The 121,187-nt window shown below is 41.0% G+C and overlaps 3 protein-coding genes and 1 long non-coding RNA gene across 7 annotated transcripts; 2 read left to right on the top strand and 2 right to left on the bottom strand.

Moving 5' to 3' along the window:
- Positions 1 to 12,771: 12,771 nt before the first annotated feature.
- LOC133563407 (ras association domain-containing protein 8) lies at positions 12,772 to 58,032 on the top strand. 3 transcript variants are annotated; one of them, XM_061917523.1, is made up of 6 exons: positions 12,772 to 12,904; positions 43,707 to 43,904; positions 49,029 to 49,840; positions 49,912 to 50,109; positions 51,984 to 52,128; positions 55,726 to 58,032. In XM_061917523.1, the coding sequence occupies exons 2-6, from the start codon at positions 43,802 to 43,804 to the stop codon at positions 55,839 to 55,841; spliced, it is 1,374 nt and encodes a 457-aa protein (XP_061773507.1). In that variant the 5' UTR covers positions 12,772 to 12,904; positions 43,707 to 43,801; the 3' UTR covers positions 55,842 to 58,032. The 3 variants fall into 3 exon arrangements, with proteins under 3 accessions (XP_061773507.1, XP_061773508.1, XP_061773506.1); XM_061917524.1 differs by lacking the exon at positions 12,772 to 12,904 and adding an exon at positions 19,924 to 20,272 and having other exon boundaries at positions 49,029 to 49,822; XM_061917522.1 differs by lacking the exon at positions 12,772 to 12,904 and adding an exon at positions 19,924 to 20,272.
- Positions 58,033 to 63,279: 5,247 nt separating this feature from the next.
- bhlhe41 (basic helix-loop-helix family, member e41) lies at positions 63,280 to 66,789 on the bottom strand. Of its 2 annotated transcripts, XM_061918088.1 has the most exons (5): positions 66,470 to 66,789; positions 66,326 to 66,392; positions 66,137 to 66,244; positions 65,934 to 66,045; positions 63,282 to 64,399 (listed from the first exon to the last, which is right to left on the bottom strand). In XM_061918088.1, the coding sequence occupies exons 1-5, from the start codon at positions 66,529 to 66,531 to the stop codon at positions 63,606 to 63,608; spliced, it is 1,143 nt and encodes a 380-aa protein (XP_061774072.1). In that variant the 5' UTR covers positions 66,532 to 66,789; the 3' UTR covers positions 63,282 to 63,605. The 2 variants fall into 2 exon arrangements, with proteins under 2 accessions (XP_061774071.1, XP_061774072.1); XM_061918087.1 differs by having other exon boundaries at positions 63,280 to 64,399; positions 66,137 to 66,392.
- An 18,381-nt stretch (positions 66,790 to 85,170) lies between these two features.
- On the top strand, positions 85,171 to 118,622 carry sspn (sarcospan (Kras oncogene-associated gene)). Its single transcript, XM_061917521.1, has 3 exons — positions 85,171 to 85,507; positions 96,104 to 96,190; positions 117,853 to 118,622. Exons 1-3 carry the CDS (start codon positions 85,292 to 85,294, stop codon positions 118,204 to 118,206), a joined length of 657 nt encoding a protein of 218 aa, XP_061773505.1. The 5' UTR covers positions 85,171 to 85,291; the 3' UTR covers positions 118,207 to 118,622.
- On the bottom strand, positions 105,695 to 107,798 carry LOC133563406 (uncharacterized). Its single transcript, XR_009809039.1, has 2 exons — positions 106,242 to 107,798; positions 105,695 to 106,084 (listed from the first exon to the last, which is right to left on the bottom strand). It is a non-coding gene; the product is annotated as an uncharacterized LOC133563406 (long non-coding RNA).
- Positions 118,623 to 121,187: the final 2,565 nt, after the last annotated feature.

The following is a 121,187-nucleotide window of genomic DNA, read 5'->3' as shown; positions in this document are numbered from 1 at the left end:
AAAGACAGCAACCTAAAATAGATAATTTGCTAAGATTTGTTTTTATACACGAAAGTTAAAAAAAAAAGAAACGAAAAAGTGAAACCCTATTTTTCTCATTGGAGCAATGATTTATTTATTTTGGACCCAACAAACCATAAATACCCTTCATCTAAACAATTCAAGGAATATACAATTTGTCATTTGTGTATATATTAAAAAAAAAACAGTAGTATAATAAATGTATATATATATTTATTTTGTGCGTACAAAAAGGAGCAGGAAGAAGCAAATCCACCCATCCATCCATTTTCTACCGCTTGTCCCTTATGGGGTCGCTGGCATTCAGGCGGCAGGCGGCGTACACCTTGGACAAGTCGCCACCTCATTGCAGAGAAGCAAATCCTATACTTTTAAATGATACAAAAGCCCCAAAGTTATTATCTTGATTAAATTGGATTAGCCAAAATTGCTTTTATTACTTATATTTTTGTTTGTGTTGTTTCTAGGTGGATTGATTGTTCTTTTTGTATTATTTGTTCAGCCTTTCTTTTTTCAATTAAAAAAAAAAATGTCATATTCTCCACAGATGACTGTTGCAACATCCATTAAAAATTGTCAGCTGATATTTTTTACTGACATCAAAACTTAAATATTGCTGCGTCATTGCTGTCTCTCACCGAAAGGAGGAAGCTCAACATTTCCCCATTGACAGATGAGAATATATTTTGCTGAATAGCTCCCAGAGATTTGTCTCGAATAAAAAAAACACTTCTCGCATGATAGTCAGGCCATTTAAATTCATACAAACATGATAAGTGCTGTATATTTATTACAGTTTTTTAATTCCCGGTAGAGCATTGTCAACTAACAAAGGTGTCTGTTGTGCTTCAAATTTGTCACCGGGGGGCAGTAAAAATCCACTTTTATAGGGTTATTAAAAGTTTCCCTATCCAGTGTATTATGTTAATAAAAGTAAGGCTGTAGGCCAGGTGTCAGCAACCCTTTGCATCAAAAGAACCACTTGGGCCCGTTTTAACCAGATCCAAATCCAATTAGAGCCACAAAACCTATTTGATCAAGATATTAAAGTTAATGCTACATATACAGCTTTCCTTTAAGGTATTGTCACGTCCCCATCCTGCCAGCGACGCAGCAAAGGCTGTAATTTGTTGGCTTTTAGTACTTGTCCTGTGTTCATGTGATTCAGTCATGAGGCATGCTACCCATCCATCCATCCATTTTTCTACCGCTTATTCTCTTTGGGGTTGCAGGGGGTGCTGGTGCCTATGTCAGCTACAATCGGGCGGAAGGTGGCGTACACCCTGGACAAGTCGCCACCTCATCGCAAGGCTAACACAGATAGACAGACAACATTCACACTCACATTCACACACGAGGGCCAATTTAGTGTTGCCAATCAACCTATCCCCAGGTGCATGACCTTTGCAAAAATGCCTTCTTTGTTTGCAATGTAAGTATTGTAATGTGCTCACCTGTTTCAATATCCCTCCTTAGTTACCATTGTTTGTTAGCAACAAAGGAAGCTAACAAGCTGAATCATCAAGTTAAGACATTAAAACAATGTTGAGAACTTGTTGAATTACCGTATTTCCCTGAATTGCCGCAGGGCATATAGCATGCGCCTGCTTTGAATTATTGCCGGGTCAAATTCGCTTCCCAAAATAATTAGCGCATGCTTAGTATTACCGCCTGGTCAAACTCGTGACGTCACGAGTGACACTTCCTCTGTCATCATTTTCAAAATGGAGGAGGCTGATTTCAATACCGGTAATTTGAAATCGCATAAAGGGAAGAAGATTAAGAGTTATTCAGTAGGATTTAAGGTCCAAGCTTACATCACACTCAAATTTTTTACTGCATACCTTTGGTAAGTGCCGAAGTGAGAAGAGGTTTTAAAATAATTAGCGCATGCTTACTTTTACCGCATGCCTTTGGTTAGCGCAGGAGTGAGAAGAGGTTTTAAATTAATTAGCGCCCCCACGGCAACTCAACCCTAACTTTAGAACAACATGCTTTTTGACGACATTCAATCAATGTTGGGTTGTGAAGTTGATACGACCATTGAAATTTGGTTCTTTCACAACCAATATCCTACAACACAAATACAACGTTGAAACCACATGATTTTTGACGACGTTTATTCAATGTCAGGTTGTGATGTTGATTTGATCATCGAAATTTGGTCATTTCTCAAACAACAAAGTGGATCCAACGTTAGACATCAACATTGTCTCCAGTTAGAAATACAATTATTTTGTAATGATGTTTCAAAGTCAGATTTAAAGGATATGTATGTCCATCCATCCATCTTCTTCCGCTTATCCGAGGTCGGGTCGCGGGGGCAACAGCATAAGCAGGGAAACCCAGACTTCCCTTTCCCCAGCCACTTCGTCTAGCTCTTCCCGGGGGATCCCGAGGCGTTCCCAGGCCAGCCGGGAGACATAGTATGTATGTATCAAAATTTAATCAGTAGAAGCATTTAAGTCCCACCTTAAAACTCATTTGTATACTCTAGCCTTTAAATAGACTCCCTTTTTAGACCAGTTGATCTGCCGTTTCTTTTCTTTTTCTTCTATGTCCCACTCTCCCTTGTGGAGGGGGTCCGGTCCGATCCGGTGGCCATGTACTGCTTGCCTGTGTATCGGCTGGGGACATCTCTGCGCTGCTGATCCGCCTCCGCTTGGGATGGTTTCCTGCTGGCTCCGCTATGAACGGGACTCTCGCTGCTGTGTTGGATCCGCTTTGGACTGGATTCTCGCGACTGTGTTGGATCCATTATGGATTGAACTTTCACAGTATCATGTTAGACCCGCTCGACATCCATTGCTTTCCTCCTCTCCAAGGTTCTCATAGTCATCATTGTCACCGACGTCCCACTGGGTGTGAGTTTTCCTTGCCCTTATGTGGCCTACGGAGGATGTCGTAGTGGTTTGTGCAGCCCTTTGAGACACTAGTGATTTAGGGCTATATAAGTAAACATTGATTGATTGATTGATTGATAGTTATGCACTTTTTAATGATACACCCTAACTAAATTTGGCTATTGCTATATAGTTTATACACCCCCCAAACCTACAGCCAACAGACCCCTGAGGGTCTTTTGATCCTTTTCCTTACGGAATGACACCAATACTAGAGTTAGATATTGAAACGTAAACACATTTCTATTCAAATATATTACCAATTATGTTAAAAACCCAGTTACACCTAAACTAAAAACAAACTAAACTGATTGATTGATTGAAACTTTTATTAGTACATTGCACACTACTGTACATATTCCGTACAATAGACCACTAAATGGTTACACCCGAATAAGTTTTTCAACTTGTTTAAGTCCACGTTAATCAATTCATGGTATGTATGTTTGTTCGAATCGCGTTCTCCATCCCAGTCACTGCTGTTGTGTTCTTAGGGAAGATCCATCCCATCCATTTTCTACCGCTTATTCCCTTTTGGGGTCGCGGGGGGCGCTGGCGCCTATCTCAGCTACAATCGGGCAGAAGACAGGGTACACCCTGGACAAGTGGCCACCCCATCGCAGGGCCAACACAGATAGACAGACAACATTCACACTCACATTCACACACTAGGGCCAATTTAGTGTTGCCAATCAACCTATCCCCAGGTGCATGTCTTTGGAAGTGGGAGGAAGCCGGAGTACCCGGAGGGAACCCACGCATTCACGGGGAGAACATGCAAACTCCACACAGAAAGATCCCGAGCCTGGATTTGAACCCAGGACTGCAGGACCTTCGTATTGTGAGGCAGACAAACTAACCGCTCTTCCACCGTGAAGCCCCTTAGGAAAGATACTTTACCCAATTTGCCCTCATCAATGAATGTTTCTGCCGCCTAACTACAAAGGTAACTTAAATATTTTACCACCACCTAGGTGAGAACATGGAGTGAATGATCAATGGGGTTATTTGTAAAACCCTTTGGTACGTGGCCCCCAAAACAATTTAGTTGACGAAACAGCTGGCAACAAAATGTCAATATTTTGTTTGGCTAAACCAATATTTTGCGGCACTGCCTCAACTCTCTTGGCATTAAGTCAACGACAACTTCACAGGTTTCTCTGTAAATCTATTTCACCTCTAAATGACAACTTCACAGAGTTGGTGGACAGTAGAGACCCTGCGCTTCTCCACCTTCCGTTTCACTGTTTCCCCACAATATATGTTTGGATCTGAAGATATGCTTGACTATAATATAACATAAATGATAAATGGGTTGTACTTGTATAGTGCTTTTCTACCTTCAAGGTACTCAAAGCGCTTTGACACTACTTCCACATTTACCCATTCACACACACATTCACACACTGATGGAGGGAGCTGCCATGCAAGGCGCCAACCAGCACCCATCAGGAGCAAGGGTGAAGTGTCTTGCTCAGGACACAACGGACGTGACGAGGTTGATACTAGGTGGGATTTGAACCAGGGACCCTTGGGTTGCACACAGCCACTCTACCACTGCGCCACGCCGACTATCTCTCACCATTAGCCTCAACTTTTTTATGAAGGCAATAGTCCTCTTGAATGTGTGTTAGAATGTTTGCTGCTTAGTTTCCCGAATGAGAGAATCACGGTCTGCTTCAGTTCATATTGCCATTCATGTTTCCCCTCAATGAACTGTAGCTCACCAGTGCGGGTGTACTGAGAAAATGTGCTACCCGTAAGAAATTGCTACCCATTGCTACTTAGCATGTGCATAAACGCTATAGCTTGCCTCCAACAAAACAACCATAGCAAGAATTTTACCATGGATTGGATAACGTGGACCCCGGCTTACAGAAGTTGAAAAGCTTATTCGGGTGTTACCATTTAGTGGTCAATTGTATGGAATATGTCCTGAACTGTGCAGTCTACTAATAAAAGATTCAATCAATCAATCAGAGCAATTAATGTTTTAATTTTTAGCATTTTTTTACATACCAAGTAACAAACCAAAACAAAAACATTATAAACCTCGATTAACGTAAAATGCACGGCTGGTAGTTTTTCTATACTGTATGGTGACAGAATGAATGTCAACAATAAGTATTTTGACAAGCTCATATGTAAAATAAAAAGACAACAACTCCAAAAGCACTTGTACCAGGACCTATTTCGGACATTTTCTGAAAATGTCATCCAATTCGTTCATTACTTGTGTATAACTATCTGATTATGCAACTGGTTGCATTTTTTTTTATGGAGCTGCGTATTTTTTCAGAACACCGGCAGCACTCATGTACCCTCAGACCATGGCACTCCCACCACTAACTGTAGGCTTGTCTTCGTATTCTTCACCAGGTTTTTGCCACACACTTGTGACACGTCTGATCTTGGTCTCTTTAGGCCGCTGGACATGATCCCAGTAATCAATGCATTTAGTCTGCTTGACCTCAATAATGATGCATTGTGGGGAGTAATGTCTGTCAAGCAGGAATATGTGTTGGAAACATCAAAGAATTGAGCAATTACACGCCTCAGTAGGTTCATTTCTTGGTTTTGCTTCTGAAGGGATAGAAGCTTAGTATGCAGTCAATGAGGTCCACCACCCATGTAGTCGGACTGTGGGTTTTCTCACCTCCACATGGACTTTGTCTTTCTTTGACCAGTTGGTGCGTACACCTTCAGGATCTTTCCTGTGTGCAGTAGAAGCCATCATCATTGGCTTGTTGTCATACCTTTTCCTGATGACTAACATAGGACTTGTCCTGACGACCATTGCTTATGCCTTTTCAATTGTGCATCATCAGACAACAAACATGCGTTTGAGACTTTTTGAGTTTTTTTGTTTTAGTACCAGTTGCTGGAAGGTTCTTGGCTGGTAATTCATCCAACAGGTTTAGTTCATGTGAAGTAACCAGAGGTGGGTAGAGTAGCCAGAAATTGTACTCAAGTAAGAGTACTGTTACTTTAGAGATTTATTACTCTAGTAAAAGTAAGGAGTAGTCACCCAAATATTTACTTGAGTAAAAGTAAAAAGTATGTTGTGAAAAAACTACTCAAGTACTGAGTAACTGATGAGTAACCTGTTCGTTAAATGATTACGGCAACAAATAATGCACAAAAACAAAAAAATAGCAATGAGCAAATTCAGAGCCAGGAATATCTCTTAAGCAACTAAAACAATATTATATATTAAATAATAATACATTAAAATAAAAAAAAATTAAGGCAAATTGAGCCACAATAACTTAACAGCACCATAGGCTCAGTAGGCATTGATTGATTGATTGATTGATTGATTGAAACTTGTATTAGTAGATTGCAGTACGGTACATATTCCGTACAATTGACCACTAAATGGTAACACCCCAATAAGTTTTTCAACATGTCGGGTTCTACGTGTGACGGTCACGTGACCACCTGGCTCTGCTTGATTGGTCCAACGTCACCAATGACTGCATGTGATTGGTGTAACGCAGGCATGCGTAGTTCCTACTTTGAATGCGTGTCTGACAAAATCAAAACAAACAAAGCGTGCATCAACAGATCGATAAAAAAAAAAAGTAGCGAGTAGCGACCTGATTGCAGATAAATGGAGCGGAGTAAAAGTAGCATTTCTTCTCTATAAATATACTCAAGTAAAAGTAAAAGTATTTTGCATAAAAACTACTCTTAGAAGTACAATTTATCCCAAAAGTTACTCAAGTAGATGTAACGGAGTAAATGTAGCGCGTTACTACCCACCTCTGGAAGTAACAGACAAAGTTTTTTGTACATGTGAATTTTTGTGTGAACAGTTTCAACGATGCTCAGGACAGCCCCCGATTCCCAACCTGTTATTAGCAAATGTATCTCTACCTGCTTTTTTTCCCCAAGATGGTCCCGCTGTAGTGACTGCTGTTGGCAGGAGCTCTGTGCTCTTGTGTCATCCTTTTGTGTTTCCCTCTTGTTTTAATGTGTTTTTTTTTTTTTTAATTTTGGTTTGGGACGCTTTGGGACAGTGTGACAAGGAGTGGCACGTTTGTGACTTCTGCTGTGCTTTTTTTGTGAACTTCTGGATCTGCCTCCCGGGAGCCTTTTGACCATGGAGACCAGCTGCTGGGTCTGTGCCACACCAGTGTCCGTTTGGAGAGACTGGAGGAAACGTGGAGGAAGAGACAGGGCTACGGAACTGGCGGTGAGCGCCGGGACGGACGGGCTTCACGGTGTCTTGGCTTAATGAGCAGGTATCGGACACTTCGGTCTCCTTAGACGCATCTTCGCTCATCCATGCGGACTAGCTGAGAGTTTGTGGGCGGCCGAGGGTGGAGTCGGCTCTCTTGTTTGCTTTGTTGGGTCTGCTCCTGTCTCTGGCCATGCTCCCTCCACCCCAGCAAACGATGGCGCGGAACACCGCAGAGGCCACCACAGTGTTTATGTTTTTTTGTTGTAGAAGTGGCTTGTTGCATAAGCTCTGTTCTTTTATTGTCTTTGATGTCCTTTGTGTGCTTTGATGTTTCCCCCTTACACACATGTTTTTGTGTGCTATGGCTAAGAGTTTTTTTTCTTCTTCCTTGGCCTCAGTCTGGACCCCCATTCAAGGGGCCCAGGCAAAGACTGAATTTGCCCCACCATTTTTTTGTAAGGGGCACCGGAAGTTGACAGACCTGTCAGCGATCCTGTTCTGTCTCCCTGTAATGTTTATCCGCTCTTGAATGGGATTGTGCTGAAAATGTTAATTTCCTCTCGGGGATTATTAAAATATTTCTGATTCTGATTCTGATGCTCCTCAAAGTTCACCATCTGCCGAAGCAAGGACAACTACTTTTAGACCTGTAAGGTATGGCTTGCGTGGAACAAATTGCCTACAGGGGACGGCGTGGCGAAGTTGGGAGAGTGGCCGTGTCAGCAATCTGAGGGTTACTGGTTCAATCCCCACCTTCTACCATCCTAGTCACGTTCGTTGTGTCCTTGAGCAAGACATTCACCCTTGCTCCTGATGGGTCGTGGTTAGTGCCTTGCATGGCAAGTCCCGCCATCAGTGTGTGAATAGGTGAATGTGGAAATACTGTCAAAGCGTTTTGGGTTCCTTAAAAAGGGGTAGAAAAGCACTATACAAGTACAACCATTACCATTTATTTACCATTTAATAGTACAGCGGCAATAAAAGAGATAATTTGCTCAACGATGAAGACTTTTCCTAGTTTCGACAGACTAAATCAGCCTTGGCTTGTTTGCGAGAAGAGCCTTGACTCTCCAAAGTTGTTTTTCTCTGTATTCCCTGTTACTGTACATCCAGGTTATTAAGCAGAACCAGTGCGTTCCATAACTTGAAGAACATGTTACTTGTCATGTTCTGGGATACTATACGCACGTTGGTTTTGCTGGCCCAAAATATGTTGATTCTGGGAAGGCGACCATGAGGCTTGACATGCCAAAGTAGTGCCTCATTTGTTTTGCATTAAGGGTGACACCCCTCATCTGTCACTCTTTCTGATTTGTGAATACTGCCAAGTCTTCAAAGACTTTGTCATCACTGCACTGTGAAAAGCAATTTAATGGTCCAGTATGTACACTACAAGAGGTTATCTTGACAGTCGTGAAGCCTAGCTAGCACAGTTTGGAATTTATGATGGAGAAAACCCCCCACAAACACTCACAGATGTGACGGGCACAATATCTTTCCTCAGCTCATCTGATAAGCATCTTGCCTTTACTTCTGGGTTTTATAGTTTTCTCCACCTGCAGCAATACACAACTACTGCTCAGGAAAAATATCAAGCACTAGAACCAAGCAAAAAGGGTGGCTGAAACTTAATCAATCAATCAATCAATCAGTGTTTACTTTTATAGCCCTAAATCACTAGTGTCTCAAAGGGCTGCACAAACCACCACGACATCCTCGGTAGGCCCACATAAGGGCAAGGAAAACTCACACCCAGTGGGACATCGGTGACAATAATGACTATGAGAACCTTAGAGAGGAGGAAAGCAATGGATGTCGAGCGGGTCTAACATGATACTGTGAAAGTTCAATCCACAATGGATCCAACACAGTCGCGAGAGTCCAGTCCAAAGCGGATCCAACACAGCAGCGAGAGTCCCGTTCACAGCGGAGCCAGCAGGAAACCATCCCAAGCGGAGGCGGATCAGCAGCGCAGAGATGTCCCCAGCCGATACACAGGCAAGCAGTACATGGCCACCGGATCGGACTGGACCCCCTCCACAGGGGAGAGTGGGACATAGAAGAAAAAGAAAAGAAACAGCAGATCAACTGGTCTAAAAAGGGAGTCTATTTAAAGGCTACAGTATACAAATGAGTTTTAAGGTGAGACTTAAATGCTTCTACTGAGGTGGCATCTCGAACTGTTACCGGGAGGGCATTCCAGAGTACTGGAGCCCGAACGGAAAACGCTCTATAGCCCGCAGACTTTTTTTGGGCTTTGGGAATCACTAACAAGCCGGAGTCCTTTAAGCCTGTTTTCCTTCAGACCGCCCACAAGCTCATTGATTGGCTCTGCCTTTTTTTGCTAAACTGTGATTAACTAGATTCAAGAGTCATTTCTACTGTAAGATTTTAACATGATGGGTGTTTTTTCTGCCTGTTTTTTTTTTGTTAATCCCACACCTCTGATGTCACAATATCGTCCTTGCCAAATAGTGTGGCTGTGTGGCTGTAGTATGATGATTAAAGGTGGGAATGTAAATTATAAAAACACTTTTTCAAAACGGGTTACAGGTTACAAGCTCTTCTCTTGGCCTTTGACGCACAATTTTTATGCGCGTCATTTGTTTTTTAGAATTGTAATTTTTCATTTCAATTTACAAAAATCCCAGAATTAGGATATAAATTTACCAAGCAATTGAGACAAAGAAATCAATACTTCCATCCATCCACAGGTGGATGGCGGGGGTGGCTGGAACCTGTCCCAGCTGCATTTGGGCGGAAGGGGGTGTACACACAGGGCCAATACAGACAGTTGTTTAATGTTTTTATTCCAAAAATTGATTCTTAAAAACGAAAAAGCAAAAAAGTCTAAAAAATTATGAATCAATTTGGAATCTTAACAAATAAAAATCGGGGTTTAGATGTAAATAGTGTTTTTGAGCACCCGTAATGTTGATAGGATTTCAGCTCATTGCCCAACACTGGTGCACTTAACTCTTAAATAGTCTATATTTGCTGGTTTGAGTGTGCTGAATTCACGATGTAAAAAAACGTACATTTGGTTTTAATTAGAAAATATCAGTGTGAATGTTGTCTGTCTACCTGTGTTGGACCTGCAGCAGTCCGAGTGCAGCTGGGATAGGCTCCAGCACCCCCCGCAACCCCGAGAGGGACAAGCGATGGAAAATGGATGGATGGATAGGATATATGCACATTTTACAGTCACCTATGACATTGTAACAGTGCTAATGGCATATGCGCCTTTGGAGTCCATCCATCCATCAATTTTCTACCGCGTATTCCCTTTTGGGGTTGCAGGGGGCGCTGGTGCCTATCTCAGCTACAATCGGGCGGAAGGCGATGTACACCCTGGACAAGTCGCCACCTCATCACAGGGCCAACACAGATAGACGGACAACATTCACACACACATTCACACACTAGGGCCAATTTAGTGTTGCCAATCAACCTATCCCCAGGTGCATGTCTTTGGAAGTGGGAGGAAGCCGAAGTACCCGGAGGGAACCCACGCATTCATGGGGAGAACATGCAAACTCCACAGAGAAAGATCCCGAGCCTGGGATTGAACCCAGGACTGCAGGACCTTCGTATTGTGAGGCAGACGCACTAACCCCTCTTCCACCGTGAAGCCGACTTTGAAGTCTTTGAACTAAAACATAAAAAACATCTTAAGCCAACCGCAACATGTTTTGACTCGAGTTGGAAATGGAATTCTTGTTGGCTGAAAATGTAAACACTTCTACTGACACAGATGACAGAGCATGATATTGCTTTTCTTTTTATTAGTTTGTAAGGTAAACATTGAAGAGGTGTGCTGCCTCTTCTGACTACGATCGACGCGTTCTTCATTGCTGTGGACCTGCAATGTAAATTCAGTATTTCTTTGAATTGCCGCAATTCCCAAAATAATTAGCACATGCTCAGTATTACTGCCTGGTCAAACTCGTGACGTCACGAGTGTCACTTCTCCTGTCATCATTTTCAAAATGGAGGAGGCTGCTTTCAATACCGGTCATTTGAAATCGCATAAAGGGAAGAAGATTAAGAGCTATTCAGTACGATTTAAGGTCCAAGCTTACATCACACTCAAATTTTTACTGCATACCTTTGGTAAGTGCCAGAGTGAGAAGAGTTTTTAAAATAATTAGCGCATGCTTACTTTTACCGCATACCTTTGGTAAGCGCAGGAGTGAGAAGAGGTTTTAAATTGATTAAAGCCCTGGCGGCAATTCAAGGAAATACGGTATATGTCACATTTTACAGTGGGTCCGCCAATACGTCATTGACAAAATGCTGGAATCTGTGAAACAACAATGTCGATTCGTTTTGCAAATCATCTCATTTGTAGAATTATTGTTTTTGACACACAATCATTTATGTTGTAACATTCATATTTTTCTTTCAATAGGTAACCTAAATATGTCAAGCAAAGTTTATTTTGTTAAAAAAAAGTCTTATTTTTATTATCTATGAAATAATCTGCTGCTCCCAACACTCTAAAGTGTATAACCTTTGAGGACAAAGCTACAAACTATGGGACACTGGGCTTTCTGCTCCGCCGCTCCCAGTTTGTGGAACGCTCTCCCTTACCACCTGAGGGCACCACAGACTGTGGATGCTTTTTAAAAAGGCTTAAAAACCTTTCTTTTTTTTTTTTAAAAAAAAGCCTTTTTATAGATATGTGCATACTAGTTCTGGCTATTAGGCTGTTCTAGTTTTTATTTTTATTTATTTGTATTCTCATTTTATTATTATTATTATTGTTGTTGTTTTTTATTTTATTTTATTTTAATACACTGTAGCACTTTGAGGTTCTTTGCTCAATGTAAAGTGCTTTTTACAAATAAAATATATTAATCGTGCCCAACCCGAGGGTCCCTGGTTCAATCCCCACCTAGTACCAACCTCGTCACGTCCGTTGTGTCCTGAGCAAGACACTTCACCCTTGCTCCTGATGGGTGCTGGTTAGCGCCTTGCATGGCAGCTCCCTCCATCAGTGTGTGAATGTGTGTGTGAATGGGTAAATGTGGAAGTAGTGTCAAAGCGCTTTGAGTACCTTGAAGGTAGAAAAGCGCTATACAAGTACAACCCATTTATCATTTATTTATCATTTATTTTTGAATACGTTCATGCCCACTGGAATAAATCTCTCTGACAAGTCAAAACACTATACCTGTTTGCAAGCAACAATCAATAGATAATAATAGATGCAATGCGCAGAGTAAAACTCAATGTAATGTAGTAGAAGTGGTGTTTTTTCTTCACAAAAATACTTAAGTAAAAGTAAATTGTTCTATATGTGGAATTAAAACTTCTCTAGTATAATTTTTTTTCCAAAAACTCACTTATAAGAGGACCTAAGATTAATGTAATCTTTTCTGGTGTTTAAATGTTATTGTAATGATGGATACTTGTGTTAAACAATGCCAAAGTGTCAAATCACAAGGTTCATGCTTTAGGACGTGATCCTGCAAGCAGTGTTGAATACCTCTGAATGCTGTGTTCTAAAGTATTATTTAACAGTGGGGAGTCTGTGACATCACACATTGACCGAGGTACATTTGTGGTCATTCCTTGACATGTTGTCTCAGCAATCGTCTTCCCTTTTTACTCATCCAACCAACTGGGACTGATGCCACTTCTGTATATTATTTCTCGTTTCATGCGCTCCTGGTCTGTCTATGTCAAGAAATAAATATTCACTATGAAATTGGATTAGCTGCTAAACTACGGAGCAAAAAGGCAGCAAAATCGTGACATTACGACTTGTTTTGAGGAAACACAAGAGAAGGTAAGATAAGGTATTATTTTCTTCTAGTCTTGCCATGTGAATAAAACTGATGTGTAACATGCAGTGACATAAATGCTGCTAAAAGCATTTTTTTTTTTATGCATCACTCTATTAATCAAGGTGTGCAAGTGTACCTAATGTTGTGCACCTAGTTTGTTTTCCTTCTTTGGGGTGCTTTTAGTTATCCAGACTTGCACCATTGTTGGTTATTATTACTTTGTTCCTTCTGTGTGTATTTTCAACCCCGCTCGAGTCACATTACATGACTTTTAAATATATTTTCAAAATATAATAATTGATATGCATTTGTGTGCATAGTCTATTTTTGTTGAAGCCCCTTTTGTTATTGCATTACTGCATTCAGTCTTCCAATCAAAGGCTGGTGCTCAAATAATAGTGTTTAAGTCTGCACTCTTCACTTTCTATACACAGTTGTACCTTAACTTATAAGCTTAGTTGGTTCTGTGATGTACAGTAGCTCCTAACTCAAAACACTTGTACTGTGCATTCCGGAAAATACTCACTTTTCCCACATTTTGTTTTGTTAAAGCCTTATTCCAAAATGGAATAATTTCATTTTTGTCCTCAAAATTCTATAGACAATACCCCATACTTTTTTGAGGTATTAAAAAAAATATATATATATACATATATATATATATATATATATATATATATATATATATATATATATATGTATATATATATGCGATGAGGTGGCGACTTGTCCAGGGTGTACACCGCCTCCCGCCCGATTGTAGCTGAGATAGGCACCAGTGCCCCCCGCGACCCCAAAGGGAATAAGTGGTAGGAAATGGATGGATATATATACATACATACATACATATATATATATATATATATATATATATATATATATATATATATATATATATATCCATCCATTTCTTACCACTTATTCCCTTTGGGGTCACCAGGGGTGCTGGTGTGTGTGTGTGTGTGTATATATGTATATATATATATATATATATATATATATATGTATCAAGGCTAAGGCAAAATAATGAGATATATATCGTGTATTGCGATATGGCTTAAAAATATTGGGATATTAAAAAAGGACATATCGCCCAGCCCTACACTACACACAGGAAAACACCAAAAAATGCATGGCTGGTTATGGTTTAAATTCATATCCAACAATTGTGACAATGATTTTTTTACTGTCAGCTGAGTTTTGTTTTTTCATGATTTTTGCTGGTGGTGAGCTGCCAGCCAAGGCACATTTCAAAATGTGCCTTGGCTTAAAAAAGGTTGAAAATTACTGTTCTAGGCAGATACTACGTTACTTACTATGACATTTTTGATACTCCAATTAATAAAGGTGACGCTTGTTATCCAAATTTTTGCCTGTCACTTAAAACCTAAAAATTAGATGACAGATAACTCTTATCTCAAAGCACTCTTGAGTTGAGTTACCAGTACTTGTTTTTTTTGTACATAATTTTGATGGGTTTGATAGTGGGACACATTAAATCAGTGGTTCTCAAATGGGGGTAAGCGTACCCCTGGGAGTACTTGAAGGTATGCCAAGGGATACGTGAGATTTTTTTTTAAATATTCTAAGTATAGCAGCAATTCAAAATCCTTTATAAATATATTTACTAAATAATACTTCAACAAAATATGAATGTAAGTTCTTAAGCTGTGAAAAGAAATGCAACAATGCAATATTCAGTGTTGACAGCAAGATTTTTTGTGGAAATGTTCCACAATTATTGATGTTAAATATTTGTTTTTTTGTGAAGAAATGTTTAGAATTAAGTTCATGAATTCAGATGGATCTCTATTACAATCCCCAAAGACGGCACTTTAATTTGATGATTACTTCTATGTGTAGAAATCTTTATAATTGAATCACTTTATTTTTCAACAAGTTTTCAGTTATTTTTATATCTTTTTTTATCCAAATAGTTCAAGAAAGACCACTACAAATGAGCAATATTTTGCACTGTTATACAATTTAATAAATCAGAAACTGATGACATAGTGCAGTATTTGACTTCTTTATCTCTTTTTTTCAACCAAAAATGCTTTGGGGGTACTTGATTTAAAAAAATGTTCACAGGGGGTACATCACCGAAAAAAGTTTGAGAACCACTAAATTAGATGACAGACAACTCTGGCTCCCACGCATACTGGGAGTCAAATATATTGTACAAACACACATATACTTACACACACACCGTTATTCATACATACAAACATACATACATAGGTACCAACACTTCCACATACATACACAAATACAGTACATACCTACATGTACTGGCCCCTCTTCTCTTCCCCCTGTACACCGCTGACTTCTGCTACAACTCAGAGCTGTGTCACATCCAGAAGTACGCGGATGACACAGCCATCGTCGGGTGCATCAGGGACGGCAGAGAGGAGGAGTTTCGGAACCTGGTGAGGGACTTTGTTGTCTGGTGCCACACGAACATCTTGCAGCTCAATCCGTCAAAGACCAAGGAGCTGGTCATTGACTTTGGGAGGTCGAGTCCACGGTCACAACCTATTGTGATCGAGGGAGTTGAGGTACAGACCGTGGACTCATTCAAGTACCTCGGGGTTTGGGTGGACAATAAACTGGACTGGACTGTTAACACGGACCACCAGTACAAGAAAGGACAGAGCAGGCTGCACTTCCTCAGGAGACTGCACTCCTTCAACTTTTGTAGAAAACTCCTGTGGATGTACTACCAGTCTGTGGTTGCCAGTGTTCTGTTCTACATGGTAGTGTGCTGGGGGGGCAGTACATCTAAGAAGGACAGCTCCAGACTTGAGAAACTGATCAGGCGGGCCGGTTCTACAATGGGAATGAAACTGGACTCACTGGTGACGGTGGCAGAGAAGAGGACTGTGGACAAACTAGTGAGCATCCTGGATGATGCCAGTCACCCTCTGCATAGCGTTATCAGTAGCCAGAGGAGCATGTTCAGTGCTAGACTGCTTCATCCCAAGTGCAGGACTAATAGACTCAAGAACTCCTTTGTCCCACACGCCATTAGACTGTACAACTCCTCTCTGGGACGGGGGACGGGGGGTACTAGGATGACAGGGGATGCAAAACAATAACAGTGCAATACGTTTTCATAACATGGTCACTACTGCCTACTTTGTCTTGTTATATTCTTATTTTACTGTTATATTGTTATTCCCATTGTTTTTATTCTTTTTGTAATATTTCTCTATTTTGTTTCCTTTTAAACCCCCATTATTTACTTTTTACTTTTTTCTTTAAATTGATCTCAACTCTGTACACTGCTGCTGGAATTTTAATTTTCTTGAAGGAACTCTCCTGAAGGAATCAATAAAGTACTATCTATCTATCTATCTATCTATCTATCTATCTATCTATCTATCTATCTATCTATCTATCTATCTATCTATCTATCTATCTATCTACATACTCCAAGTTCATCCATCTACACGCACATTCACGGTACAAACACACATTTACTGTACAAACATTCATTAACACATTCTGTACATATACAAGTACATATACATACATACACATAATCACGTTTCATCAAACATATATTAACGTTGTTGCCTTAGGGGAAACTGGGTAACACATGGCAGACTGACAAAGCTTAACCCATTGTTACTATAACAATCTACAAGATTAATATAGGTTGCCTCTCTCTCTTCCCCTTCATTTTTCGGTATTCCTTTTTTTTTCATCTGTAGTTATCATTATGTATATGCATGTATTGTTGCATTTGAACAACTGTATTGTTGATAATAGAGGTAAACTATTGGTATTGCTCATGATCAATAGCGCTTTTTCTATTGGTCGTTGTATTGCTCCAGTTGTAGTGTAAAAATGCTTATTGTCATTTCTATATTATTATTTATTTCGCTAACTGCTTCTTTGCTATCACTTTTCCGATCATATTTGTACATATCGTATGTGCTGGTGATGTTCTATTTTTGTTGTTTTTGTTGTTATTGTTGTGTTTGCTGTTGTTATTTTTGTCTCTCTGTCCAATCCCCCTCTTATCCCCACAATTCCCCCCTCTGTCTTCCTTTTTTTCTCTTTTTATCCCCTCCTGCTACGGCTCGGCTGCACCAAATGATAATATAAATACATTTAATAAAGTCAAATTCAAATAAGGCAACAAGAGAAGTATCCTACACTTCTCTTTTGTAAAGTAAATCTGAACAGCCGATATGGGCATCTACAACAACTATATCAGTGGTTCTCAAATGGGGGTACCCTTAGGGGTACTCAAAGGTATGCCAAGGGGTACATGAGATATTTTTTTTTAATATTCTAAAAATAGCAACAATTCAAAAATCCTTTATAAATATATTTATTGAATAATACTTCAACAAAATATGAATGTAAGTTCATGAACTGTGAAAAAAAGTCAACAATGCAATATTCAGTGTTGACAGCTAGATTTTTTGTGGACATGTTCCATAAATATTGATGTTAAAGATGTCTTTTTTGTAAATAAATGTTTAGAATTAAGTTCATGAATCCAGATGGATCTCTATTACAATCCCCAAAGAGGGCACTTTAAGTTGATAATTACTTCTATGTGTAGAAATCTTTATTGGCATAGCTCGGTTGGTAGAGTGGCCGTGCCTGCAACTTGAGGGTTGCAGGTTCGATTCCCGCTTGTGCCATCCTAGTTACTGCCGTTGTGTCCTTGGGCAAGACACTTTACCCACCTGCTCCCAGTGCCACCCACACTGGTTTAAATGTAACTTAGATATTGGGTGTCACTATGTAAAGCGCTTTGAGTCACTTGAGAAAAGCGCTATATAAATATAATTCACTTCACTATTTATAATTGAATCACTTGTTTATTTTTTAACACGTTTTTTGTTATTTTTATATATTTTTTTCCAAATAGTTCAAGAAAGACCACTACAAATGAGCAATATTTTTCACTTTTATATAATTTAATAAATAAGAAACTGATGACATAGTGCTGTATTTTACTTCTTTATCTCTTTTTTTTTCCAACCAAAAATGCTTTGCTCTGATTAGGGAGTACTTGAATTCTCAATCAATCAATCAATCAATGATTATTTATATAGCCCTAAATCACTAATGTCTCAAAGGGCTGCACAAACCACAACGACATCCTCGGTAGAGCCCACATAAGGGCAAGGAAAACTCACACCCAGTGGGACGTCGGTGACAATGATGACTATGAAAAACCTTGGAGAGGACCGCATATGTGGGCAACCCCCCCCTCTAGGGGAACCGAAAGCAATGGATGTCGAGCGGGTCTAACATGATACTGTGAAAGTTCAATCCATAATGGATCCAACACAACCGTGAGAGTCCAGTCGAAAGTGGATCCAACACAGCAAAGAGAGTCTCGTCCACGGTGGAGCCAGCAGGAAACCACCCCAAGCGGAGGCGGATCAGCAGCGCAGAGATGTCCCAGCCGATACACAGGCGAACGGTCCATCCTGGGTCCCGACTCAGGACAGCCAGCACCTCATCCATGGCCACCGGACCGGACCCCCTCCAGTGGGACAGAGGAGAAAAAGAAAAGAAACGGCAGATCAACTGGTCTAAAAAGGGAGTCTATTTAAAGGCTGGAGTATACAAATGAGTTTTAAGGTGAGACTTAAATGCTTCTACTGAGGTAGCATCTCGAAGTGTTTCCGGGAGGGCATTCCAGAGTACTGGAGCCCGAACGGAAAACGCTCTATAGCCCGCAGACTTTTTTTGGGCTCTGGGAATCACTAATAAGCCGGAGTCCTTTGAATTCAGATTTCTTGCCGGGACATATGGTACAATACAATCAGCAAGATAGGCTGGAGCTAGACCGTGTAGTATTTTATACGTAAGTAGTAAAACCGTAAAGTCACATCTTAAGTGCACAGGAAGCCCGTGCATGCAGGTGAGCCAGTACAGGCGTAATATGATCAAACTTTCTTGTTCTTGTCAAAAATTTAAAAAATGTTCACTGAAAAAAAGGTTGAGAACCACTGAACTATATGATTTGTCTGATAAGCTGGACAGGAAAAGAAGGAGAAAAATAAAAAAGGTGACAGACAATACTGGCTCACCTGCACTGGCTTCCTGTGCACTTAAGATGTGACTTTAAGGTTTTACTACTTACGTATAAAATACTACACGGTCTAGCTCCATCCTATCTTGCCGATTGTATTGTACCATATGTCCCGGCAAGAAATCTGCGTTCAAAGGACTCCGGCTTATTAGTGATCCCAAAAGCCCAAAAAAAGTCTGCGGGCTGTAGAGCTCTTTCATTTCGGGCTCCAGTACTCTGGAATGCCCTCCCGGTAACAGTTCGAGATGCTACCTCAGTAGAAGCATTTAAGTCTCACCTTAAAACTCATTTGTATACTCTAGCCTTTAAATAGACTCCCTTTTTAGACCAGTTGATCTGCCGTTTCTTTTCTTTTTCTTCTATGTCCCACTCTCCTTTGTGGAGGGAGTCCGGTCCGATCCGGTGGCCATGTACTGCTCGCCTGTGTATCGGCTGGGGACATCTCTGCGCTGCTGATCAGCCTCCGCTTGGGATGGTTTCCTGCTGGCTCCGCTGTGAACGGGACTCTCGCTGCTGTGTTGGATCCGCTTTGGACTGGACTCTCGCGACTGTGTTGGATCCATTATGGATTGATCTTTCACAGTATCATGTTCTCATATGTTCTCATAGTCATCAGTATCATCAGTATCACAATATCACGTTCTCATAGTCATTATTGTCACCGATGTCCCACTGGGTGTGAGTTTTCCTCGCCCGAGGATGTCGTAGTGGTTTTTGCAGCCCTTTGAGACAGATTTAGGGCTATATAAGTAAACATTGATTGATTGATTGATTGAGACAACTCTTATCTCAAAACACTCTTAAGTTGAGGTACCACTGTACTTATTTTTTGTACATTATTTTGATGGGTTTGATTAATGTCCAGTAGACTACTTCCCTCGTAAAAGAGATGTCCTGGATGCGGAGGTTGTGGTAGTGGCCTCTCTCTTTAAAGGGTCCACAATGCCTTGCGGTGCCCCACTTCCAAAGCTGAGTGAGCTGCTGGAGGAAAGGCTGTGAGAGGAGGAGTGAGGGGCTTTTTTCCCCCGCAGCTTACTGGCGAGAGAGCAAAATAAAAGCACGGCGAGTGGACGGACGGAGGCAAACTTTGGTGTAACGCGCTCAAACGCCATTGTCTTTTCCTGCCTTTATGTCGTATTTTCACCCTCTAAGAAGACAAACATCACTTTGTCGCAGTTCGCTGGGGGGCAGGAGCGAAGAAGAAGATAGGACCTATATTTTTCTTTGGCTTATTCTCCCGAGGACGAATGTTGTGTCTCCAAACTTCGTAGGTTTAACCGAACTGCGTTCTCTTCCCTTAAAGGTAAGAACGTTATATGACGTTTCAATTGTGTATACTGCTGTTAAAAAGGCGGAATTGTCTCAGCATTTGTGATTGGGAAGGTTTTAAAGCGACTCCAGTGTTTCCAGACATATCAAGGGAATACCGTTACATGTCTTCCTACCACTGAATAAACCACACCTTTCCCAACAAACTCTACTCTTATTCAGCGTGTTGGGTTCGTACCAACTTTAATTTACTCAAAAGGTACTAGTAAGTCCCTCTTACTTCTAATACTATAAGAAGGGGGGTTAAAAAAAAAGATTTAAAGAAGCCAACCTGTGGAGTATTTTGCTCCTCCCATTTTTACTTTAACTGCGTTCATCTGTCGTTAAATTGTGCACGTTTAGTAAATATATATTTTCAATGAAACTTTGACTACTGCTATGAAATAACTACGTATTATCAGTGTGCGTTTTAACCCCAGATTATGTTTGACGAAAAGGGACAAGCGGTAACAAAATGGATGGATGGATGGAAGTACTGTAGCATTGAAACCATATTTCCTTGAATTGCCGCCGGAGCGCTAATTAATTTAAAACGTCTTCTCACTCCTGCGTTTACCAAAGGCATGTGGTAAAAGTAAGCATGCACTAATTATTTAAACACCTCTTCTCACTTCGGCACTTAGCAAAGATATGCAGTAAAAATTTGAGTGTGATGTAAGCTTGGACCTTAAATCCTACTGAATAGCTCTTAATCTTCTTCCCTTTATGCGATTTCAAATTACCGGTATTGAAATCAGCCTCCTCCATTTTGAAAATGATGACAGGGTAAGTGTCCCTCGTGACGTCACGAATTTGACCAGGCGGTAATACTAAGCATGCGCTAATCATTTTGGGAAGCGAGATTGACCCAGGAGTAATTCAAGGCAGGCGTTTACTATATGCCCTGCGGCAATTCAAGGAAATACGGTACTGGTGTCTAATGTTTACACTAAGCCGGATAAGGTTATCCAGGGTAAATCCCACCTAACCTTTTCTGTGTCCACACACAACAATGCCACCGTTTAAGACCACCTCCTTCTTCCGTCCACGGGCGCAACGTGACCTAATAAGCATACGCGGAAAATGCGCACGTCATAGAGTCTTAAATTTAACTTCATCTGAACAATATCCAGTGTTGTGGTATTTCAATTAACTGGAATCCAGTGTGCTGTGGGGCCCTATTGTACAGGGATGGGAATGTTCCGCGGATCCGCGGAATTCCGCCGATTTTGGCGCCGCCAGGGTCATTTCTGTGAAACATCGTTTAAATCCGGGGAGAAAATTATAGGGGGGGTTAGGTACTCATGGTTTTTGTCTCTGCGTTGACCTAGTTATCAGTACAAGGCAGAGAATTCCCGCGAAAAATATAATGCCAATGTGTGAAGGCACCAGATTGGCTAGCTCTATTATCAGCTGACAATATCAACCAATGATATTGCCCGTTATAGACGTCTGCACGCGTTGTTTGCCGACAAAATCTAGTCCCTGATCCTCAATTATTGTGAGCGTTTCTTAACTCGTATTCTTTTTATATTGGTTGTGTTTATCGGCGACTAATCTGGAAAGAAAACACAGTAGCTCTCAATTAACACGTTTCTTTATTGACAAAACAGTTTGAGATATGGTTAAGCTTATTCAAGATAGGAATGCTTCATTAGCGAAAGATATCGATAAGGGCGTGAGAAACAAGTGGAACTGGGCATGGCTCGATATATCTATCAAACTGAAGGTGAAGATTAACAACAATATCGTAGAAGTAGACGAACTTATCAACGATTTCATTGCAAAATGTGATGAACCGGGACGTGCTCAGTGCTTATATTGCAAGGACATTGAGAACTACGGATCTCGGGGAAAGGTGGCACTCTTTTACCACGCGAAATCGGCAAGGCGTCTAAGTAAAGTGAGTTTACGGAGAAGAATTCTGGTTAATCCATTTGTAGGCCTATTTTTGTCTATAATCCAAAAGTATGCAAGAATTAGATATATGTGTGAACTTGTATACATACATATCATCACATAATACATTTTTATAAAAAAAATACTTGCTAATAAATGGGAAATTTTGGTCAGGAGAATATTGTTAGATTTTGACTCAAAATAGCAGGAAATGCATCCTAAGCTAACATATATTTCAAAAATGTTCTGCGGGGGCATGTCCCCCGACCCCCCTAGCAGACGTCGTAGTGCACACGCCGATTTTGTAAATCTTCATTCCCATCCCTGATTGTAGTGAATCACACCTGAGCCATCATAAATTAATCAAATCTTTAATAAACACATGGCAGTACACAAAGTGTCAAAGAACATTTTACAACAATCAATCTTGGGATGTAGATATCTGGTCAGGACATTCTTCACTTTATTGTCCCTCCGTTTTTGGTGACTTTATATACTCTGGACCTAGACGTTGAGTCTGTGACATACATGGCGGACAATAACTGATACAGTCTGCTTTGCCAGTCCAAAAGCATTCGCCGTTTTCTGTGGTCCTCCCTCGACGACCAGGTTATACAAAGCACATGCTACCTTTTTTTATCACAGTCACAGGAGCCTGCATTCTCGTTGTCTCTCTTTCGACTAATGGACAAAGTTTTTCGGTAAGTAGAATCACAGTTGACCCGGACAATCGAGAGTTCTCTTGTGTAGTATCTGAAATAGCTGCAGTCACTTTCTCTAAAGGTATTCATGTGTGATTTCCACAAGCGTCTTTACAGACGGAAGGAGAAACACGGGCATGTCTGGATGACTCACCTCCATATTTCCAGTGGTTAGCTCTGAGTTACAAAACCGCTCTACTATGAAGCAGGCTGTGGCGCGTTCTTTCTGACGTCACTTCCTGTGTGGTGCGCGGTCTTTTTGGTGTCACTGACTCTCCGAACTCAGTTTGTAATCGATCAATGAGTCCATACAAAGATAAGAGCCTGAGATTCAAGAAATACTTGGTGCACATACCCGTGTAAAAACAATTTCAAGGAGAGGGACCTTAAACGATAGTTTAGTGTGGCTGAAACGGGGCTTAGCTAAATAATTATTTCTTTAGGGGGTTATACAGCTTAGTGTAGACATTGTCTGAAGCTGGTATGCCTTTGGTCTGTGACACATTCTACAGACAAAATAAACATGTCCCGGATTTGAAAACTACCCAAATAATCTCCCCCGACCTACTCCCTTAAAAGATAGAATTGGCGCAAATTGCGAAAAAAAAACAGTGACTTTAAAACTCTAAAAATGTCCCTCGACCTGTGTGCCTTGTGTAGGGTCTTCGATGCTTTCCATGTGACTTGTCCTAATAAACGGGTACAAAGTTCTTGCCAAAAAAATGGAGTTGGTGCAAATTTCCCCTAAATTGCGACCTTAAACCCAAAATGGCCGACGACCTGTGTCTAGAGCACTATAAATGCTCCTCGATGGTTTCCATGCGTAAACTTGGACAATTGTTTTGTAAAATATGGTAAGTTTTAGAGCGTGCCAATATTCATAAAAAGGTTTCAGTTGGCTGAATAATATTATTAGTAAAGAATAGTAAGAAAAAACAAGAAATTCAATATCTAAATGGCTAAATTAGATTTTACACTAATTTACTTTGTGACCTATAACACAAAGCTAAGATGTGGATTTGTTTGTTCAGATGGTTTAGTATAAGTTGATCTACATTATGCGATTTTGTTATTCTTATAACCGGACCTGTGGTTATTTCCGTACCTGGCTAATAGGTCTGGCTATAAGAATAATAAAATTGCATAATTTTTTAAGACCTAATGAAACTCTTTGGATTACTGATCTACATTCTGTTGGTTAGAGTATCTTTATTGTACAAAATGGATTGGTGTGGTCCAATATTTTTGCATGTGTTTGGACAAAGTTTGGACGCCCCTGATTTTAAGCCTTTGCAGAGACCTCTTGCTGCTCTCCACTCCCCTGCAGCCCCTTCAATACTGACCATAGAGCAGTGCTTATGGCACAGAAACAAAGGCAGCATTATTGCCTGGCTGAATATGCCATCCAGATGTTTCACCCTCTGCCAGTGCTGTTATCTTAAGTAGGGGGAGGCTGCTTCAGAGCCTAATAGTTGTTAATAGTAACAAGCTATGGAGGCAAAGGGACATAAAGGGTTTAAAACCTCTAACACCCCAATTATCAGAAAAGAGCCCCACAAAAAAACTGTTGTAAAACAGAGGAAAAAACGTTTCAAACTTTTTCAATGCTGTTGTGTTAGCCTTAGTTCTCACTTTTAAGCGTGGTTTATGCTTCTTTGCAGTCACCCCGCCATCCCTTTAAACGATGTTGTGAACCTTTTAGGGTTGTTACTATTCTCCACTTTTTAAAGGGTTTAGCGCTGTGTTGAAAACGTGTGAAAACTGTCATGAACTGCCATCGACACCCGCAAAGTGTGAGCGCCCCTCTAGTCACTAGTTAAAGGGACTGTTTGCAACCTTTACACGGCTGCCTAGAGAGCGCAAACTTTCCAAAGTGTTGTAAGCATTATATGCTGCCCTCTTCTGGCACGTAACAAGCACCATGTATCACTAAATTAGCTTTGTTTGTTGTCAGCTAATGATAGCAATTTGGCAAAATTTTACTACTAATGTTAGCCACCTTTGAATGTATATTCCAGGTTTCAGGAACCTTTTTGGCTGAGAGAGCCATGAAATCAAAATAAAAATGTCTTTCCTTCAGAGCCATATAATATTTTTTAACACTTAATACTAGGGGTGTAACGGTACTTGTATTTGTATTGAACCGTTTGGGTACGGGGGTTTCGGTTCGGTTCGGAGGTTCGAAACGACACGGACACATTAAGTAGCGCACCGCACATTGTGTAAACAATGCACACCGAGGTACCATGAATTGATTTACGTGGACCCCAACTTAAACAAGTTGAAAAACTTATTCGGGTGTTACCATTTAGTGGTCAATTGTACGGAAAATGTACTGTACTGTGCAATCTACTAATAAAAGTTTCAATCTATCAAAAAAACAACAACACACGGCCTGCCAGCAACGACTGGGCTATGATAGACTGACCACACCTCCTCTTTTCACGGGATATGTCCTCTTTGCGGAGCTGTCCAGGTGGAGTTTCTTAAATGCCTCGAATGTCCGGCATTTTAAGTTAGGGTTGCGTGTATTTTCAATGTACATTCAGGGTTAAGAAAGGGTTAAAAAAAATTTTTTAAAAGTGGTACGCGCAGCAACATCCGTGAGCGGTAGAGACAGAGAGAGCGAGAGAGTTATGATAAATGCGCATGCGTCGCCAGGCTCTGCTTTTTACCCATAGATTTATCAGATTTTATTTTATTTTTTCTATAGCAGAGGTGTCAAAAGTGTGCCCCGGAGGCCATTTGCGGCCCACAGCTAATGTTTTAAAGGCCCACTGCACATTCTAAAAATACTATTAAAATAAACAAAAACATAAACAAAAGTTAAATAAAAAAGCTTAAAGGCTAAATGTAATTTAGAAAAAGTTGCAACGTTGACTAATAAAACAAAGCTGTTTTTTTTTTCTTTCAAACTGTTATTGCTCAAAACATAATATTGAATTAAAAATCAATGTTACTATGAATTATTGACCTATCCAAGTTTCCAATTACTTCACATCAAATATTACACTAAGCAAATTTGTTAAATGAATAATCAAAAAATTTATATTTTGTTGTTTTCTTACTGTACCGAAAATGAACCGAACCTTGACCTCTGAACCGAGGTACGTACCGAACCTGTTTTTTTGTGTACCGTTACACTCCTACTTAATACAATTAATGGTGTGCATTTTCAAGACAAACAATGTCAAAGTATATTAACTCTAACTTCATTTTTCAGAAGATATTTGTTATACTGACGCGAACCAAGAATAAATCAATTACTTCTTACTTTTTACATGAGACGTGTGTCGAAGTGTCGCCTCCAGTTTTACGTTTCATTGAGAAAATGCTATTATTGCAAATGAGAAAACCTGCTCTCTCCCCAAAGACCAATTCCTCGGGCCATTCGTTCCGAAATGTATAGTACTCTTTATCTTTTTTTCAAAGGGGTTTTAGCCACATAAACTATCAGGCTGGATATTTGATTGAAAGGCGGGTGTTTACTTCTTGACCTCATAACACGTGTAGCTGTAAATTGGCGCAAGCCTTGCTGGTAGCTGGATCCAAACCCTGGCCGGAACTCAAGTGGTAGAGGATGAATGGATGGATTCAGATGCATGTGATTATTTTAGGTGTCAAGATTTAGCAGTCATCAAAAGAGACATCTGGTTGGTGAGCCATAGGTCTCTTACCCCTGATATAGCCTATCACAACAAGATGACTGAAAATTATTAGTTGCTTCCCTGGGACTGTTTTTGTGTATGTAGGTATGTACACTATGTTCGTACGATATGTTTGAAAAATTAGCCAACGAGCAATTTTTAATTGATAGAGTAAATATACCAAATAAAAAATATACACATTTCAATGGAAAATGGATCGATGAAAAAGTCCAAACCACTGATGATGGTAAGATGAGCTTGCCGGTTTAAAAATGTAACTTTGAGCAAGTTGTAAACATCCTCCTCACTATAATATGATTGTTCCTTTAAAAATAAAACACCCTTTTTGAAAATTGTATCAACACAATTGAAAGATTACAATATCATTTATGAAATCAAAATCCACATTATTTTCACTGCCATGAGTACATTGCGACCACTCTTGTAAACGTGTGACCATGTAGAGACGGTTATTACATGCTTGCACTGTTACTTTGGTTGTGGCTGGGCGGCGTATACAAAATAAAATGAGATCAAATTAACTTGACCTTCTTGGGTGTCGTTGAGGGTGCAAGGCAGCCCCTAGGCCTAGTATAAATGGTTGGGGAAACACTAAGAGATTCAAGTTTACAGTGAAAATATTTAGTAAGAATCTGCAGTTTAAATGATTTGTTATTTAATAAGTTACTACATAACCACCAAAATCACAGAAAACCGTTTCCCATAGCGTCCTTATCTTCTCGTCATGGGTCATTGCATTCTCACATCCTAGGAATGTATGGATGTTATCAGTGTTGGTTGTTTTAGGATCAAGGACTGTTTTTGGCTACAGTCTTTTCCCTGCGTTCCATTGTTTGCTTTTTACAGATGGCACTCTAAACAGGCACTCCTGGCATATTTGTTGATGAGAACTTCTCTAATCATTTCATGAAGATAAGAGATAAAAGACAAAAGACAAAACATTTATTACAACAAGTTTTCCCACTTTTTTAAACAGTGGCTTTTCCGCCATGGTTTATGACAGGAAAAGAAAGAACGAATTCCTTTGGTCAATCAATGTGAAAAATGAATTAATTCAGTGCTTATATGTTGTATCTGAGAATATCAAAGAAAAGGCATTTAAAAACCTGTTTGAACAAAATGGGGGGAAAAAATGATAATGGAACATTAAAATGACATTGAAATGCACTAGCCAACTGTAACCAAATTAATTAGCTACATTTGTGTCTTTGCTGCTGAGATATGAACATTTCAACATATTCAGAGGTGAACTGGGAGCTGCAGCCAATGTATGAGCAACTGACAACATAGTATTGGTTATGTAGACATGTTGAGTTTACCAGCCTGAGTAGTTTATTGAGGTTCAAACATTGTGGGTTAAAGGAACTGTGTGCGATATTCCAATATTTACAGCAAACATTGCTTCTTTGTTCAAAATAGCCCCTACTATTTTTTTGTGTGTCCTAATTATTTCCTGTTCTTATTTCTATGGCAGTCCGTTAAAGTTCAGCAATTTAATTGGCTGCTACTTTCTTCCTTTTACATGAGCTAAATGGTGTATATCCCTTTCTATTTGTTAGCCATTTCATTACAATTTGCATTTTTGGAAGCAAAAGTGGAATGAAAGCTCTCAGCAAGCACTACAACATCAGAGTATGAATTAAACTGTCAGCAGTGTAAAACAGTTATCTATGGTCAGAAAAGAAGCTCATAAAATTAAATCTCTTTGAGGGAAACATAACTCTTAAAATTGTCCAGGACCAAGACTGTATTCAGCTTTTTTCACAGAACTTCAGATGTCTTTGTTGAGATCATTGCTTGTATTTTCCCATGTTAATGACATTCTTGGTTTTGTGTTAATATCCTGAATTCTCATCTTGTTCAGCTCAGATAATACAACCCTCAGAGAGCACAAATCTATTAAACTGCACTCCAGTCAGGCGGATTCGTGATGTTTGATTTGCTGTAAATCCCTAGAAGACGCAGTTCCAGTGTTAAGCTCCTACACTAAATTACAGCAGCATGGTAGCCATGAAGAAACACCCACGCAAGCATATGGTAGGTTATTTATGCAAGTAGCCAGCTGAAGTGTTTTCCTGGCCAACTTAGCTTGAAGGTTAGTCATGGCCGTCCACACACTTACCTTACTGTTCTTTAGCGTAATTCATCTTGGGTCAACAACAAATTTGACTTTATTAAATGTCTGGATATATTTAGTGTTTGGCCTAGCCAGAACAGAGCAGAAGGGATAGAAAGAAGAAGAAAAAAAATAATCGCCTCTCTACCTTAAATAGAAAGATAATGGTGATTCAATATGAATATCGGTACATGGGTTATGATACGATTTTTTAACAATACTTTTTAAAACATTACGATTCGATGCGATACGATTTGATACAATTCAATGCGGATGGAAACTTTGAAAATTAAACATATTATGTATCATGTCAGAACAATGTCATGTGTTTATTTTTTAAATAGACACAAACAAAACAGCCAATAGTAGAACTATCAACTTCAAGGCATTGCAATCCAAAGACGTAAAGAACAGAAGATGTAAGCAAAACATTTTTGGAAAAGCTACCAGGTATTACTGTTGTTTGCTCAGGTAGCAACAATAAATACAGAGAAAGAAAGATAGCAAGCTACTCAAATAGAGGTGTTATAACACCACAGTAACACGTGCAAGATACAATTAAGTGCCATCATGTAAACTAAACAGTAGCTTCAGTGTAGAAGCTTAAATAGTTTGTTTAATTATTTACTGTTTCAAATGCATTAAAAAACATACAACCATCGACATGTCTTTCATAATGATTGTGAATCTTTGGCAACATTCCAAAATAGTGCAGTTCCCCTCTAAGTATCTTTTACCTAAAACTGTATAACTTGTTAGTGTGTGTGACTTTGAGAGACTTTTGAGGATAAATTGTTGTGTTACAAACTTTTGTGTGGTGTTGCTTGTTATTTGTAATTATTATGGGCTGATGGATACAAAAAAAAAATACCAGAAACCGTATCATTCGTCCAGAATCTTCACGGTCCACGAGGACCGACCCAATTAGAAACGTGTACTCGTAGTTGGTGTGATTACATGGAAGAGTTGTGGCTAAATTGGGGCTGGAAATCTTTCAAATCAGTGATTTTGTCTAACCAGTTGTAGCTCTGCTTGCATCAGCATCCTAGCTCCCTTTTTGCTGGCTTCATGCCATCACGACAAGTTGGTGCTCAGAGTAGTTGTACACTTTAGATTTAATTGTTTTATGAAGTCTTTTAGTGCTGTCTGAAAAGTTGTTCGAGAACGGTACTCATATTACGTCATCACAGAAATCTCGCAAGATGAGAGCAGCCATATTTCATAGCAGATCTGCCAGCAACCGATTCATGAGTTTCCAACTGGCATAATTCGACTGATCCATACTATATATAAATCGATCCAGAGGCTCGCCAAATGATGTATTCATATCGCTAAAGTTAAAGGAGCCATATGTAATAATTGCATGTGAAGTCATCATTAAATGTCCATGACATGTCAAAAGGCATTAATAAACCATGTGCTTTTTGGATACCTCTATAACTGATAACAGTAGTGCAGCCAGGATATGCTAATTTCAAGATTAGATTTACAGCCTTGAAATATTTTTACTGTTTTCATTTTGATGATCCGCCCTCTACCGTTGGACCAATTAGAAACTCCGTGAGTGTGTCATCGCCTTAACTTTGACAGCCCTGATATTTATATATATATATATATATAGCCCTGCGACGAGATGGCCACTTGTCCGGGGTGTACACCGCCTTCCGCCCGATTGTAGCTGAGATAGGCACAAGCGCCCCCCGCGAACCCAAAGGGAGTAAGCGGTAGAAAATTCTCACTGTTGGAAGGAGGTTTTGGCTCAAAATCTCACGATACATGGCCCCATTCATTCTTTCCTTAACACGGATCAATCGTCCTGTCCCCTTAGCAGAAAAACAGCCCCAAAGCATGATGTTTCCACCCCTATGCTTCACAGTAGGTATGGTGTTCTTGGTATGCAACTCAGTATTCTTCTTCCTCCAAACACGACGAGTTGAGTTTGTACCAAAAAGTTCTATTTTGGTTTCCTCTGACCACATGACATTCTCCCAATCCTCTACTGTATCATCCATGTATCCATTTTGGTATAAACTCAACTCGTCGTGTGTGTGTGTGTACATGTATATATAGACATATATGTATATATATATATATATATATATATATATATATATATATATATATATATATATATATATATATATATATATATATATATACATATATGTCTATATATGTATATATACATATATGTCTATATATACATGTGTATATATATATATATAATGTTAAATCAAAGGATATATATATATATATACATTTATGTATATATATACTTATACACATATAGATATATATGTGTGTATATATATGCGTGTGTATATACATGTGTGAATATATATGTGTGTGTATATATATTATATTATATATATATTAATATATACTATATATATATACATATGTGTGTATATATATATATATATATATATATATATATATATATATGTATATATATATGTATATATATATAAAATGTTAAAATCAGAGGATGTTAAGTCGTCTTCTTTCGCATGAAATGCTTCTCTGGCATAAGATGAGCTCCACAAATCAGGGAGTGGGCATCTCCCCAGATCGTGTGTAGCTTTGACGGACCAGAGGAATCGAGCGTGCAGAGTTCAAGATGGCACTCTGCCCTGCAATGCTCTCCACCATCCTCAGGTTTTTTTTTTTTTGGATGCTTTAATGAAAATATATGTAATATATTTAGATTTTCTTTTATTTATCGAACAGTCCATGGATTAAGGGGAGACCGAAAAAGAGGAAAGAAAGAAAACCGGGATAGTTGATGGCAAATCACATGAACCTTTACTGGGATTGACCAAGGGTAGGTAGAGAGGTGGTAGGGAAAGGCAGTAACAGATGGTAAGATTGCTTGTTTGTGTAGTGCTGGATGGCCCCAATCTGCATCGAGAGCAGAGATCTATACGTGGACTCGGATTGGAAAACCTGGAACTGTACATTAAGAGAAAAGAGAGCAATATATAGCAACAGACAGTGCTAGTCCTCACCCGTTTGTGTGGTGCTGATGTTGTCAGATATTCATCCAGTGCAGGAATAGCTGATATGTGTTTGTGGAATGTTGTTAAAGCTAATATACACTTTTGTCATACGCAGCTTGGGTCCCCTCTGACAGTGTCTTGATTTGTTGTAGTTCTTCTTTGGGTCTGTCGCTTGACTTGCAATTCTCTTCCAAAACACTAAGAGGCAGTGTGTCCTGAAAGAGCAACCGCAGATGTTGTAGACTAGATATTTACTTTCTCGTAAAGAGTGAGTAATGACAATGACCAAATTGACATCTTTGATGGAACTGGAACTAATCATTCAAAAACCTAAGTTTATTTAAAATGTACGTTTTACTCATTAACCACTCGAAAAAACATTTGTGAAGATAGACTCGTGTGAACAAGTCGCGGCAGACGGGCACATTTGTATCACTATCCTGCCGTTATGGGTTTGGGACAAGAGAGCTATGTAACTGAAAATAAACAAAACGGTTAAATAGATATTATAACAACCTGCTGGTGTTAATTATGTTATTGATGTTCAGAGTTCCTATGTTCGTGAACATACTGTGTCTGAAATATGATTGACGGAAAATGAGGAATTGTTATTTGTGAAAGAAAATGACGTGTTTGCAAGATAAAAAAAAAAAATTGTTAAAATTGAAGTAGTTGTTAGCACATATTGGCAATAAACGTTAAGAAGATCATCGAACTTTGTGGGACTTCTTCTGGAAACAAAAAAACATGCTGTAAATGACACATTCAGTAATTATTTTTAAAGCCCAGTAAGATATTAAATACACAATATCAGTTTGCATGCAAAAGTTCAATCAGTGTTGCTTTATCGCATACAAGGATTTGTGCATTTCAAGGACAAAGTCTGCTCTCCTGTGCTCAGGGACCCTCCTGAGCAAAAGCTGACCAATCCTAGCTCTGCAGTATGTGTCCCTGCTTTTTTTAATGTATTGTGCGGTTTCTGCAAGGAAATGCCTTTAAATCAGCAGGTATTTTTTTCTTTGTTTTTATCAAATTGGGAACACATTAAGCTGGGCTTTTCCGTGTCCTGTAAAGCTCTCAGTCAGTGTTGACATATCAATTGCAGTTTTTGATTGTGTGTTTTTTCACCATTTTTCTCCAGTGTGCCTTATCACTAATCCTTTAGGCCTGCTTTGCATGTTTTGGGTCCCTGCAGGAAAATCTTGCAATGTGACCTTTTTCCTAGTCCTCTCCATCCGTCAGCTCGAAAAGTCTTTTTAGGGCAGTCTTACAAAGAAGTACAAAAGCTCTGAATCTGGCAAGTTTAAGTGGTCCCCACATTAAAAAAAAATATCGCTATCTCTACACACATTTGTGTTTAAATAATTACAATTTAAATTAATTTGGAGAGCAAAATTCAGAAAAGTTAGTTTTTCACATAAATATCTAAGATAAGTTTTTAAAAAATCAACACACAAAATATCCTCTTGAGAATCAGCGCTCTCTGCAGTGGACATTTGGTTTTGGACTATTTATTTTGTCAGTTAAAAGAAAAAAATAGCCCAGTTATGCGAAACATGCATGTCCATTGTAGAGTACGGTTGTTCTCAAGTGGGTTTTGTCACAAAGAAAATAACATGGAAATGTTGAGACCCACGTGAACTCCTTCGCATTATATGTACAAACATGCTAATATGAAATGCCTAGATTTTATTGTTTCTTTTTGAGAAATATTAACATGTCAACATGAAATGCTTCTCGAACAGTCAGTCACATTTTTATGATTTTTGGCAGTAAGATCTGCAAGTGTGAAATCCCTCCACACACTAGACCTAAACTCATACTGGGAATGACATGAATGTTTCATATCATGGTTATTGTGACTAGAATTATCCCGGTTATAATTATTAATGCAGTATTGTTGAATGCAATGTTATTTTGACAGCAGTTTTTAATTTACTTTTAGTCGTCTTTTGACGAAAATGTACTTTAGTTTGAGGCATCTAAATTTTTTTCGTTATAGTCTAATTTTAGTCTGCTAAATTCCTCAAAATTTTAGGCGACTTACAGTATCACTGTATGTATATATATATATATATATATATATATATATATATATATATATATATATATATATATATATAGGGGCGGTATAGCTCGGCTGGTAGAGTGGCCATGCCAGCAACTTGAGGGTTCCTGGTTCAATCCCAGCTTCTGCCATCCTAGTCACTGCCGTTATGTTCTTTGGAAAGACACTTTACCCAGCTGCTCCCACTGCCACCCACACTGGTTTAAAGGCCTACTGAAACCCACTACTACGGACCACGCAGTCTGATAGTTTATACATCAATGACGAAATCTTAACATTGCAACATATGCCAATACGGCTGGGTTAGTTTTCTAAATTGCATTTTTTTATTTTGCGCCGAAAGATCCTGCTGAAACGTCTCGGTGACCTCACGGATTTTAGAGGACATTTTGTTCCAGCATCGTTCCCAGCTATTAAGTTGTCTGTTTTTATCGCAAAATTCCACAGTATTCTGGACATCTGTGTTGCTGAATCTTGTGTTGCTGAATCTTTTGCAATTGGTTCAATGAACAATGGAGACATCAAAGAAGAAAGCTGTAGGTGGGAAGCGGTGTACTGCGGCCGGCTTTAGCAACACGAACACAGCCGGTGTTTCATTGTTTACATTCCCGAAAGATGACAGTCAAGCTTTACTATGGAACAGAAAGGGCAAGCGAACACGGTTGGATTGGACCACACACACAAAGTACAGTCTATTATGTGTATTAATAAAAAACATTTTACCATTCTGTATTCTGAAGGCGATCTATGTCGTGTGCTACTCCAGCATCAATATGCGTCCTCCTGACCGTCACCGTCAGCGTCGGGTTCTAAGCGGTATGGCTCTATCCCTTGTTGCGGTTGGGCCTGGCCGAGTGGTCCTGCCACCCCCACGGCTGCCACAGCGCCTCTCAGAGTATCTTCCCTATCTGAATCGCTCCCACTGCCCTCTTGTCCCTCTTTTTTTTTTTTTCCTAGTCCTTCAATCTCACTTTCCTCATCCACGAATCTGTCATCCTCGCTCAAATTAATGGGGAAATTGTCGCTTTAGCGGTCCAAATCGCTCTCGGTGCTGGTGGCCATGATTGTAAACAATCTTCAGATGTGAAGAGCTCCACAACTCGTGAAGTCACGCGCATATCGTCCGCTACTTCCGGTACAGGCAAGGCATTTTTATCAGCACCAAAAGTTTCAAACTTTATCGTCGATATTGTCTACTAAATCCTTTCAGCAAAATTATGGAAATAACGCGAGATGATCAAGTATTACACATAGAATGGACCTGCTATCCCTGTTTAAATAAGAAAATCGCATTTCAGTAGGCCTTTAAATGTAACTTATATATTGGGTTTCACTATGTAAAAGTGCTTTGAGTCACTAGAGAAAAGCGCTATATAAATATAATTCACTTCACAGTATAATTTAGTTGACTGAAATATAAAGTATAAAGAATAACACTTCTTTGAGGTGTTTGAAAGTACTTTTGGCCACAGTACCATTTAAATATGGCAACCAGTGTTATAAATCTAGAACCTACATATATCACACAGAATCAGAAATACTTTATTAATCCCCAAGCGGAAAAATACCCGTCTTTTATTTGTGTTAGCTTGAAAAATGACAAATCTGGTCTTGTCGGTTGTCAAGTTGTGCAATTAATAGCTGAACAGTGTGCCGAGGACATTGATTAAAGTGCACTGTACAGATATCTTGCTTACTAAATTGGCGGGAAAGCTCGGCCACGGTGTACAACAAAAGTCGTGGTAAAGTAAGCGGTCTTCCTACTGCTCTGATCTTTAATAATAACAGTAATTCAGTACTGTGAGAGTAATGTAAAAATATTAGCTGCGGCATACTTACTGCCATAAGTCTCCTGATTAGCCTGCAGACGCCTAAAGTTGGTTGTATTTTTACTGGACAAAATCAAGCCCCGGGGTTTACAACGTGTCTTGTCTACCGGGGCAAAGGTGAAGTGTGTCCATATGTATTCTCTTCTCTTACTTCCAGGTGTAGAAGACATGTTGTGTTAATGTGTGTAAAATACAGTCTTGGTTTTCCAAGTGAAAATATAAAGACTGCAATAACCAAAGTCAAACAACATAAAACTGAACTGTCCTCATCTGCTGCCCGTACACATACATGCACTGTTACTAGCCCTTTGGTGCACTCATTTGTTAAAAACACAAAATTTCTTAACTTCGAAAGCCAGCTCGCTGCAGTAGGTGAGAATACAAAATGAAATCCGCTTACTTTGTTGATTTATCTTATTTAGTCCAACAGAAGGGAGGGGGTGGAGGTGAAGGCAGTGTCGACAACACTGGATACATTCTAAATGTATCAAACCACACATTGGCTATGTATTATTTTTTTGGACTCATACTGAGCTGGCAAAACTATCATAATGTTAAAAAAAGGCTAAAAACACTTAAAAGGGACAAAAAGTAGCACAGTATCCAACAGCAGCACTGTGCTGACTGAATGATCTTATTCCAGCTGCACTCGGGCGAAAGGCAGGGCTGGACCAGTTGCCAACTCAAACCGCAACATAGAAAATATAATTGAAGCCAAACATCAGTTTGTAAGGTGTTTTACATTATTAAGAGTTATATTGTTAGTTTACTTTTCTGAAAAACAACATTTTCCAGACTGATAAAAAATTACCACTGTAGAGGACACTGCTTCCCATAATGTAAAATTTGACAGGCAGTAAACTGTACATTATTGTTTTACACTTTTTACACTGGATGTTTACATTGTTACTTTGATTTATCTATCTATTTGATTTGGGCGGCATAGCTCGGTTGGTAGAGCGGCCGTGTCAGCAATTTGAGGGTTGCAGGTTCGATTCCCGCTTCTGCCATCCTAGTCACTGCCGTTGTGTCCTTGGGCAAGACACTTTACCCACCTGCTCCCGGTGCCACCCACACTGGTTTAAATGTAACTTAGATATTGGGTTTCACTATGTAAAGCGCTTTGAGTCACTTGAGAAAAGCGCTATATAAATATAATTCACTTAACACTCACTTACTTTAAAGACAACAATGTAAGTTATTCTTTGAAATATTTGCTTGAAACTTTAGATGTTCTACACCAGGGGTCACCAACCTTTTTGAAACCAAGAGCTACTTCTTGAGTACTGATTAATGCGAAGGGCTACCAGTTTGATACACACTTAAATAATTGTCCAGAAATAGCCAATTTGCTCATCCATCCATCCATCCATTTCTACCGCTTATTCCCTTTCGAGGTCGCGGGGGGCGCTGGCGCCTATCTCAGCTACAATCGGGCGGAAGGCAGTGTACACCCTGGACAAGTCGCCACCTCATCGCAGGGCCAACACAGATAGACAGACAACATTCACACTCACATTCACACACTAGGGCCAATTTAGTGTTGCCAATCAACCTATCCCCAGGTGCATGTCTTTGGAGGTGGGAGGGGCCTATGCTCAGGTGCATGTCTTTGGAGGTGGGAGGAAGCCGGAGTACCCGGAGGGAACCCACGCATTCACGGGGAGAACATGCAAACTCCACACAGAAAGATCCTGAGCCTGGATTTGAACCCAGTACTGCAGGAACTTCGTATTGTGAGGCAGACGCACTAACCCCTCTGCCACCGTGAAGCCCAATACCAATTTGCTCAATTTACCTTTAATAAATATATATATATATATATATATATATATATATATATATATATATATATAATTTAACTTTAATAAATACATCTACATATATATAAATGAGTATTTCTGTCTGTCATTCTGTCGTACATTTTTTGCCTTTTTTAGGGAAGGTTTTTTTTTAAGAGAATAGATGATGAAAAAAACATTTAATTGAACGGTTTAAAAGAGGAGAAAATGGAAAAAAAATGAAAATAAAATTTTGAAACATAGTTTAGCTTCAATTTCAAATCTTTAAAATTCAATAGTCAACCGAAAAAAATGAAGAGAAAAACTAGCTAATTCGAATCTTTTTGAAAAAATTAAAGAAAGAATTTATGGATTATCATTAGTAATTTTTCCTGATTAAAATTAATTTTAGAATTTTGATGACATGTTTTAAATAGGTCAAAATCCAATCTGCACTTTGTTATAATATATAACAAATCTGACCAAGCTATATTTCTAACAAAGACAAATCATTATTTCTTCTAGATTTTCCAGAACAACATTTTTAAAAGAAATTCAAAAGACTTTGAAATAAGATTTAAATTTGATTCTACAGATTTTCTAGATTTGCCAGAATAATTTTTTTAAATTTTAATCGTAACGAGTTTGAAGAAATTTTTCACAAATATTCTTCGTCGAAAAAACAGAAGCTAAAATGAATGTATTTATTATTCTTAACAATAGAAAAAAAAAATACTTGAACATTGATTTAAATTGTCAGGAAAGAAGAGAAAGGAATTTCAAAGGTAAAAAGGTATATGTGTTGAAAAATCCGAAAATCATTTTTAAGGTTGTATTGTTTCTCTAAAATTGTCTTTCTGAAAGTTATAAGAAGCAAAGTAAAAAAAAATAAATGAATTTATTTAAAGAAGTGAAGACCAAGTCTTTAAAATATTTACTTGGATTTTCAAATTCTATTTGAGTTTTGTCTCTCTTAGAATTAAAAATGTCGAGCAAAGCGAGACCAGCTTACTTGCAAATAAATAAAATGTAAAAAATAGAGGCAGCTCACTGGTAATTGCTCTTGTTTGAGCTATTTTTAGGACAGGCCAGCGGGCTACTCATCTGGTCCTTACGGGCTACCTGGTGCCCGCGGGCACCGCGTTGGTGACCCTTGTTCTACACAGTTATTTGCACTTATAAATACTTGTGAAAAGTCGTGAAGCGTTTTTGAAATTATTGCACTGGGTATGCTTAAAAAGATCAAAATACTTAAATATTAAATGTTATTATAAATGTGCCAGTTACTACATAACATATTACTTACATCATATATAAAACTCTAATTGAGGTGTTTGGAGGTTTTCAGGGGCTGTACTGTATCAGCAGAATTGAATGGCTCCCATAAGCTCCATTGTAAGCGGCTTTTGATCAAACGTATTTAATATTTAGAATGCATTAAAAATTATCCATCTGTCGTCATGTCTCTAATAATGATTGTGAACGATAGGCACAATTCCCCAAAAAGTGCAGTTCCCCTTTAAAACTAAACCCGAAGGTCAAAGTAAAAGAATAAATCAAAGTCATTTATGCTATCACTCACAATATCCTCGAGCAGATAAGAAATTGTAAATACTTGAAAATAAATTTGATAAATAAGCACATCTATTTTTTTTTTATGAAAGGACAATGTATCCTTAAATTACTTTTTTTTAATAAATAAAATAAAAAGACATCTGCCCCTTATGACTCAATCCCCCATGATGGGGGACCAGTGAACAAAAGGACCTATTGACTCACTGATATAGGCAATGCTTCATGATAACATGCTTTTCGTTCCTTGAAGCAGAATGTTTTATAAACTGCATTTTGTTAGGAGCTCAGCTGACCTTTATGTACATAACACAATCTTTTAAAAAATATTCACTAGTTGGGAATGTCACTGCAAATCTGCAAATAGTCGGATAAGAAATAAATGGATGAGGGCATAAAAAGCAGCTGAATGGAAATTCATAAGCTCATTGCATCTGACAGTTGGGCAGCATTACAAAGTATGAAATGAATAAAGTCATGTAGAATGGATATCAATTGTAATCCAGCAGTTATATAAATGGCACAACAAGGGTAAATTGCTTAATGTGGAGTCTTCTCATGTTGCAGTAGAGGGAAATGAGGATGTTGTTATTGTGGCCGAACACTGACTCCAATTAGAAACAATAAACATGAACATACAACTTAGTAAAGAAGAGGGGAAATCAAAGTGAGCACAGGAAGACATCTGTATAATACAGGAGCTCATTCAATGCATGTTGGTTGGAGTAGAAAGATGGGAAGGAACCAAAAAAAGTTAATAACACAGCTCAGAGTAATTAAATATTAGTAATTATTAATGCACTTGATGAACAGTAAAACATCCCACTGGTACATGTAAACCCTTGTCATTTCACGGTATCTTTAAATTATTATTATTGTTATATTATTATACTCTGTTTTAAGGCTTGACAGAGGTACTGCATGTTCTGTCATAACTGTAAATATTTAAATGGTCGTGCGTCACGGGCAAAGTCTTTATCTAGTTGTTTTTTTTATCCTGCCATGTTATTGTTTAACACTCCAGTCCATTAGGTGACAGTAATGCTTATCAAACCGGGTAGTCCAAAAGAAAAAAAGAAAAATTAGGGCTGCAGTTATCAAATATTTGAATAATCGAGTAATCTATCTTTTAGTTTGTTCAATTAATTGAGTAATTGATTAAAACAGACTTTATAGCCCCAATGCATATTTTAGTGAAAATAGTTTAAATAAAGATTGTTCTGCTTGCCATAACTTTCATTTTTCATGAAAGCACATCATCAACATTGGAAATTACACTTTTAACGTGTGGCAATAATAACAAAAAACACTGCTGTTCACCGCCACACAGCACCCAAACACCATCGTGCTCATGTGCGCTCAATTGAAGCAGCCTTGCGTAAACTATGCGCGCACATTTATGGTTCTGTGCACTCCATGTGGTTTGGATTTGATACATTTTTTTTGGTCTTACACTTTGAACGATTAATCAAAGAAACTGAATTTTAATCAAAGCTTTTTCAATCCGATTACCGTATTCAGGTCACTCGATTAATCGTTGCAGTCCTACTATATATTTAAAAACTTAAATTTTGTAATACATATCCAATGATAGATAATTTTGATTTAGTAAAATAAGATTGGAATGCCCATACACAACCATTTAGACAACATAATCTATCAATGCATTAAAATAATACCCTGCATAGCGTCAAATTAGTTAAAAAATAAAAAAAGTCAGTCAAAGCAATTTGTTCTATCCTATCGCTAATCTGAGGCAGATAGCATTTGGTCCACCATCGCATTAAAAACAGTGTATGAGGGACACGCGGTAGAAAATGGATGGCTGGCATGCAAACTAAAAAGTTCTATACTAGTTAAAACATAGATAAAACCAACTTTTATTGTGAACCTGACTGTTATAGTGAATGTAAATATACTGATTGACCTGGGCCGATATTTGACAAGACAATTAACCGGACGATAAATCAAAATGAAGTCTGTAAATTTGCCAGCCTTCATAATCGCCATGTGTATGCGCGATTACAGATTACAAGAGCGGTCACTCTTTTGCAACGGTTTAAGCAGCTATGCGTGTTTCTACTACAAATAAACATTAGTAATGTTAACCGCAGTAAAACTCCACAGATGTTTATTACTTTATTAAATTAAAATATTCAAAAAGCCGTGATTGATAACCAATGATAAAATTATGGAGACCAACTAGCGTTAGCTTGCTCACGGTCTTAAATCCTAACATGTAAACAGGAGGCATTAACGTTTTTCTCTATTACGAAACATCATTCCCCAATCTAAACTTGTATAAACACATAACTGTTTAAACAACTGAGCTACAGTATTCACATTAAACATATATGCTGTCCTGTTTTTGCGCAAGTCGGACACGGACCCCGTTGAACAGGAAGTGAACTCACGGGACGTCACATTAACCGAAAGTAAAACAACTGATCACCCAATTTACATTCCTTTAAAAATGTTCTAAAAAACATTCAGTGGACACGTACCGACAGGCCAAGCGGTGTGTAGCTTCAGCGGTCGTGGAGGCAAAAACTCGGACATGGAAGGAGTTTGGGAAAGCCATGGAAAACAACTTCCCAACGGCTATTAAGCGTTTCTGAACCACCATCCACCGCCTCAGGAAGGGGAAGCAGTGCGCTGTCAGCACCGTGTATGGTGCGGATGGTGTTCTGCTGACCTCGACAGCGGATGTTGTGGATCGGTGGAAGGAATACTTTAAAGACCTCCTCAATCCCACCAACACGTCTTCCTGTGAGGAAGCAGTGCCTGGGTGATCTGTGGTGGCCTCTCCTATTTCTGGGGGAGAGGTTGCTGAGGTAGTTAAAAAGCTCCTCGGTGGCAAGGGCCCAGGTGTGGATGAGATCCGCCCGGAGTTCCTTAAGGCTCCGGATGCTGTGGGGCTGTCTTGGTTGACAAGAATCTGCAGCATCGCGTGGACATCGGGGGCGGTACCTCTGGATTGGCAGACCGGGGTGGTGGTTCCTCTCTTTAAGAAGGGGAACCAGAGGGCGTATTCCAACTATCATGGGATCAAATTCCTCAGCCTTCCCGGTAAGGTCTATTCAGGTGTACTGGAGAGGAGGCTACGCCGGATAGTCGAACCTTGGATTCAGGAGGAACAGTGTGGTTTTCGTCCTGGTCATGGAACTGTGGACCAGCTCTATACTCTTGGCAGGCTCCTTGAGGGTGCATGGGAGTTTGCCCAATGTGCTTTGTGGACCTGAAGAAGGCATTCGACCGTGTCCCTCGGGAAGTCCTGTGGGGAGTGCTCAGAGAGTATGAGGTATCAAACTGGCTGATTGTAGCGGTTCGGTCCCTGTACGATCAGTGTCAGAGCTTGGTCCGCATTGCCGGCAGTAAATCGGACACGTTTCCAGTGATGGTTGGACTCCGCCAAGGCTGTCCTTTGTCACCGATTCTGTTTATAACTTTTATGGACAGAATGTCTAGGTGCAGTCAAGGCGTTGAGGGGTTCCGGTTTGGTGGGTGCAGGATTAGGTCTCTGCTTTTTGCAGATGATGTGGTCCTGATGGTTTCATCTGGCCGGGATCTTCAGCTCTCCCTGGATCAGTTCGCAGCAGAGTGTGAAGCGACCGGAATGAGAATCAGCACCTCCAAGTCCGAGTCCATGGTTCTCGCCCGGAATAGGGTGGAATGCCATCTCCGGGTTGGGGAGGAGACCCTGCCCAAAGTGGAGGAGTTCAAGTACCTAGGAGTCTTGTGCACGAGTAAGGGAAGAGTGGATCGCGAGATCGACAGGATAAGACATTCTAGAACATTTACAAATGAAAGAAGATAAACATATTCAAACACAAATAATATGGCTCATATGAAGCCAGAAAAATGTTGCAGTTTTTTTACAACTTGGTTACAATATTTTAGCGTGTGTGTGTACTACTTTATGAGCACATTGAACAATACTAAAAGAATAATGATAACTGATAATTTTGGTCACGATAATTTTATTTTGCAATTTTTTTATTGTTTTGGTTGTGTATGTTTGAGAGTCCCCCACCCCTTCCTTAACAGTTTACATTTCAAATACAATGTTAAAATGTACGAGAAATACAAATATTGCATTTGAAAGGCTATACTTGTATTATTATTATATATTACCATGACATCAATGGTCAATTGGGCCTCGGAAAAGTAATGGCAATAATATTGTTTATCAGCAATAATTTGTAGTTCACAATATCAACGACAAAAATGTGTTATCGTCCCAGGCCTACATACCTAAGATTAGCGTTTTGGAGTTCAGAGTTCACAGAGAAGTGTGAAAACCGAAACAACCAACTAGAGCAATAATCCGCTCAATGAGTGCATACAAATGTTTTCAGTGGCATCAAAAACAAATGCAGTTTTCACTTCCCTGTATTGTGATTCCCCTCTGGGGCTACCTTCCTTTTTTGCAACAAAGCATTTTCACGCTATTCCGCTCTCTGTTATGTTACACAATTAATTTTCCTCCTCAGTCCTCCTGCTTCCCTGTAGTTGTCTGCACAAAAGCAGGAACTGGGACTGGGAATATTCTACTGGCACTATCTTCTTGCTCCCCTGTTGACATGATACCTATTCATAGAGAAGCACAAAACAACAATGTTATGGGCAGATGGTCCTGGCATGATTGATAAAAGCGATGACTAGACCATATCTATTTGCTGTGAGCAACTGATAGAGATATCTTGATGAAACCTTATACCAAATAACAACTGCTCCAAGGTAACTCTAGCATTGAGAATATCCTGACTATCTGTTTCCTGTTTCCTCCTTTAAAGGTAGCTAAAGAGACTTCAGCTGTCCTGCACGCCCGGAGCCATCAGGAATGTTGGGGCCAAGACACCGCAGTATGCCTGGTCACATTTGACCCAAAATGGAGCTCAAAGTCTGGGTGGATGGAGTCCAGAGGGTTGTGTGTGGGGTCACTGAGGCTACCACCTGCCAGGAAGTGGTGATTGCGCTGGCACAGGCCATAGGTAATCAAGCTTTGCAAGAAATCTGAGATATAAGATTTGCCTGTCCCAACAAGCTGTTGTAATTATTTTTCTTGAACTTTGTTAATTTAGGGACTAAATACTGCACTTCTTGCACATTACTAATATTTAGGGCTTCAATTAACGATTAATTTGATGATCGATTAATCTATTGATTATTACTTCGGTTAATCGATTAATAATTGGATAAAAGAGACAAACTACATTTCTATCCTTTCCGATACTTTATTTTAAACAACAGCATACTGGCACCATGTCCTTTTGACTTGCCAAATAAAACAAGGCAAGTATTACAAAAATTAGATTTTTTTTATAAAAGCCACCATTTTTCGAATGTTTCCAGCAAAGGAGATGGCGTGGTCACGTGAGCTGCACATGACACATCATTGGCTGGCTCACTGCCACCACATGAGACGTAGCCTCAGCGCCGCCCTGGCGCTGTTTTGTACTGTTTCAGTACTTATTTTGATTATTGTTTTTCAGCTGTTTGTAAATGTTGCAGTTCATAAATAAAGGTTTGGGGGGGGGGGGGGGTTAAGCCTCCGGGCATGCGCATTGCATACATCCAACGAATTGATGACTAAATTAATCGGCAACTATTTTTCTAATCGATTGTAATTGATTTACTCGATTAGTTGTTGCAGCGCGACTAATATTTATCCATCCGTCCATTTTCTGCCGCTTATTCCCCTTTGGAGTCGCGGGGGGCGCTGGTGCCTATCTCAGCTACAATCGGGCGAAAGACAGGGTACATCCTGGACAAGTCGCCAACTCATCGCAGTACTAATATTTAAAATGGTTTATTTTAGGGTAACATACTATTCAAATCAAGATGTCACATTTGCTTTCACTTTTTTAATTGGTTGAGTTGAAATTTGCTAAATTAGACATAGGCAGTGGCAGCTAAATATTTAATGGTGCCCTGAACAAAAACACTCACAATTAACTTTTTTTTGTTATGCAACAGTTTGTTGTAAAATTACATGTTAGAGACGCTGTATATGCAATATATTCAATCATATACAGTATTAAAAATTGGAATTATTTTAACACTATTTCAATTGTAATTTACGTCTTTAACTTCTGATCTTTCGAATCCCCATCCTCCCAAACGCTTTGTTTTCACTGTTTTTGTTTTATCCACTTCAAATGAGTGGCAGCCATTTGACACACAAATTCTGACCCGATGAGCAAATGAGCTGAGCACTCATAAATATCTTGGGTTTTTTTTCCCTTTCATCCCTGCGGCGCTCCTTAGAGAATTGAAAATGGCCCCTTATCGTAGGCATTGAATATTGATCATGTTGTGGTTCAATACAAGTATTGACTTAGAGCCCATTGGCGTGGGATCAATGCCCATGTTACAGTTTTTGAAGGGGCAAAATTAAAATTTTTGTATGATAGTACAGCTTGTATATTTGCTGTATTTTCCCGACTTCACACCCCCTCACTTACTTTATCTATTTTAGTGTTGGTCCGTCGTGGCAGGATGGTATCCAGCTATCAGAAGTGTAGTGATGCACAATATCACGAACAAATATGAAATAATCAAATATCAGTTAATGACAGTCGTAGAACAAAGTTAAGTAATGAGCATGATATGCAATTTTCCCATGGAATAACATAAATGATTCAAGATTGTTTATTGTCATATGCACAGTTAAACAGACAGTTTGCCGTACAATGAAAATTTTACTTTGCTAGTCCACCCTTCAACAAGTCACTCGGTACTTAGCTAAAAATAAAAAATAAGAAAGTATACACAAGGCACAGTAAGTAACATTCTGATTGACAGTCAACAGTATAAATATGAAGGTGACCTTGGGTCGCAGCAGTAGTTAAAGTGTCTTTAGTGATCAAAGGTGAAAGGTGTCTACAGTGATGGTTCACAGTTTGGGGGTGGTCAAGGTATCTGTCTTGAAAAAATTTACCAATATGCTGTAATTCCAAGCCTGCGTGATGTTTTGTATGCAATAGTGTGCTGATAATTCAACTCTTATCAGACTGTTCCAAGTGAAACGCTAATGGAATGCAGTGTTTCACATTTTGCTGCCAGCTCCCTTCTTACTTCTTTTAATTCCTAAATTCCCTTCTAACACAGCAAATCAGAAATACGCTCCATCTACACAATTTAAACAAAAAAGCATCTCCAATACAATATATCCATCTGCCAAAAACAATAGTAACAGGATCATTTAAAAAGAATTAGCGAAACATGGTGTGTCCAAAAAGGAGCCAGAAGAAGCAAAAGTTGATATTGTCCTGCTCCGTCACTCAAGATAATCGGATTCATAAAGGTGCTGTTTGCAACACCCTAATAGTAACAATTTTCAAAGCATAACATATAAAAATAACCCCTCAGGCTCGCTTTTTACCATTAGTGGCTTAACAGAAAATATTTGTTTGACAATTGTTTATATTTAATAAAATATAGACAAATGATTGGTGTTTACGGCAGTCACTCAACACTTATGCACACATACAAAAACAGTACAAGAGAAGCAACAAACAATTTGCAGTCATGTTGTTGTTGTGATATAATATACATTCAATGACAGTTAACGCTAGCTATCCAAATTGTTATTATTAGATAACAACACCTAAAGCCAATGCTCGTGCATGTGTTAAAACAATACATAATCACATAATTACGTACGAGTAGTCGTGAGAGTGAGGGATATACTGTGTCAAATACATTGAAAAGTTAGCGCGCTCTAGGCAAATGTGTAAATTCCCCTTTTACCATCATAATTATCAATACAATACATAATCAGCTGATAGTTGATAATATTAAGTTTATTAACAGGATACAGATCACATATACTTACAAAATTAGGTCCACTCATTTCATCAAATATAGTTCATATAAATACATTACACCCTTAAGATATGTTATGTTTCCTCCTCTTGTCGTACATTTTTCTTGTTCTTTCGAAATTGAATGATGTTTTTTATTTTGTTTTGTTTTCTTAATTTAATAAATTCTACTGAGTCACCCCACAAACCAATATAAACATACTTTTATGTTTGAGCAGCGTGGCTCAGATGATAGAGCGGCCGTGCCAGCAACATGAGGGTTCCAGATTTGATTCCAACTTTCGCCATCCTAGTCACTTCTGTTGTCTAATTGGGCAAGCCACTTCACCCTGTGCCACTCACACTGGTTTGAATGTAGTTTTAAGATTTACATTTCCCAATGTGGGCAACATGGTGGAAGAGGGGTTTGTGCATCTGCCTCACAATACGATGGTCCTTGATTCGCTCGAGATCTTTCTGTGTGGAGTTTGCATGTCCTCCTCGTGACTGCGTGTGTTCCCTCCATAGACATGCACCTGGGGATAGATTGATTGGCAACACTACCTGTAAATTGGCCCTAGTGTGTGAATGTGAGTGTGAATGTTGTCTGTCTATCTGTGTTTGCCCTGCAATAAAGTGGCAACTTGTCCAGGGTGTACCCCGACTTCCGCCCGATTGTAGCTGAGATAGCCTCCAGCGCCCTCCACGAACCCGAGGGGAATAAGCGGTAGAAGATGTATGGATGGATTGATTTCCCAATCTAAAACGGTTTGTGTCTCTCGAGGAAAAGTGCTCTATTTAATAAGAGAAAGAAAATAGTTGTGGTAACACAAGGCTACTTTAATTTCAATTTATCGTTTATTGTTCATTTCTCTGAATTCATTGCTTTAAATGTTACTTGGTCTGTTTTGAATTTCTCCAGATCCATACATTTTATAATTTGTCACTTTTTATACAAAGAGTACATTTGTGTGTTTCAGATGCCCAACATTGTTTATTATTCTCATTGCTCCTTTTTTTATCATGTAAAATTTAAAAGGTGTTCTTTTATCGTCCCAGATTTCCACACAGTTGTTAAGATATGGCAATAAGAGCGCAACACTATGGCGTTCAAAACATTTATTTTTCTAGTTAATTGTTTTTGTTTTCTTGATCTATTTTACTATTTTATCTCCTTTTCTGCAAACTAGTTGCCATACTCTGCTTGCCCAAACCACCAAGAAACAAAAAGTATAGGTAGTCCATTAGTGAAATAATTTATCATTTTAAATAAATAAATGATAAATGGGTTGTACTTGTATAGCGCTTTTCTACCTTCAAGGTACTCAAAGCGCTTTGACACTACTTCCACATTTACCCATTCACACACACATTCAAATACTGATGGAGGGAGCTGCCATGCAAGGCGCTAACCAGCACCCATCAGGAGCAAGGGTGAAGTGTCTTGCTCAGGACACAACGGACGTGACGAGGTTGGTTCTAGGTGGGATTTGAACCAGTGACCCTCGGGTTGCGCACGGCCACTCTCCCACTGCGCCACGCCGTCCCTATATTTTACTGTGATAAAAGTTTGCAAAAAATTTAAGATTACAATTACAGTTGAGAGTGTGTAACACATAAATAATTGCATTCTGTCCTTGAATAGATACGCTGTTCAACTAGCAAAAAGAAACTAGAATAATCATGGATTTGTGTAACATTATGTAGCCACTTAATTGCTATTTTCTGATTGACACTGTAAAATAGTGTCATTAACATGTAAAATACACACATACAACAGAATGAAATACAATACATAATAGAATTTTAAATGTATTTTGAAACAAAAAACAAAAAGGTACTCTTTTTCTTTTTTGGGCATGTCGAATTGTGCAAGTGTAACCAAAAATGTTCCTAAGTTTGAAATACACCAAAACATGACCATGCTTGAGTGAAAGCTTCATGAAAGCTTCATTTGCACTTTTTTACAATCTATAACTTGCTATCCTATTATAGCTTTGGAAGAACAGGAGTGCTTGGGCAGACTGTCGTGACATCACTCCCCGCAAATATAGGGTTGGAGGAGGAAAAGTATGACTCATCCTCCTCTCTCCTGCCAGGTTGACGAAGCAGAGCCCCCTCCTCTGCCATTTTCCTTTTCTTTTCACACAAATGCTTTGTGAAGTAGTGTTGAGAACTCAAATTTTTCCAGACTATATTTTGTCCTGGTGGTAACAACTAAGTTAATTTAAGGCTCCTGTCTCCTGCAACCTTATTTTACTATTGAACACATGAATATTTTCTAAGCAGCTCTTTTTTTGTTGTTGACAGGTCGAACTGGGAGATACACTCTGGTAGAAAAATGGCGGGACACCGAGCGGCATTTAGTCCCTCACGAGAGCCCGGTGGCCTCCCTGAACACCTGGGGTCAATACGCAGGCGATGTCCAGCTGATCTTGCTTCGCACAGGCCCGTCCCTGACTGAACGGCCTCCCTCAGAAGGGCCCCCCCTCAGGGGGCCTGAACGTGGGTTTCATCGCCAGAGCCTGCCCCCGCTTGCAAAGCTTCACCATCCAAATGAACGCTCCCTCCGGCGCCGTGAGCCCCGCCGCAAGTCCCTCACCTTTACAGGAGCGCCCCGAGGTCTAAGGGAGATTCTGGGCGGAAGTAGGTCAACTGAAGCAGAAACCAAGAGGAGGTTCTACCTGGGAAACGGTGGGACTCACCATCATGCTGTAGGAGCCACTGGGACTGCATGCCATGGCCTGTGGGCTTGTCGAATGGAGGATCTGGTTCGAGTGGTGGGCCTACAGAGAGAGACACTCGGTGTGCTGGACAAGAAAATGGAGTTCTACGAAGCTGAGCTCAAAGCCTGGGCTGAGGGGCGTGGGCGGCGAGTGCCTGGGTGCAGCGGAGACTTGTGCGAGGACCTGATGGAGGAGATCCTTAAACTAGAGAAGCATCTAAGGAAGAACGAGGTAGAGATGGAGGAAGAGGAGTTTTGGGCCACGGAACTGCAGATTGAGTTGGAGAGTGAGAGACAGCTGGAGGACAGGCTGCAGGAGCTGCGTGGTCGTTTGCAAGGCTGCGAAAAGGAGATTGAAGACAAGCTGGCAGTGGTGCAGGTTTGCTCTCCGCAGGAGGTCTTTGTTCACATTGTTTGATTTGAGTTTCTTTTGAGTGTTTTAGGTGATAGTATCCTTTCCCCTATCAGGGTGTGGAAGCTGGTCTGGAAGAGATGCGGGTGCAAAGAGAGCATCAGGAGACCGAGTGGCTAAATGAGGCAGAGGCTCGAGCCCAGGTGCTCCGAGTTAAAGCTGAGCTGAAAGCACAAGAAAGACAAGCTGTCCAGCTGGAAAGCAGCTGCAGGGCTGTGGACAGGTCACTTGGACAAAGCAGCAAAAAATTGCAGGTGGGACAAACACATTTACATCATCACTTTAATTTGTATTTGCTAAACAAAATTCCATCAAACACATTTAGGACATAGACTTAAATGAGTGCTATTCAACTGGCGGCCCGAAGACCTAATCCGCCCAGGAATGGGACCATAGCGGCACCTGAGTTCAGATCAAACTTGGGAGACGAACATATTTGCTGCAAATTCCTAAAAATAGTAGTCCTATTGTATAGAGGAACTTGGAACAGTGTAAACACATTGGTAGATCCTTTCATTGCCATTGTTTTGGGTTATTGGGTTTTTAGCCACATAATTGAAAGGAACATGATGGACATTTTTCCCGCAACCCCAACGTGTTAGAAAACATCAAAGCACAGAGATAGATATCAACACAAAACCACATAGAGCTGCATTCGTGAATGGCCCGAGAGATACAACCAACAAGCATACAAAAGGCTCATAAACAACCCGCATTACAATTGTGTTTCAATCAGGGTTCATTTCCATCAATATTGACCTGTTGAAGCCTAACAAGCAGAAGAATATTGAAGACTTCTTAGATACGATGTACTGTATATGGACAAAAAGTGTAGTTACAACTTATGGCCATCGGTTGCCATCTTTCAAAATTCTTACATTTGTTTTTATTTTTGTATCTCTTACGTCCATAAAGTGCTATCTTGCACAATTTTCAAATTTATTTTATTTATGTTATAATTTTTTCTGCCATCTTACTTTGTTCGTAGTAGTTCTTTTGTGGCTTTCATATGCACATTCAATATCTATTTGAGGTCCATGACACAAGTGATTTCCATCCATCCATCCATCCATTTTCTACCGCTTATTCCCTTTCGGGGTCGCGGGGGGCACTGGCGCCTATCTCAGCTACAATCGGGCGGAAGGCGGGGTACACCCAGGACAAGTCGCCACCTCATCACAGACAAGTGATTTCATCTACTATAATGTTCCTCTTCAAAGGAAATCATTTTGAATGTGATGTTTGTGTTTTTTTGAATAAAACTTTCTTAAAATATTTCAGTATAAATATATTTTGAAAATTCTGAGCACATTTAAAAAAGCAGCGATAATAATGATAACTTTAATAATTTTGGTCACAATAACCGTGATAAGAAATTTTCATACAAACGTGTGTGTGTGTGTGTGTGTGTGTGTGTGTGTGTGTGTGTGTGTGTGTGTGTGTGTGCGTGCGTGCGTGCGTGTGTGCGCGTGTTTGTGTTAGAAGCCTTTTTATCATCCATCCCTAGTCTTTGGCATTTTCCTTCAATGAGTTGAGGGTGGAAGTAGTCAGCAGTCCCACCTCATGGTCAAACCATCATCTGAAACCGACCAATATAAAGGTGTCTCACATATTGTTCAGAGGAGCCCTGTCCACAGGACTGAAGTTGAGTTGTAACCAGAAAAAATAATTTTCAAGCAAAAAAACTGTTTGTAACCAAACAAAAAATTTGCAAACAAATTTTATTTACACAATTTTTTTTTAAATATATGTTTTATTTGGTGATGTATTTTTCCATTTTGAATCCATTTTTTTTTTTTGTTCCAAAAAATATTTTTGTAACTTTTGAAATACTATTAAAAATATATAAAAATATTTTGAATACATGTATATTTTTTTCCATACAACTGATGCTTGTTTACTTCAAAGAGTTGGCTCTATAGGTCTTTTTTGGGTAGGGGCCGGGGTGTTGAACAGCTTATTGGGATCCCCACAAATTAACAGACCTCATTTGTGACTTTTTCCACCTCAAAAAAAAAAGCTGAAACATTGAATGTTAGCAAATGAACCACCACTGATACATACAAAATAAAATAATAATAAGAAGAATGATATTGAATTTGTTTGTTGCAATGTTGTTTGATGACAGGACATGCAGCACGAGCTGGAGCAGCTGACCAAGGAGCTCAGGCAGGTAAATCTGCAGCAGTTCATCAAGCAAACTGGCTCGAGGGTCACTGTGCTCCCCGCTGAACCTGCCGAGGACGACAGTACAACCAGCACTCGCGTTATAGGTAATATCCTTCTCTCCTGCACATTTAAGCGGTGGAAATTCATTTATAATGTACTCACTTATGTTCCATCAAGGATGAACGAATTACCAGTGCTTTCAGCATCATATAGGCCCGTGTCTTTCCCCCTCTTAACTTAAATGTCAACCAGAGAGCAGACATTGTGAAAATGGCGTGTAGTCAGTGATTTAAGGGTCAATTAAGTCCGACACATCTGAATGGTTGTGACCTAAAAGATGCATTGTCGTGTAATCATGTGTCAGGAGTGCAGCCAAAGTGGTCTGTGGGAGCTATTCACCCCGCACATATGGTCTCCATGCCAACGGCAGGAGGAGCCGACTTCAAGTCCTTCATTCACCCTCTGTTTTTGTTCTGAGCCCCCACAACACACGTCCTCCATCGCACACTCAGCACTTTCTGGGGAGGACTCGTCTGACCAAAGCCCTGTAATTCTGCAGAACAGCTGACAAGCAGACAAAAAACATTGAGTAGCATTAATCCAATAAACCATTGTTCCATCAAACTAAGAAAAGACAATGACTTTCCAGAAGAAAACAGTTGAATCACAGTTGTTTATTGAGAAGGTCTATCCGTTTTCGATATGAGTTATGATGTATTTGATGTTAGTGGAGAGTGAGAGGACTGATCAGAAGTCAGTCACACTGTTTTATGGACAATTTGGAGTGCTCAGTGAAAGATGTGTTAAAGTTCTTTACTGGATGGTTTATTAGATAAATTAGGTAAATGATGATAAAGTTTATTAGGCAAATGATGATAAAGTTGGTGGTATATAATACGATTCAATAAGACTAAGAAAAATTTTTTTTCTTTTAGTAAGATCTTGATCATCTGATAGATTTTCATGTCAGCTTTAATTTATGTTAATTTTCTATATCGTTTATCCTTATTAAGGTCACATGTCGGGGAGTCTTCCCCATTTCAGCCGAGAGGGGGGGTACACCTTAGACTGGTTGCCAGAAAATCCCAGGGCACATATAGACTAACAACCACTGACATTCACACCTACTTTTACAAAAAAAAAATGGCAGAGAGCTACTCATTTTTGTAAAGTTTATTTTATTATCTCTTTTAACCCAAATAAAGGGAATATGCTTTATTTTGCTAAAACATTAACAAAATGTTGGCATACACAATTTACCTTTTGTATTTAAAAACTTGTGTTTGTCTGTATTTTATATTTCAGATTTATATTTAGTGCAGGGTTTTGCAATCACTATTTGAGCCACGTTTTTCTTGTATATTTATGACTGCTAACATTTAAATTGTACTTTATTTAGAAAGCAGATCTCCAACCAAACAGTTTGGTCTGTGTTTTTTGCTCTTCTTATTATTATATATTATTTGTTATTGGGTCTGAATTGAACAGTTGTAAAAAATACTGAGGGTTTAAATTAAATATATTTTGACCACTTTGCTGGGCTACCCAAAATCACCTGGCAAGCTAATGGTAGCTCCCAAGCTATGGGTTGGAGATCCCTGAATTAGTTTCCAATCAACCCAACATCCCGCGACCCCATAGGGAATAAGCGGTAGAAAATGGATGGATAGATTTTGGTGGGTTCCCTCTGTCTACTCCAGCTTCCTCCTACCTCCAAAGACATGCACCTGGGCATAGGTTGAGTGGCAACACTAAATGGTCCCTAGTGTGTGAATGTTGTTTGTCTGTGTTGGCCCTGCAATGAAGCTGGCGACTTGTCCAGGATATACCCCGCCTTCCGCCCAAGTGCAGCTGGGATAGGCTCCAGCACCCCCGCGACATCGAAAAGAACAAGTGATAGAAAATGAATAAATCAAGGGACATGTTTTAGTTTGTGGGAGGAAGCCGATTTACCTGGAGAAAACACTCACAAACACACACACACACACACAAACTCCACACAAAGATAATTAATGGTGATAAGAATCCTTAATCTCTTCGTATTGCTGTCACTATGCGCCCATAAAAGTGCCTTAACAAAGAATCGCACATATTGGTGACTCAGTTTTTGTACTCTTATGTATTGAATACCACTGTTAAACAATCCGCAGTGGGGCCAAACAAAGTTGCAAGTGCCATCACTTTGATAAAGAAGGTGAAAACATTATTTAATCCAGGAAATAACTGGTAGTAAAGTACATAGGTGGAATCTGTATTAATCTCCCCTCCTCCCTCTCAGGTCGTCGCCGTCTTTGTTGACAAGAGTCGTCCATTAAAGAAAAAGTGGTGTTACAGTAACATTTTATTTTGTCCATTTCATTCGTCATTCATATGTATTTCACATTGTTTTCTGCAAGTAATACGAGAACAATGTTCTATAAAATGTGTCGTGTCCATATTTTGGGGTTTTTGAACAGATTGATTCGATTTTTATGTGAAAAATAAGATTCGTTTTTTTGTATAATTCAACATTTGTCCGACCTTTCAGAACAGTTTACTATTAAAAACAGTATTTCCTGATGAGAGCCAGTGTCCTTTACAGTGGATGTTTTTTGTCTAGCATTACAAGATTATCCATCCATCCATTTTATACCGCTTGTCCCGGTCGGGGTCGCGGGGGTGCTGTAGCCTATTTCAGCTGCATTCGGGTGGAAGGCGTACACCCTAGACATATCACCACTTCATTGCAGGGTCAACACAGATAGACAGACAAAATTCACATTCACATTCACACACTAGGGCCAATTAAATGTTTCAAACCAACCTATTCCCAGGTGCATGTCTTTTGGAGGGGAGAGGAAGCCGGAGTACCTGAGGGGAACCCACGCAGTCACGGGGAGAACATGCAAACTCCACACAGAAATATTTGTTAACAAAATGTGTAATTGACAGAAACATTTTTGCAAAAAAAGCAAAAGTCCACTGCTGAAGACGATGGTTCACAGGAGGTTATGTTTGATCGCATGTGAAACACAAAAGAGGCTTAAAGAAAAATTTCCATTTGGTCTTTGGGACAATGACAGCAAAATGTATTCTTTGTTGAGCTGACTTAGGTGAAAAACTCGGTTCCATTCCTGTTAGGCAGTAAACTGCTGCTCCTGTCTCAGTACTGTCCCTCAGTGGCACAAATGTGTAAATTCCCATTTTAAAATGATCTTGTTGGCATAACTCCTCTGCTGAATACACTGGAATCGTTGTGGTTCAAGCCCCCTAGACTCTGCGTTGCGTTTGTTGTAACATTGATGGACAGGAGACTTGAGTGATGACATGCACAACATTTACTTCCTGATGTGGAATGGAATGTGCACCTGTCAGTACAGTAAGGCTCTTTGTAGCACACTATGAAGAATAGTAAACACTGTGAAGACTAGTAAGGCACGTTAGCATTGTAGCTAATTGGCTGTTCATTTCTATTGAGCATCGCTCCCCTACTCACCTGGGCCATGGCACTAATGAACTGGCCGTTGAAGTGCCAGCCCGTATTATTTATAGCCCATGTCTGAGAGGGGGTGCTATTGAGCACTCACATAAACCCTTGTTGGAAGAAGTACAATTAAATACATACAGTAACTAATACATACATATAACACATAACTAAATACATACAGTAAATAAAGTACTATCTAATCTAACCTGTTACATTCTTCTATTTTCATATTTAGTTCCACTGACCGGCTCCCTGAAGCGTCACGTGACCTTGCACCAAATGTCAAGTCATCTACGGGTCTTAAATAGTCCCCTCAGCTCAAGTTTGAACCCAGAAGGCATCTATGTGTGAGACTCCATTGAACAATTGTGCTATTCTTCTGCTTCTTCTCCTTCTTCTTCTTCTTCTTCTGAACCTTATTTTTGGATATCTTTGTACGGATACCTCAGCTATGCACTGTTGTCCATTAAGACAAGCTTATGAAGACATAGTGAAGGAACAACACTGAACCTTTGTCTAGGAGGCATGCATCACTCGTTAGGACACAAAGAAGGCATGCTATTGTCCCTGAAGTTTGGACACAGAAAAGGCATGAATAATCAATATTTCATATTGTTTCGGAAGCGTCTTTTAGTCGGTGGGGTAGCTGCTTAGTGATTACATTGCTCTTGGGCTTGTACAGTGGAACCTCAATTTACGAATTTAATTGGTTCTTGAACAGAGTTTGTGAATAGAAAAGTTTGTATAGTGAAGCACATTTCTCCATAAGAAACAATGTGAATATGAATAATCGGTTCCAGCATCGACAAAAGTCCATATTTTAGTGAAGGTTTGTACACTTTGAACACAGGGTAAAGTGCCATAGATCAGAGGTTCTTATCCTTTTTGACCATGGTGCCCAACTTTTCCAGTACAGAGGGACCCGGGGCCCACTCAGGTGTTAACACGTTATTATAGTAACAATTAGTATTCTTACTCTTTGATTTCAATCATATTCAATACATCTAACCTGCTTAGTTTACTAATTTATCAAACCATGCGTTAATCTCAAAGCTTATTATTTTAACACACAAACATTATTAGGCTTTGGTCAGGCTGATTAGAAAAATAATTATTAATCAAATATACTGCATAAAAAAGGGACTCGTAAATAACTGAGAAAAAATAAATGTACATAAAATTATGTTGTGCTGTAACAAAAAAATAAATTAATGACTATGTTTATTAAATAAACTGTCAATAAAAATTTGAGTGTCATAATTTTTGCGCTTTAGAAACGTCTTTATGACTTTAGTTCCAGACGTCTTCTGTTTGTTTGAGATTGTCATTACTACCATTTTTTCCAGAAATGTCTGGTCTTATCACAATTTAAACTTTCCTGTGGTACAAATCCTGCTTCGACGATTTTTCCATCCTTGGGAGCGCCATTGATATAACTCGTAAATATTTGTTGTTGTTTTTTACTCCACAGTAAATTTTTCCTTCTTTCCCCGCTGGTCTGTTGTCTTTCTGGGGCTCATATTGAGTTACCAAAACGGACAAAACATGTCAAAAGGTGAAAAAACTAATAAAAAGCACACACTCTAGAGGAGTTTGTAAATCGAGGTTCCACTTTACTATGATTCCAAACAATGGCCTTTATTTAAGAGTCAATGAATTACAGTATATATGTTGGAGTTATGAAATGAAGACATTTACTCTGTCTAATGCCTGATTTTTACTTAAATTATGTAGGATACACTCGTGTCAGCATAACTTTTTTAATCCCAGTCTTGCTCTATCTGAAACTACACATACATATTTAGGTGACCCTTCAGTTATTGACATATTTTTAGTGTTTGACATATTCTTAGTACCCATATTTGCTTCATGAAGTCATGAAAGTTTTGTTTTTCATCCCGTGTTTTCCAATTTGTAGCCAAAGATAAAGAGGGCTGTGCACGTTATTTCCGTGTTATTATAGCCATATACTTGTTGAGCAGTACATTGTTAATTAGTTGAAAAACATGCTATGTAGCCTTTTAATGTACATTAATATTAGATTGTCAGCTGCTAACCCCAGCAAAAGTGCCTTAATGTATTCAGTGGTCAGTGAATGTAGACGAACATGAAACTATTGTAAGAAATATGAAGGCAGTTGTAGTAGCGTCAAGTTATTTTTATTTTTATCTGTGCATGTTTTACTGAGAATGTTTGAATGTGGCGGCAAGTGTTCGCCACTATTTTACCAAATCATTTATTGTTGAAAATGGATTTATATTTAACCCATTGAAGACATTCTTTATGCTGCCAATTGTCACTTTGTTCAAATCCCATAACCAATGTATGACCTACAATTTGTACAAATGAAATTCACTTTCCAAATATTAATTGTAAAATGTAGTGACTCGCCACCCATGGGTGTCTGTCACTGATTTTTTTTGTTTTGTTTTGGAGATAAACAATGTCAACTGTACATACAAGTATTTTTCAACGAATATTGTACAGCTGTAATCTTCCAGGTGATATGAACTGCATGATTTAAATAAATATAAATACACAATTGATGCTTAGTGTTTGGTTGCATCAGCGTTGGACTTGTTTTAACTGCAGTTCCGGCTTTGGCCGACAGATAGAGACATTTACTCATTAAAATTGTAACACCAACGCCGCACGAATAATTTGAAATTATATATTTGATTTTTGTGATAACACTCCAAATGCAGTATTCCGTCAAATGTCAACTAGTGTAATGTTATTGCTATGGTATTATATTGACTTCAACAATGTTTTTTTCAACCACATAAGAAAATTCTAACAACAATTTTAAAATAAAGAAGATGAATAATATTAACACAATGATGAAAACTGTAGACAAAGAAAGTACATTCTTCCCAAAAGAGAGTTGTTGGAAAAAAGTCAATACTACTACTTTTTTCTCTCCCTGGACTAATCATCTGAAATTAACTTTTTTTAGTTTATTGATTTATTGAAATTAGAGTGAAATCCTGGTTGCAATTGTTCCTCAATATGAAATAACCAAATCATCTTGTCATCCACACTGCTTACATGTGCTGCATTTATCACAATAAATCAATAACTAGACCAGTGATTCTGTCTCCATCTAGTGTTACGCCAAAGAATCCCTTGACTAAAGTACAGTCTTTTATTTTCCTGTTGTTACTGTTCAAACGGTGTGCACAGTGGCCAAACACATGTGAAATAAAACCTCTGCCTTGTTACTAATCAATATTTAGACCTACTACGCTTCTGAATTTTAATGTCGGTCATTATGGTGTTGCTTGGGAGAACTTTGAGAACCACTGTTCCTGACCACATTTAAAATGTTACTGTAAAATTAATGGTACCCTGGAGGCGGTGTGTTTTTTCATCTGAATGTAATCTCTCGCCATCATGCTGCTATCACATGACTTTGGTTCAAAGCCTGGACTTACTGTACATTCCTCAGTTATGACCTGTCAGCGGATTGGAGCAGTAAAGAACAGTATAGTACATTTTACTTGTAATTGCTGCAAATCTTCACATTCCTGACAGGTTTTGGGGCTTGTTGAAACACATGCGTTTTAGTGGATATAGTTTTATATTAAAGGCCTACTGAAATGAGATGTTCTTATTTAAACGGGGATAGTAGGTCCATTCTATGTGTCATACTTGATCATTTTGGGACTTTGCTATATTTTTGCTGAAAGGATTTAGTAGAGAACATCGACGATAAAGTTCGCAATTTTCTGTGCTGATAAAAAAGCCTTGTCTTTACCGGAATTCGCAGACGATGATGTCACAAGGGTGAGGGCTCCTCACGTCCTCACATTGTTTATAATGGGAGCCTCCAGCAGCAAGAGCTATTCGGACCGAGAAAACGACAATTTCCCCATTAATTTGAGCGAGGATGAAAGATTCGTGGATGATGATATTGATAGCGAAGGACTAGAAAAAAATAATAATAATAAAATAAAAAGCGACAACTCCGGGCATTGGCAGTGTGAGCGATTTAGATGTAATCAGACACATTTACTAGGATAATTCTGGAAGATCCCTTACTGCTTATTGTTTTAATAGTGTTTTAGTGAGATTGTAAAGACATACCTCGAGGTCGGATGGCTGCGGTGAACATGCAGTGTCTCAGAGAGAAGCCGAGGAGCCGAGCTCACAGCTGCCTTTTAAACAGCTGCTGCAGGAGGACGACTAATCCAATGATGTCTCCGATAAGATATATATCACAATTTTCCCATCCAAAAACATGCTGGTTGACGTAGAGAAACATGTTCGCTTGACCGCTCTGTGTTAAAAACAAAGAAACACCGGCTGTGTCTCGGTGCTAAAGACAGCTGCAATACACCGCTTTCCACCAACAGCATTGTTGTTTATAGTCTCCATTATTAAATGAACACATTGCAAAAGATTCAGCAACACAGGTGTCCAAATTACTGTGTAATTATGCGATGAAAAGAGACAACTTTTAGCCGTAACTGGTGCTGAGCTAATGTTTCCTGACAGTCCGTGACGTCACGCAACGTTTTCAACAGGATACCTCGCGGGAAATTTAAAATTGCAATTTAGTAAACTAAAAAGGCCGGATTGGCATGTGTTGCAATGTTAATATTTCATCATTGATATATAAACTATCAGACTGCGTGGTCGGTAGTAGTGGGTTTCAGTAGGCCTTTAAATGATTTTTGTAAATATTTTTTTCCAACACATCAGCAATAATTAATGACAGCATAACGTGCGTAAAGCAACAACTGCTCAGAGAACTCTCTCCAAAAAAAGAAAGAAATGCAAATACATCTACAACATTGACATAATATATTTTATAGTACATTCACAAAATAATATTTACAGACATACATGCCACTTTCTAGAACAGCTGAGGAAAAGAACGCCAAAAGCGATGTTTGCAAAAATACAAAGCCCATCTGTGAAAAGTTTTAAAAAGCCAAACATCACTTAACTTGCACAAATTGTTTTCTTTTAACATCATGAAAGGGGGAAAAAAGCTGATGGGGAATAAGTAATAACCGCACAATGTGTGAACCCACCTAAATTCACAAGGCAGCACAAAAGTTCAAAAACAAAATCATGTGACTTTTGGTTTTGGTGGATAAGGGGGCAAGGTGGGGCCTGGGGAGTGTAGAAGCAGAAAAAAGTGCACTTTACATCTTTCAAGAGGGACGTTCCTCCTACAAACTCAAACAGCTTGGAAAATACATTCAATATCAAAGATGGATAAGGTGCTCTATCCTACATTACTTCCTGCAGGTGAAGAGGTCATTGCAACGTGGAAATATTAGTAGACCTTTGTTTGTCACTTTTTTAACAGATATGAAGCGCTGTGTGATGATTCTGCAACAGAGAATACATGTTGGAGGTTCCGTGAGGACCCACCTCCACATTGATGCCACTTTCATGTCCAGCTCGCAATATTTACAGTCCAGACGTTCCAAACCTGCTCTGATTTGGGTATCGCGCTCTTTCACAAAGTTTGGCATGTTTTATCAAAGAGGATAGAAAAGGAACTTCAGCGCAACGCCACGTTTACGCCAATCATGGTCGATAAGCATTCACATGAAGGAATCTGTAGCAGAAGTGCAAAAGGCACACGCTTGTCAAGATGGCGCTAATAAACCAGAAACACCATCGCTAATTGTGTGTGAATACTGAGAGGCGCTGCAGGCTCATGCATCACAACATATCGTATCATTCACCAGATGCTGTGCAAGTACGCCCTCTATAGGGTAGGGGTCCTCATTACATTTATTGTATATATATATATATAAATGTATATATATATATATATGTATATATATGTGTGTGTCTATACTGTATATGTGTACATATATATGTGTGTGTATATATATACATATATATGTGTGTATATATACACACACACATATATATATATATATGTGTGTGTCTATACTGTATGTGTGTACATATACATATATGTATATATACACATACATATATACACATGTGTATATATGTATATATATATATACACACATATATGTGTGTGTGTGTGTATACATACACACATACATATATAAACATATATATATATATATATATATATATATATATATATATGTGTGTGTCAAAAAATAAATTGTATGTAAATATTGGACTCTTTTTCTAGTTTTTTTTTTTTTTATGTAAGTGAGTTATAACCTGTAATTGAAAAGGGTCATTGCAAATTCAGAAGTGTGATTTATCTGTTTTTGTTTTTTAAAAACTAATAATTTGACAGCATTTATAATACATATTTAATGTATTGTTTTAAATCATATCTTTCACCCTAACTGGGAATTGATCCCTTGTCCAGAAAGCAAGTGCCATCATTACCCATCAGTCATTTACCTCTAACTATATGGCCGTCCCTCAGTAATTGCTCTTACCTGGTTCACGCAAAGTAAGAATCATTACTTTTGAATAGAATATTTTCACGGCTCGACTATAAAAAAAATAATTTTTCAACATTATGAGAGCCTTTTAGACATAAAATAACACCCTTTCGTCACCTTAACACTCTTTTAATCCAATAAGTTGATGCTGCCTGCAGCTGAGTCAATCAGTGGCTACCTCAACAACGCAATCTGATTGGCTTGCTCTTGTCTAATGGCTTAGTATTAAAGATTTGTAGTTTATTTAGCCATTGTTATGCTTGACTATGCTTAGTTAGTAATATTTAGAAAAATATTCAAAAATATATATAGTCAAGGTTTCCTGTGGTTTATCTGTTATACAGTGCTCAATACTGGGGTAGAGCGGAATATACGTCAGGTCAGGAAAAAACAGAGGCTACATCATCCCTACAAGCCTGTTTCGCAGGTTTCTTTGCTCGTCAGAGGATTTTATTTTATTTGATCAATTTTATTTAAAATCCCCTGACTAGCAGGAAAACCTGCGAAACAGGCTTGTAGGGATGATACAGCCTCATATATATATATATATACACCGTATTTCCTTGAATTGCCGCAGGGCATATAGTATGCGCCTGCCTTGAATTACTGCCGGGTCAAACCCGCTTCCCAAAATAATTAGCGCATGCTTAGTATTACCGCCTGGTCAAACTTGTGACGTCACGAGTGACACTTCCCCTGTCATCATTTTCAAAATGGAAGAGGCTGATTTCAATACCGGTAATTTGAAATTGCATAAAGGGAAGAAGATTAAGAGCTATTCAGTAGGATGTAAGGTCCAAGCTTACATCACACTGAAATTTTTACTGCATGCCTTTGGTAAGTGCCGGGGTGAGAAGAGGTTTTAAAATAATTAGCGCATGCTTACTTTTACCGCATGCCTTTGGTGAGCGCAGGAGTGAGAAGCGGTTTTAAATTAATTAGCGCCCCGGCGGCAATTCAAGGAAATACGGTATATATATATATATATATGTATATGTATATATATATATGTATGTATGTATGTGTGTATGTATGTATATATGTATATATGTATATATATATATATATATATATATATATATATATATATATATATATATATATATATATATATATATATATATATATATATATATATATATATATATATATATATATATATATATATATATATATATATATATATATATATATATATATATGTGTGTGTGTGTTGATTGGATTATCCAGAGAATAGTGCTCGATACCGTGGTAGAGCGCAATATGTAGGTGCGGGAAAAAAATCACAAGACTACTTCATCTCTACAGAACTGTTTCATGAGGGGTTCCCTCAATCATCAGGAGAAATCTCCTGATGATTGAGGGAACCCCTCATGAAACAGTTCTGTAGAGATGAAGTAGTCTTGTGATTTTTTTCCCACACCTATATATATATATATATATGTATATGTGTGTGTGTGTGTGTTAAATTAGCGTTGTCGATATATTTACAATAATAAGCATTTTTTTGTAAAAGCTTCATGATGTCATTATTTGGGCAATTTGTGTTTGTTTACTATCACTATTGAGGACCCCTGTCATAGACATGTGTATTGAATTATTTGCCCACCCAAAATATAATTACAAGTGATTCTCACTGTGACGCGTGGAGTGCGTGACTCTCAGCATCCACACAATAAAGTGTCCACAAACCGCGCGACGTCTGCCAGAGAAGTTAGCTGCTTTGACAGGAAACAGGAAACTGGTCATGCAGGTCGCCCCGACTTTCTTGTGACGCACCGCTGACGTCACCGTTACTTCCGTCACTTTCCCGGCGCTCCTCAGGTGAGCTGACCTCGGCCTCGTCGCCACACGGCGGGGGGTCCTTGCACGGGGGGGAGAAGCCCGGGAAGGCCGCCGCGGCCTGTGCGGGGTAGAGCCACGGGAAGGGCGAGGCGAGGGCGCCCGCTGTGGGGTAGACGCACTTCTCCATTGTGCTCTTGTCAAAAAAAGGCATGTAGGAGGCGGCGGCAGACGGGTTGATGAAGTAGAAAGGCATGCAAACGGGCGTCTGCTGTCCTACGCCGCTTAATCCCATCAGAGAGTTCATGAACGCCACATCCGACGGTGCGTTCAAGGACCAGTTCATCTTTGCTTTCTTGGCGGGACGATCGTCTGCGAACTCCTGCTTGATTTTCTTGCCGCCTCCCTCGCACTCCTTGCCCTCGCCCTTCTCCGCCTCTCCGCCGTACCCGCTGTCCGTGTCCGTGTCGTTCTCCGTCACGTCCCCGCCCGCGCCTTGGGTCCTCTGGATGACGGGGACCTGGTTGTCGACTTTCGGGCAGTCCGCTGCTGCACCCGACTGGACCTGGGCCAGGACTTTGTGCAGGTGCTTGACCAGCTGCGTGCAGCTCTGCTCACGCGTGGTCCAGTTCTCGAACTGACTCAGGTGCTGCAGGACCTCTTTGGCGCACGTCTGGAAGCCGGAATGAAAAGCGTCCAGGTCGGCGTGCACGGACGTCTTCTCCCCTGCAGACAACCACACCGATCAACACCGGAGTAGGTACACCTTTAAAGGCCTACTGAAATGAAATGTTCTTATTTAAACGGGGATAGCAGGTCCATTCTGTGTGTCATACTTGATCATTTCGCGATATTGCCATATTTTTGCTGAAAGGATTTAGTAAAGAACATCCACGATAACGTTCGCAACTTTCGATGTTAAGAGAAAAGCCCTGCCTCTACCGGAAGTTCCAGACGATGACATCACCCGTGTGATGGCTCTTCACATATTCACATTGTTTTTAATGGGAGCCTACAACAAAAAGTGCTATTCGGCAATTTCCCCATTAATTTGTGCGAGGATAAAAGATTTGTGTTTGAGGATATTGATAGCGATGGACTAGGAAAAAAAAAGTTGATTGCATTGGGACAGATTTTGATGTTTTTAGACACATTTACTAGGATAATTCTGGGAAATCCCTTATCTTTCTATTGTGTTGCTAGTGTTTTAGTGAGTTTAATAGTACCTGATAGTCGGAAGGGTGTCTCCACGGGTGTCTTGACGCGCAGTGTCTCAGGGGAGTCGACGGCAGCTATGGACGGCACAAGCTCAGCTTTTCTACGGTAAAAACTGACTTTTTAACCACAATTTTCTCACCGAAACCTGCTGGTTGACATTCCAACTTGATTCATGTTCGCTTGACCGTGCTCTGATCCATAGGAAAGTTTCACCTCCAGGAATTTTAAAGAAGGAATCACCGTGTGTTTGTGTGGCTAAAGGCTAAAGCTTCCCAACTCCATCTTTCTACTGTGACTTCTCCAATATTAATTGAACAAATTGCAAAAGATTCAGCAACACAGGTGTCCAAAATACTGTGTAATTACGCGGTTAAAGCAGACGACTTTTAGCTGTGTGTGTGTGCAGCGCTCATATTTCCTAAAAACCTGCGTACACGTCATCATTATTTCGAAGAAGAAACTCCCGGGAAATTCAAAATTGCAATTTAGTAAACTATCCATCCATCCATCCATTTTCTACCGCTTATTCTCTTTCGGGGTCGTGGGGGGCGCTGGCGCCTATCTCAGCTACAATCGGGCGGAAGGCAGTGTACACCCTGGACAAGTCGCCACCTCATCGCAGGGCCAACACAGACAGACAACATTCACACTCACATTCACACACTAGGGCCAATTTAGTGTTGCCAATCAACCTATCCCCAGGTGCATGTCTTTGGAAGTGGGAGGAAGCCGGAGTACCCGGAGGGAACCCACGCATTCACGGGGAGAACATGCAAACTCCACACAGAAAGATCCCGAGCCTGGATTTGAACCCAGGACTGCAGGACCTTCGTATTGTGAGGCAGACACACTAAACTAAAAAGGCCGTATTGGCATGTGTTGCAATGTTAATATTTCATCACTTATAAGCAATCAGACTGCGTGGTGGGTAATAGTGGGTTTCAGTGGGCCTTTAAGGAGTTGCGTCACGGAGGACAACAACACGTGACCGCGCACGCACGCCAGCACGTGCGCGGTCACGCTCGAGCAGGACTTTTCTTACCGTTCTGCAAAGCCACGATCTTCTGGTGCTGCTGCTCCGTCACCGCGGTCAGCGCGTTTAAGTGTTTCAGCGTCAATTCCAGGACGACCGCCTTCTCCAGGTGGCCCAGGGTCTGCGTCAATACCCACGCACGTCAACATCATGAATGCATTTTTTTTTTTTTTTTTTTTTTTTTTTTTTTTTTTTTTTAAATCACGTCTTACCGACAGCTTCAAATGTTCCGGAAGCAGATCCTTCAGCTGACCGATGCATTCATTGATTCGATCTCTCCTCTTCTTCTCGATTAATCGATGAGGTAACTTGTACGCGTCCTGTGGGGAGGACGATAGAAAAAAAGTTACCCACGGACGTTTTTCACGATTTCCACGACTAGAATAAATCATGGTGTGCACCTTTCCACCATCCTCCCGCTTGATGCCGCGTTTGGGTTTGCACATGTACAGAGAAGGGTAGTCCACCCTGAAGTGGAACCACACAATTAACGTCCGCGTACATAAATAATAAATATTGACGTCCTAAAAGTTTGCAAGACTCACCCCAAAAAATCCGCGCGGTCCATGAAGTGTCTGTCGTGTAAATGTTCTATCCTTTCATCCATCTGTTTGTTGTCTCATAAACAAAAAAAAAACACCTTTCCTTTTCAATGTAAATGTTGGTAAATCCACGCGTGTCTTGTCACACTGAAGTGTGTTGCCGTCCACGTCTTGTCACAGACTGACGCGTGTCTGCACTTCTTCACGCCGCGGACACTTGGCCGAGCCGCCGCGCACTGCGCAGGCGCGCATCAGCCCCGGGAAACAGCTTCCCACTCACGTGTCCTCTCACGACACACAGGGTCCGCTAAGACCTGCTGCACGCGCCGCGCGCAGGCGTGTGCGCGCGTCCGCGAGTGCGTGTATACGTGTGCGCGCGCGCGTGTGCGCGTGTCACTGCAGCCAACAGCTGGAGGCTGCAAGTCATTCAGATGTGATTCATCCAACAAACAAATGAGCACATGCCGGGTGACTTGTTTTGCTCCACTGAGACGTCATCGAGTCTCGCCTCAGGCCGCGTGTCACGTGACGAATACTGTTAAAAATGTAAATACAAATATTTTGTGTTGGCTTTTTCACTTTGCATTATTTATTTTTTTTAAAGGCCTACTGAAACCCACTACTACCCACCACGCAGTCTGATAGTTTATATATCAATGATGAAATATTAACATTGCAACACATGCCAATACGGCTTTTTTAGTTTACTAAATTACAATTTTAAATTTCCCGGGAGTTTCGTCTTGGAAACGTCGTGTAATGATGACGCGCCACGCACACACACACAGCTAAAAGTCGTTTGCTTTAACCGCATAATTACACAGTATTTTGGAGATCTGTGTTGCTGAATCTTTTGCAATTTGTTCAATTAATATTGGAGAAGTCACAGTAGAAAGATGGAGTTAGAAAGCTTTAAGCCTTTAGCCACACAAACACACGGTGATTCCTTGTTTAAAATTCCCGGAGCTGAAACTTTACCATGGATCACAGCGGACATGGATCCCGACCACTTGACAACCAGCAGGATTCGGTGAGAAAATTGTGGTTAAAAAGTTGCCACTTACCGGATATCAGCTGAGCTTGCGCCTACCGTACAGGTGCTGTCGACTTCCCCGAGACACTGCACGTCAACACCCGGCCGTGGACGTACACTATCAGGTACTGTTAAACTCACTAAAACACTAGCAACACAATAGAAAGATAAGGGATTTCCCAGAATTATCCTAGTAAATGTGTTTCCTGGGGCTTCACGGTGGCAGAGGGGTTAGTGCGTCTGCCTCACAATACGAAGTTCCTGCAGTCCTGGGTTCAAATCCAGGCTCGGGATCTTTCTGTGTGGAGTTTGCATGTTCTCCCCGTGAATGCGTGGGTTCCCTCCGGGTACTCCGGCTTCCTCCCACTTCCAAAGACATGCACCTGGGGATAGGTTGATTGGCAACACTAAATTGGCCCTAGTGTGTGAATGTGAGTGTGAATGTTGTCTGTCTATTTGTGTTGGCCCTGCGATGAGGTGGCGACTTGTCCAGGGTGTAACCCGCCTTCCGCCCGATTGTAGCTGAGATAGGCGCCAGCGCCCCCCGCGACCCCGAAAGGGAATAAGCGGTAGAAAAATGGATGGATGGATGGGTTTCCTGCCTTTACCCATTCAACATATCTTTACCTCCACATTACCTACCTTCCCTGCATCCTGGGGTCACACTGGTGCTTCTTTCTTCCACCCATGCACGCTGGTGCTTCCTGCCATCACCCAGACAACATATCTTTACATGCATATTACCTACCTTCTCTGTATCCTGGTGTCAAACTGGTGCCTCCTTCTTTCACCCAGTCAACATAGCTTTACCCGCACAGTACCTACCTTCTCTGCATTGTGTGGTCACGCTGGTGCTTCCTGCTTTTAAGCAGCCATCTTGAGACGGCAACAGCCCAGCACCAACTTATATTCTTGTCTTTGTGAAAGAAAGACATCTATATGTGTTACACATGCTTGTGTTATCATTAAACAAATTTAACTTGTTTACAAAAATGTCTCTTTCATAAATATCCATCCATCCATCCATTTTCTACCGCTTATTCCCTTTTGGGGTGATGCGGTGGGCACTGGCGCCTATCTCAGCTACAATCGGGCGGAAGGCGGGGTACACCCTGGACAAGTCGCCACCTCATCGCAGGGCCAACACAGATAGACAGACAACATTCACACTCACATTCACACACTAGGGCCAATTTAGTGTTGCCAATCAACCTATCCCCAAGTGCATGTCTTTGGAGGTGGGAGGAAGCCGGATGATATATATAAATGAGGTAGATCCCCTCGAGTTGGTCAATTAAAAAGTAGCTCGCCTGCAGAAAAAGTGTGTGCACCCCTGCCCTAGGGCAACAAAGTTGATATATGTTTGATAAAACATGATTATATGCATACATGTATATGTACAGTTTGTGTATATGTATGTTTGTACAGTGAATGTATAATTAATTTTTTTTTAGAAACGTGTTCAAATTTTGCCAGAAAAAAATGGTACCCCATGCAACTGTGGTTCTTGTTAACTCAATATTATTTGATGTAAAAAGCCATTCCCAGCAGTTTTATGTTTGGCATTGAAACCTTTTTTACAAATGAATTCTACACACTTTGCTTGTCACCTTGACTTAGGATTGCAAAGCCAATTTTTCCATCAGTTTGTTGGCATACAATGTGATGCCGTTCAAATGAAAGGGGCAATTGTGTAATGATATCATGTGGCGATTTTATGGGTTTGCGTTTACAAGCGGCCTCTTGTGTGAAGCCGTGACCGCACAATAATAAATGAGTTTGACAACCCACTGTGGGACATGCGCTATTATTATTCACAAATATTATACACGTCACTTCCTGAGGTAATTAATAGAAGTGCTGAATGGTCACTCAGATCTTCTTGCCAAGTGTTTGTGTAAATATTAGCAGTGCTGTGCATAAAATACATAAAACTCATCCTGGTTAAAGAAGCCCTTCATGATATTCTCCAGTCCCTGCAGGATTTTGGGATGTTGAAATCATGCCACTTCACACAAATTGAACTAATCCTCACAAATTGTGTGCGGCCTCGCAACTTTGCAATTTTCATGCACACTTTGGCCAATCCTTGACATTTTCATTTAAGTTACAAGTAAATATTTTAGTTGGGCTATTGTATAATTTTAATTGGAAAAGGGTTTTAAAGAAAAAAAGTAGCTTAGAATAGCTTGTTTCAAAAAAATGGACTTTTATATCATCTATGCATCCATCCACGAGGGGTGCTGGAGTCTATCCCAGCTGCATTTGGGCGGAAAGCGGGGTACACCCTGGACAAGTCTCCACCTCATCACAGGGTCAACACAGATAGACAGACAACATTCACACTCACATTCACACACTAGGGACCATTTAGTGTTGCCAATGATCCATCCATCCATCCATTTTTACTGCTTGTCCCTCTCGGGGTTGCGGAGGGTCGCTGGAGCCTATCTCAGCTGCATTTGGGCGGAAGGTGGTGTACACCCTGGACAAGTCTCCACCTCATCACAGGGTCAACACAGATAGACAGACAACATTCACACTCACATTCACACACTAAGGGCTTCACGGTGGCAGAGGGGTTAGTGCGTCTGCCTCACAATACGAAGGTCCTGCAGTCCTGGGTTCAAATCCAGGCTCGGGATCTTTCTGTGTGGAGTTTGCATGTTCTCCCCGTGAATGCGTGGGTTCCCTCCGGGTACTCCGGCTTCCTCCCACTTCCAAAGACATGCACCTGGGGATAGGTTGATTGGCAACACTAAATTGGCCCTAGTGTGTGAATGTGAGTGTGAATGTTGTCTGTCTATCTGTGTTGGCCCTGCGATGAGGTGGCGACTTGTCCAGGGTGTACCCCGCCTTCCGCCCGATTGTAGCTGAGATAGGCGCCAGCGCCCCCCGCGACCCCAAAAGGGAATAAGCGTCAGAAAATGGATGGATGGATTCACACACTAGGGACCATTTAGTGTTGCCAATCAACCTGTCATATTTTTTTAAATACATTTATGAGGTAGCGACTTGTCCAGGGTGTACCCCGCCTTCCGCCCGATTGTAGCTGAGATAGGCGCCAGCGCCCCCCGCGACCCCGAAAGGGAATAAGCGGTAGAAAATGGATGGATGGATGGATAATCAAGAGAGATGAAATTCCTTATTGGTGCCAGATCTCCCGTCCAAAGGCAAAACCTAGTAACTCACTTCTAGCTGATTTTGAGAAAACAAAGGAAAACCAATCTATCTTGATGCTGTCTTACAAAGATCTACAAAGTCATCAAACGTGTAGATGTTTTCTTGAGCTTTCATTTTCTTGCCGATTGAACCATGGATTGAATCTGCTCTCATGAACGTGTGCCCTCTCTCCAGATATTTTATCACAATCTCGGGTGGGCCCCATTCCGCGTTTGCACAATGGGCAAGAGCCGTGTACAGCGTCCAGTTTTTATTTTGACCTCCACAGTTATCTGCCCAAAAGAGTATGCAAGGGGAAGAATCAAGAACAATACATTTAATGAAGGTGCTTGCAACGTCCTGGGCCAATCTTCCAAATATCCCCCCGTGCCATAATATCACATAATCAGCTTGACCGTCGGCCCCCATTCGTGCAAATGTCTCATTAAAGACAATAAGGCGACTGACAAAGAAGCTTCGATTGGTCCCTTGAGATACTAGGTTTTTCTGTCGTATCTGCGTGGTTATGTCAATCAATCAATCAATGTTTATTTATATAGCCCCAAATCACAAATGTCTCAAAGGACTGCACAAATCATTACGACTACAACATCCTCGGAAGAACCCACAAAAGGGCAAGGAAAACTCACACCCAGTGGGCAGGGAGAATTCACATCCAGTGGGACGCCAGTGACAATGCTGACTATGAGAAACCTTGGAGAGGACCTCAGATGTGGGCAACCCCCCCCCCCTCTAGGGGACCGAAAGCAATGGATGTCGAGCGGGTCTAACATGATACTGTGAAAGTTCAATCCATAGTGGCTCCAACACAGCCGCGAGAGTTCAGTTCAAGCGGATCCAAGACAGCAGCGAGAGTCCCGTCCACAGAAGACCATCTCAAGCGGAGGCGGATCAGCAACATAGAGATGTCCCCAACCGATACAGGCGAGCGGTCCATCCTGGGTCCCGACGAGCGGTCCATCCTGGGTCTCGACTCTGGACAGCCACTACTTCATCCATGGTCATCGGACCGGACCCCCTCAACAAGGGAGGGGGGGACAAAGGAGAAAGAAAAGAAGCGGCAGATCAACTGGTCTAAAAAGGAGGTCTATTTAAAGGCTAGAGTATACAGATGAGTTTTAAGGTGAGACTTAAATGCTTCTACTGAGGTAGCATCTCGAACTGTTACCGGGAGGGCATTCCAGAGTACTGGAGCCCGAACGGAAAACGCTCTATAGCCCGCAGACTTTTTTTGGGCTCTAGGAATCACTAATAAGCCGGAGTCTTTTGAACGCAGATTTCTTGCCGGGACATACGGTACAATACAATCGGCAAGATAGGATGGAGCTAGACCGTGTAGTATTTTATACGTAAGTAGTAAAACCTTAAAGTCACATCTTAAGTGCACAGGAAGCCAGTGCAGGTGAGCCAGTACAGGCGTAATGTGATCAAACTTTCTTGTTCTTGTCAAAAGTCTAGCAGCCGCATTTTGTACCAACTGTAATCTTTTAATGCTAGACATGGGGAGACCCGAAAATAATGTGGTAGTTGCTAGGTCCTGCCATGCGCGTAACAGCTTACTTACGGAACAAATAACAATATCGCATACACTAATGTAAAGCGTATCACCCAGGAACTCCAAAATTATTATCAGCTCAGTTTTGACTAAAATTGAGTTACTGGGTTTTGCCTTTGGACGGGAAAGATGTGTCATTTGAGTTTGACACCTGTGACATCAAGCTTTAGGAAATGTTGGAAGATCACAGAACTTACAAAACCATCCAGTCTGATTGTGTAGTTATTATTGTAATCTAGGCTGTTGGTGGCCCCAAACCAGAATTAAATAAATGATAAATGTGTTGTACTTGTATAGCGCTTTTCTACCTTCAAGGTACTCAAAGCGCTTTGACACTACTTCCACATTTACCCATTCACACACACATTCACACACTGATGGAGGGAGCTGCCATGCAAGGCGCCAACCAGCACCCATCAGGAGCAAGGGTGATGTGTCTTGCTCAGGACACAACGGACGTAATGAGGTTGGTACTAGGTGGGATTTGAACCAGGGACCCTCAGGTTGCGCACGGCCACTCTCCCACTGCGCCACGCCGTCCAGAATTAGTTTGTCCCATTTCGGGTCTTTAATGTTTAATGTCATCAAATTACTCCAATTCCTCCAATTATTGAAAACATAAACGATGTACATTCCATCAAACTAAATATTTTCCAGGACTATTCTCATATATAGAAATGCAAATGTTGCTAATGTAATAGTCCACCTGCTTCCAAGCACTCATCTTGTGCTCATGTAGCAAAAAAAGGGGGAATGTCATGTTTTTGTCCATTTCTGTTCAGTTGGATGGGATGAGCATTTGCTGCCAAGAGGTGGCGACTTGTCTAGGGTGTACCCTGCCTTCCACCCAATTGTAGCTGAGATAGGCGCCGGCGCCCCCCGCGACTCCAAAAGGGAATAAGCGGTAGGAAATGGATGGATGGATGGGATGAGCAGTTGTCTCAAGAGATTGGTCCGTGCCGTGGGTTCTGTTTTGAGTACAGGTGTCATGATCTGTGGTTTGGATCATGTTTAATGTTTTCTGTTCAAGACTCCATTAGTTCCAGTTTGCAATTCCTTGTTTGTTTTGTCACAGTGGTTACTCATTGTGTTCACCTGTCTCTGATTAGTGCTCACACGCTCACCTGCTTCCCGAGCACTAATCACAGGCATTATTTAAACCTGTCTTTGTCTGTCAGTCGGCTGGTGACACTGCTAGTTTTTTTTGTCACCTCAAAGTTCATGTTTCTCCTTCATGCCATAGATTCGTGCTCGTTTTCCTGTCAAGTAAGTTTTGTTTATTGTCCATAGTTTTGTCTAAGTTGTGTTTCCGCTCTGCGCGCGCCTTTTGTTTGTGCTTTTTTTGTAGCTTCTGAGTTTAATATTAAATCATGTTTTTACCTGCACGCCATGTCCCGAGAAGTCCGTTTGCCTTCCTGGGAGAACGACCCCGCAGCCAGCTGCGACCCCCCCATCTTGACAACAGGAGAGTAGGAGCCTATCCTACTGTACCTTACTTACTATAGAGCAGGGGTGCCCAAACGTTTTCCACCAAAGGCCGCCCAGGTGCACTAAAAAGTCAAAGCAAGCGGGCACCATTTTAGCTTTAAAAAAATGCTGAAAGATGTTTAATTAATTTAAAACAAAACTTTGTGTCGGTTTTGTGTTATAAAAGTTGATGATTGATGAAAGATTGATTAATCATTTAAGTACAGTGTTGTATTGTCCTATATTCAAACAAGGTGCTTTTGTTCAAACAGTGTCATGTTAGAGTTAAAGTTAAGTTCAGTACCACTGATAGTCCCGCAACACCAAAAGGGAATAAGCGGTAGAAAATGGATGGATAGACCACTGATAGTCACACACACACACTAGGCGTGGTGAAATTACCCTCTGCATTTGACCCATCCCCTTATTCCACCCCATGGGAGGTGAGGGGAGCAGTGAGCAGCAGCGGTGGCCGCTTTCGAGAATCATTTTGGTGATTTAACCCCCAATTCCAACCCTCGATGAGTGACAAAACATGTCGTTATCACAAACCCCGTTTCCATATGAGTTGGGAAATTGTGTTAGATGTAAATATAAAAGGAATACATCCATCCATCCATCCATCATCTTCCGCTTATCCGAGGTCGGGTCGCGGGGGCAACAGCCTAAGCAGGGAAACCCAGACTTCCCTCTCCCCAGCCACTTCGTCTAGCTCTTCCCGGGGGATCCCGAGGCGTTCCCAGGCCAGCCGGGAGACATAGTCTTCCCAACGTGTCCTGGGTCTTCCCCGTGGCCTCCTACCGGTTGGACGTGCCCTAAACACCTCCCTAGGGAGGCGTTCGGGTGGCATCCTGACCAGATGCCCGAACCACCTCATCTGGCTCCTCTCGATGTGGAGGAGCAGCGGCTTTACTTTGAGTTCCTCCCGGATGGCAGAGCTTCTCATCCTATCTCTAAGGGAGAGCCCCGCCACACGGCGGAGGAAACTCATTTCGGCCGCTTGTACCCGTGATCTTATCCTTTCGGTCATGACCCAAAGCTCATGACCATAGGTGAGGATGGGAACGTAGATCGACCGGTAAATTGAGAGCTTTGCCTTCTGGCTCAGCTCCTTCTTCACCACAACGGATCGGTACAACGTCCGCATTACTGAAGACGCCGCACCGATCCGCCTGTCGATCTCACGATCCACTCTTCCCTCACTCGTGAACAAGACTCCTAGGTACTTGAACTCCTCCACTTGGGGCAGGGTCTCCTCCCCAACCCGGAGATGGCACTCCACCCTTTTCCGGGCGAGAACCATGGACTCGGATTTGGAGGTGCTGATTCTCATTCCGGTCGCTTCACACTCGGCTGCGAACCGATCCAGCGAGAGCTGAAGATCCCGGTCAGATGAAGCCATCAGGACCACATCATCTGCAAAAAGCAGAGACCTAATCCTGCGGTTACCAAACCGGAACCCCTCAACGCCTTGACTGCGCCTAGAAATTCTGTCCATAAAAGTTATGAACAGAATCGGTGACAAAGGACAGCCTTGGCGGAGTCCAACCCTCACTGGAAATGTGTTCGACTTACTGCCGGCAATGCGAACCAAGCTCTGGCACTGATCGTACAGGGAACGGACCGCCACAATAAGACAGTCCGATACCCCATACTCTCTGAGCACTCCCCACAGGACTTCCCGAGGGACACGGTCGAATGCCTTCTCCAAGTCCACAAAGCACATGTAGACTGGTTGGGCAAACTCCCATGCACCCTCAAGAACCCTGCCGAGAGTATAGAGCTGGTCCACAGTTCCACGACCAGGACGCAAACCACACTGTTCCTCCTGAATCCGAGGTTCGACTATCCGACGTAGCCTCCTCTCCAGTACACCTGAATAAACCTTACCGGGAAGGCTGAGGAGTGTGATCCCACAATAGTTGGAACACACCCTCCGGTCCCCCTTCTTAAAGAGAGGAACCACCACCCCGGTCTGCCAATCCAGAGGTACCGCCCCCGATGTCCACGCGATGCTGCAAAGTCTTGTCAACCAAGACAGCCCCACAGCATCCAGAGCCTTAAGGAACTCCGGGCGGATCTCGTCCACCCCTGGGGCCTTGCCACCGAGGAGCTTTTTAACTACCTCAGCGACCTCAGCCCCAGAAATAGGAGAGTCCACCACAGATTCCCCAGGCACTGCTTCCTCATAGGAAGACGTGTTGGTGGGATTGAGGAGGTCTTCGAAGTATTCCTTCCACCTATCCACAACATCCGCAGTCGAGGTCAGCAGAACACCATCCGCACCATACACGGTGTTGATAGTGCACTGCTTCCCCTTCCTGAGGCGGCGGACGGTGGTCCAGAATCGCTTCGAAGCCGTCCGGAAGTCGTTTTCCATGGCTTCCCCGAACTCTTCCCATGTCCGAGTTTTTGCCTCCGCGACCGCTGAAGCTGCACACCGCTTGGCCTGTCGGTACCTGTCCACTGGTTAGAATATGGTTAGAAACTTAAAGGAATACAATGATTTGCAAATCCTTTTCAACCCATATTCAGTTGAATATGCTACAATCTGATAAAAAAAAAAAAAAATTGCAAATAATCATTATCTTTAGAATTTGATGCCATCAACACATGACAAAGAAGTTGAGAAAGGTGGCAATAAATATTGATAAAGTTGAGAAATACTCATCATACACTTATTTGAAACATCCCACAGGTGTGCAGGCTAATTGGGAACAGGTGGATCCCATGATTGGGTATAAAAGCAGCTTCCATGAAATGCTAAGTAATTCACAAACAAGGATGGGGTGAGGATCACCACTTTGTAAGCAAATTGCCGAACAGTTTTAGAACAACATTTCTCAACGAGCTATTGCATGGAATTTAGGGATTTTACCATCTACGGTCCGTAAAATCTTTAAAAGGTTCAGAAAATCTGAAGAAATCACTGCACGTAAGCGATGATATTACGAACCTTTGATACCTCAGGCGGTACTGCATCAAAAACCGACATCGGTGTGTAAAGGATATCACCACATGGGCTCAGGAACACTTCATAAAACCACTGTCAGTAACTACAGTTGGTTGCTACATCTGTAAGTGCAAGTTAAAACTCTGCTATGCAAAGCAAAACCCATTTATCAACAACACCAAGGAACGCCGCTGGCTTCGCTGGGCCTGAGCTCATCTAAGATGGACTGATGCAAAGTGGAAAAGTGTTCTGTGGTCTGACGAGTCCACATTTCAAATTATATTTGGAAACTGTGGACGTGGTGTCCTCCGGAACAAAGAGGAAAATAACCATTCGGATTGTTATAGGCGCAAATTTCAAAAGCCAGCGTCTGTGATGGTATGGGGGTGTATTAGTGCCCAAGGCATGGGTAACTTACACATCTGTGAAGGCACCATTAATGCTGAATGGTCCATACAGGTTTTGGAGCAACATATGTTGTCATCCAAACAACGTTATCATGGACGCCCCTGCTTATTTCAGCAAAACAATGCCAAGCCACGTGTTACAACAGCGTGGTTTTGTAGTAAAAGAGTGCAGGTACTTTACTGGCCCACCGGCAGTCCAGACCTGCTTCCCATCGGAAATTCGTGGCGCATTATGAAGCGTAAAATACGACATCGGAGACCTCGGACTGTTGAACGACTGAAGCTCTACATAAAACAAGAATGAGAAAGAATTCCACTTTCAAAGCTTCAACAATTAGTTTTCTCAGTTCCCAAACGTTTATTGAGTGTTTTTAAAAGAAAAGGTGATGTAAGACAGTGGTGAACATGCCCTTTCCCAACTACTTTGGCACGTGTTGCAGCCATGAAATTTGAAGTAAATTACTATTTGGAAAAAAATTTTAGTTTATGAGTTTGAACATCAAATATCTTGTCTTTGTAGTGCATTCAACGGAATTTGGGTTGAAAATGATTAGCAAATCATTGTATTCCGTTTATATTTACATCTAACACAATTTCCCAACTCATATGGAAACGGTGTTTGTAGTTATTATTATCAACATCTACATTTTTTCGAATTACATTACATATTTTTGCTCTTTTTCTTACATGTTTATTGTTGTTTTTTGGTTTGATTTTATTTTGACAATACGCTAAGGGCCACAAATGGCCCCCGGGGCACACTTTGGACACCACCTGCTATAGAGGTATAAGTGATAAATTGCACACATTCAACTGTCACAAGAAAGGCACGAAAAAGTTACCACACGATAAAACCCCTTCCGTTTGGAACCAAACGTATAATTAGCCCATTGTGTCCTCGACAAACAGCAGCCCTTCTAATCTTTATAGAAGTCATATGTAAATACAAAGCACATCGAGCTCAAATATTGAAGGTGCGCTCACGCATAAGCGCGTTCGTGCGGTACCTCGTAACCATGGCAGCGGCCCAGCTGTGTGCCCGAACACGTGCATTGCACTCACTGATCTCAGCATGAAGCGCACCTCTCACGTCTTCTTCTGCTGTTTGTTCATCAATGCCGATCATTTGACTTATACATAAACACATATGTATTCTTTAAACTTAGCACACATTCAACATGGACATGCCCAAAAGGCCCAATTTTCTATATAATATATACTACATACAGCTATATTGCCAAAAGTATTAATCCACCTGCCTTGACTCGCATATGAACTTGAAGTGCCATCCCATTCCTAACCCATAGGGTTCAATATGATGTCAGTCCACCTTTTGCAGCTATTCTGGGAGGGCTGTCCACAAGGTTGCGGAGTGTGTTTGTAGGAATTTTCCATCCCGCTTGTGCCATCCTAGTTACTGTCGTTGTGTCCTTGGGCAAGACACTTTACCCACCTGCTCCCAGTGCCACCCACACTGGTTTAAATGTAACTTAGATATTGGGTGTCACTATGTAAAGCGCTTTGAGTCACTTGAGAAAAGCGCTATATAAATATAATTCACTTCACTTCATTCTTCCAAAAGCGCATTGGTGAGGTCACACACTGATGTTGGTCGAGAAGGCTTGGCTCTCAGTCTCCGTTCTAATTCATCCCAAAGGTGTTCTATCGGGTTCAGGTACAGGGGTAGGGAAACCGAAACGTTGAAAGAGCCACATTGGACCAAAAAATGAAAAGCCTTACATAAGTCTTATAATAAAGGCACCACATGATGTAAGTGTCTATATTAGCTATAATAGACATCCATCCATTTACTACCGCTTATTCCCTTTTGGGGTCGCGGGGGGCCTTGCCGCGTATCTCAGCTACAATCGGGCCTACTATCAAAATGAATATGTGTTGCAGGCGGAAGCAAATCTTCAAACATTTTGAAATTTTATAATTATTCTTCACATTTTTACAACATTGGAAAACATTAATAAAACAGAGGCTACTCCGAAGGTGAGATAACTCCTGGAAATTATTGGCTTTTTTATGGTTAAAGGTACATATATATGTGTGTGTCCAAGTTATCTTCGACCCAACTCTCTTGTTTGAGTCACACATTAAGAGTGTTACTAAAACGGCATTCTTTCATCTCCGTATTATTGCTAAAATTCGCTCCATTCTGTCCACTAAAGACGCTTATATCATTATTCATGCGTTTGTTACGCCTCGTCTCGATTACTGTAACGTATTATTTTCGGGTCTCCCCATGTCTAGCATTAAAAGATTACAGTTGGTACAAAATGCGGCTGCTAGACTTTTGACAAGAACAAGAAAGTTTGATCACATTACGCCTGTACTGGCTCACCTGCATGCACGGGCTTCCTGTGCACTTAAGATGTGACTTTAAGGTTTTACTACTTACGTATAAAATACTACACGGTCTAGCTCCATCCTATCTTGCCGATTGTATTGTACCATATGTCCCGGCAAGAAATCTGCGTTCAAAAGACTCCGGCTTACTAGTGATTCCCAGAGCCCCAAAAAAGTCTGCGGGCTATAGAGCGTTTTCTATTCGGACTGCAGTACTGTGGAATGCCCTTCCGGTAAAAGTACGACATGCTACCTCAGTAGAAGCATTTAAGTCTCATCTTAAAACTCATTTGTATACTCTAGCCTTTAAATAGACCCCTTTTAAGACCAGTTGATCTGCCGTTTATTTTATTTTCTTCCTCTCCACTGCCCCCCTCTTCCTTATGGAGGGGAGTCGCGGGGGGGGACACAGGTCTGGTGGCTATGAAAGAAGTACTGGCTGTCCAGAGTCGGGACCCAGGATGAACCTGTGTATCGTTTGGGGAGATCTCTGCACTGCTGGTCCGCCTCCGCTTGGGATAGTTTCCTGCTGGCTCCACTATGTACGGGACTCTCGCTACTATATTGGATGCACTTTGGACTGGACTCTCACCGTTATTTTGGATCCACTATGGACTGGACTTTCACAATATCATGATAGACCCACTTGACAGCCATTGCTTTCGGTCTCCCCTGGGGGGGTTTGCCCACCTATGCGGTCCTCTCCAAGGTTTCCCATAGTCATCATTGTCACTGTCACCGACGTCCCATTGGGTGTGAGTTTTTCCTTGCCCTTATGTGGGCTCTGTACCAAGGATGTCGTTGTGGTTTGTGCAGCCCTTTGAGACACTTGTGATTTAGGGCTATATAAATCACATTGATTATATAAACTGATTGATTGGTTGATTGAAAGGAAACGGCAGGCTGTCTTCTTTTAATAGATTTATTACAATCTTTGCAAGCTGGTTAACTTTTGCTGTGGTCTGGAACAACATGGCACACAAATCTGAAATGCAGCCAATATCACATACAAATAATGTGTCATGAGACATGCACATATAAATAATATACAAAGAAAATAAAAGTAAAGGATTTTAAATGAGCTCAAATATACCTACAAACGAGGCACAATGATGCAATATGTACATACATACACCTAGCCTAAATAGCATGTTAGCATTGATTATTTTGCAGTCATGCACTGACCAAATATGCCTGATTAGCACTCCAACAAGTCAATAACATCAACAAAGCGCACTTTTGTGCATTCACACACAGCATGAACCTTTTGGTGGACAAAATGAGACAAAGAAGGAGTGGAAGATTTTACATGTAAATAAACTGCCTTCACAGTCCACACTATGGTGAGTTCAAGAACGGCCGAAATTAGTAGGACAAAACGTTGTTCACCAAATACTCTCATCAGTGAAGCAGACACACAAACATATTAAACAGTGGGCTTTCAAACAAATGCGACGGTTTGTGTCATGATTGTCCTCAAAACAAAAAACATACTAAAATAAAAATATTATTTTACCCCCCATCTTTTTTCATTTTCAATCCTTTTTTAAAAATGCTCCAGGGAGCTACTAGGGCGGCACTAAAGAGCTGGATGCCGCTCCAGAGCCGCGGGTTGCTGACACCCGGTCTAGTAGGATTCAAGATCGCCTCAATATTATTTAAGTATTAGCTGTTAATAGTTAAATATTTGCTTGGTACATTTAAACTATGACGTTAAGAAGTGGGCGAGAAAATATGTTGGTTGATGGGCTGCAGGTCTGAGACTTTTGTGGTCTACATCAGTGTTTTCAACCACTGTGCCATGGGAGATTATGTAATTTCACCTATTTGGGTTAAAAATATTTTATGCAAACCAGTAATTATAATCTGCAAATTGAGTGTCGGTGCTGTCTGACTTCGGCAGAGTAACCGTTTAATACTCTTCCATATCAGTAGGTGGCAGCAGATAGCTAGTTGCATTGTAAACGTCGTATCTAATGCTCAAACCAAAAATAAACAAAAGGCGAGTGCCCCTAAAAAAGGCATAAAGCTCAAAGATGGCTATGGAAAACAAAACTAAAACTGAACTGGCTACAAAGTAGACAAAAATAGAATGCTGGACGACAGCAAAGACTTTCAGCGTGCGGAGCAGACGGCGTCCACAAAGTACATCCTTACATGACATGAAAATCAACAATTTCCACACATGGAAGGATAGCGTCTGCACAACTGAAATAGTCTTGATTGCTAAAACAAAGCAAGGTGCGCGGAATGGCATTCAAGGAAGACATGAAACTGCTACAGTAAAATGCCAACAAAACAGGAAAGCCACCAAAATAGGAGCGCAAGACACTACACACAGGAAAACGCCAAAAAAGTCAAGGCATGAGACAAAACCTATAGTGATGCATGGTTGGTTTGGGTGTGAGTTCATATCCAACAATTGCAATAATGGGTTATACTTGTATAGCGCTTTTCTACCTTTTTGAGGAACTCAAAGCGCTTTGACACTATTTCCACATTCACCCATTCACACACACATTCACACACTGATGGAGGGAGCTGCCATGCAAGGCGCTAACCACGACCCATCAGGAGCAAGGGTGAAGTGTCTTGCTCAAGGACACAACGGACATGACAAGGATGGTAGAAGGTACTTTTTACTGTCAATATCAACTACCGAGTTTGGGGCTGTACCGAGTTTACATTCTTAATGTTTTCTGCTGGTGGTGCATTTTTGCAATGAACAAAAATGTGCCTTGGCTCCAAAAAGGTTGAAAAACATTGCTCTACACAGTACTCCAAATATAGCCTGCTATGTGAGAGTACTTTTACTCGTGATAAAAGCAAGTCAACTTTTCAAATATTTTATAGTCTTGCTCACGCTATTAACTGTATATAACAGGGGTGTCAAACTCATTTTAGATCGGGGGCCACATGGAGAAAAATCTACTCCCAAGTGGGCCGGACTGCTAAAATCACGGCACAATAACTTAAAAATAAAGACAACTTCAAATTGTTTTCTTTGTTCAAAAATAGAACAAGCCTATTCTGAAAATGTGCAAATAATAATGTTTTTTTTTTTACACTTACATGTTGCGGTTAATAGTATTCTATCTTTAGTTGTCATTATTTATACTTTCTGATTAAATTCTGTGACAATGTTAATCAGTCAACTCATTGGTGTTAAATCTCAATCTATCAAAATGAAAAAATAATATCAAATTCAAATTACAGGATGTTATTTATGTAGTTTGCTCAATTTCCTCGACCGGTGCACTCACATCATGTGGTTTATTTATTTCTTTCTTTACATATGTAGCATAATCCATAAAAGGTAGAAAGAATTGCTATTGCGACATCTAGTGGACACATTTAGAACAGCTGTTTCTTTAATTCCCAAATTTTGGCTCATTTTTATACTTTGATTGATTGATTGAATTTTTTTAGTAGATTGCACAGTACAGTACATATTCCGTACAATTGACCACTAAATGATAACACCCGAAAAAGTTTTTCAACTTGTTTAAGTCGGGTCCACGTTAATCAATTCATGGTATATTTAGCCAACTCATCTGTAGAATGTTCTTATATACCAGGGGTGTCCAACTTAACAGGTTTTACCCGGCCCGCGGGCCTTAAAGGGGAACATTATCACAATTTCAGAAGGGTTAAAACCAATAAAAATCAGTTCCCAGTGGCTTATTTTATTTTTCGAAGTTTTTTTCAAAATTTTAACCATCCCGGAATATCCCGAAAAAAGGCTTTAAAGTGCCTAATTTTCGCTATCTGCGAAGCCACCGTCCATTTTCCTGTGACATCATCCAGTGATGCCAATACCAACAACATGGCGGATAGCACAGCAAGATATAGCGACATTAGCTCGGATTCAGACCCGGATTTCAGCGGTTTAAGCGATTCAACAGATTACGCGTGCATTGAAACGGATGGTTGGAGTGTGGAGGCAGATAGCGAAAACGAAATTGAAAAAGAAACTGAAGCTATTGAGCGAATAGCTATTGATGCTATTCGGCCATGTCTGCCTTAGCATCGCCGGTAAAATGTGCAGACCAAAGGATCGGGACTTTCGCATTGACACTGGAGCAACTTAAATCCGTCGATTGGTAAGTGTTTGTTTGGCATTAAATGTGGGTGGAGGGAAACGCTGGATGCAAATACAGCTACAAATGTACATACAACTAGCCTAAATAGTACGTTAGCATCGATTAGCTGGCAGTCATGCCGCGACAAAATATGTCTGATTAGCACATAAGTCAATAACATCAACAAAACTCTCCCTTGTGATTTCGTTGACTTTATCGTTGGAAATGCATCTGCTTTGAGTGTCGCAGGATATCCATACATCTCTGTGCCATGTCTGTCGTAGCATCGCCGGTAAAATGTGCGGACCAAACGAGGGACTTTCGCATCTCTTGACACTGGAGCAACTTAAATCTGTCGATTGGTATCAATCAATCAATCAATCAATCAATCAATGTTTATTTATATAGCCCCAAATCACAAATGTCTCAAAGGACTGCACAAATCATTACGACTACAACATCCTCGGAAGAACCCACAAAAGGGCAAGGAAAACTCACACCCAGTGGGCAGGGAGAATTCACATTCAGTGGGACGCCAGTGACAATGCTGACTATGAGAAACCTTGGAGAGGACCTCAGATGTGGGCAACCCCCCCCCTCTAGGGGACCGAAAGCAATGGATGTCGAGCGGGTCCAACATGATACTGTGAAAGTTCAATCCATAGTGGCTCCAAGACAGCAGTGAGAGTCCCGTCCACAGGAAACCATCTCAAGCGGATCAGCAGCGTAGAGATGTCCCCAACCGATACAGGCGAGCGGTCCATCCTGGGTCCCGACGAGCGGTCCATCCTGGGTCCCGACGAGCGGTCCATCCTGGGTCTCGACTCTGGACAGTCAGTACTTCATCCATGGTCATCGGACCGGACCCCCTCCACAAGGGAGGGGGGGACATAGGAGAAAGAAAAGAAGCGGCAGATCAACTGGTCTAAAAAAGGAGGTCTATTTAAAGGCTAGAGTATACAAATGAGTTTTAAGATGAGACTTAAATGCTTCTACTGAGGTAGCATCTCGAACTGTTACCGGGAGGGCATTCCAGAGTACTGGAGCCCGAACGGAAAACGCTCTATAGTCCGCAGACTTTTTTTGAGCTCTAGGAATCACTAATAAGCCGGAGTCTTTTGAACGCAGATTTCTTGCCGGGACATACGGTACAATACAATCGGCAAGATAGGCTGGAGCTAGACCGTGTAGTATTTTATACGTAAGTAGTAAAACCTTAAAGTCACATCTTAAGTGCACAGGAAGCCAGTGCAGGTGAGCCAGTACAGGCGTAATGTGATCAAACTTTCTTGTTCTTGTCAAAAACGCTTACATAGGTCTGGTGATAATGTTCCCCTTTAAGTTAGAAACCCCTGGTATATAAGAACATTCTACAGACATGTGACTTTTGAAGATTATACTGCCATGGAAAAAAAACATTCAGAGTGGGGTCCTCCATGTATTTTCGAATGAACAAGTACCCTACATTCCCCCTCCTCTCTTCAAAGTGTATACTTTCACAGCGGCATGTTGGAATTTACTGCTTTCTGCCACGCTTCGCTCCTCTTCCTATGCTGCACTGCAAGCTGCCTGCTCTATATGTGGCACCGGAGCTGTTCGAGGAATCCGGTCCGAATGTTTTCCATATTAGTTCAGCGCCTCCTCCGTTCCCAAATAGCAAAGAGAGGAGAGCCTCGGCAGGGAGGGGTAGAGGAGGTGGGGGCGGGAGGCCGACGGAAGGCAGGAGAGCAGACAGTTTCCAAACAGTGCCGGAAAATTGGTAAGGAGAGAAGATTTTAGAAAGAGGGAGCATGGGTCAAGGACAGAAAGGTAAAGATGGCGGGAAGAGGAGAGAAGATAGCCCGGCGCCGGACGACGGCCATAAGTGCAGAGTGTGTCGCTTCCCTCTGCTGGTGGCCCTGCTTCAGCTGCTCCTGGGGGTGGCCGTCACTGTTGTGGCCTTCCTCACATTGGCCATCAGCCCCTCGCTGCTGGCCAGGGAGACGCCACACTGGGCCGGGATCATTGTAAGCTCCGTCTTTGTGCTCGCTTGTAACTTTAATTGCATGGAGGCTGCACATTTCTTGGTACGTGTGCATGACAGGCAGTGTGTCTATTTTCACCTCAAGTCAGCACTGCACCCAGCATGGCTCGGCAAGGCAGTCACAGCACACTGGAATGGCAGTAGAAGCTGCAACTGTCTTCAGCTGAATGCGAGAATGTCCGATGGACCCGACACTATGTTGCCCTGTGAGGTCCTGGAAGCCAGCATGTCACCTTTGAACAGTAGTGGAAGTAACTTTTCAATACTCACACTTTGGCCTTTTTCAACTCCACACGCTGTAGCAACGGACGTCCTCCTCACACAGTTTAAAGGCCTACTGAAACCCACTACTACCCACCACGCAGTCTGATAGTTTATATAGTGAATTAGTGAATTATATTTATATAGCGCTTTTTCTCTAGTGACTCAAAGCGCTTTACATAGTGAAACCCAATATCTAAGTTACATTCAAACCAGTGTGGGTGGCACTGGGAGCAGGTGGGTAAAGTGTCTTGCCCAAGGACACAACGGCAGTGACTAGGATGGCGGAAGCGGGAATCGAACCTGAAACCCTCAAATTGCTGGCACTGCCACTCTACCAACCGAGCTAAACCGCTCATATCAATGATGAAATATTAACATTGCAACACATGCCAATACGGCCTTTTTAGTTTACTAAATTGCAATTTTAAATTTCCCGGGAGTTTCGTCTTGAAAACGTCGTGTAATGATGACGTGTATGCAAGACGTCACGGGTTTTTAAGAAGTATGAGCGCTGCGCACACACACAGCTAAAAGTCGTCTGCTTTAACGGCATAATTACACAGTATTTTGGAGATCTGTGATGCTGAATCTTTTGCAATTTGTTTAATTAATATTGAAGAAGTCCAACCGGTAGGAGGCCACGGGGAAGACCCAGGACACGTTGGGAAGACTATGTCTCCCGGCTGGCCTGGGAACGCCTCGGGATCCCCCGGGAAGAGCTAGACGAAGTGGCTGGGGAGAGGGAAGTCTGGGTTTCCCTGCTTAGGCTGTTGCCCCCGCGACCCGACCTCGGATAAGCGGAAGATGATGGATGGATGGATGGAAGTCGAAGTAGAAAGACGGAGTTGGGAAGCTTCAGCCTTTAGCCACACAAACACACGGTGATTCCTTGTTTAAAATTCCTGGAGGTGAAACTTTCCTATGGATCAGAGCGCGGTCAAGCGAACATGAATCACGACCGAATGTCAACCAGCAGGTTTCGGTGAGAAAATTGTGGTTAAAAAGTCGCTTCTTACCGGAGAAAAGCTGAGCTTGCGCCGTCCGTAGCTGCCGTCGACTTTCTGAGACATTGTGGCGGCATAGCTCGGTTGGTAGAGTGACTGTGCCAGCAACTTGAGGGTTGCAGGTTCGATTCCCGCTTGTGCCATCCTAGTTACTGCCGTTGTGTCCTTGGGCAAGACACTTTACCCACCTGCTCCCAGTGCCACTCACACTGGTTTAAATGTAACTTAGATATTGGGTTTCACTATGTAAAGCGCTTTGAGTCACTTGAGAAAAGCGCTATATAAATATAATTCACTTCACTTCACTTCACATTGGCGTCAACACACCCGTGGACACACCCCTCCGACTATCAGGTACTATTAAACTCACTAAAACACTAGCAATACAATAGAAAGATAAGGGATTTCCCAGAATTATCCTACTAAATGTGTCTAAAAACATCTGAATCCGTCCGAATGCAATCGCGGTTTGTTTTTTTTCTCTAGTCCATCGCAATCAATATCCTCAAACACGAATCTTTCATCCTCGCTCAAATTAATGGGGAAATTGTCGCTTTCTCGGTCCGAATAGCACTTTTTTTGGAGGCTCCCATTAAAATCAATGTGAATATGTGAGGAGCCCCCACACTTGTGACATCATCGTCTGCGACTTCCAGTAGAGGCAGGGCTTTTCTCTTAACACCGAAAGTTGCGAACTTTATCGTGGATGTTCTCTACTAAATAATTTTAGCAAAAATATGGCAATGTCGCAAAATGATCAAGTATGACACATAGAATGGACCTGATATCCCCGTTTGAATAAGAAACTCTAATTTCAGTAGGCCTTTAACTAACTTTCCAATGTAGTCTACAAGTACAACAAGAGACTTGCAGCAATCAAAGGTGAGGGTTGTTGCTCCTGTGTAAACACTTGTACAGTGCAATGAAGATACCAAGACAACTTTTTCCACTTCTGTTACGATTCTGATATCGGGGCCTTGAGTATTGGCCTATATCGTAAAAAATGTGTTACAATATTAGCAAAAGGCTTGATTAAGTGAAATTATTCAAATAAGGCTGGAAAGAGCATTAGATTCCAGGGTATAGGGCTCTGAAAGTATGCGTTTGTAAGATATATTTTTATATTTTTAAACAAGATATCCATCCATCCATCTATTTTTTACCACTTGTCCCTAACTTATCGCAGGGCCAACACAGATTGACAGACAACATTCACACTCACATTCACACACTAGGGCCAATTTTAGTGTTGCCAATCAACCTATCCCCAGGTGCATGTCTTTGGAGGTGGGAGGAAGCCGAAGCACCCGGAGGGAACCCACGCAGTCATGGAGAGAACATGCAAACTCAACACAGAAAGATCCCGAGCCCAGGATAGAACCCAGGACCTTCGCATTGTGAGGCACATAAATTAAGAAAATATTGCAATATCGGTATAATGTTTTTCACGTTAAACTGACCGAACATCGCTTATTTGTTTTGTTCCTTTGTTTTCCCTTGCTTACTACTTCCTATCACGGGCTACTAAATCCCTACCCTTCCTCCTTCCAAGACATGCTTGCACGTACAAGAACATCCATGATTGGTTGGTTGTTTGCTTGGATGTGTCACGATTGGTTGAGATCAGACCGATCAGAGGCAAGATAGGGCTGGTGATGAAACCAGGAAGGGAAATCCCAACAGACGTCCCAAATGACAACGAGAAAGTCGTAAAAGAGAAGAGGGAATTTTCAAGCGGGCGATTTATACATTTAAAAAAACTAGTGGAAGATGGCAGAGGGATTATCTTCCTTAGATTTTTTTTTTTTTTTAGCAATGTAGGAAACCCACAATGCGTCTATTTGGTCACATTTGGACAAATGTATGGCTCTGGATAAAACATTCATTTGAGCTCTTTACCATTTTAGCCCAAATCAAAACTGGTCTTGAGTTGCTAAACCAGGCCTATTTCACACGACAAATGCTGCCAGAAATGTATGCCGAAGTGAGGAAGATCATAGATGGATTATTTTATTTATGTCATGTAAATCTGTGCTACTTAAACAGTTTATTTTCTGTGCTGGTAATACCCATCTTGACTATCCATCCATCCATTTTCTACCGCTTATTCCCTTTTGGGGTCACGGGGGGCGCTGGCGCCTATCTCAGCCACAATCGGGCGGAAGGCGGGGTACACCCTGGACAAGTCGCCACCTCATCGCAGGGCCAACACAGATAGACAGACAACATTCACACTCACACACTAGGGCCAATTTTAGTGTTGCCAATCAACCTATCCCCAGGTGCATGTCTTTGGAAGTGGGAGGAAGCCGGAGTACCCGGAGGGAACCCACGCATTCACGGGGAGAACATGCAAACTCCACACAGGAAGATCCCGAGCGTGGATTTGAACCCAGGACTGCAGGAACTTCGTATTGTGAGGCAGACGCACTAACCCCTCTGCCACCGTGAAGCCCCCCATCCTGACTAACCGGGTTAATATAAGTGCCACTGACTGTTTACAGTGCAGTTGTCATTTATCGAGCTATATATCAAATATCGAGTTTAAGTAAATATATATCGAGATGTACTTGTTCGTCCATATTGCCCAGCCCGACGTCATACTAGACGTCATACTAGATAGACATCAATGCATTGCGTGGTTCTGAATAGCTAACACGGATAAATGCAAGATTCTGTCCAAAATTTTTGTTCTTTTCGTTAACAAGTTCAAAACATGGCGCGAACGTGTAGCATCATTATCTGCCACAATAATTGTCATGATCGGTTTAGAAAAAAATAAATTCTTCGGTGAGATTTTTTTTCATTTCATGCGTGAAAGCAAAGCCAGGGAGTTAGTGAGTTAATAAAGAGAGGGGAAATAACCTGTGCAGCAGCTGTGAGATGATCAAACATGACTTATAACGCCATCACCTGGTACGTGTTGACATTTGCAGACTGCTAATTTTGAATCAAAACATGAATTATTCAGTTTCACACGCAGCATTTAATACGCTGTTAGCGTTACTTTTAGTCATCAGTAAGCACAAAAATTAATGAGTATTATTTTCCAAAAAGTAGCGCCATGATCAAAGCCCATCCATCCATCCATCCATCTTCTTCTGCTTATCCGAGGTCGGGTCGCGGGGGCAGCAGCCTAAGCAGGGAAACCCAGACTTCCCTCTCCCCAGCCACTTCGTCTAGCTCTTCCCGGGGGATCCCGAGGCGTTCCCAGGCCAGCCGGGAGACATAGTCTTCCCAACGTGTCCTGGGTCTTCCCCGTGGCCTCCTACCGGTTGGACGTGCCCTAAACACCTCCCTCGGGAGGCGTTCGGGTGGCATCCTGACCAGATGCCCGAACCACCTCATCTGGCTCCTCTCGATGTGAAGGAGCAGCGGCTTTACTTTGAGTTCCTCCCGGATGGCAGAGCTTCTCACCCTATCTCTAAGGGAGAGCCCCGCCACCCGGCGGAGGAAACTCATTTCGGCCGCTTGTACCCGTGATCTTATCCTTTCGGTCATGACCCAAAGCTCATGACCATAGGTGAGGATGGGAACGTAGATCGACCGGTAAATTGAGAGCTTTGCCTTCCAGCTCAGCTCCTTCTTCACCACAACAGATCGGTACAACGTCCGCATTACTGAAGACGCCGCACCGATCCGCCTGTCGATCTCACGATCCACTACAGGTAGTGTTTCATGATCAAAGTATTTAAAAGTAATGAGCTTGTTTTTTTTTTTTCAGGAAAACCTGCTAATGAAATAAGGCTGGGTAGTCTTATTCTGTCTCGGACACATAAAAGGTTAAAACTGAAGATTATGCACAATTTGAACGGAGAGAAAGGAGCCTTTACTGACTTTGCATTCTGAAATTCTTCACCGGTATAAAAAACTGACTCCGTTAACAAAATATAGACAAGTTTGGCTTCGGGACAATGGCAGCACCTTATTCTAGTCTCTTATCTGTTGGACATGCACATACGGATTATCTCCACTAATTGTACTTATCTTTTCGATTTAGTGAACCTTTGGAACAGGGTACAGTTTGTCTCTGTACGGTCCCTTGATTTTATTGTTTTGTAGGCTCCATCATAATCCAGTTTGTAGGGACAAGCAGTAGAAAATGGATGGATGGATGATCCTCTCACTTTACCACATGTACAGTACAGACATGTAATCAAAAGCTTTAACCAACAACAATGGCTACTGTGGCTGCACTATGCATTCCATCTATCCATTTTTCTACCGCAATTGCAAAATCAAATGCCCTTTCGAGCCTTATTACTTTGAAGAGAAGTTTGGGAGACCTTGCTGTTTGGATATGAAATATATTTTTGATGACAATCGATCACAACTGGACTCTTCAGATGGTTTTGGAAGACGTTTGGCCTCATATCTGAGCGTGTGCTTCCAGACATAGATAGGACAGATCTATGGTCTTCAGAATTTGTCCAATTCCTCAATGTATTTGATGTCAAATACTTCGTTTTCTTCCAGTCTTTTGTTAAACTTGATGGATGTTTCAGAATTTTGTCTGAAAAATTTAAAGTTGTTTTCTGTCTTGATGATGTCGTGTTTTGTCAGATTCTTATTCCCGAAGACGTTCTTTCTTTTTGATTGATTGATTGATTGATACTTTTATTAGTAGATTGCACAGTACACGTACATATTCCGTACAATTGACCACTAAATGGTAACACCCGATAAGTTTTTCAACTTGTTTAAGTCGGGGTCCACGTTAATCAATTCATGGTAATCAATTCAGTTCTTTTCTTCACCAGTGTTGCTTTGTCTTTTAAGTTGGTGGATATTGTGATGATGACAGGTAGTGTTTTCTGTAGTTGGGTTGTCTCCTTTTGTAATTTTGAACTTTCTGTATGTTGATCTGAGAACTCTTGTCAATTGAGTCTCTCTGTTGATCTATAATCTTCTTTTGTGGTTCAAACAGCTCCTTCACATTAACTCCCTGATAGGTGGTAAATCTATCGTGTCAGCAACTAGATCCTGAGACTCTTGTTTGACCTGAAACTCTTCTCTGGGACAGAATATTGTTTTCTCTTTCAAAACATTCCAATGCTAGACTGTTCAGGGCCTTTTTTTCCTAAAGGTCCTGTGAAACTCCCTAAATTTAAGACGACAGTCCTAGACCAGGGGTGAAAAAATAATTGGACAAACATCTATTCCCAAATGGGCTGGGACTGGTAAAATCATGACACGATAACTTAAAAAAGACAACTTCAAATCGTTTTCTTGTTTAAAATAGATAATAATCATAGAGTATTTTTTTTACATGTTTTATTAAAAAATATTCTATCTTCAATTTATTGTTAATTTTATTCTCTGAATACATGAGTGATATTTTTCATTAGTCAAATAGGTGGAATTGAAGTTGGAAGAGTACTGAAATGCTCCCATTGGTATTCATTTTTAATCCATTAAATTAGAAGATGGAATGAATAATAATAATATCAAAATCGGATTATAAGATGTTATTAATGTAATGTTCACTCATTTTCCTCAACTAATGTTCTAACATCACATGTTTTTTTCTGTACATTAGTAGCATCTTCTACAACGCGACTTGCAAATTTGGACTCATTTCATGAATCACACATGAAGGGAGAAAGTGATATATATTATTTCAGCATATTTACAGTATGTGGCCCCAGAAAATGTGTCCCTATTCATAAATACAACACGAAATGTACAGATTATCAAAAGAATGTATTTGGGTTAGTGATGTTCCGATACCAATATTTTGGTACCGGTACAGGTACCCAGATTTGTATTTCGATACTTTTCTAAATAAAGGGGACCACAAAGCATTGCATTATTGGCGTTATTTTTAACATAAAGGTCTTACGGTACATTAAACATATGTTTCTTATTGGCAAGTTTGTCCTTAAATAAAATAATGAACATGCTAGACAACTTGTCTTTTAGTAGTAAGTAAGCAAACAAAGGCTCCTAATTTAGTCTGCTGACATATGCAGTGAAATATTGTGTAGTTTATCATTCTATTATTTTGTCATAGTCATTAAGGACAAAGTGGTAGAACCGGTACTTTTTAGAGGCGGTATAATACCAAATATGATTCTTTAGTATCGCGGTACTATACTAATACGGTATACCGTACGAATCAAATCAAATCAAATCAACTGTATTTATAAAGCACATTTAAAATTTACCACAGGGTAGCCAAAGTGCTGTAACAATGGGCAGGTTAAAAATAATATACGAGGACCGAGCAAATAACACAACACAAACAGAACATGATAAAAAAAAAAAAAAAAACAGGTTCACAGCAGGTGTATAATGGGGCGCCATTGCAGGATGGATATCACTCTGTGTTAAAAAGCCAAGGAATAAAAGTATGTTCTTAAGAGAGATTTAAAAAACAGGAAGAGAGGAGGCTTGTCTAACACTCAGAGGTAGGTCGTTCCAGAGCTTGGGAGCAGCAGCGGCGAAAGCTCTGTCACCTCTAAGCTTCAGCTTGTGTCAGGGACCGTCAGTAGCAGCTGATCGGCTGATCTTGGGGATTGAGTGGGGCAGTAAGGCTGAGGAGGTCGGAGAGATATGTTGAGCGAGGTTGTTTAGACATTTAAAAGCAAATAGGAGTTTAAAATTGATTCGATAACGCACAGCGAGCCAGTGAAGGGGACGCTAATATAGGGGTGATGTGCTCACGTCTGCGGGTCTGTGTTAGCAGACGAGCGGCAGAGTTCTGCACGAGCTGCAGGCGGGCGAGGGAGGCCTGGCTAATGCCTACATACAGTAGTCTAAACGATTCGAGATAAAGGCGTGAATTAATTTCTCGAGATCATGTCCTGACAGAAGCGGTTTCACTTTCGCTATTTGGCGTAATTGATAAAAGCGTTTTTGAACGACGCTGCTGATTTGTTTTTCGAATTTAAAATCCGAGTCGAATTTTACCCCCGGGTTTGTGACACAGCCGCTGAGATACGGGGTCAGAGTGCCGAGGTCAACGTTGGGGGAGGGGAGAGCGACTTGGAGCGAACAACATAACTTCTGTTTTGTGTTCATTTAGACTCAGGAAGTTAGCTGACAACCCTAATTTGGGTAGAAATGTCACAGGTTCCATTACCAACAATATTTTTTGACGATCAAGACATTAACGTAACAATCCACATTTTGTATACATTCACTAATAAACAACGTAAGTACGTAGTGACCAAAACACGGCTGTGTTGCCTCTATCTTAACATGGTACATAGCTCCGCCCCCTCTGGCAGGTAATACAAATAATGCTATTGTGACATCCAGTGGACACCTTTAGAAAAGCAGTTTCTTTCATTGAAAACTTTCATCTCATTTTTAGGATAAAACCTGCTTGCGGGTATATTTAACACCCCTGGTTTAGACTTTAATCCCAAATTTTAGTACACCTGATCAGATCCAATACATGAACTGCATTTAAGTCTCACCTTAAAACTAATCTGTATACTCTAGCCTTTAAATAGACCTCCTTTTTAGACCAGTTGATCTGCCGCTTCTTTTCTTTCTCCTATGTCCCCCCCTCCCTTGTGGAGGGGGTCCGGTCCGATGACCATGGATGAAGTACTGGCTGTCCAGAGTCGAGACCCAGGATGGACCGCTCGTCGGGACCCAGGATGGACCGCTCGCCTGTATCGGTTGGAGACATCTCTACGCTGCTGATCCGCCTCCGCTTGAGATGGTTTCCTGTGGACGGGACTCTTGCTGCTGTCTTGGATCCGCTTGAACTGAACTCTCGCGGCTGTGTTGGAGCCACTATGGATTGAACTTTCACAGTATCATGTTAGACCCGCTCCACATCCATTGCTTTCGGTCCCCTAGAGTCCAGAGTCGAGACCCAGGATGGACCGCTCGTCGGGACCCAGGATGGACCGCTCGCCTGTATCGGTTGGGGACATCTCTACGCTGCTGATCCGCCTCCGCTTGAGATGGTTTCCTGTGGACGGGACTCTTGCTGCTGTCTTGGATCCGCTTGAACTGAACTCTCGCGGCTGTGTTGGAGCCACTATGGATTGAACTTTCACAGTATCATGTTAGACCCGCTCCACATCCATTGCTTTCGGTCCCCTAGACTGCATTTAAGTCTCACCTTAAAACTAATCTGTATACTCTAGCCTTTAAATAGACCTCCTTTTTAGACCAGTTGATCTGCCGCTTCTTTTCTTTCTCCTATGTCCCCCCCTCCCTTGTGGAGGGGGTCCGGTCCGATGACCATGGATGAAGTACTGGCTGTCCAGAGTCGAGACCCAGGATGGACCGCTCGTCGGGACCCAGGATGGACCGCTCGCCTGTATCGGTTGGGGACATCTCTACGCTGCTGATCCGCCTCCGCTTGAGATGGTTTCCTGTGGACGGGACTCTTGCTGCTGTCTTGGATCCGCTTGAACTGAACTCTCGCGGCTGTGTTGGAGCCACTATGGATTGAACTTTCACAGTATCATGTTAGACCCGCTCCACATCCATTGCTTTCGGTCCCCTAGAGGGGGGGGGGGGTTGCCCACATCTGAGGTCCTCTCCAAGGTTTCTCATAGTCAGCATTGTCACTGGGGTCCCACTGGATGTGAATTCTCCCTGCCCACTGGGTGTGACTTTTCCTTGCCCTTTTGTGGGTTCTTCCGAGGATGTTGTAGTCGTAATGATTTGTGCAGTCCTTTGAGACATTTGTGATTTGGGGCTATATAAATAAACATTGATTGATTGATTAAAAAGTGTGCCTTTCAAAATCATGATGTTAATACAATCAGAGAACTTCTTACACTCGGTTGAGATGGAGCAATATTTGGAAGTCCTTTTATTGTTCAGGTGTGCCTAATGAAGTTTCCTGTTGGCTATTCTATTAAGCTCATGTGAGAAAAGGTCACAGTTAGTTGAACAGAGCAGCCTCTGTTCTTGTTTTGGTCCTATCTTCTGGTTTAACCCAGCTGGATGCTACCGCAGTGCAAAACATCTCTGGTCACCAGCATCCCGAGTTAGCTGCTCACGAGACACATCCGAGAGAAAAACACTGAGGTCATCTTTCCAGAGAGCGCTTAAGAACCTGGGAACAACCACAAAATAAGATGCAGCGTGTTAGTCACAAGACTCCCACTGCAGTGAGTGCGAAAGACAGAGTGCCTGTGTAAGCGCTAATCAGATAACATGCGTTCAATTAGTGGCACTTGTCAACATGCGTGCAAAACAATGTCCGGTGCTTCAACAGCTAACGCCGACAAATAAACAAGGTAACGGTTTTAATAGGAAGTAAAGTCATTAGGGTAATGCCCCTTTATTGTCAACATGGTGATTATTGACCAACTGTTTCTGCTTTGCTATTGCAGCTGTGCTTGGTTTCCATTGTGGGCTTCATCCTGTACTGCGTCACCTATCACCCGGACGAGCGCTCGTCTGTGCAGTTCATCGTCAAGGTGGGTCTTTGTGCAAGTCAGCGTCATGCAGCGATCTAGCAAGTCCTCTATCCATCCATCCATCCATCATCTTCCGCTTATCCGAGGTCGGGTCGCGGGGGGCAACAGCCTAAGCAGGGAAACCCAGACTTCCCTCTCCCCAGCCACTTCGTCTAGCTCTTCCCGGGGGATCCCGAGGCGTTCCCAGGCCAGCCGGGGGACATAGTCTTCCCAACGTGTCCTGGGTCTTCCCCGTGGCCTCCTACCGGTTGGACGTGCCCTAAACACCTCCCTAGGGAGGCGTTCGGGTGGCATCCTGACCAGATGCCCGAACCACCTCATCTGGCTCCTCTCGATGTGAAGGAGCAGCGGCTTTACTTTGAGTTCCTCCCGGATGGCAGAGCTTCTCACCCTATCTCTAAGGGAGAGCCCCGCCACACGGCGGAGGAAACTCATTTCGGCCGCTTGTACCTGTGATCTTATCCTTTCGGTCATGACCCAAAGCTCATGACCATAGGTGAGGATGGGAACGTAGATCGACCGGTAAATTGAGAGCTTTGCCTTCCGGCTCAGCTCCTTCTTCACCACAACGGATCGGTACAACGTCCGCATTACTGAAGACGCCGCACCGATCCGCCTGTCGATCTCACGATCCACTCTTCCCCCACTCGTGAACAAGACTCCTAGGTACTTGAACTCCTCCACTTGGGGCAGGGTCTCCTCCCCAACCCGGAGATGGCACTCCACCCTTTTCCGGGCGAGAACCATGGACTCGGACTTGGAGGTGCTGATTCTCATTCCGGTCGCTTCACACTCGGCTGCGAACCGATCCAGCGAGAGCTGAAGATCCCGGTCAGATGAAGCCATCAGGACCACATCATCTGCAAAAAGCAGAGACCTAATCTTGCGGTTACCAAACCGGAACCCCTCAACGCCTTTACTGCGCCTAGAAATTCTGTCCATAAAAGTTATGAACAGAATCGGTGACAAAGGACAGCCTTGGCGGAGTCCAACCCTCACTGGAAATGTGTTCGACTTACTGCCGGCAATGCGGACCAAGCTCTGGCACTGATCGTACAGGGAACGGACCGCCACAATAAGACAGTCCGATACCCCATACTCTCTGAGCACTCCCCACAGGACTTCCCGAGGGACACGGTCGAATGCCTTCTCCAAGTCCACAAAGCACATGTAGACTGGTTGGGCAAACTCCCATGCACCCTCAAGAACCCTGCCGAGAGTATAGAGCTGGTCCACAGTTCCACGACCAGGACGAAAACCACACTGTTCCTCCTGAATCCGAGGTTCGACTATCCGACGTAGCCTCCTCTCCAGTACACCTGAATAAACCTTACCGGGAAGGCTGAGGAGTGTGATCCCACGATAGTTTGAACACACCCTCCGGTCCCCCTTCTTAAAGAGAGTCCTCTAATTCGGTCTTTTTCAACCACTCGTGTGCCGTGAACAGCGTTGCCACAGTTACCTTGAAAAACTAATCTGATTAATGGCTACTGATTAGAAAGTAACATAGTTACTTTACTGATTAGTTGATTTTAAAAGTAACTAAGATAGATTACAAGTTACTTTTTCAGTTACATTCAGCAATGCAGCTAGCGACATTACCCCCCGCCGCCTCAACATAAAACTGACAAGATCTTTTGCCAATAATCATTTTATTTAACATCAACAACTGCACTTAACATAAATACTTGTTTTATCTACACACATACAGTGGGGCAAAAAAGTATTTAGTCAGCCACCGATTGTGCAAGTTCTCCCACTTAAAATGATGACAGAGGTCTGTAATTTTCATCATAGGTAAACTTCAACTGTGAGAGACAGAATGTGAAAAAAAAATCCAGGAATTCACATTGTAGGAATTTTAAAGAATTTAATTGTAAATTATGGTGGTAAATAAGTATTTGGTAAACCATTCAAAGCTCTCACCGATGGAAGGAGGTTTTGGCTTAAAATCTCACGATACATGGCCCCATTCATTCTTTCCTTAACACGGATCAATCGTCCTGTCCCCTTAGCAGAAAAACAGCCCCAAAGCATGATGTTTCCACCCCCATGCTTCACAGTAGGTGTGGTGTTCTTGGGATGCAACTCAGTTTTCTTCATCCTCCAAACACGACGAATTGAGTTTATACTAAAATGGATTCATGGATGATACAGCAGAGGATTGGGAGAATGTCATGTGGTCAGATGAAACCAAAATAGAACTTTTTGGTATAAACTCAACTCGTCGTGTTTGGAGGAAGAAGAATACTGAGTTGCATCCCAAGAACACCACACCTACTGTGAAGCATGCGGGTGGAAACATCATGCTTTAGGGCTGTTTTTCTGCTAAGGGGACAGGACCTGACTGTTAACACTGCAGCTAAACGGGCTGAAATTACAGCACAAATTGGAGCCACAGCTGGTTTTCCTGAAGTAATCAAAGCTATCGACTCCGCACATATTGCTCGCCGTCATATGGCGAATATGCATAAACCAACAGGAAACGTTTTCGTTTGATCAATGTACAGATCGAATGTGATGCGCAAATGCAATGAGGCAACACTATAGCGATGTGGCCTGGGTTCAGCACGTGATTTAGGCTACATTTTAAGTACCGTAGTTTTAGGACTAAAAGGCGCATTTCCTTTCGATTTCTCAAAACTCGACAATGCGTCTTATAACCCGGTGCGCCTAATGTACGGAATAATTTTGGCTGTGCTTACCGACCTCAAAGTTATTTTATTTGTTAAGTGTGACCAGTAGATAGTATTTACACATATGAGATACATGTAGATTGCAATATGACTCAAGTAAACAACACCATAATGTTATATGTTCCATTGAAAATATAGTACATTACACATGGCGCTCAAAAATCTATCAAAATGTTTTAAAATGACTTTGGAACGTTATGAAGCCACACCGCTTGATGGATTGTACTGTGCTTCAACATACGAATATTATAATGGTGTGTGTACAAGGTAAAACATTATCTGGCATGTTGTTTTGCAATATTATGCAAAAGCAACTTTTCTTACCTTCTGGTACCTGCTGATCTGTATTTGGAATCTGCATAAGTCCTGAAAAATTTGCCTTGGTGGTCTGTGGCAACGCCGTAGTCAGTAAGCTTCTTCTTTTTCTCTATCTTCTTGTTATGGAACATTCATCCTCTGCTGTTTCATTTCTAATATAAAGTAGTGTCACGTTCTATCTGTCAGTAAACTCGCCATGAAAGTGCTAAAACATACCGGTGTAGTGCGTTTACATAATCCACCCAAGTCACTTTAGTTATGAGAGAGTTCGGTCAGACAGATTTACAGGGAACAAGTCCAAACAGGGGTCCGGTCCGATCCGGTGGCCATGTACTGCTTGCCTGTGTATCGGCTGGGGACATCTCTGCGCTGCTGATCCGCCTCCGCTTGGGATGGTTTCCTGCTGGCTCCGCTGTGAACGGGACTCTCGCTGCTGTGTTGGATCCGCTTTGGACTGGACTCTCGCGACTGTGTTGGATCCATTATGGATTGAACTTTCACAGTATCATGTTAGACCCGCTCGACATCCATTGCTTTCCTCCTCTCTAAGGTTCTCATAGTCATCATTGTCACCGACGTCCCACTGGGTCATTATTGTCACCAATGTCCCACTGGGTGTGAGTTTTCCTTGCCCTTATGTGGGCCTACCGAGGATGTCGTAGTGGTTTGTGCAGCCCTTTGAGACACTAGTGATTTAGGGCTATATAAGTAAACATTGATTGATTGATTGAAACATTAATCCCCATGATGCTTTTTGAGCACGTGTCCCCCAACTTTTATATCCCGTCTTTACAGCATCATTACGAAGTGGTTAAAGTGAGTGACTTGCTGTTTTTTCTGGTTAAATAACATCTTTCAAAGACGGTCCTTATTGTCTCTGTGGGAAAAGTAAAATGGTAAAAAAAAAAAATTATGTTAAACGTTAAAAAGACGTGTGTAAAATGTGAAATACTAAATCGCACCTTTCAATCAAAATTAGTAGAATAGAATACATTTTACACTCCAGCAAGAAGCACCTGTCGCATTGTTGGTGAAATTATTCTTTGCCGTCTTGCTCATATTTGTCTTTTCGGACTGTACAAAGGACGGGATCTCAGGCACATGGCTTATTTTAACATGATTTGAGTATTCACACTGGGGCTTGGACAACATGTGCGCTCAATTCCACGTTGATTGGCCCTGGTCTGCATCGCATCATTTAGCTCCTTTGTGCACTTGTCACTTTCATAAGGTGAGTTAAATGAAGGTTTCCATTCATGATTATGTAGGAATAACGCAAAAAGTAGGCCATGACTAACACGTCCTTACAGTGTCCAACACACACATTGTCTGAAGGATCATCACTGCGTAATCAATTTACTTGTTGTTACACAATTCTCTATTCTATTGGTAACATTCAAACACAGGAAGTGAACAGATATATGCAGAGAGGTAGGGATTAATTTGTTGTTTTTTTTTGGAAGGGAGGAAACATATTAATAAACTTGTTATCCCAAAAATATTTTTGGTCATGATTTTTAATTTTTTTTTTACATGCAACAAACATTCACACTTTGCACCATTAAAAAAGCAATAAACGTAATAATAATCAATCAATCAATCAATGTTTACTTATATAGCCCTAAATCACTAGTGTCTCAAAGGGCTGCACAAACCACCACGACATCCTCGGTAGGCCCACATAAGGGCAAGGAAAACTCACACCCAGTGGGACATCGGTGACAATAATGACCCAGTGGGACGTCGGTGACAATGATGACTATGAGAACCTTGGAGAGGAGGAAAGCAATGGATGTCGAGCGGGTCTAACATGATACTGTGAAAGTTCAACCCATAATGGATCCAACACAGTCGCGAGAGTCCAGTCCAAAGCGGATCCAACACAGCAGCGAGAGTCCCGTTCACAGCGGAGCCAGCAGGAAACCATCCCAAGCGGAGGCGGATCAGCAGCGCAGAGATGTCCCCAGCCGATACACAGGCGAGCAGTACATGGCCACCGGATCGGACCGGACTCCCTCCACAAAGGAGAGTGGGACATAGAAGAAAAAGAAAAGAAACGGCAGATCAACTGGTCTAAAAAGGGAGTCTATTTAAAGGCTAGAGTATACAAATGAGTTTTAAGGTGAGACTTAAATGCTTCTACTGAGGTAGCATCTCGAACTGTTACCGGGAGGGCATTCCAGAGTACTGGAGCCCCAACGGAAAACGCTCTATAGCCCGCAGACTTTTTTTGGGCTTTGGGAATCACTAATAAGCCGGAGTCCTTTGAATGCAGATTTCTTGCCGGGACATATGGTACAATACAATCGGCAAGATAGGATGGAGCTAGGCCGTGTAGTATTTTATACGTAAGTAGTAAAACCTTAAAGTCACATCTTAATAATGATTAATTAAAGCTGCAAGCAGTGATGGACGGGACCGCTTTGGCTGCTGCCCCCACAACCCAAGCCCGGATAAGCCGTAGAAGATGGATGGATGGATTATTACACAGAAAAAAAGTTGTATACACGTGTTATACATCAGTCTCAAAGTAATAATAGTTGTGAAGTGGCTTGGGCATTTTATAAGGACGCCTTGGTGCCGCCATATTGAGACTCTAATGCAATGTGAATGGAATGCTCTTGTTGTATTGAAGTGGGAATAGCAAACTTCCTGTTGATTTTAGTTGGGGGTGGTCAGTGTATGAAATATAGATCTCAGTGAGACCTACATTGAGGTTTTGGTTTCATGTGTGTATGACAGTCCTACGGTGAGTTAGAAACAGTTTTGTATAATAACAAAGAATAATAATAATAATAATAAAACGCTAAAAATTCAATAGGGTCCTCTGTCCCAAAGGGACATTGGTCCCTAATAACCCAGATTGTATGTACTGCATACAGTGGGACAAGCATTGCCTTTGTTATTTTTTTAGCCTCCAGAAACATCATAAACTGACTATTTGTTTATCAAACTACAGACATTTTACAAAGTCAAAATGATGTGTGTTTATATGTGTATATGTTGAATGACCAGACGGAGGGTAATACTTTATAGAGTGAACTCTGTTTCTTTACAACTCACTGGTACAGCTCTCAGTCGCACGCTAGAGCGAAAAGAGCCGGCTTGCGCATGCGCAGTACACAATAACAAATACGGTGGCTGCAAAGGTCCAATAACTACCAAGTGAGCATTACTTGAATGCTCTACATCCCCCTTCTTTAGCTCAACTTAACAGTTGTACTTCAATACTCAGCTGGACTTAATAATAACTCAAGTGCTAAAATGTATCAAAAAAATACTTTTTTTTTTTTTTAAGAACAAAACACATTTCCTACAAACAACAATTTTCACTATATTGTTGTTTGTACATTGTTTTTTTTTTTTTTTTCTACCAACATCAGTCCTTGTATTTAGGGTTCGGCCTGACAGTGTAACCGAAGTGTGTTGTGTAAGGACTCTTACCAGAGTGTGTGGGCAGTGGAGATACACGTACCTGGACTTGGCCTTTCTTATTTTTTAGCCTCCAGAAGCAGAAGCATCATAAATTGACTATTTATTGATCAAACTACAGACATTTTAAAAAGTCATAATTATGTGTGTATATATATATATATATATATATATATATTAGGGGTGTCGGGGAAAAGTCGATTCGAATACGAATCAAATCGAATACGTTGTGCGATTCAGAATCGATTCTCATTGTTAAAAAAATTATTGATTTATTTATTTATTAATTTATTTTTTATCAATCCAACAAACCACTACACAGCAATACAAAAACAATGCAATCCACTTCCAAAACCAAACCTGACCCAGCAACACTCAGAACTGCAATAAACAGAGCAATTGAAAGAAGACACAAACACGACACAGAACAAACCAAAAGTAGTGAAACAAAAGTGAATATTATCAACAACAGTATCAATATTAGTTATAATTTCAGCATAGCAGTGATTAAAAATCCCTCATTGACATTAACATTACACATTTATGAAAATAATAAAAAAGAACAATAGTGTCACAGTGGCTTACACTTGCATCGCATCTCATAAGCTTGACAACACACTGTGTCCAATGTTTTCACAAAAATAAAATAAGTCATATTTCTTGTTCGTTTAATAGTTAAAACAAATGTACATTATTGCAATCAGTTGATAAAACATTGTCCTTTACAATTATAAAAGCTTTTTTTTTTTTTTAAATCTACTACTCTGCTTGCATGTCAGCAGACTGGAGTAGATCCTGCTGAAATCCTATGTATTGAATGAATACGGAATCGTTTTGAATCGGTAAAATATCGTTTTGAATCGAGTATCGAATCGAATCGAAAAAATCGCTATATATTATATATATATATATATATATATATATATATATATATATATGTAGGTGTGGGAAAAATCACAAGACTACTTCATCTCTACAGAACTGTTTCATGAGGGGTTCCCTCAATCATCAGGAGATCCCTCAATCATCAGGAGATCCTGATGATTGAGGGAACCCCTCATGAAACAGTTCTGTAGAGATGAAGTAGTCTTGTGATTTTTCCCACACCTACTACATATTGCGCTCAACCACGGTATCGAGCACTATTCTCTGGATAATCCAATCAAGACATATATATATATATATATATACATATGTATGTATGTACTGTATGTGTGTGTGTTTTCTGCCAAGGCAAATTAATTTCCTGTTTTAGGGGATTAATAAAGTTTATTGATCAATCTATATGTCTGTCTGTCGGATGCAATTACACAGTTCTTTCTCTCACATTCCCAGAGTAGGGGGCATCAAACCCCATAAAACATACAAAAAAGCAGTAAATATGCATGATTTAGTTCTGTGTGCTCATTTCCTTATATTGCTGCCATCCTTGTTTAAGAGGTTCCACATTAACACAGATTGACTTGAAAATTCAAGACTCACCAATAAATGTTTATTCCTATATTCCTATATAGACCTGAATGCGATTTCGTACCTGACGGTTTTGGATGCAACTGTGGACGACATGTCTTAAATATTTGAGAAAAATTGGTCGACTCCGAAAGGGGGTAAAGCGGTAGGAAATGGATGGATGCATGGTTGAGAAACATGGAGGCCATTAAGCAAAACCTCTCGAACAAAATAGGCTCCGTTGTCTGGCTCGCACTTATGACGCCCAGAGAAGTTGGTGTGTCCTGCGTATTCTATGTTGCATGAACTGCATGTTTTCCACAGCATTTTGACCACAACCCAGAGATAACGTAATGACGTCATTTACTGTCATGTGAAAAAGGAAGGACACTGTATGTACTGTACAGTATAAACCCAGCCTCTTGTCCAAAGTCCGCCAGGATAGGCTCCAGTTTACTCAAGACCATGAACACAATAACGGGTCGGAAATCAATGGCTCTTAACCTAAAGTACGGGTGTCAAACTCGTTTTCATTGAGGGCCACATGGCACTCAAAGGGAAACTGTAAAAGTGAATAACATATGAATATAAACTGCCTCATGATATTACTACGCAATTATTTATAAATTGTATATTTTTTCTACTGTAAAAAAAAAATTTTTAATAAATAAATAAAATACATGTATATATATATATATATATATATATAGTCAAGGTTTCTGTGGTTTATCAGTTATACATTGCTCAATACCGGGGTGGAGTGGAATATATATATCAATCAATCAATCAATCAATGTTTATTTATATAGCCCCAAATCACAAATGTCTCAAAGGACTGCACAAATCATTACGACTACAACATCCTCGGAAGAACCCACAAAAGGGCAAGGAAAACTCACACCCAGTGGGCAGGGAGAATTCACATCCAGTGGGACGCCAGTGACAATGCTGACTATGAGAAACCTTGGAGAGGACCTCAGATGTGGGCAACCCCCCCCCTCTAGGGGACCGAAAGCAATGGATGTCGAGCGGGTCTAACATGATACTGTGAAAGTTCAATCCATAGTGGCTCCAAGACAGCAGCGAGAGTCCCGTCCACAGGAAACCATCTCAAGCGGATCAGCAGCGTAGAGATGTCCCCAACCGATACAGGCGAGCGGTCTTTCCTGGGTCCCGACGATATATATATATATATATATATTATAATGTAAAAAAACCTGACTGCTCGGTTGCAAACATTTCATCGTAAAATGTGGGACGTTTCTTTTTAAAGCATACAAATGGAAAAATAGTACCAGAGTTTTTACTGTAAAAATATATGTGTCACGCTTGGTCAAAAATGGGACACAGATCCAGAGTCGGGAACAATCCGGCAGGCTTTTGTTTTGAAATTTTCTTTTCACCTCCAGAGTCCGGGCAAATCAACACAGGCTATAACCTGACTAGTCGGCGAAAAAAGGTTCCATAAAAAGGAACAACCGAAAATCACTCCGAAAGGAGGAAAAACAAAAACAATGACGAATTACACTTGGCGCAGGATAAAATTGTGAACGGCTTCAGACCGCCATCGTGCGGGTTGCATGGACCATCGATGAAAGACATCTCGGAGCAGGTTTGACTCTCGTTTATTCTTTCAATAAACCAGTTTGTGTCCCAGTTGGTCGCGCCGATTTCCAGCGCTTCCTCCTCTCCGGCTCGACTCGGCGGGCCTTTCGGTCGCCGGTGACTCCGTCTTCGTATCGTTCGTTTGGTGGTTCTCCTACTTCTTCTGCCCCGATTGCTCCTCCTTCTCCCCTTTTTATACAGCAGGAGGAGATGCACAGATTGAGAGCAGGTGTGTGAATTACGCACCTGGTTCTGATCGCTGCAGCGGCGTTACAGGCGCGCCCCTGCCTCTCCGTTCCGCTGGATACTCCGCCTCCTGGCCGCCATCTTGGGTAGGACCACAATTGGTCCTATCCCACTGTCGGGCCCGTCGGCTCCGCCTCTCCACAATAATCTATGAAATTTATCATAAACAAAAAACACTCCAAAAGGAGGGAGAAACAATGGCTATAAAACATCCACACCGTATCTTATCTAAAAAAGGTTAACCAAAGGTGTCACTCCAAAAATTTAGGAAAAGGAAGAACTGTAAGAAAAAACTGAAAACTCACCACTTCGGCTGCAAAATTAAATCACCAAAATCACTCTGTTGAGGAGGAGAAAAAGAAAACTCAAAATATCAACAAGGGAATTCAGGATCAAGATATTCAAACAACAGACGAGGCAAGGCTTGGACAGGACGCTAGAGAGCACGAACAAACGAGACAATCTGGCACAGAACAAAGGGAGGCGTGGGCTTATAAGACACATGAGGGTATTGGGAAACAGGTGGAAACAATCAGTAATCAGGGATGGCGTCAGACTGATGACACAAAAGGAAGGGCAAGTGACCTAAAACGTGAGGAGAGTTACTTTTCAAACTAAAACATGCAATTCACAAGACAGAAAAAACCAAGACAAGACATCTCTCGCCGTGGTGTGACACTACGGTTGTTGTTTTTCATGGTGTGTTACTGTAAATGGAAAAAATGATACCAGAGGTTTTTATTTTATTTACAGTAACATTTTGTCTACTGAGCTACAAGGGTTTTTGTTTACCGTAAAAATAAATTATTACAGTGCACAATTTAATGGATAATTTGCTTTAAGATCATGAGCCAACCAGATATTTAAGTACTTATTTTGCTTGCATCAAAAGAGTTTGGAATGTAGATCAAGTTCAAAAGATATGAATTTGCTTGTAGTACATACATTTTTTTGCTGTCATAATGGAAAGTTGAATATATTTAGTAAGAAAAGACCAGGCTTTAAAATGATGTGGCGGGCCACATCTGGCCCCTGCGCCTTAGGTTCCACACTTGTGACCTCGAGTGTTGCTGTATAAAATATCCAATTGCAAAGTGCAAAGAAAAAAAAGTGTACACACTAGTGAACCAATATTACTGGTACCTGTACCAAAATGTAGTTTGATACAATTTGCTACTTTTCGATACTTTTCTAAATAAAGGGGAACACACAAAAAATTGCATTATTGGCTACATTAAACATCTGTTATTGAAATTTTGTCTTTAAATGAAATAGTGAACATACAAGACAACTTGTCTTTTAGTAGTAAGTAAGCAAAGAAAGGCTCCTAATTTAACTGCTGAAGCATGCAGTAACATATTGTGTCATTTATCATTCTATTATTTTGTCAAAAGTATTAAGGACAAGTGGTAGAAAATTAATTATTCATCTACTTGTTCATTTAATGTTAATATCTGCTTACTTTCTCTTTTAACATGTTCTTTCTACATTTCTGTTAAAATGGAATAATCATTTATTCTTCGGTTGTTTGGATACTTTAATTTAGTTTTGGATGATACCACAAATTTGGGTATCGATCCGATACCAAGTCGTTACAGGATCATACATTGGTCATATTCAAAGTCCTCATGTGTCCGGGGACAAATTGCCTGAGTTTATAAACATGGTATACATTTTTTTAAAACCAAAAAAGATTTCGTGATACTAAAAAATATCAATGTAATCATAGTAGTATCTGAGTAGCTCCTGTACTTGGTATCATTACAGTGAAGTGAAGTGAAATGAATTATATTTATATAGCGCTTTTCTCAAGTGACTCAAAGCGCTTTACATAGTGAAACCCAATATCTAAGTTACATTCAAACCAGTGTGGGTGGCACTGGGAGCAGGTGGGTAAAGTGTCTTGCCCAAGGACACAACGGCAGTGACTAGGATGGCACAAACGGGAATCGAACCTGCAACCCTCAAGTTACTGGCACGGCCACTCTACCAACCGAGCTATGCCGCCCCAGTGGATGTCAGGTGTAGATCCACCAATAGCGTTTGTTTACATTTTGACGCCGGTGAGCAACGGTGTGTAGTGAAGCATGTTTAGCTATTCCTCGTCCTGCAGGGATGATACTTATAAGAAACGTATTTTATTTGTCGCCGTGGAGACGAGGATTAGTGATTTAGAAGTAGCTAAAACACTGCCAACTGCGGCTGGACTTTAGCCGCTAGCTAGCCATCCATGTCTTAAAGCACCTCTTCCTGAGAGTGTTTCAGTGTTATAACTTCACCTTTATTGATAGTTTTAAGGCCAAAATGCGTCCGTTCTCCCTTTTCTGTCTACACACTGTGTCTGCTTGTAAGCACTCTGTGATTGTGCGTTGCCGAACATGCTCCTCTGCTCGTAAACCAGCAATGACATGACCTGAAGACGACGCTCCATCATGCCCGTTGAAAAAAAAAACTGGTACTTTTTAGAGGCGGTATAGTACAGAATATGAATCATTAGTATGGTGGTATACCGTACAAGCCTAGTACACACAAAGCAACATCCCCCTGAGTGCTAGTGTCCTCTGCAGTGGACGTTGGTTTGTCTTATTTATTGTGTCAGTTTGACAACGGCTGGTTATGAAAAACACAAAATTCCACTGCAAAGTATGCTGGTTTTCAAGAGAGGAATAGTTGTCCTGCCATGGACAACAGGATGCAGAGCAAGGAAGGCGATGTGCAGGCAAGAAGTCTGTTCAAATAGGGGGAAAATACAGTGCACTTACAAGTGATTGATTGATTGATTGATACTTTTATTAGTAGATTGCACAGTACAGTACATATTCCGTACAATTGACCACTAAATGGTAACACCCGAATAAGTTTTTCAACTTGTTTATGTCGGGGTCCACGTTAATCAATTCATGGTACAAATATCAACATAATACAGGCATCACACAGGTTAATCATCATAGTATGTACATTGAATTATTTACATTATTTACAATCCGGGGGGTGGGATGAGGAGCTTTGGTTGATATCAGAACTTCAGTCATCAACAATTGCATCAACAGAGAAATGTGGACATTGAAACAGTGTAGGTCTTATTTAGTAGGATATGTACAGCCAGCAGAGAACATAGTGAGTTCACATAGCATAAGAACAAGTATATACATTAGAAGTACATTTGAGTTGTTTATAATCCGGGGAGATGGGATGTGAATGGAGGAGGGTATTAGTAAAGTGTTGAAGTTGCCTGGAGGTGTTGTTTTAGAGCGGTTTTGAAGGAATATAGAGATGCACTTACTTTTATACCTGTTGGGAGTGCATTCCACATTGATGTGGCAGAGAAAGAGAATGAGTTAAGACCTTTGTTAGATCGAAATCTGGGTTTAACGTGGTTTGTGGAGCTCCCCCTGGTGTTGTGGTTATGGCGGTCATTTACATTAAGGAAGTAGTTTGACATGTACTTCGGTATCAAGGAGGTGTAGCGGATTGTAGCAGAAGTTGTGGTACTAAACATATGAAAATAGCGAACAAAGCCAAAACTGTCATGAGGGATCATGGCAATACTGTAGCCTCCAAGGTAAGATTGGTGTTGAATAGAATAGCGTGTTACTCGAAACGAATCTTTCCGAAATGTATAGTTTTATTTAAGAAAGAAAAAACTGAGACTGTGGAAAATACAGGAAGAGGATGCAGCGATGCGAGCAGACTACTTCTTGTCCCTTCCTACTCAGTCAATGAAGCGGTTGTTGATGTGTTTGCGTTGGTCGCAGCCCCTTTTATCACCCAGCCATGCTTCACATTTCACAGCTGTTCCAAAATTAGCATAAACGCCATTTGGAAACAAGCAGCGCTCATCACTTGCATGATTCAATAAGCAGGATGTAACCGAGGGGAGGCCACTGAATGAGAGACGGCGTTATGCAAGCGCTGGATTAAGATGAAACTTAAGTTTTATTACTCTTGTGAAATTGCAAAAAAATAAAAACATACTGGCTTTGGTTCAAAACACGATCAAAAAAGGGGTACCTGTGCCCTGGGGCATTGTGGGTACTTTGTAACAAACTTGTTCATTTGTTTGGGTTAATCACAAGACTAAAAAACTTGTAATAATTACAAGTTTTAATACTATAATGTATCACAAGTCGGGTTTATGATGTCATCTTTGATCATATATAAACTTGTATGTGCAGAATGTGGTAAATTATGTCTGTTGAAGTCTAGTTGATAAAATGTGAATCAAATGTTGGATATGAATTTAAACCATAACAAACCAACACCGTGACTTTTTTGGAGTTTTTTGGTGTTTAACTGTGTGTAGTTTTACCATGAATTGATTAACGTGTATCCCGACTTAAACGAGTTGAAAAACCTATTCGGGTGTAACCATTTAGTAGTAGATTGTACGGAATATGTACTGTACTGTGCAATCTACTATTGCACCGTACACAAACTAAAATTATGTTTTAGTTTGTGTCTTGCGCTCCTATTTTGGTGGCTTTACCCGTTTTGTTGGTATTTTCCTGTAGCAGTTTCATGTCTTCCTTTGAGCGCTATTCCCTGCACCTGCTTTGTTTTTGCAATCAAGACTATTTCAGTCGCGCGGACGCTATCCTTTTTTGTGGGGAAATTGTTGATTGTCATGTCATGTAAGGGCGTACTTTGTGGACACCGTCTGCTCCACACGCTGTAAGTCTCTGCTGTCGTCCAGCATTCTGTTTTTGTTTTCTTTTTAGCCAGTTGAGTTTTAGTTTCGTTTTCCATAGCCATCCCTAAACTTCAATGCCTTCTTTAGAGGCACTCCCCTTTTGTTTATTTTTGGTTTAAGCATTCGATATGACATTTACAAAGCAATTAGCTACCGTCTGCCACCTACTGATATGGAAGAGTATTATACGGTTACTCTGCCGAGCTCTAGACAGCACTGACACCCAATATGCAGATTATAATTACTGGTTTACATAAAATATATAAAATATGTGAAATTAGATAATCTCCCACGACACACCAGACTGTATCTATAATTATATATTATATATCATAAGGATAGGATAGGTCTTTATTGTCATTGCACAAGTCCAACGAAACTTTGGTTTCAGCACAAACCTGTTCAAGATTACACAAACAAACAGTGTACAAGGTTACAGAACAAAAATGCTGATGGGTTGCCATAAGGCGACCTGTAAAAGATGGAAAAAGGTGGGGAAGGATGAGTAAAAAAATACACTCCAGACTGGGCTCCTAAGGGGGCCCAGTCTGGAGTGGGAAAAAACCTCCGTAGCAAAGCACATATACATATTACAACATACATCTCGAGATATCTAGCAACAGAGGGAAGGTAGTTCAAGGTCATGGTGGTAGGCCGCAGCTCTCAGGCGCTGATCATCCATTCATCACCCCAATGGGATTTGCGTCGAGGGCGTTGGGTTGGGGGGATGGGGTGTGTATGTGTGGCGTATATTTTTTTTATAAAATGTGAATCATTCAGTCTTGATCTGAAGACAACATGCGTGTCATAAGCGGTGAACATCCCCCACAGACATTCTTTACATTTGGGATTCAGGCTGGACATGCACCGTGCAAAGCAAGATTACAAAAAAATAAATACTAGAAAGCTAGAAACAAGGAAAAGTTTAATAATAAAAGCAGAGAAAGTTCAAAGTGTTGTACGCTACAAAACTCCTTTGCAAAAAATTTGCAAATATTTAACAACGTTTTTAAGTCCTTTAACGATGATTAATACACCACAGCATATATATATATATATATATATATATATATATATATATATATATATATATATATATATATATATATATATTAGGGGTGTGGGAAAAAATCTATTTGAATACAAATCGCCATTCTCACGTTGTGCGATTCAGAATCGATTCTCATTTTTACAAATATCGATTTTTTTTTTTTTTTAATCAATCCAACAAACCACTACACAGCAATACCATAACAATGCAATCCAATTCCAAAACCAAACCTGACCCAGCAATACTCAGAACTGCAATAACAGAGCAATTGAGAGGAGACACAAACACGACACAGAACAAACCAAGAGTAGTGAAACAAAAATGAACATTATCAACAACAGTATCAATATTAGTTATAATTTCAGCATAGCAGTGATTAAAAATCCCTCATTGACATTATCATTAGACATTTATAAAAATTAAAAAAAAGAACAATAGTGTCACAGTGGCTTACACTTGCATTGCATCTCATAAGCTTGACAACACACTGTGTCCAATGTTTTCACAAAGATAAAATAAGTCATATTTTTGTTTCGTTTAATAGTTAAAACTAATTTACTATTATTATTGCAATCAGTTGATAAAACATTGTCCTTTACAATTATAAAAGCTTTTAAAAAAAATCTACTACTGTGCTAGCATGTCAGCAGACTGGGGTAAATCCTACAGAAATCCTATGTATTGAATGAATACAGAATCGTTTTGAATCAGAGAAATATCGTTTTTGAATCGAGGATCGCGTTGAATCGAAAAAATCGATGTATAATCGAATCGCGACCCCAAGAATCGATATTGAATCAAATCGTGGGACACCCAAAGATTCGCAGCCCTAATATATATATATATATATATATATATATATATATACATACATACGCCCTGCGATGAGATGGCGACTTGTCCAGGGTGTACCCTGCCTTCCGCCCGATTGTAGCTGAGATAGGCGCCAGCGCCCCCCGCGACCCCGAAAGGGAATAAGCGGTAGAAAATGGATGGATGGATATATACAAATATAATATAATATATTAATAAAATATATCAGTATATATTATATACTGTATACATCAGGGTTTTTCAACATTTTTGGAGCCAAGGCACATTTATGTTCATTGAAAAAATGCGGAGGCACACCACCGGCAGAAAACTTTAAAAATGTAAACTTGGTAATTGATATTGACAGTAAAATGTCATTGTTTCAAATGTTGGATATGAATTTAAACCATAACAAACCAACACCGTGACTTTTTTGGAGTTTTTGGGTGTTTAACTGTGTGTAGTTTTACCATGAATTGATTAACGTGTATCCCGACTTAAACGAGTTGAAAAACTTATTCGGGTGTAACCATTTAGTAGTAGATTGTACGGAATATGTACTGTACTGTGCAATCTACTATTGCACCGTACACAAACTAAAATTATGTTTTAGTTTGTGTCTTGCGCTCCTATTTTGGTGGCTTTACCCGTTTTGTTGGTATTTTCCTGTAGCAGTTTCATGTCTTCCTTTGAGCGCTATTCCCTGCACCTGCTTTGTTTTTGCAATCAAGACTATTTCAGTCGCGCGGACGCTATCCTTTTTTGTGGGGAAATTGTTGATTGTCATGTCATGTAAGGGCGTACTTTGTGGACACCGTCTGCTCCACACCCTGTAAGTCTTTGCTGTCGTCCAGCATTCTGTTTTTGTTTTCTTTTTAGCCAGTTGAGTTTTAGTTTCGTTTTCCATAGCCATCCCTAAACTTCAATGCCTTCTTTAGGGGCACTCCCCTTTTGTTTATTTTTGGTTTAAGCATTCGATATGACATTTACAAAGCAATTAGCTACCGTCTGCCACCTACTGATATGGAAGAGTATTATACGGTTATTCTGCCGAGCTCTAGACAGCACTGACACCCAATATGCAGATTATAATTACTGGTTTGCATAAAATATATAAAATATGTGAAATTAGATAATCTCCCACGACACACCAGACTGTATCTATAATTATATATTATATATCATAAGGATAGGATAGGTCTTTATTGTCATTGCACAAGTCCAACGAAACTTTGGTTTCAGCACAAACCTGTTCAAGATTACACAAACAAACAGTGTACAAGGTTACAGAACAAAAATGCTGATGGGTTGCCATAAGGCGACCCGTAAAAGATGGAAAAAGGTGGGGAAGGATGAGTAAAAAAATACACTCCAGACTGGGCTCCTAAGGGGGCCCAGTCTGGAGTGGGAAAAAACCTCCGTAGCAAAGCACATATACATATTACAACATACATCTCGAGATATCTAGCAATAGTTCAAGGTCATGGTGGTAGGCCGCAGCTCTCAGGCGCTGACCATCCATTCATCACCCCTATGGGATTTGCGTCGAGGGCGTTGGGTTGGGGGGGATGGGGTGTGTATGTGTGGCGTATATTTTTGTGTGTGTGTGTGTCTGTTCCGCGGCCTTGATGTATTGCAGTCGCTAGTCCAAAGTCAACAACAACAGGTGTGTGTCCATGAAAGACAAGAAGGGAGTTTGTTGTGTCTTCACTGCGCTGTTTTTCGGGAGAGTCTCGAAGCCAGGGAAACAATTCATGTTAGAATGTTTTTTTATGCGGGTGAAAATAAGATTTGCTTTTCCCTCTAAATTGTCTATGACTGGTCCTCAAAACTGCGGGGTACACAGTCCGATGTAATCCACAGTTCTTCCCGCATCCTCCAATCATTTGTGGCAGCTTTGGGGTACTTTGAAGACTGCCAGCAACTTCCAAATTGTCGACAAACCAGAGCAACACTTACTCCAATCAGCAGATGTCCTGTTGTCATAATTCCGAATAGGTGGATATCTTCATGTCCTCGACAGAAAAGGGTCGCCAGGCACGCGGCCCTCCTTCTTCTCCCAAGAGTCCGTGGTGTGTCCAGCAACAACCGCTCCGTCACGACAGCAGGTTCCCCCAAACCCAAGATCTTGTCAATTTTGTTGAGGCCAGTTAAATAGTTCCAATGTTTAGATTTGGAGAGCAGTGCAAAAAGAGGCAACAAGAAAGTTAAGACAAGACAAAACAAAGAAGCAAGCAGGAGAGATAAGGGAGGGGAAAGGGTAGCGTCCACCCTCGATGAGTGCCAGAGAGAAAAAAAAAATGTAACTGTTACTCCCATATTATATTGCTACTATGGTAAATGTTTAGTCTACTTAATACCTGCATTATCCTTTCCATCCATACCAAAAACGGAAATGCTGATTATCGGTCCTGCTAGACACCGAACTCTATTTAATAATACAACTCTAACATTTGACAACCAAACAATTAAACAAGGCGACACGGTAAAGAATCTGGGTATTATCTTCGACCCAACTCTCTCCTTTGAGGCACACATTAAAAGCGTTACTAAAACGGCCTTCTTTCATCTCCGTAATATCGCTAAAATTCGCTCCATTCTGTCCACTAAAGACGCTGAGATCATTATCCATGCGTTTGTTACGTCTCGTCTCGATTACTGTAACGCATTAAAAGATTACAGTTGGTACAAAATGCGGCTGCTAGACTTTTGACAAGAACAAGAAAGTTTGATCACATTATGCCTGTACTGGCTCACCTGCACTGGCTTCCTGTGCACTTAAGATGTGACTTTAAGGTTTTACTACTTACGTATAAAATACTACACGGTCTAGCTCCATCCTATCTTGCCGATTGTATTGTACCATATGTCCCGGCAAGAAATCTGCGTTCAAAGGACTGCGGCTTATTAGTGATTCCCAAAGCCCAAAAAAAGTCTGCGGGCTATAGAGCGTTTTCCGTTCGGGCTCCAGTACTCTGGAATGCCCTCCCGGTAACAGTTCGAGATGCCACCTCAGTAGAAGCATTTAAGTCTCACCTTAAAACTCATTTGTATACTCTAGCCTTTAAATAGACTCCCTTTTTAGACCAGTTGATCTGCCGTTTCTTTTCTTTTTCTTCTATGTCCCACTCTCCCTTGTGGAGGGGGTCCGGTCCGGTCCGATCCGGTGGCCATGTACTGCTTGCCTGTGTATCGGCTGGGGACATCTCTGCGCTGCTGATCCGCCTCCGCTTGGGATGGTTTCCTGCTGGCTCCGCTATGAACGGGACTCTCGCTGCTGTGTTGGATCCGCTTTGGACTGGACTCTCGCGACTGTGTTGGATCCATTATGGATTGAACTTTCACAGTATCATGTTAGACCCGCTCGACATCCATTGCTTTCCTCCTCTCCAAGGTTCTCATAGTCATCATTGTCACCGACGTCCCACTGGGTGTGAGTTTTCCTTGCCCTTATGTGGGCCTACCGAGGATGTCGTAGTGGTTTGTGCAGCCCTTTGAGACACTAGTGATTTAGGGCTTTATAAGTAAACATTGATTGATTTCCATCCTTTGAAACTGAGCTACTGTGTTGAACAATTTCCCTTGTGGATCAATAACGTTTGTCTAAGTAAGGTGTGTATCCTTCTCATTCCCATCTCATTAAATGAAGTATATATTAAGTATGATTCATGGTATTTATATTGTAATACTGTTATTTTATCTATAGACCTTTATTGTGTCAAAGTTTAAGGATTCAAGGACTCAAGTTCTTGAAAATGTTGCTATTCAACAGATTTATTGAATATTTATTTTAAGGTATCAGCGCCACATTGCCTAATGTGTGTGTGTGTGTGTGTATTTATATTTTTGTTGTTGTGCCTTCTGTCTATACTCAGTAAATTGACGCTGCTTCGCACCGGAAGTTCCAAACATAAAATACTTTAATTTAATTGAGATTGCGACAAACAAACCCATCACAAGTCTTGCTCTAGTGGCGACTATGTAGGTGAGCTCGGAGCCTATTTCGGACACAGCGCCCTCTGATGGTGAGATGTATTGAATGTGACCAACACGTGTGACAACTGACCCCGTTTTCCCCAACATTATAAAAGCAAGCACACACTTAAAAAGGCCATGAGAAACGCAGCTCAGCTGAAATACCTAATAAATAACTGACTTATTGGATGCTTAGTAAGCGCTTTGATGTGACATGACATCATAAAATTTTTTTTTTTTTTTTTTTGGTTTTATCTTTGTGCTGAGTAAAGTGATGGCTGAGTCCGTAAAGTGATGATGCAGCAATTAGGCCAATAGTGCACAAAGAGTGTGCATTTTTATTAGATGTTATTATTACTTTACTGGCCCTCAGTATATTCAAAAAAAAAAATATGTAAACAATAAATAATGGTGTACTTTGTCAGGAACTTTGTCAGTTCCACTTAAAGGGGAACTGCACTTTATTCTATTTTGCCTATCGTTCACAATCATTCCAATGACCATGAATGGATTTTTTTTTTCTTGCATTTTAAATATAAAATAAATTAGATCTAAAATCAGCTTAGAATGGAGCCAATGGGAGTTGCTCTATTCTGCCTACAGAGCTCCTAAACACATCCAAACACCTTTATTAGGGTTTTATATACACACTGTAAGTATATATGTTATGTTGTAACAGGCACATTTATAATATCAATTCATATTTACGTATTTTGATCATTTTAAGCATACGTGACGCATCAATTTCAAAAAAACGCATCAAGACGTTTGTGTGGAAGTCTTGCTCCTCCGAGCGTTTTCAGCCTTCCTCATCTCTGGTGATGGTCGCGCTATTCGGGTTGCTTTTCAGCTTGCTGCTTGGGTCTCTGTCTCTGTCTCGCTCTTGCTTCCGCTCGGGTTCTCTCCTCCCCCCTCCTTCTCTGCTGCTGCCCTTTTGAAATGTGACAGGTGATTAGACAACTGCGCCCAGGTAAGCCAGCCACGCACCTGTCGCGATGTGGCACCACCCGCCTCGCTGCAGGTCCGCACGCCACGCCTCCTCACACATTGCTTTTTTCTCTTCATCACTGATTTCTGCTCACTGCAGACTTTATGAGAGCCAACAAACATAATAAAACATCACTTACTGTACGAGATCTGCTGTAAATAGCATGCTGACTGCTGGGATGTTCATATATTCCCATTTAGATGAAACATCTCTCATAATAGCTCGTTATTCTGTTCTGTGTTATATGTTGCACGATTGCACCAAGTAAAATTCCAAATTTGTGAACCCGTTCTCAAACAATGCCAATAAAACCTCTTCTGATTCTGCTAATCCTCGGGAAGAAACGGGGCGAGCTTCCAGGCTTTGCTAATGTGTGACGCACCACTTTTGTGTCTGCAGCTGCTGTACTTCGCCCTGTGCGCCATCGGCCTGGTCGTTTCCGTGCTGGTGGCGTCCTTCGCCGGCTATCACCACGCTCAGACCAGCAGCTTCAGCTGTCAGCCAGCCGCCGAGGACTGCCTGTGCACTTTGGAGCCACACGAGCCGATCGCTCGCACCTTCACCTACGAAGGAGTGGGCGACTGCCTGGAGGTCACCGAGACGCTGACGCTGTACCACTTGTTGCAGATTGTGCTGAACTCGGTTCAGGCGTTGGTCTGTGCTGTGGGCGCCTTCCTCATGTGGAAGCACCGCTACCAGGTCTTCTTCGCCGGTCTGCAGATCGCAAACTTCCGGCAGTGGCGCAAGGTGTAACGTGGCGACGCGGTGGACACGCCCCCTTTTTTTTGCTATCCACCTTCTGTGGTTGTTGTTGTCATTACAATAACATGATATTGTCTTTTTGTACACATTTGAAGAAATATTGTAACATTCATTATTTTTCAAAAAAATGACTCACGCTAACGTGCACATTTCTTTCACAAAATTTGACCACTAAAATCCTGAAAATCATAAAATCAATTATTATTATTATTATTACAAATATTTCCAGTTCTCTCAATGAATGCCATCCTAAAATCCAACTTGCATGAACATCAACGTTGCTTGTTTTAAATGCATTGCAGTGCAGCTAAAAAGTCTCATTACTCTTGCTGTTGTTAACCTTATAATATTTTGATGCGCCAAGCAAACCAAATAAAACCACTAAAGTCAAACTTTTACACAGTAAAGTATCAGTGCTTGGTTTTCATTGACATGAACATGGGAAACCCGTTCAAGTCGACGACCCTCAGATAAGCTAAGTCGCGCCGACACAGGCGGTTATCAACATAACCATTTTGGTCTAAAATGTTGGGAAAAAGTGGGTAAGCAGAAAATGATCAGGACTTGATTTGACTGGCTGAGTAGACAATTTGTTGACAAACTTTAATTACACTTTTATTCCCAATATTATTTGAATTTTATTTTGAGCATCCGATTACAAAAAAAGATTTTTAACTTGAGTTCCATTTGATGCATGATTTGTACTAAAACAAATTAGTTGGACATTAATTGTTCCATCCATCCATCCATTTTCTACCGCTTATTCCCTTTCGGGGTCGCGGGGGGCGCTGGCGCCTATCTCAGCTACAATCGGGCGGAAGGCGGGGTACACCCTGGACAAGTCGCCACCTCATCGCAGGGCCAACACAGATAGACAGACAACATTCACACTCACATTCACACACTAGGGCCAATTTAGTGTTGCCAATCAACCTATCCCCAGGTGCATGTCTTTGGAAGTGGGAGGAAGCCGGAGTACCCGGAGGGAACCCACGCATTCACGGGGAGAACATGCAAACTCCACACAGAAAGATCCCGAGCCTGGATTTGAACCCAGGACTGCAGGACCTTCATATTGTGAGGCAGACGCACTAACCCCTCTGCCACCGTGAAGCCACAGGAAAGAATCAAAACTACAAAATGGAACCATCCGAACAGCGGATCGCAACAGTATGTTTTCTATTTTATTTAAGGACTAAATTGCAATAAGAAACATATGTTTAATGTACTTTAAGATGTTATGTTAAAATAAAGCCAATAATGTTTTTGTTTTTTTGTGGTCCTCTTTAAAGGGGAACATTATCACCAGACCTATGTAAGCGTCAATATATACCTTGATGGTGCAGAAAAAAGACCATATGTTTTTTTTAACCAATTTCCGAACTCTAAATGGGTGAATTTTGGCGAATTCTATTATTCGGTTTCAGAGCGATGACGTCACAACGTCACCTAGGTAGTCAATCCGCCGTTTTCTCAAACACATTACAAACACTGCGTCTCAGCTCTGTTATTTTCAGTTTTTTCGACTATTTTCTGGAACCTTGGGGACTTCATGCCTCCTCGGTGTGTTGTCGGAGGTTGTAACAACACTAACAGGGAGGGATTCAAGTTGCACCACTGGCCCAAAGAAGCGAAAGTGGCAAGAAATTGGACGAAATTTGTTCAAAATACGAGGGTGCGGGGAAAGCCGACGAAATGGTCAGTCGTTTGTTCCGCACACTTTACCCACGAAAGCTATGCTACTACAGAGATGGCAAGATTGTGTGGATATCCTGCGACACTCAAAGCAGATGCATTTCCAACGACAAAGTCAAAGAAATCTGCCGCCAAACCCCCATTGAATGTGCCGGAGTGTCTGCACATTTTACCGGCGATGCTAAGGCAGACATGGCACAGAGATGTCTGGATAACCTGCAGATGCATTTCCAACGATAAAGTCAAGTAAATCACAAAGGTGAGTTTTGTTGATGTTGTTGACTTATGTGCTAATCAGACATATTTGGTCACGGCATGACTGCCGGCTAATCGATGCTAACATGCTATTTAGGCTAGCTGTATGTACATTTGTAGCTATATTTGCATCCAGCCTTTCTCTCCACCCACGTTTATTGCCAAACAAACACTTACCAATCGACGGATTTAAGTTGATCCAGTGGTCAAAAGATGCACTTGTTGGTTAGAAGGCGATTGCCGAATTGAAATTGAAGAAGTAAGCTTTACTTACTTCTTCAATTTCGTTTTCGCTATCTGCCTCCACACTCCATCCATCCGTTTCAATACATGCATAATCTGTTAAATCGCTTAAGCCGCTGAAATCAGAGTCTGAATCCGAGCTAATGTCGCTATATCTTGCTGTGCTATCCGCCATGTTTGTTTGTATTGGCGTCACTATGTGACGTCACAGGAAAATGGACGGGTGGATTTACAGATAGCGAAAATCAGGCACTTTAAAGCCTTTTTTCAGGGTATTCCATGAAGGCTAAAATTTTGAAAAAAACTCGGAAAAATAAAATAAGTGCCTGGGAATTGCTTTTTTATTGGTTTTAACCCTTCTGAAATTGTGATCATTTTCCCCTTTAAAGCAAAGTTGAGGTGCGAGGACGATGCTTTGAGGGACTCCAGCCAAGTAAAGCCTGAAACCAAACATATGACTGAAGTGTGACCTGAGCACAGACACGAGGATCTGTGTTCAAAGCCATGCGTGTCATCATGACAGCTAATTTAAATATGATGAGCATGACATGTTTCCTGCTTTCTCATGGCTGTCATCCACATCTGTGAGCATCGTGTAGAAGACACTGGTGGACGCATCTGAAAGCAAATCCGCCAGCATGTGTGTTATAGTGCAAGTTGAACGTGTGTGTCAGGATGCATCCTGCATGCATAGCTCACGTTGCCAGGGCATGTTTTTGCTTGGGTTTTTGGTCACGATGCGTCATGTGACTACAAAAGGGCTCGGACACAGAAAGTCA

The sequence above is a fragment of the Nerophis ophidion genome, linkage group LG12 (genome assembly GCF_033978795.1).
Source record: "Nerophis ophidion isolate RoL-2023_Sa linkage group LG12, RoL_Noph_v1.0, whole genome shotgun sequence".
NCBI lineage: Eukaryota > Metazoa > Chordata > Actinopteri > Syngnathiformes > Syngnathidae > Nerophis > Nerophis ophidion.
Note: the sequence above shows the minus strand (reverse complement) of the source record. Positions and strands in the feature narration are given on the sequence as shown.

Bases quoted from the DNA above. Each gene is read 5' to 3' on its own strand.
- LOC133563407 (XM_061917523.1), top strand. From the start codon at position 43,802: ATGGAGCTCAAAGTCTGGGTGGATGGAGTCCAGAGGGTTGTGTGTGGG. The intron at 43,905-49,028 runs GTAATCAAGCTT...TGTTGTTGACAG, and splicing joins TGCGCTGGCACAGGCCATAG to GTCGAACTGGGAGATACACT. The intron at 49,841-49,911 runs GTCTTTGTTCAC...TTCCCCTATCAG, and splicing joins AGGTTTGCTCTCCGCAGGAG to GGTGTGGAAGCTGGTCTGGA.
- bhlhe41 (XM_061918087.1), bottom strand. From the start codon at position 66,531: ATGGATGAAAGGATAGAACATTTACACGACAGACACTTCATGGACCGC. The intron at 66,393-66,469 runs GTGAGTCTTGCA...GTTCCACTTCAG, and splicing joins GACCGCGCGGATTTTTTGGG to GGTGGACTACCCTTCTCTGT. The intron at 66,046-66,136 runs GTAAGACGTGAT...GTATTGACGCAG, and splicing joins CGGAACATTTGAAGCTGTCG to ACCCTGGGCCACCTGGAGAA.
- sspn (XM_061917521.1), top strand. From the start codon at position 85,292: ATGGGTCAAGGACAGAAAGGTAAAGATGGCGGGAAGAGGAGAGAAGAT. The intron at 85,508-96,103 runs GTAAGCTCCGTC...TTGCTATTGCAG, and splicing joins CACACTGGGCCGGGATCATT to CTGTGCTTGGTTTCCATTGT. The intron at 96,191-117,852 runs GTGGGTCTTTGT...TTGTGTCTGCAG, and splicing joins CTGTGCAGTTCATCGTCAAG to CTGCTGTACTTCGCCCTGTG.